At 41.0% G+C, this 144,179-nt stretch overlaps 1 protein-coding gene and 1 long non-coding RNA gene across 4 annotated transcripts; both read left to right on the top strand.

Moving 5' to 3' along the window:
• The first annotated feature begins 8,650 nt into the window (after positions 1-8,650).
• LOC139435907 (uncharacterized) lies at positions 8,651-9,681 on the top strand. Its single transcript, XR_011645119.1, has 3 exons — positions 8,651-8,763; positions 9,005-9,055; positions 9,369-9,681. It is a non-coding gene; the product is annotated as an uncharacterized lncRNA (long non-coding RNA).
• Positions 9,682-56,580: 46,899 nt separating this feature from the next.
• LOC117466064 (cadherin-18) lies at positions 56,581-138,441 on the top strand. 3 transcript variants are annotated; one of them, XM_034109190.1, is made up of 12 exons: positions 56,581-56,770; positions 75,933-76,482; positions 88,413-88,707; positions 94,031-94,150; positions 105,836-106,003; positions 107,133-107,320; positions 108,203-108,456; positions 113,958-114,094; positions 117,041-117,162; positions 118,866-118,983; positions 132,498-132,749; positions 137,707-138,441. In XM_034109190.1, exons 2-12 carry the CDS (start codon positions 76,249-76,251, stop codon positions 138,210-138,212), a joined length of 2,394 nt encoding a protein of 797 aa, XP_033965081.1. In that variant the 5' UTR covers positions 56,581-56,770; positions 75,933-76,248; the 3' UTR covers positions 138,213-138,441. The 3 variants fall into 3 exon arrangements, with proteins under 3 accessions (XP_033965081.1, XP_033965078.1, XP_033965079.1); XM_034109187.1 differs by having other exon boundaries at positions 118,866-118,992; XM_034109188.1 differs by lacking the exon at positions 56,581-56,770 and adding an exon at positions 56,947-57,026 and having other exon boundaries at positions 118,866-118,992.
• Positions 138,442-144,179: the final 5,738 nt, after the last annotated feature.

The raw sequence follows: 144,179 nt of genomic DNA, 5'->3' as shown, positions 1-144,179 counted from the left end.
TTGACTTACAACCCTATCCATAACCCTAACACACAGTTGACATCAAAAGTGTAAATGCAGTTTTCTCTGTTTTCTTGGAACTGTGAATGTGAAAGCCTCCCCTATTTTTATTCCGGTTTCTTTAAAGACTTTAAATCTGTGTTGTCCTTAAAGGTTAGTTTAGTCAAACCTTTAGTGGAGAAGGTTTTGTTAAATGTTCTCAAGCATGTTTCATTTAAAACTTGGTTGCAAATTCACTTTGTGTCAAAGGCAACCTTTATCTATTAAAGTATTCTAACAATTCACTGAAATCTGTAAAGTAGTTTCTGAGATATCATGCCCACTCACAGACAAAGAAATGAGATGAACAAACAGGACAGAAAACATGACCTCCTTTGCAGAGAAAACATTTCCAAGTTCTCCCACCGCAGGTTTGACACAATCCTCAGAGCTGTTGTGACATTATTGAAGCGTGACCTAACACATGACCTTCCATAATTGCCTGTGTTAGCCGGCCATGCGCAGACCCTTGACATGGCCATTTGGCTGCTTAGGGCTCCACTGACCAAAACACAGTGGGGTGGAGATATTAATAATATTGTAATCAAGCGTCAAAAGCGTGACATTGTGCATGCACAGTGGGAGCTCATCCCCTATCGTGGCTAAGCAGCGAATCCCCCCTCCCTCAGTGGAGCGGGGAAGCCCCTGTCTGTCAGCATACAACAACAAGGTCAACTGCCATTTAGCGGCGCAGCGTTCCTCGAATGGCAGTAAAACAGATCCCTCTGCCCAGGCTGCTGACCTTGTCTTGTTTAATGACATGTAGTGACCATGCGTAACTTTGTAGCCTGTTAAACAGCCTGTGGGCTTGCTGTGTATGAGCAATACCCAGTGTGATTTGCTGATCACCGGACTGTGATACTAAACTGTATCACGGAACAGGCCTTGCCAATGAGCGTGCATGAGTAGTGTTCAGGAATTACAGGAGTGGCTGCATGGAGGGATTTGAAATGTTGCATTGATAATAGATGAAATATTACCTAAATGTGAGTTATGTTGCTGGGAGAGAAGGGGCGTTGCTGAACACTTTTTTCAGATGTCTACTCCCCTGCAGCAGTAACCCGACTAATCAGATATGCAGGCAGAGTTAAAGGCCACCAAAACATTGCAGCTTGCACTTGCAAAATAATACCGATAAGAGACTCATAATAACATAAAAACACAGTTAATTCTCCCTTTTCAAGTGCCCTCTTGCTTACTCTCGCACTGCATCCTTATGAGGGCAGACTTTACTGCCGCTGAACATGAGCACCCTTTTGCTTCAGAGAGAATGAAGTAGAACTCAGAGAGAGAATCATATTGCACGATGACTTGATTCAGACGAGAGGAAACAATCCATGAAATATTTTACACCACTCATTAATCCACTCCTAATTGGGTCAAAATGGGTCTCATTAGAATTATGCTGATTCTACATTGTGGTAGATGCCATGGCAACAAACTATTGATGCACATCTTATGTTAGGAAGTATTATTAGTATTTAGTAAGGCCAAATCATTCAGTGATTATCACATTTTATGATTGATTATATCACTAAGGAGTAGACAGATGTTTCCCTTTTTAATCAGACAGACAGGGCAGGTCTAGCTGTTTTCCTTTTAGTCTAAGCTAAGCTAAACTAGGCTAACTTTGTCCTGGCTTTTGGCTGCATAATTGACATACATTGCAAAGTAACGTCAATATTAACATGTCACACACATGCAAGAAAGCAAATTAAAAGAACTCCCCAAAATGGTAATTGTCCATTGTGGTGGCTTTAACGGTCTGATAATAGCAAACACAAAGCAAACCAAAGGGCTCAGTTCTACAAGCGTATTTAAATTAAAACAGGAAGTATGTTGCTTATTTCAAGATTCATACTTTCAAGTCTAAAAAACACTTCTCATACTGTCTTTTTGAATTTACCTGTATTCTCTATCTGTCTTTTTAAGCTCTGCTTCTGAAAAAGCCCAGTCTTCTCTGATTAGCTTGCGATAAAAATAACAAAGGACATTCAAACAATTTATAGTACTATAGAACCATTTTATTTTTTTCATGCCTTCTTTCAATCAAGAATGTTCAGCTTTTTAGATTGATTGTAGAATGACAGTTTTTCTCTGAATACTTTTCCCAATAATCTGGATTTCATTCCTGGCTAAATGGACAAGTTTGTCCCTAAGAGACAATCTCACCTTCAGGTCAGCCGAGATTAGGGCCCCACATGGTAAGGGGTCCCTGCGCTTTGGCCCCTTTGGCCCTTTCAGTTATCCATCCTTCAATGTCTCATGCTGGCATCATGAAAGCATAGAGGATGTAGTTAACAAGCAGTGAAACGTATTGTTCTTCACCTTAGGTAGCTGCAATGCTTCTGTAATTATAAATGGTTTCAATAGAAGGTTCATATTACGTCTTTCTTTCATAGGCTGACCTTTTAAGACTGATAAAGCTGAAAGTGTGATTGAACTTTCAGCTGCTCTAGGGCTAAGCTTCATCATAATCTGAAGCTAAGAGGTCAATTATTAAATAATTAATTCCAATGACAAACTGTATGCTGCTCCTGCTGCTGCTGTCACCTTGTGTAAGAGAGATGCGACTATTCCCACGATACGTGCCTCATCTCGTTGAAACATTAGCCTTGAAAGGTATGAAAAAATATTTTGACTGTAATGTAATTTAACCCAACATGTCAGCCCTTGACGGCTGCATCCATCATTGTCAACCAAGGCTACATCAGTGCAGCGCCCAAGGTTTCGCCAAAGGATACTTGAACTGTGAATGTCTCACTCAGGTGTCTGAAGTCATTGTGGTGAGGAAGAGAAGAGCCTAAGTGAAAGTGGCAGGAACACCTTGCCCTGCTTATTCCGAACAAGGAACATCTTTCTGACTGGGAACAGTGATGATACACATGAGATATGAAATGCCAACAGATGTAACACTCTCCGGTATGTTTAACTGTAAACATGAAGCTTAACATTTGAATACTGTAGATATCAAGGTTAGATTAAATAGTGTACCCAGAGTATGCTCGGTGAACATGCTAATGCACAAAAGGTTTGTTTACTGTTGACATTTAAGATAGATGATGGCTACGCGACCTGGTATTCAGTGGGAGGTTATTTTATCATATTTCATTACTGCTGCTCATTAAGAGGAGTTTCCAGGGAGCTGAGTGATTTATGCGACTGTGCCCCCCCCCCCCCAACCTGTACCTTTTTAAGTAAGTCATTAAGTAAGTCAGTCTACCAAAAAAAAGGACACATCAAAGACTTGGATCTGCCTTTCATCATGGGGAGGTTGGCAATTGCACAAACCAGTCAATTACAGCTTTTTAAAGCTATCATTAGTTATTTAAGTTTATCACATTATTATTATTGCCTTTTGATATTAAACAAATATTGAAAGTATTTTTAATTAGTAAATAAGCAAGTTCCACCTTGTTTCCATAGCAATAGCTTCATTAGAGCACACCATGCATTATTGCCACATCTGATGTAACAGGATTCAGAATATTGCTCGACACATTCCTCTTGTTCCTTCCATTTTAAAACTGGGGGAATCTTGCGTCCATAAAACCAGCAGAAGTGTTTAACTCTGAACGATAGATGGATGAAATGATGGGATTAATATTATCAGGGGATATATGTCCTCCCAACATATGGCATTGGAAGCTTCTCATGGGATTATATTAATCAAATCTCCAGGATTGTTATAAATCACTTGATCACCTCTGGGAATATTAGCCACCTGCGTATATAGATCCACTTTTCAAGAATTTGGGCAAAACTGCACTTGAGCTTTACACCATTAGGGAAAAAAGCACCTTCTTCATGATTTATGGCCCAAATGTTTGTTTCACTTTAAATGGCTCAGTAGAATGGTTTATTACATTTTGGTTTTCTTCCAACGCAAAATGGATGCTCAATATGTTTGTATTGAGCCGTGTGTTTCACTGCGTTTGTTTCCTGAATCGTGCCTTTGTGGATTGTTAATGTGCGTGAAAATGCTGGTTCATCATTTTCTGGGACTTCTGTCTTCTTTTGGTTCCACCTTGAACCAGTTCCTTGGCCGAGTGAAAGACACAGGGAAGATTAATGTCACTCCTTTGAAATCTCAGTCACAACGCTGCAGCACCAGCTCAACCATGAAAATACATCCCGAGTTTGCCATCTATCACCACGTTGACTAATATCCAGGTCCAAAATCTAGCCTTGAGTTTTACCCAAATTGAAGGGAGATAAAAGAGAGACATTGGAGAGGGCTGATATCATCTCTGTGAAACAAGCATGTTTTTGTTGTTGCCTAGGCTACTGTCTTGTCAAACCGATGTCCAAACATATTTGACGAGTTGCTGATGGGTTTTTAAATACATTTGGATGCTTCTCTGTTACCAGAACATTTTTAAAATAAACACTGACTGCCAGTGAGGAGTGAAATTAACATCACCACCATCTTATATAAAGACATGTCTTATTACCATTAGCTCTATGTACACTGCCCTGATGATATATAATGTATATGTATATATAATATAATGTGTATTCATATGAAATCAATAAGCTCCAGGCTAGGCTTGTTGTTCAGGAAAGTGTGGTCCATGGAGACCAAAAGATATTATTAGATTTTCCATTCCCTATATTAGAAAACTACGGAGCCCCCTAGGGGACATGGAGAAGAAAAAAATAATAATTTGAAAAAAATTAAATATTTTGCGAGATCTCGCAAAACCCCGTTGCAGTTTGTAGACGGTCCCTAAGCACTCCTCCTCTCCCTCCTCCAGCTGCAGATTGTGACCAATTATTGATGTTTAGCTCGGATGACGGCGCGTATCGAACTGTTCTGATAGAAACGACTCTGTAGCTCGTTGTCTACCTTGCTATGATTGTAAAGTCATGTTGTTTGTATTTTTACAAAGTTATGTTCATGAGTTATTGATCCGCGAAATTCGAATCTGTCAATAACTCAGCTCAGAGGGACGTGCATGTCCCCTCGCTCTGAGTGTTCTCTTGAGGTGTCTTCACTTATGTGAAACCCTTTATATATACAGTCTATGTGTGAAACCCGTGCGGCACGGGTTTCACACATACAGTAGACTGTATAAAGGGTTCAATCAGATCAATAACTCATGAACATAACATTATAAAAATACAAACAACATGACTTTACAATCATAGCAAGGTAGACAACGAGCTACAGAGTCGTTTTTATCAGAACAGTTCGATACGCGCCGTCATCCGAGCTAAACATCAATAATTGGTCACAATCTGCAGCTGGAGGAGGGAGAGGAGTGCTTAGGGACCGTCTACAAACTGCAACAGGGTTTTGCGAGATCTCGCAAAGCATTTTATTTGTATTCAAATAATTTATTTGTTCTTCTCCATGTCCCCTAGGGGGCTTCGCTACGTAGAAAACACTGTATGTACATTGATGATACACATGAAAGTGCTTTAACCTAGTGGGCTTCACGACCATTGAAAGTATACATTACATTACATTACATTACATTGCATTTAGCTGACGCTTTTATCCAAAGCGACTTACAATAAGTTCAGCACATAAGTTCAGCAATAAGTTCTTACATTAGTTTTCCCAGGAGACTTTGCAGAAAAGATAGAAAGTGAGTAAACAATTTATATATGTTAACTTATTCTACCTGGTGCCTATTTTATAAACAGGATGGGATGCAAATGTATGTCACAAATTATTATCTGCCGCATGAAACATCAAAGAAGTATTTGAGAAAGTGTCTCTTGCCACCATATGTTCCAGAAGTTGAAAACGTGTCTAGAATGTTGAAGCTGTCTGTTTGTCCTGCTGCTGGTTGTCGTTACTTTGGAGGTGCATGATGATGTCTTACTGCAGGGGGTTCACATTTCAGACCACTGAAAAAACCAGCTGCTGGCAGTGGTATGGATCCATGTACAGTTTCCCAGCAAAACAAGGTGAACTGAGGTTGTGTTTGTCAATAGAAGTCAATGGCTGCCAAGTAAAACAAAAGTCTTAAGTGTGCACATTGTCTGATCTTTGGAGAGATCTGTGTTGCTCTTTAGACTAGGATCTACAAACCTTAGCCGCAGTGTGTGTGTATACTTGTTTTCCTATCCAACAGTGGACATAAGTGTCATCATTACACACCCACAAACCAGGGACTTCGGGAAAACAGTGGACATTTTGGAGGTCTTAGTATAGTTTTGCTTGTTGTTGTGGGTCATAAATATTCAAATCTATACTAGTACGGTACATGTCTGCATGTGATAATGAGAACACTGCATGTGCATTTGTCTGTGAACATGTGAAAACATTTGTAGTGTAATTGTAGTGTAATGTGTCAAGTGTATGCTGGCTCACACACAGCAGGTGTAGCATTAGGTTGCATCTTGCATGTGATGTGGCCTTTCACGCAAACAAATCCAGACACATTTTTCCTGCAAGTAGCAAGGCTTTTAATTATTTAAGAGGGAGCATTGATTTCATGAATTAGCAAATAAAGGCGAGGCAGCATTGTTGTGCTGTGTGCTTGTTGAGGGGAGTAAGTAACTCTATGTCTCTTCTTATCAAGGTCCTAAATACTCATGTTATTATTAGACCTGCCTTGTTTTAGTCTCAGAGGAATTTGAGGTAATGAAAGGCATTACAAAAGCTTTCAAGGTTGTATTATTGAACAGGAAACTCTTTACTTGTTTATTTTTAGAGAAATCAACGTAGCATTGCTTGGTTCTTGAAAATTGTGACGGAAGAGTTTTCTATCAGAAAGCCATCAGAACAATTTTAGATTACAATTGGGCCAGTGGAGCCATGTGTATGTATGAAACATTATTCAAAGTACCTCAGCCCACACATCTGTGTCTTTATATTTCAGAATTAGCCAGTAATGGTTTAGAATCCTCTAATAGTCCCTGATGTGTTTGAGTACTGAATAGCATAGAGAAAACAAAAAGTGCCTCTACTAGGGGTGTAACGGTATCCGTATTCGTCCCGTACCGTCACGCAGTGTGCGAACTATACCACGGTCTCCAGGGGAGCCGGGATTATTTATTTAATTTTTTGCGGGGGGGGGTAAATGCTGATCCGTGCATTAATAGCAGCAGCAGCACAGACATAGGCCTATTATAAAGAGAACATCTGTTGCCCACCGGGTGGTGACACAGGTCTACATTTACATGAAACGTCCCGATGGATCATGTTCATGTCAACAGATTTCCCGAGCATGTATGGGCTACGCAAACTTCAATCAACTTGATAATAAATAATCCACGGACCACCAATGTAACGTTTGACTCTTTAATGAAATCAACTTAAAATAACTCAAAAACAGGCTACATTGTTTCACATGGGCTATAGCCTATTATGGCTGTTACACAAAGCCGAACACACGCGATAAGAGCAGCCATCGGCACCAACCATGAACAATATTAATAATACAGCTATAGCACAACACAACCCTCTCACTGCCTGGAGAGACGCAACGCGACGCCACACACACAACACAACGGCTCGTCTTCTTGTGTCTCTTCAGCCCCCAAGTTAACGTTAGCTGTCAAGTTAGCACTAGCACTGACCTTAGCTCCCTCCTCTCTCGGTTCTGTTGTAGCAGCAGTCACAACGTACGATGTGCTACCACTACATTCGGTTGGTCTTCTTGATCAGGTTGTTTGGCCGTCTTTTTAAAGAAATTGCCCATGGTACGTTGTTTTTTTCTTTTCGACATGTCAGCAGTAGCAACGATGCCTGGTAAACATGCAGTGCTAACTAAACGAGCTTGTGAGTGAGTGGGTAGTGGGTGGAGCTGCGGGCAGCGTGAACGGTGCAAGCAGGCGACACTTTTTTCATGAATCATAAACTCTAAATATAATTTTATTTCACTTATTTTACACCTTTGAAAAAAAAAACATGCCCAAAATGGAATTTATTTGGTCATCATATCAGTATTTTAGAGAGCTCCCCCCAAATTTCACAAACCATGTTCCCAGGGGAGCTCATGTCACCACTAGGGCACGGTTCGGCACATGCAGTCACACGGCGAATACGCCTTTTTTTACGAGTGGGAAAAAAGTCTGTCCTTCAGGGCAGTATCCACTACACTATATATAATCCAGGGGGCGGTATTGCGCCTAAAAGCTGTTTGCCAGCCGCCCTTAAACAACAAATGAAGAACAAGAAGAAACAACAACAAAACGAACTAAATACAAGAAGAAGAAAAGTTAGTATGGCGATTTCAGATACCACACAGGAGCTAGAACCCACCTGCTTCTTTTAAATCAGCTGCGTGGGAACATTTCGGGTTCCCTGTGGACTACAATAACGATGAAGTGTGCGAGTGGTGGATCCGACGAGGACGGTGTATCGGCGTTGTTCGATAGCGGTGCGGTATGCTAATGGTAACACACGCCAAACATGCTAAATCATGTCAGAAGCATAGACTGTATATATAAATGGACGTAGGGTCCGTGACGTCACCCATAGGATTCTGCAGAGTTGCCGTGAAGCCCTTAGTAGGCGGAGTCGGCCACTAACGGCTCGACAGCGACGTCAGAGTCTAACTCCCGCCTTCTCCCGCCTGCTCCAAATAAGGGCAAAGAGGCGGTGCTGAGGCGGAACCGAGGTTGGACAGGGCGGGACCTGCTGCCACCGAGCGTGACGTTCCAGACCTAGCTCAGGCTAAGAAGCTAAGCTAACATGCTCTATTCAGTATTAAGCTAACAACCCAGCTTGAGGTCACTGCTCCTCGTTCCCGGCATATTCTGAAGGTAAGATACCCTGTAACTTTACAAAACTTGTTCTTTTGATTTAAATGTTCTTGAACCTACACTATACAATTGTTTTTTAAGTGCTTCACCGTTTTTCAAATATAAATGTCATTTGTAACTAAACTTTGTAAACTAGCAGAGATATGGCCAGTGTTGCGTGAATTAAATGTGATTAATGAAATATGACTGTAGAAAAAGAAAGGTGCTTTTATATTGATTAAACCATTTTTATTTATTTCAGCATTAAGAAAAATGAAGATGGCAACCTCCTCCACGCCAAACTGCACAACCTGTAAGTTGATGGTCCTGGCTTACTTTACATGACTTCAGATGGTTGACATTACACACAAACATACTATACATATACATGTGTGCACAATTGTAGATAAACAGCACACAGTATATAAATATATATATATAAACTGTGTGCTGTTAATCTGTTTTTTGAGGTTTTGCTCTCTTGTTACTTTTAACCATACAGGTGTGATTTCATAGTTATTTTGCATGTTATTGTCAAAGGAACAAAATGAGAAACCCTTTATAATTGATTTGATATTCCTCATGATCTGAAGCATTTGTTGCTCTCATTTATTTTCCTCCCATAGTGACTGTATGGATAATCGGAGACAGCTATGTCCGGCATGGAGCCCAGAGAGCTACAGAGACCATCGGCAGCAACCTTGGCCTCGACCTGAGGGTGTGCTGGTTCGGTTGGGGTGGACTGCGCTGGAGAGGTGTCCTCCCTTTCTTTTCCTACTCCCTGCGAGGAAGAGCAGTCCCGGATGTCCTCCTCATCCACTGTGGCGGCAATGACTTGGGGGATGTGCCCAGTGTTCAGTTGCTGAACCAGATGAAGGAGGACCTGCACCAGCTTCACCATCGGCACCCTGGCATGAAGATCATGCTCTCCCAGATGAACCAGAGGCGCCGGTGGAGGGCTGGTGCAAATCCTGTGGACAATGGACAAGGCCCGGAAGTTTGTTAACAGTGTTATGGCTACTTTTGTTCATAGCCTAAATGGTGCCATTGTTGACCACTCCAACATTAGACATGACAGTCCTGGGCTGTTTTTGCGAGATGGAGTTAATTTCACCCCTTGGGGAAATGATATTTTTTTTAAGTCACCAGCCAATTGCCTGAAAGACCACCTCCAAAGACTGTGAACTGCTAAAATGTCAGTATCACTGTTTTTGGATTTGGCCTTTAGAGTATGTATTCTAAGGCCCTTGCTAAGCCCAGACTGTCATGGCTAATGTTGAGTTAGATATTACATCTGTAGCCATAACACTGTTAACATGGCTGCTCTTCCTCTTCCCCACATCCCACCCCCCCCTCTTCCCCCAATGGACTCTGCAGCTCTCCAGGCCCATGCTGGGCATGGCTGTCTGTCAAACCTTTTATTTTGTATTTGTTATGATGTTTTTTGTTATTTTATTTGTTAAAATAATTATGTATTTATGTAAATATTGAAAATAAATTACATTCATATTTTCACTTCTTTTGTCTACTGCTTACTGAAAATGTTAGCTATCACATCCAAATGGGACTATCAAATGAAAGGATAAGCTTACCATACAATACAGAAAACATTACACATTAAGGCTCAAATCTTTTCCCAAGCCGGAGCAGTCTGAAAAGAGTCCCAAGTTTAAAAACACAAAATCTTGACAATGAATACTACACTGTCATTTGTCAGTGACAATGCAAACAACAGGAAGGTCTCCCCTAGTCCCATGTATGTTGGCATCAATGTCATTAGCATACCATAGAATGTAATTATGAAGTGCAATACTTTAAATCTTTTGTCAACAAATAAAAAACATCTTAATTTCCTTTAGGACAACATTTTGTTCATAACACCACTACATTAACAATAAGCATAGGAAAATGATAACTGTCAACATTTAAGATTGTGCTTTTACTCTTTATTTAATCAGATCTATTTACATTGAAAATGTGATAAATACACAAGCCACATTGAAAGTTACATCTTGCATTTTATGAAAAGTAAAGGTTTCGAATCATTGTATGACTTAAAGGGATAGTGGAAATCCGCGAATTTTGGGTTTAACTTATGTATTTTTATTAAAAATAAGCATAATAAACCATTTTTTTTAATTTCATGCGCCTAGTTTCATTTTATTTTCAATTGTACTGCTCCCGACCACGCCCTCTCAATGAAACGAAATACTTCGGGAATCTTCGGGTGATGACGAAAACAAAGGAAGACGGGCACAAACATTGGACGAGGCACGAGTATTTTATTATGTTTTCTGGCTGATTTAATGCATCATTAGCCTGTACCATTGTGTACAACGCCATTTATTGCCTGTCGATTAGGCGACCGGAGGCCTCGTCATCCGATAATCCGGTACACAGTGTCGAATGTGTACACTACAGTCATCATATAGACATGATAGACTAACAGTACTGTGAGTACAGCCTACACTTGACAGGCAGCCTGGCTAGCCTAGGATTAGGACCATACTACGTCAAAAGACCGATTGGCTCTAGCTGTATATCATGCTAGTATACAATTCATTTAAATGTATTCATGTAATTAATGCCCATAAGGCTGTTACATATACAATAATAAATGTGACAAGATAATTTATGTGAACCTGACCCTGGTATGTTATGAAATGTACCCTACATGCAGTCATCCTCGGGCATAGCCATAGGCCTACAGTGCATGCATGCCAACTTTTGCAATATATAATATAGCGCCTAGCGTGAGCTATGCTTAGGGACCTACCAGTCAAGATTATTTGTGCGTAGGGGTGCATCATCTGGCGCCTGGTCCTGGTCATCCTCGCCATTGCCCATGCCGTGAACTAACTCCATCACCTCGGGCTCGAACAAATAAGGACGTAATGGTCCATCGTCTGGCTCAATATTCTCACCATCGTCGCTTACTGAACCGGATTCAGATTCAGTTCCTAAAACTACATTTTCGCAGGAAAGCCGAGAGGATGTTTCTGACTCGCTATCATCACTGGATACCTCGTACAATCCTTCTTCTTTGTCTGGTATATTTGCCCTTCCACGTTCATTCTGCATAGACGCCATGGTTTGTTATTGTTTCGTCTTCCTGAGTTTTCCTCACTTCCGGTTTGGCTGACTCGATCATTTCGTTTCTAAAAAAGTTCGGGGAAGCTGCAATAAAGTGCTTCTAACATGCGTAAGGCAATTATTATATTTTTTTAATCAGGTGTGATTGTTTTGGTACGTAATTATGCTTGTATATAAGTTAAAACGAAACTATTTGGGGTTCAATTTCCACTATCCCTTTAAGTACACTACAAAATAAATTAAAGATGTGCAACAACTGTATCAGTAATTAAAATGATATAACTTATGCACAGGCTTGGGAGGGCTACTTGCCAAAAACAGTAACTTCATGTGAGTATCAAGATATAAAAGTAATGTAAACTGATAACTTTCTTTTTGTTTTGGATTACTTCAATATCAAATGTAATGCAAATAAACACAGGAGAGAAGAAATATGAATATGATTTTTTTACTTAAAATGTATAATATAATACCATAAAGCAGATTCAGGCAGTAGGTGTAGAGATTCAGAACAGTACGGCTTCCAGAGAAGAGATACCATTTGATCATTTTACAACAACCACTATCTGCTCTTTTTAGGTTTTGAATAAGATTGTAATCCTGAGTTTCCCTATTATTAAAAAAAGTAAAACTAATCCGATTACATCTCTTCCTATGTAACTAAGGATTACACTTTCATTTTTTTCTATACAATCTTGATTCGTGTTCGATGTAATCCATTACTATCTAAGCCAATACAAGTCATAACTTTTGGAAAATTGTCTCAAGTTATAAATTATGCCTTCAATCTCTTTCACGTGGAGAAGACATCCCATTGGCCGAGGCGTTGCAACTTCCCTCAAGCGTCCTACATGAAAGAAAGATCACATGTTAGAAATGTGTGCACAAACTATTCAGTATGACCCGTCTTAGTTTAAAGCCCAAGTGTAAGAGTGAACAGAGGCGGAGTCTGCCTGTTTTCCAATTTGTTTTGTTTGTTGGCTGCTGCTGCCCAAACCAACACCCTCCTCACAAGCATTGACTGTTGAAATGTCATTATGCTCCACATGTGGAACAACAAAGGCTTCTTCAGGCATGCCTTGTATCATAATGATATTGCTCTGATCAGCAGCAAGACTGTTTTCACCACTACCATGGTCTACATCTGCAACCTCCTCATTGCTATTAACAGTCGAACTAGGAGTGTCACTTACCTCGTCATTGCTACTCACCTGCTTCTCCTTCCAGGCTGTTGTTCTTTGCCATTGGTGAAATAGAAAATGGTGGGCACTGCAGTGTTTTTCAGGCATCTCCTTCCCTAATAAAAATAATAAACAAAAACACATAAAATAACTTTTTGAGGTCTGTAGATATTCAACTTTCTTTTGAATAATGTTGTTTTAAATGTAAGAGTGCATTATAAAAGACAATAGAGGGCCAACATGTTAACTATGCAGTTAATCCATTCAACAATTACGTGTTTCCAAGATTCAGATTCAAAGGATTTATGTCATAGCACATAGGCTACAGTGTGGGAATGGCAATGAAAATCATCTGTCCCGAGCTCCTCCAACAATGCAACAGTTATATAAGACATAAAACAATAAAAGAAATTCAAAATTAAATTAAGAATAATAAATTAGTGCAGGCAGAAATCTATATACACGTAAATATAATAAGACATATGCAAGAACAGAATGTAAAGATAAATATTGTATAGTAAAATTAAATTAAATCATTTTTTTTTTACAGTGATAGCTGTTAAGATAAATAAGTTATAAGATGACAACAGATGAATGAATGTTGCTATTAAAATAATGTAAAAAAAAGGTAATATAATTCATCTGTTTTTAACATAGAGTATGTGGGGGGAAATGGCAATTCTCTATCTATGATAAAGAGTCTTTGCATAAATTGAAGAGAAATGTGATGGTTTGCAAACAAATCGATTTCTATTTTTCTTTACTTAACTGGCAAAATCTTAATTTGGCCTTTAATAAAAAGAACATTACTCATCACTGATGTGCAAGCTGTGCCATAACAATTATTTAGCATTGTATAATGTATAACATGTATTTAATTAGTAACAACAATTTACACTCACAAATGGAACCAAGTTATTTTGTTTTTAAAAAAGGATCTGTACCCATGAGTCCGTGCTGAAGGGATGACTCTCAAAGTGTGCACTGCACAGGCGAGAAGAAACGTTGGGGGTCCATGTATATGGGCTCAGAACAGTCTCATAATACACACATGCGCACAGAAGGATTCACACTTGTATTTCATGATCCGAAAAAGGATTCACACTTGTATTTCCGGATCCACACTTGTGTTTTTCAATGCACACACAAATGTATTCCGTTTCATATAGGCTACATGTAAATAAAATCCAAATACAGAAAAAAGTTTTACATGTGTATTTTTTATCCTCACATATTTGTTTTCCGTTTAAAACCCCTGAACCTGCAAACACAAACCGCTTCCTGTGCACGGATCGCTGTGCATTCGTGTGTGGGTTTTTTGAGACTCCCCTGACGGTCAGCCGATTCGTACTTGTAATTATTTCTATCTATAGCCAATCAGATGTCTCCTCAATTCTAAGCCAATCGCATGAGCGCACCCCCACGAGGGTAGATTTCTTGCGTTCATGACGTAGCGCTTCATGTACGCATTTTGCGCAGTCCGGAGCTGACAGCTCCATGGAGCCTGCCTGGAGGCGCTAATCTCAGGACACCTCCACTCTCAGTACAGCGCCACTTTCCGAACAGGAAATGCACGCCAATACAAGCCTTTATATTATTAAGGTACAGCGCCACTTTCCAAACCATTGATGAATGCTTGTGAACACAAAAACGGCAGGCAAAACCGTTTTAAATATGTGTTTCCTGTGTGGCGAATACAGCTGCTTTATTTATGTCTGTATGAAGTTGTTGTGAGTGTGGAGGGAGCAGCTACAGGTTAGCTTCGCCTAATCGATCAGTGCACTACGAAGCCAGTGCTAGACAGTGACCTGTTAACGGGGGGAGCCCCGCCGGTCATTATCGGCCGATATTCACTCTTAATAGTTCGGTGCTCTCTATAAAGGCCGATCAGGAGAGCTGGATCTGATCGATATGGACATAAACGCGAGTGAAGTATAACCGGACGCGAGAGAGAGATCAGATCAGCTGCTGAGTCTGACGGAGACACGCTGCTCTGCATGAGCCTGATGCTCCTCCCTCTGTTTAGCGAGCTGACCGGACTGCGCAAAATGCGTATATGAAGTAATCTTACCCTCGTGGGGGGCGCGTTCATGTGATTGGCTTAGAATGAAGGAGACATCTGATTGGCTATAGATAGAAAAAATTACAAGTACGAATCGGCTGACCGTCAGGGGAGTCTCAAAAAACCCACACACGAATGCACAGCGATCCGTGCACAGAAAGCTGTTTGTGTTTGCAGGTGCAGGGGTTTTAAAGGGGAAACTAATAAGTGAGGATCAAAAATACATATGTAAAACTTTTTTCTGTATTTGGATTTTATTTACATGTATATGAAACGGAATACATTTGTGTGTGCATTGAAAAACACAAGTGTGGATCCGGAAATACAAGTTTGAATCCTTCTGTGTGCATGTGTGTATTATGAGACTGTTCTGAGCCCATACATGTATTCCTCCGGATGTTCAGCACCCACTGGTCCAGCCTGTCTGGATCACCGAAAGGAAACCTTTATTCAAAAATACATGAAAACCGACCCAAAGACAACAGGAGGGTTAATGCCATATTCACTTAGTAACGCATGAACAACTTTTACAAATATTTCTATATAGTCTGTGTTGGTAAATGTAATCTAGGTTGCACATTTCCTGCTGAAATACATGCATGGGCCTACCAAGTTACTGCGTGGCACTTTGGTTTTGATAAAACAGTGTAGTTCCACTATATAAACGTTACATTCATAATCAAACGAGATAATATGCAAGATAAATAGCTATTTGTTGTTATTCTTAATGCTTGTCATTCACACGTTAATAAAATAAAATAAGTACCGATACATAGCAGAACAATTGTGGCGATGTTCAGCTTAATAAGCCTTGTTCAACATAATTTCTTTAGCTAATACTATAGCGGGCTGCAGGCGAACCAAGTCCGCGTTTCGCTGCATTCCTTGGGCTCCGCCGCTGGCCGAAGCTAACGGAGCCGCAAAGGGCTAGCTACGGCTCCGGTTAGCTTCGGCGGCGGACTCCGGCGGCCACCACTGGGATAATTGGGTCCACTTTTAACATTTGCTCCCATTTAGCATTATGGGCGTCATAGCCATAGACTATAAAAGTCTTACCCAAGGCTGAATCATAAACTAAACTGTATATATATATACACATGCATAAAGGGTTACGTCCTTAGCTAGCTACATAACAAGCTAAGCTAACAAGCACACAAACACCTGCTAACGGGGTTAACATGTATAATATTATCATTTTACTCACCGAAAAAAGCTGTGAGTAGACTTCTTGGAAGTTCTGTTAGTACATTCAAGCGCACAGCACGACATCTTAATTGTCTGGTATATCACCACGAACACGGCTAAAGCTAAAGGGTCAAGTACAGTACTATGACTAACTAACGTTGTAGCCTCTATGGTTGTAGCCTAGCAGAGTGGACAAGTTGCTGTTAGCTGACAGTGAGGCACGTATCTGTCAATCAAAGTGACCACGCCCTAATGTATGCACAAACTTTAAGACCTAATATAAATAAAAGGGTCGCGTTAGAAAACAATTCACTCACAGATCCATAATCATGAAGGTGGAATCTAACTATATCGATAATAAAATGTATGGAGCCAGGGAGAGAAACATGTTTTTTTCCGCTGTAAAGTTGGGCATTTTAACATGGGGGTCTATGGAAATTGCTCCTTTCTGCAGCCATCGCCTATCGGCCAATATATGAACTGCAGTGTGTGGCACTTCCGTATTGGCTTCCCGGCTCTTCCCCAGAGTTTGCCGCTTGGTCAGAAGGCATCACCCAGATTTGCCAATCACCGGAGCCCGGAAAAAGACAACAGCAGTTCAACAGCTGATCCCCGCTGTTTTTAAGAAGCCAATAGACATGAAAGCCGTGAGACCAAAATAAATAACGGAAGCTTTTGGCATAATGTTTTTCAACGACTTTGCGCTCTGGAAACACTTTCTTATTATTTATGATGTAATGTTTTCAAGACATTCTTTTTAGTTTTACAGCTTGATGAAACCTTTTAGTTTGACATCAGCCATTATAGATAATATGGCCATCTGAGTGTGTGGTGCTGTTTGTGGTTTGTTTTTAACTGTTTAATACAGTTAATTATTCAATATGTCAGAGTTCCTTATTTTGACATTGAAACTTGCACTACTGTTCAAAAATAAATAACAACAAACCTGGAATTACGCATTTGGGAGTTTTTTTTGCTTTTTCTTGTTGTACCAAACCGTACCGAATCGTGACACCCAAACCGAGGTACGAACCGAACCGTGACTTCTGTGAACCGTTACACCCCTAGCCTCTACTGAAACTCTCCCAAAAAACATGTTTCAAAGTTAATAGCAGCACATACAGTGGAAACTGGCTCATACATTCCCAACATGTCAGCAAGGATGTAAGCCATGTCATTTCAGCTCATGTAGATTTAAAAGACATTAGCAGGCATACTATGATGGTCTTAGGAATTACATGAGTGATTAAAGAGAGTTTAGTAATCCAAATTTCACACATATGAGTATTCCTGAAGAGATGTCACAAAGTAGCCTGAGGGACCAGATGGTGAATACAATTTTAGTTGGTGGAGAGGAAAGAAAAATAAGCCTGCAGCTGTCCCAGTTTACTTTAATTTAATTGTGTGTGTCCTGTGAATTGCTTTCTGTTCTATAGTAGAGTTTATTATAGGAAATCAAGAGCATTTTAGCCAGTGTGTGCTTCACATCAAATGTATGAAATTACAATAAAGTACCATAGCAGTCGTTTTTGAGAGAAAAGATTTTGCAATTGCACATTATAGAAATGTGACTTCCATGTAATAGAAAAACTGTAAATCAAGTGGTTTTCTGGTTAAATCAAGTTTGGTTGCGGTAGTCAGACATTCCACAAGCTTGTATTTTTTCTCTCACAGAGCTGTCAAATGTTCAGGTGTTCAAAATACCTAAAATGTTCATACAGGTGGAAATATTTAGGTGTTAAAAAAGTGCCTTTCAGAGGGACATTGTTAAAACTGAGTGAGAAATTGAGTGTGGACAAAGGACAAAGTAGCAATCACAAGCTAGGGAGCAATAAATTAAATAGTACATGAAATATTGCATCTGATTTTCCCACACATAATGCCACAAAAACAACTACACCCAGGGACACTATATACCTGTTTGAATTGACATTTACAGATGGAAATATTACTAATTTATGTATTTATGTGTAAAGGCAAAGGAAAGTCATTCCGGCAGTTAAATTAAACACTTTGAATTTCAAAAGGATGTTTGTGGACACCTGCTTACTTGTATGTCTGTGCTTCAAGCTGTTGTGAATGTCTACTTATCAGCCAAAGCAACAATATTAATCATTTTTGCCTTTGTAAGAAGATCTTTTTTTTAGTAGCATTTTCCACCTGCACCTGATATGGCTTGCTGAGTCATAGCTCCTCACGACACCATTCATCTTCCGCCGGTGTGAGGGTGAAGGACCTGCTCACCTGACCACCACGTATCATTGATTGCAGTGTAAAGCCGTGCGACTGTGTGCGAATGCATGTCACACTTTGGCACTGTGAAAACATTTACAGTTTAAGGGCCCGCTGGGAGCCTCTGCTTTACAGAGCTGGATCGTTTTGAAAAGATCAGGACGGTTGTGAGAGGTGCTCACTCTGCAAGCAAATGCAATGGTATTTATGGATGACTTTCCACAGCGTGTTTTACAAGCAACCATATTAGGTTTGTGAGTTTCAACAATATATGTTGCTGCCATTGCAACAATAGCATAAACAAATTCAAATACAGAGCGGTTTCATTTATTTTTTTGTGGGATAACGTCTTCTGCCAGAAGGACTTGTTTTCCTGTTGTTATGACACCATTTGTTGTAGAAAATGTAAATCAGTAATGAAAATAACATCAAATTACTATCAATTATTAGGTCAAACATATCCTTAGTTGGCAGTTTAATTTCTGCTTTTACTATTGCATGTAATACACTAGCCTTGCAGTTATTTCTAAACAAGTAAAAATGGGTGATCAGTTTATATATTTAAAAATAAAGATAATATCATTTTAATTCCTGATGTACTAGATTTATTTGCTTAATAATGAGTTAGGAATATTTCTAGAGATGTCCCGATCCGATCACGTGATCGGGGATCGGAGCCGATCACGTGATTTTCAAAAAATCGGGGATCGGGATTTCTTTTTTAATTTTTTTTTTATATAAAATATGTTTTTTTAATTTAATGTTACAAAACAAAAATGACCATGTTCATGTCTTAAAGTCATCCTGAGGACTTAGTTTTGGTTTAAAATTACACAACATCATGTATGTGTTGCTTCTTTTGGGCTTGTTTTCAGACCTGGTTGCTTATTTCTCTGAAATCTGGCAACAGAGTGGGCGCAGTGTCTAATAGTAGCAGTAAGCTAACGAGAGGCTACGTTCAGCTGGTGACTCGGGAGTCGGGACAGAGAAAATGTCAGGAGTTTGGAAGTATTATAAAATTGAAAGCGAAGGCAGTGTAACAGCCAGATGAAAGAGAAAAGAAACTGCCCCAGAACAGTAAAAAGGCCAACACAATAACAGCCAAGATAGCTGAATTCATCGCGTTGGATGACCAGACGTTATCTGTTACCTTTTTTTTCTCTTAATGCATTGCATAAAGATCGGATCGGGAAAAATCGGTATCGGCAGATTGTCAAAACCAAATGATCGGAATCGGATCGGGAGCAAAAAAAGGTGATCGGGACATCCCTAAATATTTCATATAAAGCTATGCTGACATATTAATTCAGTGTCGAGCGACCTTTTGTTGAAATCATATCACTTTTTTTCAAATCAATATCTTATAGCACATTTCTCCACAAGTGTTACATAACACGTGTCTAGAATTTGCACAAAGGTTTGCTAAACTGAATAGTTGATATATAATGTCATATTTTCACAACTTCCAACACGTATCGCATCACTGTGCCATGCATCACATGCAAAATGATCTATTCAGTGTAGAAAATCTGTCGGAAATACATGTATTTTACATAAATATGTGACAGTGTTATGTAACACTTGTGGATACAGCTGTTCCAGGTCAAGGCTAATGAATACAGTTAATGAAGGAAACGTGCCAGGGGTGAAGGTTAAAGGAGGAGAGAAAGAGGGTAGATGGATGGATAGAGTTCATCATGTGCTGTGTGCTCTGTATTATCCTCTTCATAATCATGCTTTTCATTCAGGGCCACATTACCATGGCACACACCCTACAGACTGTCTGATTTCTCAAAGGGCCTTTGCATATTGAATCAAATCAAGTGAAACGGAGCCAGCACATCTTAATGGGAAATGTTGCTCCTCCCGACAGGCAGAAAGGCGCTGTCATCATTTTAGCACATCACAGTCTTCTGTATGACCACAAAACTCATTCAATCACTTGATCCAAATTGACTAAACATGCATGCAAATGGTGTTGGTGATTTGAATATAAAAGAAGATGAAATTGATAATTAAAATGGTTTTCAAAGCAGTCGTTGGCGTCCTTTGGATTCTTTGTGCTCTTAGATGTTTGTTGCTATACTACAGGGAATGAACAGCCAGGAGAAGGGGATGTGAAGGCCTTGCTGAGATAAACAAAAGCTTTGTTCCATTTTCTCTGACTACTATCTTAGTGAAGGCCGTTTTCATAAACAATCATAAGAGGAACACCTCGCCTCCGATTTGTTTAGGCTTTTAAAATGTGTGTGTCCCAACCTGTCCCAGAATTTCCAGTTCATTGGAGGAGCCTCTTGGATTGACAGCATGCATTCAACCGTGGGTTATATCTTTTTGGGAGAAGAGTGTAAAATGCAACACAACTTGTCTCTACATTCTGGTCTATTGAGGCTACTGGCAGTGTTAAAAATGTTACTCTGTCTCCTTTAATCTATTTTTCTCTTTGTGTCTAGCTTAGTGCTCAATCCAATATGGCTGGTTCCAGTACAAAGAAGCCGAGCAAAGACAAGTTTGCTCTTTGTCATGAACATTGCCCATGTTGTCAAGTGTGTTAGGTTGAATATTTCATTTACATGACGACAACAGATTAATATCGACCTAATAGATTTGTATGCATTCATGTAAGAGCTCTGCGGACATGTAAAGACATTAGGCCAAGATGAAAAGACAGAATAATCAATGTATTTTGAAACAAGTTGCTTTTTAGGCAATATGTCTCACTTGCTGCTATAAAGCAGTCAGTGTGGGAGGCTGTGGCTCAGTGGTTAGTGTGCTGGACTTCGAATCAGGGGGATAGCAAGGGGATAGTCCCACTGCAGTCAGCTTGTCGTTGTGTCCCCGGGCAAGACACTTCCCCCCAAATTGCTCCTGTGGGGATTGTCCACAGTACTGAATGTATGTAAGTCGCTTTGGATAAAAGCATCTAACAAATGACATGTTATGTAATACTAATTATGTTTTAACTTAAGAAATGGCAGACCATAATTGTGAGCATAATTGGAATGAAATTAATCAAGCAATTAATAATAAAAGTAAATACATTCAGAAGGGTAGAGGGTTGATAATTATCTAGTAACACACACTGCAAAAAGATTTTTCAGATGGCTCTAAGAATTAAAATCATCATTATCCCCGTGATAACATCTTATTACTTAGGGATTTTGAATTTAAGTAGGAATACATTACTTTCCCAGATGCATGCTGCTCAAGCATTGGCTGTTCTGTTTATCATCCCTCTCTCATGGGGTCATGCTCATTGCTTGTGCTATACTACTATTCCATGGCTGAAGTCGAATAGTCCATTTTCCTAACAGAGTTAAATGACCCGGAAGTCCCTCAGTGGCAGCCATCATAAGTGCCGTTCGAATTCTCTAGAATGATAGGAAAGGAGGTTTCAAACTTCCTTTATAACCCTCTTTGGCTTAGGAACCACTGGACCTCCCTTGACGAAAGGAGAGGAGAAAGTGCTGCCCCACAATGCCTTGCGGCCGCAGCATTTGCCGTCACACAACATTCGGCCGTTCACGAAAACAACCGATTACGGTGCTTATTAAGCTTTTTAAAACGTATGTGGTAAGTTGCCAAAGTGCTTTGTTTTGAACGTTCATCAGTATTATAATCAAAAAGAGAAATATGAACGTTAGTTTTTACTGAAATTATCAAATAAAGTCAACATTTCACAGTCTTTACTGAGCTGTGTGGAGTTTGTTCAACTTTTAAAAGATGTTTGAATGGTGATATACACAGAGATAGATGTTAAGGACTAACGTTTATAATAAATACATCTGTATTGATTTTAAGATATTTTCATAGTTCATACAATCATACGTATTGGGATCATTTGTATTAATGTGGACCGGAGGGAGAGGGTGACGAGCATAAGTTTCACTTTCCTTTTTATTTCAATTCCAACTTTGGCCATGAAGAATATGTTTCTCTGTTGTCCACGTTCATAAAGCAAAAAGCAGCAGCATCAGAGCACGGTGCAGAGTCTCTAGATGAGTTCACAGTATAGTCCGTTGTTCTTATTAAACATCCATGTTGTAGTCCGCTGTATAGAAAACTGTAGTTTCCATAGTTTCCCCACGGCAGCAGACGCACAAAATGACGTCCGCTGGCGCATCATAAACACGTCGGATAGTGAAAGTGCAGTCGGATTCTCTAAAGTACCGCAGTCTCTTCTCCTAAGTCCTTTTGAATTCTCCTGTCCACTATCCCTTAACCCCGTGACGTTTCACTCAGAGGTCAAGGAATAGACGAAAGGGTTATTATTTAGGAGCTGATTGTTGGATTATCCGACCGCAACCCATGCTAATGGTTGAGCAAAAAAGAAACAGGAAGTGCAACCTTGGGTTGGGCTAATCGTTGGCGGGAAAGCATCAACAGTTAGCATCCACAGATATTCTGTCGCTAACTGCTACATGGTTACATTAGTAAAGAAATGTATTCAAGAATAATATGTTACATTTTGTCTTTCTTCTTTGTTTGCCTTGGTTTTATTACCCTATTGCAATCTGGGGATAGATATTTATCAAATGTAAAACACTCATTTTAATTTCATTCCAAATTAGCACCTTAATCAGCACACAACTGAGTGAGGTAGATCCAGAAATGAGTACCCTGTGTACTGTATAAAGAATAATTAAAAATAGATGCCATAGCAAGCCATGGTAAGTTTCACTGTCATGTTCACGATGCAGAATGCATTTGTGAGGAAGGCAAACATCAGTAACGAGAAAGATAGCTGGAGAGGCTTTTGAAGTGGACTGAAATGTAGGCAGGCACCAATGTGTGTGTTTCTGTTGATGGCTCGCCTACTTCTTTGCTCCTTCAGTTCTAATGCGTACCATGTTCAAATCGACAAATGTGGTTTCATTTTAGTCTTAGAAATTGGATTTCACAAAGCCTGTCTTTTGTTTGAGCAAGTAGTGTGATATAAAAAGAAAGATGCCTGTCTGAACATAGTTTCTAACTTGTATATTTCAAGTGGCTTCTGTGTCTATCTGAATTCAATGTCTTGATAGAGGGAACACGAGTCCTCTCTTTCACTCTCGGGCTCTGGTTTATCTGCACTGCTCCCTGCTGTGTTCTTAAACACTGGCATCTGTATCTCTGTGGCAGGGTCGGTGATCAGCTGGGCAGCCGCGGTGGCGTCACAGTAAAGCTGCGAGCTCCATGTCAATAAGATCTCAGCTCAGCCCTCGAGGCCTGGGGCTGTCGGAACGCGAGTCCCATCACACCACATTGGAAAACCCAGAGAAAACCTCTGAAGCTCATACTAATGTGCTCTAGTTTGGTTTCCCTCTGCAGTCATGTGGTTTGTGTGAAAACAGACCGAGTATGATGATTCTGAAAGCTCTTTGCACTAGGGTGGTACTACAGAATTGAATCAGTATGCTGATGGGATGACAGCAAACAGCGGTCACTCTGATGATTTCTTAGCCAATAATCAGAGACTCAGAGGGCCTTTCAAACCTGTGGTGCAAACATTGCTCAGAGAAGGTCAAATCGATGCAGAGCCTCATCCACTGACTCCTATGACCCTCACAGGAGGATCATGGTGGGGATCATCTCTGGAGCCACAGTGGGGTCGTGACTGCAGACCTCCTCGGTCACTCATTCTCTCACCTTTCCATCAAGATATCATATGTACCGAGTTACCAAGCAATTAAGTTGTTGGGCTTTGATTGTTTTCATCTCAAGGGTGTAGAGGAGATAAAGTGCTGCAATAAATGACACACTTATTTGAAAGCGTTGCCCCTTTCTTTAGCCCTGGAACAATCAATACCTGCAAAGACATCAAGTAGTGCTGTAATGAAAACGAAACAAACATGCCGTGGAGAACCTCAGCGAACCCCCGCTGTGAAGTGACGTCACTCTGGTGCGAAAACACTCCCCACTCATGGATGCGTCAAACATCAATCATCCATTACTCGTTCCATTCGTTAGATAAATGTTCGCAATGGTGCTATTGAGATGACAAGGACGCGAGATCAGAAATGCTTAAAATGTTTGCTTAGAAAAGAAACAACAAACATCTGGTCTAGTGTTGGAGAACTCACCTCCTTTGTTGTGAATCCATTGAATAGGAATCGAATACACACTGCTGGCCTTTGTTACATGAGTTTTGATTAACCAAATTAAGTGTTTTTTTGGTCATTAGAAAACCACGGTATACTCTAGATGCCGAAGAATTCAAAAAGTTGAAGCAATTGTTTCTATACATTTTCTGACTGAACCACCCTCTCCACTTTCCCTTGTTATACTGAACTTTTTTGATCTAAACAATGATACAGTGCCACACAGGAGAACAACAGTTTCAAATTGCATATTGCTTTTCTAAACAAACAAACACTGTCTCATGTACCCAAATATACATTTTTGAGTATGCTGAAAATAACAATACAAGGGCCGCCGAGCTACGCCAAGAAGTGGGGTGTAGTTTGAAGTGCACAATGTCTGTTTGAGTGTAATGTTCAGTATTTCATAAAGCCTCTTGTTGTGAGCCTGTCTTTACAATGAGAGCAAAAGCACCACATTATTTATTTATTTCCCATTAAAGCAACATTAGAGAGACAGTAACAGTGAAGCCATTAGCCAGATTGGAGACTTTGGAGCCAAATTGTGTGTGGAGCAAACTATTAGGAAACCTCTTCATTTAACACACTGTAAACACAGCAGCTTGTGGCAAGAGATGGCATCTATCAGTGGGAGAGGAATTAATAGCACAATCCCAAAGCACAACTGCTCTCATTGAGAGACACCCTACCGACTTCATAGCATGCTTCTCTGCAGCACAAACAATCCCTCACTCACGCTAGAAATGTCATGGGTCCTGGGGCTAAGAAGCTTTCTGATTTACGTCGGTAATCCCAGCTGTAAGTCCCCTGATGACTGCCAGTGTGCGCGACTGATGCAACATAAGAAAAACAGAGTGGTTAAAATGTAATTACTCCAATGGTTATTTCCTTTTGAAGGTAATTAGCAAGTGAACAGTATAACCTTGGGAATATTTGTTTTGAATGCCAACACATGAGGTGAAAATGTACTGTACTATAGGGGCTTAGCAATGCAGGCTAACCAATTACACATGATTAGCAGTGGTGCCTGTGATATAAATGCCACTGTTAATACAAATCTAATTACTGTGTGACTTTAAAGAATGTTTGTTTTTCAAATGAAAAAAAAGAAAAGCGAAATGTTCATGGATTGTAAATCATGATAATGAATACAAAGAAATATACATTGGTGGAATTTTAATCAGTCCACCGTGTCCTTAAAATATGCTTTTTCTATCCTTTTAATAGTCAGTGCTGGATTTAATACAAACACTATGGTCTTAAAGAACATGGATGCTGCGAGGTTAATGGCTATTTGGAAGCAGGGAGCATGCTGTATCTTATTAAGAGTTGCTAGACCTCCCCTGGAAGGAACAATAAGGCTTGGATGTAGGAAATGATAGCTGAGGCTGAACATAATGCACTATGTCCCACACAGTAAGGAGAGGAAAAATGGCTTTCATTAAGTTACACTGAAGTTTATACATCAGTGACGATAAGCTCTCCGAGGGGCATCTCACCAGACACAAGAGTCCCGTCTCCCACAATACGATTCATTTTGTGCAGATGCATACATAAAAGTAAATTCAATCGGAGGGTAAAGAAAAGACAAAGTGAAAGACGAGCACAACGATTTATCATGTTGCACATCAGGAGCAATGAACACATATTCTGGGATATGAACACGAGCGATTCAGGTGCTGGAACAATCTGCTACGCTGTGGAGCTTAATAATGACTGTTATTACAAAGACCAGATGTTCAGCTCAGAATCCATCCTCTAATTTGATTAACAAATTGTCAGTACAAAGTAAGGCTCTTTAGGGAGGCTACATCTTTTTGCATCAAGCTCTAATTTAGCCGTCTGCTATCCCACGCAGCTTGTAGCAGCGGGGCACTGGGTCATCAGCGTATGGCAGCCTGTTCACCCTTTTTCCGGAAATGTCAAGCATATGCCAGTGACGCTCGTGTCATTACAGTGAGGCTTTTAGGATATCTAGGCTCTTAGAATACTATTCTAATTAGTGCTATTAAGGACTGGACGGCGGAACACTTCTTAGCTCAATGCTGATAAGACGGAGGTTCTGGTTGTTGCACCAGAAAAGGTTGCACCCATGATTTTGCAATGTATTGGACCATATTCCTCTGCTGCCCACTCCACCAATCTACATAACTTAGGGGTATATGACCAATCCGCGTCGCTTCACACCCATGTTAGGCAACTGACCAGATCTTGTTTCTTCCACCTACGAAACATTAGTAAACTGAGATCTGTAGTTTCAACGGCTGACCTAGGGATGATAATACATGTGTTTATTTCGTCTCGCATTGACTATTGCAACGCACTTTTCACCTCTCTCAGCATGTCTGCTCTTGGTCGTCTGCAGGCAGTCCAGAATGCTGCTGCTAGACTTCTCACCCGGTCAAATAAACGGTCCCACATTACCCCAATACTCAGATCTCTTCATTGGCTCCCTGTAGCTTATAGGACCCAGTTTAAAATCCTCACCCTCACCTACAGAGCATTGCACGGTCAGACTCCTGCATATGTGGCTGACCTAATTCATCCATATACATCAGTCCGACCACTCAGGTCAAACAGGCTCAGTCTACTGTCTGTCCCATGTACTGACTTTAAGACCTGTGGTGATCAAGTGTGCGTGGCCGCGGCTCCTGAACGCACTGCCCGCTCACCTACGGTCCGCAGACTCTGTTGACTGAAAAGTAATTGAAAGACATTCCTGTTTGGGTAACCTGTGTGCCTTTGCTTTATCCTATTTTTTGTATTGTGTTTTTGTGTTCTTAGCACTTCTTAACACGTGGCTTGTGCGGTCATTTATTATTTTATGTTTCCTATGATGTTTTAATGTTTCGTCAAGCACTTTGTCTCTGAAAAGTGCTTTATATATAAATGTTACTTACTTACTCACCGCCTCTCTGAAGAACCAGCACCTTACCGTGGTAGAGAGGTTTGTGTGCCCTGATGAACCTGGGGGCTGTGTTGTCTGGAACCTTGTGTTCCTGGTAGGGTCTCCCATGGCAAATTGGTCTCAGGCAAGGGGCCAGACTAAGATTGGTTCAAAAGACCTCATGAAAGGAAAAACAAGAAGTGAGGATACCCGGCCCGGAGGAAGCCCGGGGTCCCCTTCTGGAGCCAGGCCCAGAAGGAGGACTCGTCGGCGAGCGTCTGGTGGCCGGGCTTGCCACGGAGCCCGGCCGGGCCCAGCCCGAAAAGGCAACGTGGGCAACACCTCCGCTTCTCTGTCCCGCGGGCCCACCACCTACGGGAAACATCGATGGGGTCGGGTGCGCTGCCAGACGGGTGGCAGTGAAAGCGGAGGGTCTCGACGGACCAGACCCGGGCGGCAGAAGCTGGCTTTGGGGACGTGGAACGTCACCTCTCTGGGGGGGAAGGAGCCGGAGCTTGTGCGGGAGGTGGAGCGGTACCAGTTGGATCTGGTTGGGCTCACCTCTACGCACAGCGTCGGCTCTGGAACCTTACTTCTGGATAGGGGTTGGACTCTATTCTTCTCCGGAGTTGCTCAAGGTGTGAGGCGCCGGGCGGGTGTGGGGATACTCACAAGTCCCCGGTTAGGTGCTTCGTTGTTGGAGTTTACCCCAGTGGACGAGAGGGTCGCCTCCCTATGCCTGCGGGTTATGGGGGGGAAAACTCTGACTGTTGTGTGTGCTTATGCACCCAACAGCAGTTCAGAGTATTCAGCCTTCTTGGAGACCCTGGAAAGAGTCCTGTATGGGGCTCCTGAAGGGGACTCCTTAGTCTTGCTGGGAGACTTCAACGCACATGTGGGCAATGATGGAGACACTTGGAGGGGCGTGATTGGGAGGAACGGCCCCCCTGATCTGAACCGGAGTGGTGGTTTGTTACTGGACTTCTGTGCTAGTCATGGATTGGCCATAACAAACACCATGTTCGAACATAAGGATGCTCATAAGTGTACGTGGTACCAGAGCACCCTAGGCAGAAGGTCCATGATCGATTTCGTTATCGTATCATCGGACCTGAGGCCGTATGTTTTGGACACTCGGGTAAAGAGAGGGGCGGAGTTGTCAACTGATCACCATCTGGTGGTGAGTTGGGTCGAGTGGCGGGGGAAGCCTCTGGATAGACCTGGTAAGCCCAAACGTGTAGTTCGGGTGAACTGGGAACGTCTGGAGGAGGCCCAAGTTCAGGAGGCCTTCAACTCACACCTCCGGCGGAGCTTTTAGGGCATTCCTGTGGAGGTTGGGGACATTGAACCAGAGTGGTCGGTGTTCAAAGCCTCTATTGCCGAAGCCGCGGTGGGGAGCTGTGGTCTCAAGGTCTTAGGTGCCTCAAGGGGCGGTAACCCTCGAACCTCCTGGTGGACACCGGTGGTCAGGGAAGCCGTCCGACTGAAGAAGGAGGCCTTCAGGGATTTGTTATCCCGGGGGACTCCCGAAGCAGTTGCAAGGTACCGACAGGCCCGAAGGGCAGCAGCCTCATCCGTGGCCGAGGCAAAGCAGCGGGTGTGGGAGAAGTTCGGAGAAGACATGGAGAAGGACTTTCGGGCGGCACCAAAGTTGTTCTGGAAAACTGTCCGACACCTCAGGAGGGGGAAGCAGGGAACCATCCAAGCTGTGTACAGTAAGGATGGGACGTTGTTGACCTCAACTGATGGAGTGTTGGGACGTTGGAAGGAACACTTTGAGGAACTCCTGAACCCGACAACTCCGCCCTCTATGTTAGAGGCAGAGCTGGAGTATGACGGGGGATCAACGCCAATCTCCCGGGGGGAGGTCACTGAGGTCGTCAAACAACTCCACAGTGGCAAAGCCCCGGGGGTGGATGAGATCCGCCCGGAAATGCTGAAGGCTCTGGGTGTTGAGGGACTGTCATGGTTGACACGTCTCATCAACGTTGCGTGGAAGTCGGAAACGGTACCGAAGGAGTGGCAGACCGGGGTGGTGGTCCCCCTTTTCAAAAAGGGGGATCAGAGGGTGTGTGCCAATTACAGAGGCATCACACTACTCAGCCTCCCCGGGAAAGTTTACTCCAAGGTACTCGAAAGGAGGGTCAGGCCGATTGTCGAACCTCAGATTGAGGAGGAACAATGCGGATTCCGTCCTGGTCGTGGAACGACGGATCAGCTTTTTACTCTCGCAAGGATCCTGGAGGGGGCCTGGGAGTACGCTTATCCGGTCTACATGTGTTTTGTAGACTTGGAGAAGGCGTATGACCGGGTTCCCAGGGAGTTACTGTGGGAGGTGCTGCGGGAGTATGGGGTGAGGGGGTCTCTACTCAGGGCCATCCAATCTCTGTACTCCCAAAGCGAGAGCTGTGTCCGGGTCCTCGGCAGTAAGTCGGACCCATTTCCGGTGAGGGTTGGCCTCCGCCAGGGCTGCGCTTTGTCACCAATCCTGTTTGTAATATACATGGATCGGATTTCGAGGCGTAGTCGTGGGGGGGGGGGTCTGCAGTTCGGTGGACTAAGGATTGCACCACTGCTTTTTGCAGATGATGTGGTTCTGATGGCTTCATCGGTCTGTGACCTTCAGCACTCACTGGATCGGTTCGCAACCGAGTGTGAAGCGGCTGGGATGAGGATCAGCACCTCCAAATCTGAGGCCATGGTTCTCAGCAGGAAACCGATGGACTGTCCACTCCAAGTAGGGAATGAGTCCTTACCCCAAGTGAAGGAGTTCAAGTATCTCGGGGTCTTGTTCTCGAGTGAGGGATCAATGGAGCGTGAGATGGGCCGGAGAATCGGAGCAGCGGGAGCGGTATTGCAGTCGCTTTACCGCACCGTTGTGACGAAAAGGGAGCTGAGCCGGAAGGCAAAGCTCTCTGTCTACCGGGCCATTTTCGTTCCTACCCTCACCTATGGTCATGAAGGATGGGTCATGACCGAAAGAACGAGATCGCGGATACAAGCGGCCGAGATGGGTTTCCTCCGCCGGGTGGCTGGTGTCTCCCTTAGAGATAAGGTGAGAAGTTCGGTCATCAGGGAGGGACTCGGAGTTGAGCCGCTCCTCCTTCGCGTCGAAAGAAGCCAGTTGAGGTGGTTCGGGCACCTAGTTAGGATGCCACCTGGGCGCCTCCCTAGGGAGGTGTTCCAGGCACGTCCAGCTGGGAAGAGACCAAGGGGTAGACCTAGGACCAGGTGGAGGAATTATATCTCTTCGCTGGCCTGGGAGCGCCTTGGGATCCCCCACTCAGAGCTGGTTGATGTCGCCAGGGAAAAGAAAGTTTGGGGCTCTCTGCTGGAACTGCTACCCCCGCGACCCGACCACGGATAAGCGGGAGAAGATGGATGGATGGATGGACTTACTCACCTACTTAAATATCAGAAGAAAGGTATAATTCAATCTGTAGCCTACTGCAAAACCATGCTGATAATAACAGTTACCATGGATGCTTGTGGGCGTCTCCTGCAATCAAGTATGTGGCTTTTACTGAGAGGAAGAAATGCCACAGTGAAAGTGCCTTGAGATGCTGGTTCCACAGTTAATTTTTAACCAATTAAATCAAATTGACTTGGCTCCGGTTTGATTGTCAGCTGCACAGCTTGCATTTGATCAGTAATTTCACTTCAAAGAGGGTGAAAGAGCGAAGGATACGGCGGAATGGCTAAGGACATGTATGCAAAATGTGGCAGCAAAGAAAAACGAAATTTGATGCAAGATGAGGCAAAAAAATTTGGTTTCACACTCACTCGAGTTTATCATCGATGGAAGAAAGAGGCGTGTCTGACAGGCTCCGAGTGCTAAAGCAATCTTAACAAGCCAGCTTTCGGGAAAATTACAAAATGTTAAGACACTTGGCTACCATTTGGACATAGTGCATTAGACTCATCTCAATTACATTTTCAAACTGTGCAAAAAGAGGATGGATGGCTATATTGGATAGCTTTATGACTCAGTTTTGCAGTTTCAGGGGATGACAACCGGATCCTTTATGTCAGGAAAACACACAGTTTCCTATCCAAGTTTGTTGTTCCTGTAGCAGCTTCACATACTGTAAAGCACGTCTGACTGGAGAAGGCTGCGTTGAATTGACAGGGCCAAGGGTATTTATCGGTCAAGATTCACGACCTGCCATCCGTGGATGACTTTTCAGGGTGAAAGTGTTGTCAGTAGGACCCGACTGAGCTTCTTTAATTTACACTACATCAGCTCACTGCGTAGCAGAAGAGAAATGTTACCAATATTCCTGATGTGTTGTAAATCCTCGAGTATGTGGACCCAGTTCTCCAGGGCCACAAAGGAAAACACAATTCAAAACGGAGCTTTTGTAATCAAAGACGTATGACATCTAGAAGTATGAAATCTTTAGGGGTTAATTGTGTACGCATGCAAAGGTGCCAATCGGCTTACAGTTATGCAGAAAGGTGTGAATTTAAAGGCAACGGAAAGAAAAATGGCTGCGGAATGAAATTGGAAAGGTTTTCAAAGTTATTGCACATGCGGCGGCCCTTATCTTCGCTCAGAAAATCATTTCAGGTGTCTTATCAATGCACTTTTCATTCATTCATCATGTCCTGTGTCAGCTGTGCTTGCTCTTGGAATATAACAGTGCAAGCAAGGATTAGTTTACCTGGCTCCTATATTTGATAATGTGCCTCAGTTCACATACGGGGTCATTTATTTAGCAGAACATCTATAACAAAGGCTTCATATTGGATTGTGCGAATATGGATGGAGAAAAAATCTTTATTTTAATTTATTTACCCCGAGTGTTTCACAAGTTAATGTGGGGAAATTAGTTTGTTGAGGCTGACCGCTCTGATCACATATGAGGATTTGGCTTTGTTCTGATTGAGGCATCCCCTTTCTAAATCAAACAATCGCAGATCAAATGCATGATGTTGTGTCTGTCGCTTTCCCTGATGAGGGGGCAGGAAAACAACTGAATGTGTTTGTGTTTGAGTCGTTTAACAACCAATTAGTCATAAAGCTTTAAGCACAATTCAAATGCACAAACTGAGAGCTCACTGTCCTCCCCGCCAGGCTCCAATAAAAGAGCTGTCTGACTTCTGAGGATCTTATTTCCACGCTCCAAAGTAACATTTAGTATCATGTATAAAAAGTCCTTCCAACGGAGCATGGTCATTACCATTAGTGTGTATGATAGTTGTCATAGTTGTTCTTAGTGGAACAAGTTGTCATGTTGCATGCACCACCCTCATCAGGTAGCTTGTGATTCACTTTCTATTTCAGTGTTGATGCGAAACTCCCTCGTCTCCCAGCGAGGATTACATGTAATGGCTGTCATACCAAATTGCAACGTTGTGGAGAGAAAAGCAGAATGATTTAGGTGACAGAGAAATAAATCAGTTCAGTGTGACTCGAGTAAATGTTGGTGGATCAATGTGTCCTGACCTGACACGGAGCAGAAAAAAACCCTAAAACACGCAAATAACAATAATAGGGAGACGAGTTAAGTTAGGCGATTTACTTTATTGTAACATTTGGAAGCGGTAGCTACAAGAACAATTTACGTTTTAAGCGACAACAAGATTAAATGACTTTTTAAGTTGACATTTTCACTGCACTTCTCTCTGCAAAACACATCTTATGTGTCTCTCTATCATCCCCTTCCCTCTCCGTTAACAGCACCTGGCAGTTGTTTATTTGAATGAAGAAGCAGCAGGAGTGAGGGAGTCTGGGTAATACCTTGGTGAGACTTGCTGATGTAAGGCACGCAACACCAGTCTCAAAGAGCATTTCAGAGCTGCTGTACACGGTAAATGCTGATGATGATGATGAGGAGGAGGAGGAGGAGGAGGAGGAGGAGGAGGAGGAGGAGGAGGAGGAGGAGGAGGATGATGATGATGATGATGATGATGATGATGATGATGATGATGATGATGATGGTGATGATGATGATGATGATGATGATTGTGATGGTGATGGTGATGATGGTGATTGTGTTACAGTGAATTGGATTGTTCACTGCACACGTGTTTTAAAGGGCTGTAAAGAAGCAGCACGGTGAGTTCCTTTGTGAGAGTGATTAAAAGCTGCTCTATGATTGCAAGGCCAAACACGGGGCCGTTTGAGCCGCTGTAATGTGCTGTAATTGTACTGCCCCCTCTCTCTGTGAGAATTCAACACAAAGTTCCTGCTTTCATTAAAATAGCTGCCATTTTCATCACAGCAGATGCCCCTGCACTCAGCATATGTGCAAGGTCAGAAATCCAGATTACCTACTTCTTGTGTCGCTTCTTGGGCCATCTGGTGTGATTTAAGCAGAGGGCCACACTTTTTTCCAACACCCCCTCCCCACGACCGTAGAAAAAGGATTGCACGTCTCAGGAATTACTGGGCTACAACTTTGGTCACATAAAAAAGAGAATAAATCCATTAGTGAAGTAATATCTCCCAAGGTTTTACATGTTTTGTGACAATCTTTTTTCTTATAGTGTCCTGGATAGTGGAGAATGAGTGGATACATCTGCATATGCTCGAAAGTCATGATATGTTCTTTTAAAAACACACGGTAGGGTTAAGCTTGAGTATGACAGGGAAGTTTTAGTCCTCTAATTTTCAGAATGGCATTTATGATGTGTTTTAGGAAATACTATGTGAAGAAATCAATAAGGTCTGATATATACAATTCACGAAAGAATGTACACTTCAGTTATTTGGAACTGGATTTATTTTAAGGATATAATGTTACCGTCCTAGTTCTATATTCACTGGAGTGCCTGTTTGGAAATCACCTCCTGGCTACTGTACACACTCTGTGTAAAAATGAGCCAATGAAATCAAAAGGAAAAACAATGGCTGCATATCAAATGCCCTGCAATGCTGGCTCGGCACAAAATGGTATCTAATGTTCTTTCTCTCCTCCGTCTGGACGGATCATGTTAGAAGAACTTTATTTGCAGTTTGTAAGTCCCTAGAGGAGAGAAAGCCTTGTCACACTGTGAGAAAAGAAAATCAAAAAGTTGTAAATGGTGATCAATACACTTCCAACATCAATACACTTCCAACATCTAATCCTGAGGGCCCATATCTCTCCGGACAAAGAGAATGCTCAATGAACTTCAGGAGATTTATAAAACGTTTGTAAATATGTCTGGGGGTCAGCATTTATTTCAAAGTGTATTAAACTAAAACACCTAGACATTTATCCAGACACAACGACAATCATGTATCACATGCTGTATACAACTGTATTGTTTTACAAGCAGCCTGTTTACAAGCTCATTTTAAGCTTAATAATAATTCCTTACATTTATTATAGTGCTTTTTCAATGACTCAAAGCGCTTTACATATACACATCATACATGCAATGGTCAGATACTGTGGACAATACCCACAGGAGCAAGTGAAGTGTCTTGCGTCCAAGGACACACCGGCTTTACAGACGCAGCGGTGGCTGATCTGATGATCATTGCACAGCGCACTGCGAGGCGCTTTTACAAGTACACTTTTACAAGTACACTTTTACAAGTACACATTATTATACATGTACTGTGGACAATACCCACAGGAGCAAATCCGGTGTCTTGCCCAGTGGCGGCGGGAGCGGGTTTCGAACTGGAGTTCGCCAGCACTCCCCCTTGATCTGATGATCGGATGCACAGACCGGACTACTCAAACTTTATTGGTGAATACTACTTGAATAAATTATAAAATGTCCTGAGCATTAAATAAGACAAACCTTGTGCTACGTACAGAATTGAGATTTTGTATTTATTTATTTTTCATTATTGGCCAATTTGCAGGTATACAACCGGATTGTTTCACAAGCCTAGCTCATAAAAGTATCTTATAAAAAGCGAAGTCATTGTCAGAGAATACCCGATGGGTTCTGAGATTGTCTTTGGGCAATTTGTTTCCGCCGTTTGCTTTCTCAAACAGGGACTGCTCACACTTGATTGTTCAACTCTGTTCTGACTGTTACCAAATTACTTTCCAGTACATCTGAATGCAGTGTCTGTTTATAGACATTAGTTTCCAGTATGTTACGCACGTTTGTCCTTAAACTGCAGGTCCAGACTTTGTATTTGTAGTCGTAGCACTGCAGCTCTCCTGGGCCGGTTTCAGGTGCTTCACACTGTCACACTGTGTCCTTGTTGCGTGACATTCTTGCTCAGTGCAGCTTGAAATTTGGACTGTGAGTTTTGAATAAAATCGGACAGCAGCGTTTCCTGTGCCACGAGGTCTTCTGTGTCTGCCAGGGACCGTTGAGGATATGGCACTTCGTCAATGTAGCGGACCGGGAGAGCTGCTGACACCTAGGTCACCCTGGGCCCCGTGATGGAGCGTCCCCCCTCGCCAGGTGGACATGCTCATTGTCCGGCTACCTTATCTCTACCGGGCCATTCCTCCTGAAGATCACGGGGACTGACAGAGCGGAAGCATAGGCATTCCTACAGAAATGTCTGGAGCAGGCAAAGCCCTTGGGAGAGTGTTGGCGATGCAAGCGGGTAAAATCTGAGGCAGCTGGACCAAAGGCTGTCTGGAGGATCCTAAACAGGCTAACAGAGATTCAAAATCTAGCTCGTTAATTACCATCTCTGGGACATATAATGGAGGTTTCCCCGATGAGGATGGTGACGCATCGCTCTTCTTGTTTATGCTATAATGTACAGTGGAACAATTTACCGCACCCTTGTGACTGGATCGATGAGACGGTGTGTTTGTGTCCTGATGCATTATATCTGACATGTGATTCCATATCTCAGGATGGATTGCCATTTTGTGACCGAGGCAGGACCGTAGTTCGATGTGAAAGAACAATCGTTCCATTACAGACGAAAATAAAGTGTTTGAAAGAAGTTCTGACATTGGGCCACCTTCCACTATCCATCTTAATATTTAATTATGTATGTTTATCCCACAGTGAGAAATGTAGAAGCCGAACACAACCATTTAAAAGATAGATGAACATGTCGCTAAATGTTACTACCTTTGAAACATCTTTAGACATTATTTATGCCTTTTGTGGAGCAGCCCAGACTCAAGACAGGATAAATGCATACACATGTGCGTTAAGGTGTCACAACTGTATGTCCCTGAGTGGATAAAAAGGGATTATCCAGGTATTTACAGGCCCCAAAAGCGGATGGTCTTAAACACACTGCATTCTTACAATAAACCTGCTTCTGCCCATGTGGGGTTTTACCATCCCTGCAGTGACGCTGGACTCAAAAGTCAACGTTTTTCCGCTTCTGTGCCCGGAATGAGAATTTTATTGCACATTACACAGTTTAATGAGCGAAGGGATTAAGATGTTGCCCTCACAAAGAAAAGGATGTATTAGAACACCGGATTGAAAGTGACTCCGTGGGCCACCTCTCGCAGTGAGCGTGATGGAGTGCTGGGTGATTACTCCACAAATCTCTAAATTGGATGTCATTTCTTACCGTGGAGTTTGGTGTTTGCAGACAGGGACTTCTGTTGGCCTCATAGGCGGACAGTTTTCATTACAATTGAGTCAGAGGTTATTGCATGATGTAATTACACTGAGATGGTGTGCTGCCACTTTTAAAGAATATGTGATTAACCCTCTCGGAAAGAAACTGTCTAAGATATGACAAAAGTTCAACTTATATTTTTTGGTTAAAAGCGTACTAATGTCACATAATTCATTTAAACTCATTTTGCAACTTTCTATAAATGTTTTATTGTTTGTGAAGCAGGTCAACATGTTTGCCCTGAAATCAAATTGTGTTTTTAACTTAGATTACATTGTAGATACTCCAGTTGCTCTTATGTTGTATTGCTCAAGGAGCATTTCCTGTAGCAATAAACCAACATTAATGTTACTACGGTAACCAAAAGACGTGTTAACTCAACTCAGACTTAAATGTTATGGAAAACAACTTTTAGGAAAATGAATGAATCGTCAAAGGTTATTATATTTCAGGGACAATTAATATTGCTTCCTGAATAGATAGAGCTTCCATCTGGGAACAATACATGGCAATCGTATTGTAATATGATATTTTATAATGTGCCCTATTCTGTTATTTGTTATCCTTGAAAAGAGGCAGTTCAGGAACATACTTTCCCAGAGCTGATGGAAAGGGATTTATTTCAGCTGCTATATGAACCTGGGAGGTGAAGTCCTCTGCCTCCTCAGGTAAGGATGCTATCCAGTGTCTGTGTTGCATAACATCGCTGCATGGGTAATATCGATCGGGCTGGGTGCAACAGCAGCTGGCATTGAGTTCACAACCAAGATACTGTAATGCTCCAATCTTGATCTCCTCTAAGTGTTATGTCTCGGGGTCTGTGTGACACCCTGGGGTGAGATGTTGACTCTTGATCTTTCTGGCAGTATAAGGAGTGACCTCTTGAAATTCATGTTTGAAAGAGATGCTCGTGTTGTGTAGAGGGAGCAGAAAGGCAGCGTTTGACCTCATAATATCAGGCATTGATTACATGTTATTAAATGTTTAGAGCCCTTGTGAGTATAGCAATTATGTCCAGATTTGTGAAACTACAAAAGGGTCAACCAACCCCAAGTGAGAGGACATAGACTTTAAAGGTATTCAGAAATCTACTAGTGACTTACACACACTGCTTGTCCAGGGGGGTGAGAAGCTTATCCCACCAGATTCCCGGAGCCTTTCAGCAGCAGCCGGCTGGAGGCCATATTTAGCAGCAGACGCTGACATGCTTGACCTCTGCCAGCAAGCCACACAAACAGGATTACCTGGTGATACGCTCCTGATTCTTTAATCCCAGATCTGTCTTGCAAAGATTAGCACAGAGGAAATCAACCATATGCAAGGAAAGGAAGTGACATGTCCTGACTGCAGCCCACACTACTGTTTGTTAATATATGTTTCTTCTTCAACCAAAGTTAAACCAGCTCTTCGTAAATAGTAGCTTGAGGAGCCTATGGCTTTTAAAATATTCATTGAGCTATTTTCAGCTTCCACAAACATTGCTCTCATTAGATAATGATTTGCCCAACAGGAGCAGAAGGGAGGTTGTTGTTGAGTTCATCAGAAGGAAAACACCAAAGACATATACATTCATACATTTGCTTCAGTTGGAGGTACAGTTTGGTTTATGCAGGGAAAGAATATTTTACATTAAAAAAATGATAATTTTCACAGATGTCGATCTCTAAATGTGGACTGTCACTGTTAAAGGGCCCTATTATGCGAGTGGGTTTTTGGCTTGTAAATGTGTGCTATGCATTGAGAGCTTTTCGTTGGTGTTAGAGAACATTATGAGTGCCGCCTCCTGAGGAACGCACTGTGTGGGAGGGGAAAACTAAAGAAGAACCTGCACACATGAAGGAGCTTGAAACATTTTGAAGAGTCTCACTTCACAGTGGGAGAGCATCTTGTTGCTCCAAGATTATGGAGCCTCACTCTCAAAGGAAAAAAAGAGTGTGTTGTGCCAGAGCAGCCATGACTGAAGGACAAAAGGCATCTTTGTTTATGGGAGATTCAAACCATGCCTGATCTGCACAGTAAATGTTGAAAACTTGTATATGAAGATAACTTGTGTCTTCTTTGCTCCAGACTTTTGCTCAAAATGCAAATGAGTTTTTAATGATTGACTGAGTATGGTTTTTAGTTGTATTTATATCTATTTCTACAATATTCCTAGAATTGTTAAAAATCTGTGTTGTTTGCGTGTTGACACTTATAACGAAAATGTAATTCACACGCCAGAAAAAAACATATCTAACAAAGAAGTGTGTTGTCATTTACACGTTTGGCGTGATGCAGGTGCACAGTGTTGATTGAAGAGTGCTGTGTTAAAAAAATGGAGGATTGAAGAAGTATTCTGTAGTTATTTCCAACACCTGGACTTTGTACATGCGTAGCTTCACTAAATTACATTACATGACATGTCACTCAATACTGTGGGCAATCCCCACAGGAGCCATTTGGGGTGAAGTGTCTCAGGGACACAACGACAGGCTGACTGCAGTGGGGTTTGAACCTGTGACTCCCTGATCCGAACACCAACGCACAACCCACTGCACAACCCACTGCACCACACGCCTCCATTCAGAGCTCGTTATTTTTAAATTGTTATCATTTTATGATCCGTTTGCATTTTCTGCTTTTCATATTTTAATAACCTGATTTTGAATTTAAAAATATCCTTTGCAGCAACTCTACCTCCTCACCATTTTAGTTTTTTTAATCTACTCTGGGCTAACGAGCAAGTAATTTATATTTCTCGTTTTTTCGTTGTTGCTGGCTTTGTCACCAGAAGCTTTATTCAAAACTGTTGTTTGAAATTGAAGTCAGAACTTGACAATGCCTCGGGGACCCAAACTGGGATAAAATATATGTGGTGTTTGAATAGAAACACCTGTCCCCATTACTTGCAGATTATTGCTGTTCAGGGTCAGGTGTGCGAGAGTGTGCCGGCAAAGACAAAGGCACCGGCTATCTCTGTTCATAATATGATGTGGTTCATTTGAAAAAGTTGGAACTTGCACAACGTGGGCTCGAAATGAGTTAGAGTAGATTAAAAGGGAAATGTCATAAAGGCTGTGCTGCCCTGTTGGCGGAAATAATCAAATTAGTTAAGTGTGTTATTCAACAAATGTGAAAGCAGGAACGCTCATACATATTAATTAGACTATACATGGGTAGAACTTGTATTTATTTGATGTACGACTTACAGCAGCCATGGGTCAGACAGCAACCCTAATAGCAATGTTTCTCATCAGAAACAGGAACATTCTGGTGTTTTATTTGATACACTTAAAGTCCAGTGTGCTAAAAGGATTCAGTGTTTCCTGTGAGATTTTGAATGATCCCTTCCTGTCACTGTTTCCTGTCTGCGACCCTCTGATCCTGTCGTCCGAGACAATTCCAAATACGCAGATGTCTGCCTCCTCTTCACGAGAATGACATCTGACAGTGTGGATTTCCACCGAACAGCACGCTTCAGGCTCCTCTCAGCTCGCCCCGGCTCTTTCAGACATTTAGGGGGTGCTGCTGGAGGAAGCACGCTTGTCACTTTGAGTTCTATCAAACGCTCCTGACTCAGCATAATGAGAGAAGCTCACTACCAAAACGGTACCAGTGATGTCTATGCGTTTACCCGTCTAAGAGGGGGTAGAAGATATTGAAAATGATCCTCTTGCCTTAAGGGATGGTCTCTGTTTGGGCAGCGGCTGACTGGGTATTCAGTGGTGAAAGGACATTATTCTAATTAGTCCCTTTAATGGTACAATCCTCATGTATCCCTGCAATTCTAAGAAAGTAAGATAAGATAAGATGAACCTTTATTGATCCCCGTAGGGCAGGGGTGTCAAACTCAATTTCACCACGGGCCACATCAGCGTTATTGCACTCAAAGGGCCGGTTGTAATATAAGACTATATACAAATACATATATAAATATTTAATATATATAAAATAATGTATTATATTACATGATTGTCTCTGTATTGGATTATTATCGGATAGGGTAATAACTTCATAATTAACTAGGTCTGAAAGCAGAAGTCTAGGGCAAATAATTGCAAGTCTCTTCAGTGAGAATGTCACGAGATGATTTAAAAAGAAAAGCCACTGTCACTGTCACTATATATTATCTTCATTTTGTCATTTTAGACTTAACACACTAGATCATATCTTGTTAACAAATTAAACGCCCTTCCACCTCAGTTAGAGATGTTTAGTGAGTGTTGGATATCTGTCAACCCTCGCCCAAAATAGGGTCACTTTCTTGAGCTTAACCTTGCTTCATGAGCAGAGAAAATGTTCTTTAAAGTTAGCTGCAATACAACATCTAATTCCCCCAGCTTATATATCTATCAAATAGGGTTAAGGGTTTAAAAATAGTATAGCCTAGTAAAGCTGATGTGCAGACAGAGCCTGTGGCGAACGCTGTCTGCCAGAGAGTGAAACCTTTTGACCCATGACTTTCCACCATCCATAAATCCATCCATAAATATCACTGAACCTTTTCCTCACAGAGGTCCCCGAAGAGCTTTCTTCCTCCCAACTGAAAGTCTGAGAGATATGGACGACATTTGAAACCCTTATCTTCTGTAATACAATGTTGGTGAACTTTGAATTGACACATACAAACCAAATATCGATTATTTGTTGTATATAATTCTGTGGAGGTCTTTGCCTGAGGACAGATTAAAATAGAAAGAAGATGACGTGCAACAATGATCTCTGGATGAATTTGAACCTGATGTTGCAGCCTTTGCCACTTAAATCAACATGATATCTTTATCTATATCTACTCTCCTATCTAGTGTAGATATATAGGCACTTCAACAAGCATATTCAAATCATAACTGACCACTCTAAAGACTTAAATATGATATAGTATATGTTAAATAGTATACTATATAAGTTGTTTTTTTTAGTGACCTCACCATTTTAACAACTACAGTCAAAAGAGGTTATGTTTGGGTTCCATTTCTGTTGTAGTTTTGGTTGTTGGTTTGGGTATAATGGTGTAACAAACAATGGAAGGATCTTTACAGATGCATTATTTGTCTTACTTACTTAATATATCATATTTACATATATATATATATATAATTATATATATAATATATACCTGAACTTTTGAAACAACATCTACAACATTAATCTGGCTGCAATTTATAAACTATTTATCTAATATATCATATTCAATCACTTGCATATAGACTCTTATTGGACTATTCCACTATTTTTCTTTTTGTATTTACTTGCACTATTTTTTCTGTTTTATTGTGTTGCACTGTTGGAGGAGCTGTGACCTCAGATTGTCATCGTCAAAATACACTGTAGCTATGTACGCAATACCAATAAAAGCCTTGAACCTTGATATATCATTTGTATTACTGTATGTGATAATCCAGCACACATGAAAAAAGTAAAGTATATACACGTCTCCGTGTTTTACCTATATTCCATTGTGTTGCAAACATTCCTTAAACCAAAATGTGGCAAAATTGTTTATTGACAACAATATGAAAGTATTATTTGGAACCATTTGGTGGTTCAGACAGACACAGAAGTTTCTTATAGACATTTCCCCACAACCATCATTTATCGAAGATCTATTTCTCTTTGTTGTGACTCCATCTTTGTAGTTCTCATGCAACCTTAGCAGAACTCTGTAAGAATGTAGTCATTCAGTAAATCTGTCATCTTCACCTCTTGTTTCTAATATTTGATTTCATCTTTTTCTGCTGCTTTGGTAAGAAATGCTATTTTCTACCATGATCATTGGCTAGCATTAACCCAGTGATTTGACATGTGTGCTACTGTATGACATGTGCATTTTGTGGTGTTGCTAAGTCATAGAAACCTACAGTGTCATTGGATGCATTACAAGGTTATTGACCCATAAGATGAAATGCATCCATGTTTCCAGCGCTAACTTCTTCTGAAGCGTCCTTCCTAATGCATCACATGTTGACCATCATCCGCCAGGCAGTCTCTCATGCAGCTATTATTATGGATGATTCAATGCCTTGTGGTCGTTCCTCCTGCCCTGATATTAAAGTTCCGACTCAGATTTCATCTTCAGCTGCAGCGCTCAGACCCAGTATTGATCACATCAATGATTCAAAGGCAGTCACCAGCAGCCACGAAGTGACAATAACAAACATACTTTTATTAATAGTATTTAAATTGAGAGGCATTTTGTTTTGGAGCTTTTATCAATGATGTAAAATACCAAAAACACTTTCTTACTTGCCCCAAACAAAGGCTAAAGTAGTGTGGAGTGGATAATGGGTTTTTGTGCTGTTTGCTCCGGCAGTGACTTCTCAGGATAGTCACTTTCTCTCTGCAAACAGTAACTTTGTCTGATACCATCATTCCTCAAATCAGTCCTCCGGTAGCTTTAGGAAGTTCTGTTTGTTGTTGGAAGGTTTCTCACCTGAAAAAACATTAGCCACAATAAGCTCTTTTCATCCTGGTAAAGTGCCTTCACTTTGTGTGAGCACAAAGCAGTTATTTCTACTGCACTGATCCTCATATTGAAACATCTTTTATTCACAATTCTAATACAGTATACTCTATACAAGAGGCTGTATATGTCCATGCCTTCAATTGGATGATGTTAAAAATATGTTGTTGATGTATCAATCTAATCGTACGTATATATGAAAAGAATGAGTAATCTGATGTATGTATTATATTTCCTGAAATTAGCAAATGTATTTGTATGCGCTCATCACTGGGGCTTTAGAAAGGGTGAACTGAAACATTAACAGGCAATGAAGTGACATATGGCTCATGGTGAGAGAGCACTGTTGGCACGACGGGGTTTTATATTGTGTGAAATAGTCTCATTCTGTGGTTGTCACATTGTAACTCTGTGTTAGGGCCCTTTACATGACCATGCACACTCATTACTTTGGATGTAATGAGGCCCATGGCTACCCCTCCGTTTGCGCGTTCACGCGGAGGGGCCGTACCAATAGAAATCCAGAGTCGTGCTTTTTACCGTGTTGCAGCAGAGCAAGGTCTTTGTTCTTACTTATCTAACCTTTTTATCGTCAAACAGTCTCCTGCCCTGCAGTCAGAAACACCTCACTCCAGTTTGTTGATAAGTGGATTACATTTGTGGCCGTTTATGAGGCTGTTGTTTTGTACACATCAGCCATTTTTGGATCACTGCTTTCTTTTCATACTTATTAGAAAGGAGCGAGTAATCAAATATTGTATAGATCATAATTTTGCATTGCAATGTCAATAGTATTCAATATGTGGTAATGCAAAGTACAGTTGGTTAGCTGACTACATGCTTTTTTACAACTTGAACAGTTCCATAGAATAACAGAAACATGACAACAACAACCGACAGGGCCATTAATACAACAAAAAGCAGAAAATAAATACACAGGGAAAGTTAGTCGGAGGACAATTAAAACTAACCAAAGTTTATTTTAAAATAAGGAAAAAAAATACAATCTGTCTGAAACTTTCCAGAATTTGATTTATATATTTTTTAATCCAATTTTCTAAAGTGGCACTTTTTCAGTTGCTGTCTCAGCGGGACAGAAGTCTTTGAGCAGTCCTGATTGGTTGCTGCGACTCTATATAAATGAGATCTCCATGCATGAGAGGACAGAGTTCCAGAGGCGCTGCCAGAGGCACCAGCACACAGTGGAGCAGAGTCTCCAACATTAACCTGCAAAACATGTATACTTTGTGACGTTATAATTTCCTCATCTGAGTGCAAATGTAACCTCACTCACTCTCATGTAAACACGAGAAAAGAAAGCAAGCCGTCCGCCTGCATTATCACACAGCATGCTTCGCACAACATCGCATAGCTAATGGTGTATACACCATTAGCTACACCTTCGTGAAATGTTAAATAATTCATCCTCAGCTACATTTCAGTCTTGTCAGACAGAAACTATAACTGGAACAGGGACTTTTTTTTTCATCGTATCAATGGGTAAGAATTTGGGATACAGTGTTACAGAAGTAGCAATGTGACCTTTGATTTGACTTGGAATAAGTACAATGACGACATGTTCTACAATTATTCAAATTATTTAACAAAGAACTGTGATGGGAGTTGTATTTACATCAAGTAGCTGCAGTACCAGAATATAATTACATTTTAGTGAAAGTTATTTTTCTTACTTAAATGGAAGTGGATGTTTTTTTATCAGCAAAACATACTTTAAAATGAAGTTAAAGTTTGGATTTGTTCTTTTATCATCACCTTATTTTGTAATATGTTATGGCTGTATGTATGTTCAACGTGAAGCCAAACAGTATTTTTATACTTTTTGGATAAAGGGATAAGCACACACGTATCATCAGAGTTTTATGGCCACCCAGACAAATTAGGAAGTCAAACCCCGTGTGAATGTCGACCTGCTTTTCCAAAATGATATATTCACATGCCACTCAGTACACTCTTTTGGAAAGTCTTTCCAAACAGATTTTGGGACCTGGCTGCAGGGATTAGCTTCCATTCAGCCTCCGGAGCATTTGTGAGTTTGGCCACTGCTGTTGGGAGATAAGTTCTGGCTGCAGTCTGCATACCACTTGATCCGAGACCGGTTTGATGTTCAGGTTGAAGTCCTGCGAGTCGGTAATAAACTTCCACACCATTAGAAAACAGTGGCTTTCATTCGGTGAAAGCCAACGCACAAAAACAGGTTTATAAATCTGGAGGTCTGTCTGAAGTATTTTTGTATGCTGTAGTGTTAAGACTACGTATATATTCTTAAGGGGCCATGTCTACACTATTCAAATCTGCTCCGGACCAAAACACACGTACTTTGAGCCAAGTAGACATTTTTTTAGGAGGCAGACATCTCGTAGGCTTAAGACTTTTGATTAGGCAGAAGCTTGTGTTTAGGGCTGTCATTCATGTTTGTCGATCTATTCAAGAGTAGTGGGTGTTGGTCCCCCGCTGAGACAAATGCATTTCGTGAAATTGGGCACTATAAAAACATTTCATTTGAAATAGATTCAGTTCTTCGATATAAAAGAAAGTCTCCTTTCTCACTCATTATTTATGCAGCTCCTAGAAGATATTTTCAAAAGCATCCACTATTTAGAGCCTTATAAAAGCTAGCTCTGGAGGTAAACAGGGAATAAAGAGAGAATTTTAGGTCTATCTGCTTTTCTCAAAGACACTCATCAAGGTCGTCATTGTGTCCTACAGAGAGACCTTTGACCTCTCAGTTAAGCCTTCAGGTGGAATGGGAATGACAACTTATTTCTAGTACATGATAACGTTTTCAAGGTTATTGTAAACCATCAACAGCCTCTTTTTTTATGCACGTTTAATACATTTCAAGTCACGACTGTTTTAGTATAGTTTATTTATTTATAGTGTGTGGACGTCCCCATCGATGAACTGTCACAAAAAACAGTAAATGGAGCAGCTTTAGCCGACATGGCTAATTTCCAGCTGTTGTCCCCGGCCAGATGCTAAGAGACACCCTTAGAATCACAATATATCAACCGCATTAGTTATAAAAAAAATATAAAATAAAAAGGATGAAAGACAAGTAGATACAGGCGAAAGGATAAAAGAGAACAATAAACAACACACGTTACTCAGTACATGTCACATAACAGAAACGAGGGGCAACATCCATGATCACAACATGTAACACACACGCCATATTCAACACAGACTAGTGTGCAGGTGTAGTTCTCAGTGAACCATGGTTTTAAGTGAGCTGTGAAGGTGGTATGTGTATGTAATTCTTTGATTTGAGTGGGTAGTGAGTTCCAGTTGTGTATTGCTGTGACCGAGAATGATGACTGACCAAAAGTACTCTTCCTGAATGGGACTGATTGGTCGCCACGTGTGGAGCTTCTAGTGGTCAGTCTGGTGTTGCTACGTTGTACAACAGAACGATGTTCCTATACTTTATTACATCTTCCCAACTCAGGATGTTCTGCTTGTTGAGGATGGTACAGTGATGGGAGCTGTTGGGGTTTCTGGTCCAGTACTTTGAGGGTTTGCTTGTACAGGGTTGCTAGTGGCTTCAGTGTGGAGCTGTTAGTTTGCCCCAGCTTGTGAGACAGTATGATGAGACATGATCATGGCATTCATGTATAAACAGTTGGCTGTTTCCCAAACTGCATGGGACGAAGTTGAAATTGACTGTTCTGACACCCACTTCTCTGCCACCTTGGATACTACAGGTAAGATGCTAATTGGGCGGTAGTTGTTGATGTTCAGATGGTCACCTGTCTTGAAAATTACAATTGCAGTCTTCCATGCACTTGGGAATGTCCCATGTAATACAGAGGAATAGATGATTTGGGTAAGAGGGCAGACTATGTAATCTTGCAGTGATTTAAGCATTGCAGAATCCATAGCGTACGTGTCCTTAGTTGTTGAAGTTTTAAGATAATTGATAATTGCTTTGGTTTTTAATTCCGATATGGGTTGAATGCTAAAAGACATCTTACTTTCGTCGACTTTGATGTTATATATGTGCAATCTCATCTACAGAGTTGATAACATATTTATTAAAAGCTATGGCAAGTTGTTCTGGGTCTTGCACTACAGTAGGTTACCATTCTCTTTTAGTTCTACAGTAGCTGCTTTTTTTGGCCTGTGCTTGATTCCCAGTAAGGTTTTAATCTGTTCCCAAATTATTTTAGTGTTACCTTTTACCTCATTAATTATTGTTATGAAGAAGTTGGCTTTGGCCTTTCTGATTGTTTTAGTTACTTTGTTACGTAGTGAAGTAAACCTACATGTATGCCTGTCAGTATTTAATTTAGTCTTCAGTGCTCTTTTCAGTGCAAAGTCTCTTTCCTTCATCAAGTTCAATATGTCCGTATTGAACCAAGGAAGTGCATTGTTTGTTTTTTTTCCACTTTTCATTTCTCTGGAAAACATCTCCACTAAATCATGTAGCTTGGTCGCAAACATTTGGCTGTCTGTTTCTACACTGCTCCCAGTTAGCATAGTTTCCCAGTCAGTCTGTTGCACAGCTTGCTCAAAGTTTGCAAACACATTTTTCGGTATTCTTAGGTTTGTAAGAGTGGTGGAACCGTTTCTTTGTGAGTTTTAATATTAAGTTGTGGTCAGATAGTCCAGTGATGAAATGAAAGGTTTTATCCACACACTTTATTGCTTAATATTAAGTCTATTTGTGTCTGTGAGGATGAGGTTATTCTGGTTGGTCCTTCTGACATTTGTGTTAAGTCTAAACTATCTGAAATTTTCTGAAGGGCTTTCCTACTTACAATTCTGGTCACCAAGCAGTATTACTTCTGTTTTGAAATCACATGCTTTAAGAAGATTTTTCAATGTGGTGTAGAAGTCATTATTTGAAGAGGGTGGGCGATACACAACAATGAGCACAACTGACATTTCAGGGGATAGCATTATTTATAATCCAAGACATTCCAAGACTGTGCAGATACAACACTGTAACAGACTCTCTTTGAAATGTACACATATTAATACAAAATATGAATACTTTTATGTGCAATATCTCCTTGTGTGAAGACCACGCATGGATATTCATTCAAGCTGTTGGCATGATGGAAGGTGTTATATCTGCCACTTCTCCAATGTGCCGATGTGCTGATTTCTCAGTCTCAGTGCTTTGTGAAGAACCTTCTACTTGAAGGTGTCAACTTAAACAGTTTGCCGTGTTTTCATTATTGTGTCCTAAAAATGATGTTTATGTCAGCATAAATGCTTTCAATCAATCAATCAATCAATCAGTTTATTTATATAGCCCAATAGCACAAATGTTACATTTGTCTCAGTGGTCTTCACAGTGTGTACAGAATATCAGTATGACAATACGACACCCTCTGTCCTTAGACCCTCACATCGTACAAGGAAAAACTTCCGAAGAAAACCCAGTTTAAAGGGAAAAATGGGAGAAACCTCAGCAACAGAGGAGGGATCCCTCTCCCAGGACGGACAGACGTGCAATAGATGTGTGAGAGGTGTGTAAATTGAAAAGATAATACATTTGCAACATAGGTAGTCCAAATGTTTGGAAATGCATGTGTGTATAATGGGAAGATGAATCCACGAGGATATCCATCCAGGACCGATGATCCAGGACCACAGCCACGACTCAAGATCCAGCGCTCGCGATCCAGGACACAGGACCGCAGGATCATCCATGACTCCGGATCCCAGCGTATATAGACACCAAAAAGAAAGACATTTGGGGAAGCTGGGTTAATCGGAACATGAGAGTACACGGGTACAGACAGAGAGAAGGAAGAAGTAAGATGTCCCCCGACAAACTAAGCCTATATCAGCAAAACTAGGGGCTGAATCTAATCAGCCCTAACTATAAGCTTTATCAAAAAGGAAGGTCTTAAGCGCACTCTTAAAAACGGATATATGTTTTTGTGAACAAAATAGAATTGCTGCATAGATGAAATGTACTTGCTGTCACAATCCTAATGTCATGTCACATTTTTTGTTTAGTCTGTCTTGTAGTGGGTGTTATTTTGCTGTTCTGTTCCCACCTGTGTCTTGTTATCCCGTCGTTAGTTTCCCTGGTGTGTCTGATTGTCTTTGTGTGCACCTGTTGCCTTTGTGTGTCTGCCTCCCCCGCCCGGCTGTTTCTTGTCTCGTGATTACCCCTCCCTGTATTTAGTCTTGCCTCTTCCTGTGTTCCCCTGTCGGTTCATTGTTTGTTTGTCCTCCCTCACGCTTCTCGTTAGTCTCTCCTGTCTCCCTCCTTGGTGGTCATGGTCAGTTGTGTGTTTGTGCCACCTGTGTTTTTCATGCAATATTTTTGTGTTTTATCAGCTTTTAATTAAAGCTCACTTTTGTTTATAACCAGACTTTTTGTAGTCTGCATTTGGGTCCTAACTTTTTCCACGATTCCTAACACTTGCAATGTTTATCTTTGTAGACTAGTGCATACGAATGAAACCCCGGATGGTGTTTCATTTTCTAAACATTACATTGTTGTTTGACATTGCTATGACTAGTTTGAGACAAGATTGCATTGTGTTAACAATTATTTTGTGAAAAGGATTGATTTATTAAAAAAAAGAGTTTCATCAACAATGAGAATTAGCTGCAGCCCTTCTTAAAACCAATCAGCAGTTTATTGGAAAGTTTGCCGTACTTTGATAAGAAATTAAATACTTTGACCCACTTCTTTAATGGCACCTCTTGTTTTCCTTATCAGACGTTCATTGTTCTGTCACTCGGCCCATTAAGAGTTTTAACTCTCCACAGCGTCTCCCTCACTCACACCATTTCCTGTATTCTGTCTTCACTCAAAACCATGATGCCTCTTTGGGCATGAGTGCAAAGAAATGTGGATTTGAAAGTCAATGACTCATAGCATTGATTTATTTGTGGTCAGTGGGTATATTTCCATTGATATTGTGTTATTTTGTATCAGATATAATGGCATTTACTCTAACACTCTTTCCATAGTGAATACAAGATGCTGTAAACTTCCCCTTGTGTAAAACAGATTAACTTTTGACATTCTCCCCTCCTTCCAACCAGGCAATGCTGGGGTCTGTATAGTAAATGAGATGTTGGAAATTCATAATTAATGAGCATAAAATGTGGGTTGGGAATATAAAAAACCTTGTGTTCGATATATTCATGCATTAGGTTAGAATAATTCTTTATATTTGTATGTATAAGAAAAAGTATTCTGCCTACAGTGTTAGATGTAGAAATACTCAGATGTCATATCTAATTGAAATAAAGCAATGTGCACGACTCCCCGCCCGTGTGTCTGCATTTTCAAAAGCGCGAACCAAAAACAGCTATTTGTTTGATTCCTGAGCAGCAGTTTGTTTTGGCGGAGGAAGTGCTCAAGGGTAACAGCGCTCGCTGTAGCCTCCACTGAGGGAGGAGTAGTATATAGATTTTTAATGGTGGGATGCGGTGTAACCTTGATGTGCATCAACCACACATAAATTAGAAGTGCTGCGGGAGGTAAACAAATTCCCAGTCCTACTGCTGATGTGTGTCTCCCAGCTCCGGCAGAGCCCGCTGCCTCACCCATTTGTCTGTGTCCACGGCACTTCCCCTGCACACACCCACCCGAACCAGCAGCTTGAAATGAGATTCACTCAAGTGCATAATCCCTCAGTTCTGCTTAGCTGTGATTAATTGACCAAATATCTCTTATATATGGAGGGTCCACAGAACCAGCCATTTCATAACAATTCAAAATCGCAAAGAAGGTCCTCTGAAGTTTGCTAACTTGAACAGAGAACACAATGTAATCCCAGTGTGTCGTTAAAGGTTCCGCTGCAATTTGCCCCCCTGGCAAAATGATTCACTGACCTGTCAGACTGAAACACGTCGAGGAAATAGACATCATGCAGAGAAATGGCCCTTTGGATTGATACTTGAGTAACCCGTATACAGTACAGTAGGCACGGTGCTGCTTGTTGTAAGGAAAAAGGCATTTGTGTTCACAGACTCATAAACTATATGTGCAAAAAGGCTCTCCAGGCCCTCACTAATAAACCATCAGTGAGATCTGTGCACCAGTGTCACTAGGGGTTAATGGTTTGTCAAACCCAGACTGAAATGCTCTTCCTGCAAGTACATGTGTGAGAATGCGTGTAACGTGATAGTGTCAGATAATTGACAGGAAGTTGAGTGTGAGAGGATGACAGGTATTGGTACTTATATAGCGCTTTATCCAGTCTTTAAGACCCCTCAAAGCGCTTTACATACTACATGTTGTTCACCCATTCATACAGAGCAGTGTATCTTACTCTAGGAACTAACACACATACACATTCACACACCGTTGGCCATGCCATCGGGAGCAACTCAGGGTTAAGTATCTTGCCCAAGGATACATCGACATGTTGACTGCATGGGCTGGGATCGAACCCACAACTTTCTGGTGGAAAGACGACCGCACTCCCTCGCAGCCACAGTCGCCCATATGAAGTCTTCTACCTACATTGGATGTTTCTGCTGTAACACATGCAGTATATCTTCATAGTCTGACTAATGAATTGTTTTCTGGATGATGCCCAGAGTCCGACAGTATTCAAAAGAATCGGATGTGGCATAATACATTGATGAGAGTCTAGACAGGTCTATGCCTCGCATGCTGATAACCACAGATGAGAAATGTTCAAATATACAAACCAATCAAAACGTTCTCTCAGTGGCTAGTGGAATACTGATTGGGACTTCTTCTCTGCTTTATCAGTTAGAGTGACACACCCCAGCCATGCTCATCCAATCAAGAATTCAAATTATTTTCTGATGCATTCGCAAAATGAAGTGGTTTGAAAACGTATCACGGAAAGAATGAACAATGATGTGTTGATTAAACTCTGACACAATGATGTGGAAGTGAAATATCATCTGGCTCATGCAATGCTTGAGAAAGGTTTTAGAAAAGGTCATGATTTGAAATATTGATTGTTGCCCTGAGGTGTGCCACACACTTCGAACAGAACATGATAAATTCCCATCGACTACTCAATAGTCTAGGCTGTTCTCATGCACTGTTCGTACCTACAAAAAACATATGGAGCGACACACCAGGGTTGCGGTATTTCCTTAAAGGTCCCCTATTACACTATTTTTCATCAATATATTATAGGTTTCAGATATATATAAAACATGTCTCTGAAGAGTTTTGCTCGAAATACCAAACAGATCATGCATTGCAGCATTACCCATAATCCCCTCTGTTTCAGCCCTGTTTCAAAAGTGCTGATTCTCTGTCTGTTACTTTAGATGAAAATAAAGAGCCCCTCATATTTGGTTAAAAAGAACACAATGGTGCTCTAGGAGGAGATTCAGGTGATAAGGTGGACGGGTGTTACCCTGGTTGCTGATTGGCTAATGGTTACACAAGCCAAAAAATCGTTATGACATCATAAAGTGGCCAAAATCTGATCAGCTCATTTTCCGACAGGTTTTATATAGAAATGGATCGGGACAAAAAGTGAGAACATCTTTTTTCCTGAAACTTTCAGAGTCTCTTGGATTTTGCATAATAGGTGACCTTTAATTCCTTAATTCTTCAGGACATAGGAAAAGGATGCTAAAGGAGATACAAAGGGAAACATTGAAGCTCCTTTCCTGTGATATAGAGAATTCAAACAGCTCTTATAATGGGTGACACATAGCTACTTTAGGGTAATTTTATGCCATTAAAACACTTAAAAATACTTTTCGGCAGCCAAGCAGGCTAATATGTAGGGCCGCCATCATAAGGGGAAAGCTGCCTCCAATGGTGACTCAAAAGTTGTGCAAAAATAACTTTAAACCTTTCATAAATTACCTTTTTAGTGACATAGGCAATCATACTTGTAATGTTAACATACAAAGGCCTCAATAGGTTTCTTTACTTGCAGCCCCAGATCCCCGCTGTGAAAGTATTGCACTGCAATTCATTCAAAAAGCCTGGTTCAAGTTAGCCAACAATTAAAACACCTCCAGAAGTTACAGAACATAACTTTACACAAGATATCTATGAAGATACAGTGAGCATCTGACGTTTGGCTCTATTGCAAACAAAAATATCAAGAAGTGTGTTTCTAAAAATGAGTATACTCATCTGCAGTTTCAAGGAGACTCATTACTTATTTTGTAATACGCTGAGCACATCCACTGTAGCGCGTGTTTGAAGCCGTGTGCCAGCTCTGGATGTGGAGTAGACACACAGATGTGTTGGCAGGAGGAACTCGGCCTGGATGATAGATGGAGCTGGAGGCAGTGTGCTCTGACGTCTTCGAGACCCCTGCCTCTCCATGTTCACTTCCCTCTACTTCTCATCCCGCGTCCCCTGCTCTGATGCCTAATCTGTCTCCTTAGTAAGCACACTCTTTAGTTTATAGACCTTCACCCCCCCCCCCTCTTCCATGACGCATCACCCTCCATTCTCTTCATGTCTCCTCTGCTGCCTAATTGATGGGTGAGCACTAACAAGTCACCCTCCCTCCATCTCTCCATTGTGTCCTGGTCCTGAAGGGCCAACCCCCCCCTCTCTCTCTCTCTCTCACTCATTTTCTCATGTTGTCCATCTCCTCATCCTTCACCCCCACCCACCCCTCTCAGTGCCCTGTTCATTATTCATTAAGTTTCCCTTTGGATTCAGAGAGAGAAAGCACTGCGAATTCATGGGCAGACTCAACAGCAGGCCCAAGGGTACCTGAGCTCAATTAGTGTGTGTGTGTGTGTGTGTGTGTGTGTGTGTGTGTGTGTGTGTGTGTGTGTGTGTGTGTGTGTGTGTGTGTGTGTGTGTGTGTGTGTGTGTGTGTGTGTGTGTGTGTGTGTGTGTGTGTGTGTGTGTGTGTGTGTGTGTGTGTGTGTGTGTGTGTGTGTGTGTGTGTGTGTATGTGTGTGTGTGTGTCCTAAGAGAGGAGGAGATGGAGGTAGAAAGAGAAGGACTGACTGACAGAACGACTAAATGATTGACAGAAAGATATGGCGAGAGACAGAAAGAGTGGAAGTCAAAGGATGAGAGCGTCCTGCAGAGAAAAAAAAGACTTCTAAACAGTGTAATTGGGCTTTGAAACTGGAACAGCAGCAAACAAAGTGCTGGTTGCAGCAGATGATTGTATTTTGAATTTAAGTGTTGCCTTGCAGAGAAGAAAGCATGAAGCAGCAGATTTACTGACGGTGAAAATGGTGTTAGAATTTGAGAGTTAACTGTGAAAACAGTGCTAATTACAACAACAGTGCTAACAGTTTTAACCAGCCAAACGATGGTATACTTCATGTCCATGTCAGTCAGATTTGTACAAAAATACTTTTTACTAACATTAGGAAAGAGACATCTGTCAATCAGTGTATAATTTATTTGCAGCTAATTCACAGTGTGAGCACTTGGATAGCCCTTATGTGGTCCTAACAGTTATAAAATGCGCTAAAAGCCAAATCCAGATACATTTTGCCTCTCCGTGGATTTGACAGAGCTGAGACCAGACATTAATGTAAAAAGTGAGGAAACTGTGGGCTTAAAACACCTTTAGAGGAAGGTGTAGGGAAAAGCTCAAAGTATACCACATGTTGGGGGATATCCTGGCAACATGTGGGAGTAGCTACACAGCACAGTACATTCATTACCCTTACCCTCTGCTCCACAGAGTCCAAAGTCCAGCAATATCAAACATTGACTTTTTGATTTTTGGTTTTGTTATAGGATATTCCTGCACGGCAAAACCAAAATGTCATGTTCAAAGCAGGTATGCCTGGTGTTTGGGAGACTGTGAAGTGAACCATGTTCATAGGTCACATTGTTATGTTCTAGTTTGCAAAGAAAAGAACATCTTTGCTGTAAAAAAGAAAAAGGTTTGCACTTATTGTTGAATAGCTTGTCCATGCTGCAAGGTCCTCCGACAGATTATAGCAAGACTCCAAACCTTATTGAAATGCCGTCAGTGACACCAGATGTAAATACAGTTGAGAAGTATATTTATTTACAGATGTACATGGTTGCAGATAGAACTTTGAATTTGAGTAAGCACTGCAAAGCCTTTTCCAAACATGATTCAAATCAAAATGTCATTCTTCATTGATCATATGCACCTGAAAAACATCAGCAGACGCACCCTTTTCTTTGTGAACAGAAGATATTGTATACATACTATGCAGGATATGGATATTGTAGTCCCACATCCATTCACATCCAATTGATAGGGGGGATCAATGCATGTGCTCCACTAGCATCCTTATTTTATACATCCGAGTTCTTTTGTTTGACTTGATAAAGAGCCTTTAGTGCTCAACACAATCATTTTTAAAAGCTTGAATCATGTGCTAATGAAATTGCCTCTCAAAAGCCCAACATAGTATATTATTCTTTATAAGTGCAAATTATCAAATTAAACTGGCATTTTTAGAATATGTTATTACATTTTGTAAGTGTTGACCTTACTCTTCTTACGCTTCTTCTCACTGGAGTAATTGGTGTCTGTGCTTTGTTTATGGTGATTCAGAAAATTTGAAAGTATCTCTAATCATTACTGAGAAATATAAACTAGATAACCTTGAAAACACTTTGTTTCTCTAAAATATTTTATTGTTAGTCTGTTTAAAAAATATATAATCCCTGATTTCCATATTTATCAAACAGAAGAATGGGATGTAACTTTGGAAGAATAAAGGCCATCCCCATAAACACGTTCTGAAACGTCCTGGTTTAACATTCTTGTCATTAATGGAGTGGAAAACTTTTAAATGTATTTCCTGTTTTTAAATGAGAGAATCAGTGCAGCATATACTGTAGTGTGCCGCTAATACAGAGTTTGTGCCAGCATATATGCAGGAGTTTTCCTCCTTGTTGAAGTTCTCTATCCTACTGGGACAGCCAGGGAATGTATGTGTCTAGCGCTATGCGTGTGTGAGAGTGTGTGTGTAAGAAAATGAGATAAGGATAACGTATCGCTTCCTGATCACTATCTTATATAATCACGTGTTAACAGAGGAAGACAGGAGCAGAGCAGGAGAAGGAGATAATGGAGAGAGAGATACAGAGAGGCAGGGGGAGGCACGCGGAGGCCGGTCCGAGCCTACAGTCATGGATTGATCTGTTAACCAACCAATCAGATGCCTTCCTCGGCTTGAGCCGCCGCAGTAGCCGGGCAGGATTGGAGGAGGCTCCGGAGGAGAGATTCGCACACATGCACCGGCTCGGACGCACACACATATCCACACACACTGTGGAGAGAGGGAGAGTATCGGCTCTCTGGAAGCGGTGCAGTGAAGCTCTGCCCGGGAGAGGAAGGAAGCTTTACTTTGCACCTGAGACACGGAGCGAAAGATAAATGAGGAACAAACTCAAACTCGCGTGCCTTTTCCTTTAATATGCTGCCATGTGTGTTCAGGGGAGTTCACGCGGAGAGGTAAGAGAGAGGAATTAAGTTGTTTTGCTTGGAGCTGTTATCCGTATTAGAGTGTAAGTTTTTGAATGTGCACCTGTGCGCGTAACTGTCAGTGTTGCGCAGGCGTGTGCCCCCTCCTATGCTACTGTGTTGTTGGCATATGAATAGGAGACTTGTGCGGGAGGGCATGTGCGCGCGCTCGTAAGCGGTGAGTTTGACTGCGTTTGCAATGGGCATCCCGGGAAATAATGGTGTGAGGAGAAAAAAAGCAGGCAAGGTAAGGAGCAGCAAAAGCGTGTGCACTTTCTCTCACTCATTCTGGGGCTATAATGAGTGTATTTGGCTCTTGTGTGTCTCAGTTTGATTATCCTAAGGTGTTTTTGCACACACGATGGAGTTATGAATGATAGACATACTGCTGTACCAGAGTGGGAGTTGGAGGCTACCCGATCCTTCTGATGCGTGTGCCGCACCAGGGTAGGCAGACCGAATTTACGCGCACTGCAGGAAACAGAGTCCACTCTGACTGCAGCCTCTGAATAAGTCGAGCTTTTTTCTCCAATATCCACTCTCTGTAGAGGGAGGAAAACACAAAGACGCGTTTTGAGTTGAAAGACTGAATGCTTTGACAGGCGTGTGTTCAGAAAGCCAAGTGACAGATGCTCAGCTGTCCCTGTTAATGTTGCATTCATGGGCTTCTGGTGAGCATTAGGAACAAACGTTATGGCTGCCAATCATTAGTATTGCAAGGTGATCACCTCCCTGGTGTGTTTGCACATTTTAAGAAGGACGGCAAGGGTCGTGTGATTCACTGGCATGTTGTTGGGCTACATCAGAAGCTGTGTGGTATGTTTCTGAATAGTTTAGAATGACTCTATATGAATCATTGGCTCTTGCAGACCTGAATACATGTATGTTATTTACATGTATGATCAGAAACAGTGCTGTGGGGGAAATTCCTAATGTTTTTTTTCTTTAATTGGGGCCTGAGGACATGTATGCTGTAGCAGTTCTTATTTAGCCACGTATGGTGGGCTAGGGCTAAAAAACAACGTTTTCATAATTACTTAATCGGTCAATTCAGATAACTGGCTAATTAGTTAGTCTACACCATGTCAGGAATGAGTAAAAATAGTCCATTGCAATGTTCCAGATTCCATTTACTGAAGCAAATCTTCACATTTGGAAACATTTACCCAGCAAATGCTTTATTGTGTGCTTGATAAATGTCCTACATGATCTTTCAGTTAGTAAGCATTGGTGATTTTTTAGCAGGGTGACATTATGTTTTATGCACCACATACCTGTAGGCTTGTTTGGCATGTACTGAAGGCATACGCCTCAGGAGGCCCCCTGCTGAACATCCGTCATCCATCCTTTCAGAGCTAATTCATTCCCATGTATAAGCCATTATCACTGACATTTCCCACATTTCACATGATCAAGCGAGGAAGATAAAACAGCAGCAGCACTATATAATTACCGATCTTTACTTGTAATCAACCATCATAACTGCAGAGGCAGGGTTAGTCATGTAACGTTAAAAGCCATAACGCAGTGCGTGTTAGCTTTGGCAGCAGAAATCAACACCTCATTGACATGTTAAACCAAAGATATTGCAGCTTTCCAAGTTGTAAAGAAGCCTAGTAATTGGTGTTTGAATTTGACATGTTGTTGTAATGGTATGCAATTCTTCAAGTAGGACAGACTGGAATTGATTGATAACATATAAAAAAAAACATAGACAGCAAGCTGCAGTCTGGAAGTGGAGCTCTGAGTAATGGTTCTCTGGATTTAGATTTTGTTTTGATAAAAAGGACAAAAGGCATTGGCAAGTTAGCATGGCTAAGAGAGGCCTTCAAATTGCTCTGTCAGTTTGACAGAGAAAATACAAATATTAAATCTACAATGGCACTCTAAAACACTCATACTACATACTATAATAAACTTGCATCTTAATGTCTTTTGTTTTTTGTAAAGCACTTTGAATTGCCTTGTGTTGAAAGGTGCTATATAAATAAACGTGCCTTGCCTTGCCTTGCCTAGCTTTGCCTTGCCTTGCCTTGCCTTGCCTTGCCTTTCCTTTCCTTTCCTTGCCTTGCCTTGCCTTGCCTTGCCTTGCATCGCCTTGCATCGCCTTGCCTTGCATTGCCTCACTGTTTGCAGGCTATTCCACTATTGAATCCTATTAAACACAGAAAAGCTCTTGGCTGAAAGCAATCCAAGGCCAACTGCTAATGTTTCAAAAGGCCAAAGGTGGCCTCAGTACCCTTTTATTAGATAGTCTTTGTTTACATAATTGTGTGCGTGTAATTCAAGCCTGTGGATGTTTCTTTGTTGGAAAAGGTTACTGAGCTAATTCAACAGTGATTAATCTTAACTGAAGCAGCAACAGTGCGTCTGTTTTACTTAAAAACAGAATCCAGTGTTCGAATAACTGTGTTTGATGTTGACATTATGATAAATGCACAAAGGCCAAACTGAACATGTTAATTACTTGCATTCCTGATTCAACGCTAATATATTGCGATTATCAGTCACGTATTATGCTAGTTTTGCAACAGAGCAGACATCTTTAAACTGTATGTATACCTAAGCATTGTAGAATAACTTCACATATAAATAACATTAATGATCCTTTTAGAAAAGTTTGTATGAAGTCACTTAACGCTAACATTTGTATGTAGAAAAGTGTTCTCTCTTGAAGGCCTGAAGTAGAAGTTAACATTCATTTTAAGGTGCACTTAACTAAAAGTGCAGAAGGTTCTGTATGTGGCTCTGGAGTAGTTTGAGAACATGGTCCTGAATAGCTATCCAACTCTCAGAAATTAGTTTTAGCATTGTCTCGTCAAAGAAAATCATAATTCGGGGCAAAAAAACACTCTTCTGTTTATCTAAACTAATGACAATTGTTCTTGGTCTTGCAAAATGAATGAGAAATTAATTAGTTTTTATTTTTAACATGTCCCCTTGTGCGAGCCAAGGGTATTTCTCTCTGTTTAACCTAGCTTGCTTACTGTAGTGAAACGTTGTACATAACCATTGGGAAAACATGCAATAATGTCGTCTCGCATAGCCAGACATATAAACTTCAGTGTTATGTCAGCTGGGAGGTTGTTTTTGTTGCTCTGGGTTTTAGAAACAGTAACACTAACAAAAAAGAAAGAACACTTATTTGGCTATAGGCAGGCCATGGCAACCTTACAGTATATGCACAGTCTACTACTGAGAAATAACTGATGATGTCAGGCTTATTTTTTTCCATCTTGCCTCAGGCTTGGTGACTAACAGAAATCCTCTGTTGCAAACTGAAGGTGTAGAGTTAAGGGAGGCTGTTATAAGATGCTATACGTTGCACTGAAGTATTTTTAGCATCTTTGCATCTGATGCTTGTTTTCCTATACTACAACCCCAACATCATCAAGGTGGATTACTAAATGGCCCTGATATACCTCATTCACACCAACGCAACTCCGGTTCAAGCTCCGTGCTAGAGCTTTTCAGGTTCAGAACCGGTTCTTCGGTTTAGCGGAGGCTCTTTTCACACCGCCCAGAGTCCGACTGGTGCTGCGTCATTGCGTCATCGTTTGCGTCATGACGTAACCGTTTGCGTGCCTGCTTCATAAAGCCAAACCGCGCGGAAACCCCTCACAGCTGACACCGACAACAACAACAATGGCCGATTGTGCTCCAGCTTCCTCTGTACCTCTTCGGAAGACCAGATTGCCAGTAGGTAGCTGGTCTCTTCAGTGGACCACTGCTGCTTGTTGTGTACAAGCTGGATAAAACGCCGGGCTTCTTGTTGTTGTTCAGGAGTTGATCCCGCCCCTGCCCCTGCCCCCGCCTCCACGTAAGCGTGACGTATGTGGTGCTTTTGCTCTGGCCGGACAATTTTTTGGTGCTTGAAACAAACCGGATTCCGGAGCTAAGAGGCTGCTCCGCTGCGGTGTGAAGAGGAAAACCTGGTGCTTTTCAAGCTCCAGCTCCGAACCGGCCCCGAAACACCGTTGGTGTGAATGAGGTAATCGTGGTGCTATCTCTGGATTGTGCCTTATGTATCTTTGTAGCAAGCCAGATGCATCAATGGTCCATGCAGAGATGATTCCCCCCAGGTGGCTACATGGTAGGGCTGCTTGATTGTGGCAAAAATCATAATCTCGATTATTTGGGTCAATAATTGATATCACGATTATTAAAAAACGATTATCCATTTACTTTGAAAACATCAATTTATTGGAGAACAAACATTTGAACAGTATGTTTTTAACAGTTGATTACCCTGTACTTTAAATATAATTCAACTGAAAAACCAATAAAAAAAAAAATGTATTTGAAAATATAAATAAAAAGTAATAATAGTAACACAAAAATAATCGTTTTATTTCGATTACGTTGTTTTCGTAATCGTTGCAAGCCATAATCGCGATTAAAATACGATTAATTGAGCAGCCCTACTACATGGTGATGGCCTCCTCTATAGTGATTCTATCATATCAGCAGACTAGACAGGAACCATAACAGTGGATTATTGTTCCAACAGCACAGTCAAAGGGCCATTCAAAGGATGAATCATGCTCTCATCCAAACATCAACAGTCTCTCCCACAGATACCAAATATGGTCTTTCACTGACTGTCTGCCAACCAAGACTGACAGTCCAGGGGTTCGCTGCAAGTCAGAATTAAGCTTTGAAAAGTGTTTATAGGTTTGGTCAGACATGCCATCTTCTGAATGTGACGAGGTGAAATAATCCCCTGCTTTTAATGCTGCACTGTGATATTATTGTGTGGTTTACAAAGATGGATACATTTTGTAATTTCTCTCGTTACATCAAGGCCGAAAATTAGGATGAGCACCAACGGTCAAAAATGTTTTTTTCCTTCCCAGAGCTGCCAGCGCAGCGCCTCCCCAGATCTGGCGCCCTAGGCGAACATCTATCACGCCAGTGCTACCCTGGCCCTGAGTTCATATCATAGGTTCATATGCAACTCGCAAATCTCTCTCTCTCTCTCTCTCTCTCTAATAAATTGAATAGGACAGCGAGCAATAAGATTAGCAGGGATAATGAAGGAGGAAAAGAGAGGCACTTGACAAGTACCTGTTTTGTTTAACATTTGTTTTTCTGTAGCTGAAATATTTCAACAAAATCTTCTACTGTAAAATCTTCCCTTTTTTCCCCTTTTCCCTTTCCTCGTTGTTTTCAGGTAATGGTTGACAATTTGTTGCTTTGGTTGTTTGAGGAAGACAAGAATGATTGTGATTGGTTGTTCGCTATGCTAGCATGTCTCTCATTAGCAACATGATGTGTATTCAGGACCTCTTACATCGGTAAATACTGTTCTAGACTTGTCTTGTAAATTAGTCAAACTGCTTCACAGACAATACATGACTATTATCCACCTGACAATGAATTAGACATTATTGACCAATTGAAAGAACATCTGTGTTTTTCTTATATATCTCTAAGGGAATAGTAGACAGGGATAAAAACTGTTGCCATTCATTGCCACTTAAGACCTGCAGATGCAATGGTAATGGGATTGACGTTTAACTTATTTGTTCTGCTATCCTTTATGATATTCTCCTGCGTGCACCTCTTGTATGCCTCACATGGCTGGGTCTCCAGATAAACTGATTCCTGTAAGGATTATTTATTGTTTGGAGTAAAGTACCTTCCTTGATCAGACTGTGGCAAATCCTGTCCGCTACTGAAATGGTCTCTTATTAATAAAGTGCTTGTCACCTTTATATTTATCAAATATCCCGGTTGTCAAACACAACACACAGTATTGTCCTTCAATGGGGAAATTATTATTTTCATAGGTCAATACTGAACATTGTTCTTGAGCTTTCCAGAATTGTACTTCCCTCTTGGGAACATTGCACCTTTTGCAGTTCAGTCCCATCACGTATTTTTAATGGGAAGAGTCAGTATGCATGTCCTTGGATGTTCTGATTAACTTCACACTGTGTGGGTTTATTGCGTGACATCTACGGGACATTAATTAACAGTTTCTGTCACTTGTTGAGTGAGATTCATGGGACATATTCTTGACATATGACTGCTTGGGGGCTGACATACTACTTGCTTAAAGTGGGCCCATTATGCTCATTTTCAGGTTTCACAATTGTATGTTGTGCCTCTACCGTGACATGTTTACATGCACAAAACCTATAACACACTACAGGAAAGGGAGATCCCCAAAACCATATTGGGACCCCCTTAAACCTATGGCATTTTACACTGCATAAATGATTCCCCCTTTACTACTAAAACTCTGGGGTTGACCCAATCTAAACCTTTAGAACATGAACTGTTCTACTACTCTGGGTTAAAACATATTGAAAACACTTGAGTTCCTGCACTAAAAAGTCCCAGTGTGTGAATGCGAGGTGAAAGCTGTGGTCATTGTCTTACAGGCCAGGAGGTTCAGGAGGCTTACATAAGCATCAGACAAACATCAATCAGGGAATAGCTGGTGAGAGCTGCAAGGTGTTTTCCATGAACTCATCAGCTCTGGAGGTGTGGTGGAAAAGCCTAATCAAGCAGAGTGAGAACACCTTGGAGGCATTTAGTTTGCTTTCAGGGAAACCACATTTATTTAGAATAGAGTTTTCTTGATTAAAATCCAACAGAGCAACCTGGCTCATAATATCCACAGAAAGATACATGCGCATTTAATTCCCCACGTTTAGAATATTGTCATCTAGCGGTTCCTTATTTTTTGATTTTCTAATTTCAGCACTCATGCTGACATTGTTGCACTTTGACTTTCTTCAGTATGGGTGAAAGCAACATTAGAATGATTCATCTCCCACTCTCACTGTCAGTGACAAAGTGTTTCTTTAAAGAACACTCAGCACTGGGAGAGGAAGTCTGGCTTTCATCGTGGACGAGCATAGTTGAGGCCAATGATTATGACACTGTGGTTTGGACCTCATGAAAACAATCAATAAAGTTGTCCCTATTTGGATACTATAAGTGAATTAATTTAAATTCAGAAAGCATTAAGGATTTTTATTTAATGATCAGTCAAGACCTTACCTTCAATATTTGTTGTTATTGAATTTCTGTGTTTTTCAAGACTTGCTTCCTTAAAATCTATTTCCGCACCTTCAAGAAGGGGGCGCTTACAATTTTCCAGCCATGCAAAATAACTTTATCATATGCTTCACATCAACAAGTCGGCAAAACATCACTGTTTAATTTGTTGTCGAAACACTGCTCTGCCTTACACTCCACATTAGCATTGTGTGGTTGTTGACAATTATTTTTAAATAAGAAATGTATGCCTCCAATCAGCAGTGTTTGATTCAAATGTAGACAGTAAAAAGACGCTGAGGATTCAAACTGTGATGTAGCAGGGAAATATTATATATAATATAAAGAAATGCAGCTGCAGACAGATGAGAATATTCTCTTTGTGAAGTTTTGTAACCGTTTTATGGGAATAGTGTCTTTGCAAGCCATAAAAAAGTCATTTGATTGCCATATGTTGCATGAATACTTAATGGATTGGATTTCCATCTCACATTTGCAAGTGTTTGCTCAGAGACTTTGCCTTTTTTAAATAGCTCTTAAGGATGAACTTTCATTATGTAATCGCTGTGCGTTTCTGCGGAGGATCCTTGGGGCTGCCTCCCAGTATTTTATTTTGTTCTCTGCTTGGAAGCATCGGGGTGGTGGGTGTGCCTTTTGGTCCCATTCGGGAGGTTTCAGCTCCTTCAAGGGAAGCCTATGTTTTATTCACCAGGGGAAATCTTGTATCATACTTATCCCCCAATAGATTTACATTGGAGGCTTCAGGCGTTTTCCGAACACTTCTATACTCAACAGTGTACACAGAATAAACTGCTAGACATCCAGCATGTTCCTCTAGGAGAGCTCAGCGGAAGATAAGTAGCAGACACTGTTGAGTTTAAACTAAGGTGATGGTGCAGTTTCTGTCGCTACTAGTTTTAATCTACAATATTGAAAAATCTGAAAAGGTATTCAGTGGTTTGCACTAAAATGTTCTGTAATTCTGCAGTGTTTGACAGACCTTAGATTTATTTAGTACCTGCTTTCCAAAGAATATAGACTAAAATAATGCAGTATCGTGACGGAGAGAAAAAGGTGAGTCACGTCAGTTAGCGGTAGGTGTCGCAGGAAGCCCTGATATGTGGCACTGATAAAACATTAGTGTGCCGTGCCCCTGTCAGACCTGCTCACCCTTCGCGTGCAGCACCTGGACGCTGAGATGTGAGAGATGTTAATTGGACCGACGCTTTATGAGAGTGAGAGGAGAGGAGATGGACGAGGCGTCCCTACTGATTCACAGATCTGAGGTGGAAGAGAGGCGAGCCGCGGGGGGGCTGTCCGCCAGAGTGAAGACCACAACGGGAATGTTAATGCTGCTTGAATAACTCTGCAACCTATTTTCTGGAAGTTGAAATGCTATGTATCCTATTTGAAGGGTGCCTATATACATGTAGATGGTGGAGTATCAGAAAATGGCCAAACAAATAGAATCATTCTTGCCTCATTTTTCTAGCTTTCGATATAATTCTTTGCTTTGCTTCTATTTTGATACATTTGCACTGTTTCTTAAGGGAAACATTGCATAATTCATACTGTCAGTCAACACTGACTGTACTCCCTTTGCAGTTGAAGTAGTGTAAGCAGATTTCTTAAGAACCGTCTCCAGGATTGGGATTGAACCATTCACTGTGTAGCAACATCTGCCGGCTTCCTCGCCCCGAGAACTGTGTTCGTCAGCTAGAGCTCTGTTGCCAAACTGTCAACACATGTGCCAACGTGTCGGGCGCCTCCTCATGTATGGAAATTAATCTCAATAGGCCGAAACAAATATCCGTTGCCAGGAGCCCAATCTAAAACTCAATATCCTGCTTATACCAGAACTCGTTTTTGAGTTTAAGGTGTCTTACAAACGAAGGAGAACATAAACATTCGCCATTATAACAATCAGAACAGAACCAACTCCAAACTCAATATATCAAAACAATGCAGTCAAAGAAAACAATTACGAAAACAGAATCAGGGTAACACCACTGGTGAAACATTGTGAGAATCCCATTAGTAAGGAAGTCAAGATTCGCGTTTACCTTAACATTTGCTTTTTTTTTAAACAAGTGTTGTTTTCTTTGTTGCGTTACGGCATAAAGATAAACAAGTAGAATATAGCATTCAGTATCAGGGATTGTGGTCATCCAGAGATTTCTCAGAAAACATATTCTACAGAATTAAGAAAAGGTATCTGTCTGGTTGATTAATACACTATTGTGAATATAATGACTTTGGCAAAATCAGTCTGATAATTGCATTTCGATATTTTCTTGCAGTTCTAGTTCTGTGTTAATGATGTGAAGAAAAAGAAATGTCAGCGTGAAAACACCATTACCCCCCCGGCCCACACAACATACTTCACTCCCCTCCTCACACATCCCTCAGACTGTCTACAGCACCAGATTATTCTCTATTTGCACAGTGAGGTGGCATATGTGTTGCTCCTAACACTCCCCACAAGTCTCTGTTGTAGGCATTTGAAAATCAGTATGGCGAGCATCTGAGAAACCTCCCAAATCTCTCGCACTTCTATCCACTCATGAGGGATTCTACCTGGCAGCGAGAAAGCAAGCTTATCTGTGTATGAAATACTAATGCGAATAGCCTCAGCCGTACTTTGTGCATGAGAACACACAGGGTCCTTTCCTTGTTGCAAAGCCCACCTGCTCGGTGTTGTAGCATGTGTTAAACAGAAATGCCTGCCAACATCGTCCAGCCTCAACCTGAATTTAGACTTCTGAGGCATGAAGAGAACTGAGTTATGTCGGTGAGCCAAATGTATTTCCTTTTTGAATCCGCCGTTTTCTCTTGTACTAGTTGATAGAGCAATCCCAAAAGTATTCCATGCTCATCCAAGTGTATTCATTGAGTATACTGACTATATCAAGAACTTTATTAATTGACGGTTCATTTACAGTACTAAGCATTGTCAGAAGAAGTATTCAAATCCTTTTAACTATGTAAAAGTACCAATACCACAACCTCGAATTACTCTGTTATGGTCCTTACACACCAAGCCGATTTTTGGCGTCGATAGATGTCTGGCCGTCGATGAGCGTCGTGTCGCCCTACTCAGATTGGTGTGTCTTGGTGTGTACTACACCGTTGTGTCTTTTCGGCCGTGCCGACACCTTCCGCCGGCGATTCGACATGTTGAATCGGGAGGCTGTCGGCCAAAGAGATCACTCTGATTGGCTGGTCAGCTTAGCGAATCAGTGCATGAGAAGCGAAACGGAAGTGAGGGACAAAAACAAACTATTAAGAAAGCAAATCTGAGATTTCATTTAACTCCAGCTCTCGACACAGGTTCGGGAAAGCCCCATGAGCTTCTCGCTGTAGAGTGAAAATGGAACGCACACGCTATTTGTTGTTTGTTTATATCACGCAGTCTGTTCTTCTTCTCTCATCTGTCTTCCGGTTGTTGCCTCTTTTGAATGATGAATACACACTACAGACACCTGCTGGTAAGGAGAGTTATTTCCACTCACGCATGCGCAGTTCGTACGTGCTACTTGGCCGTCGGCTGAAGTCTTTGCGGTGTGTTCCAGTGCGACACATGGTCAAGACGCAGGAGACGTGAGGCGACGTCAGGGTTGGGTTGTAACGGAATACATGTAACGGCGTTACGTAATCAGAATCCATCAAGTAACTGTATTCAGTTTGCGTTACATTTGAAAAACGAGTAATCTGACCATAGTTACTTTGGTAAACCTGAAGTGAATACATTTTGGATTACTTATTGGAATTATTGGTGCAAAGATTTCCTCACAACATTTAATATTCATTACTAAAAGGTACAGCCGAATCATCACAGCGCACAACTTGTACCGCCGCAGATGGACCAAGGGAGCGTTTGAAAAAAATGCGCGGGTCCGCTCAGTGAAACAATAACAACGTAACATGGAGGAACAAAAGTCTGCGTTTTAAATTGTGGCGATATCGACACCACAGGAAAACCTCCTTCACTTCATGAAATCTCTGCAGCACCAGGAGGCAGCGGGAGGGTTAACTCAGCCTCGCCAACCTCGCTAACGCCAGACAGAAGGCGACACGCCCGTTCCAAGCCGTGTCCCTCACTCCTCACATCCCTGGCTGCATCCCCAAAAAGTGTATTATGTTGTTGCATTGTTTCAGATGTGATGTTTTAGTTGTGCTAAAAAAAAATAAGCCAACAATAAAAACACGTTCAGTTTCCTTTTGCTTTTTGTGTCTCCTGTTCACCAAAACATACCCATCTGTGATGGAAAAAGAAAGTCATCCAAAAGTAATCTGAATACGCTTTTTAAGACACGTAACTGTAACTGTATTCGGAATACTTTCAGAGCCATGTATTCAGTAATCGGTAACTGATTACATTTACAAAGTAACCCTCCCAACCCTGGGTGAAGTGAGTTCCGTCGGGACGTGTTCTTTGGTGTTCTTTGGTGTGTGAGGACCTTAAGACGTAAAAGTTAGTAAGTATGATCAGCAAAATGAAAGTAAAGTATTAGAGGTAAAAGTAGGTAATGTATAAATATCTAATATAAATTCAAAAAAACATCCCAAAAAATATAGATGATTAAAAATAAATTAGAACTTACTTACTTGTTTATTGATGCTAATACAGTATATTATATGCCAATTGGGTAGGTTCTGCTAACCAGCTAACCAGTTCGTATTTTTATTTTAACATAGAACACAAATGGAGAAATAGTCAACACATCATTGCACAGTACTTTGAGTAAATATACTTTGTTACATTCCCCAACTGGTACAAAGACAATATGCCAAAGAATCAATGGGTTGATGAAGACAATATACAGATCAATCAATAACTGATGAATGATCGCAACTTTGAGCCCCTCGGCCAACATGTGTCAGTTTATTTTGTGCATAATGCTGATGGACCCTTGTGAGGACGCTTGCAGAGAGAAATAAACTAAATGATGTTGATGCGAGTTGAACAACAGTGTTTTTCCCCTGCAGTGGCCAGCAGATGGGTGCTGTCTGCTCCATCCTGGCTCTCCCACTGTATGATTGGAGCTCAAGAATCCAGCCATTAAACACACAACAGATGGGACATTTTCCATCTTCCAACCCGCTCTCATTAAGCAGTCAAACAACATATAGTGAGGTTGACGAGTGCAGGCATGTTTTGTAATTTGACACCAAGAAAAAAGAACTCCTACTTCCCAGATATAATAAAGGTTGTTTAACTTGGCGTGTTAACACGAAGAGATGAAACCATCAAGAGTCCCGCCGCTCTCATCTTTGCAACCTTTGCGCTGCCGAGCCATGTGAGGAGCGCTGCGTTTAGTTTGGAGGTAATCAAAGCTGAGGGTGAGGACAGATGGTGTTTGGAGGGTCGTCTACTGGAAGGACAAGTTGCTGTTGACTTTAGCAGACATGGTGGGAGGGGTTGACTGACACACCAGCCTGCTCACATGACTCAGTGGGAGTCATTACTGCAATGAGCCTAATTACCTTCAGGCCTAATCTGTGTTTAAAAACCTGCTGCTTATTGCTTTTAATTAACCACAAGAGCAGGAGGAAGATTGAAAATGCGACATTGTAGCATTTGTTTTGTTACTACACGAGCACATAGATGCAGGGATTGTTACATTCTGTCATCATTGCAAGCTTCGGATGACTAATTGTTGCGTCCGTGTAGTCCTGTTTTCTCCGTGACTGTTTACACAGAGGGCTTTAACTGTCCTCTTTTTTCCTTTGTTGTCCTCCACAGCACAAGTGTGTTTGACAGCAACGTATTTTCGTTCTATTTTGTTCCCAGCCTGCACCTTCATTTAAAATGTTACTGAGACAGTTGTTCTGCCTGTAGCCGGAAAGGCAAATTACTCTCAGCAGCATCACTGAAGGCAGAAAGAAAGATAAGTGATCTCCAGATCTCTGTTTTGCAAGATGGCGGATCAAAGAGTGTCATCTAAATAGCTGGTTCATGATTATAATAACATGTGTGCACCATAATTACCACATGCAGTATATGTAGTCATTTTGACGTGGGGTAAAAAATGCTTTGGAAAAGCAATGGACTCATTTCCAAATGACTTTAGACAAGTATACCTTCCTCTTTTGTCGTGTCACGTTCAAAAGCCCAGGAAACCTGGTTAGTAAACAGTGCTGGTTGCTTCTTTTTTTAAATATGTTAATTTTTTATTGTCTCTTTCAAAATGTTAAGATTGTTGGTGCAGTGGAAAATATGTACAAAGGCAGTTTTGATTAAGTTAAGATGAAGTTTTCTTCCCGATTTTAAATGAAACGTGTCATGTTTCCACGCAGTCAGATTTTAGAGGGTGGCATGAAAGAGCCCTAACCCTTGACAGACAATTCATAGAATATGTATTGTGATCAAAGTTGTATTGTGCTCAAGTTAACTTAATACAGGGGTGTCAAACTCAATTTCATCGCGGGCCACATTCGCATAAAGGTTGCACTCAAAGGGCCGGTTGTAACTATATAAATATATAATATATATATAAAATAATGTATAATTTATATTACATTATTGCCTCTGAATTGGATTATTACTGGATAGGATAATAACTTAGTAATGAAATACGTCTGAAAGCAGAAGTCCAGGGCAAATAATTGCAAGTCTCTTCAGTGCGCATGTCACAACACGAGATGCATTGTGGGACATGTAGTTTATGGGCAACCTGCTTCTGTAAAGTGGCATGTAACCGTATAATAGACGTATTATATTCTTTGCTAGCTCTTGCGGGGCCACATAAAATGAAGTTGCGGGCCGGATTTGGCCCCCGGGCCTTGAGTTTGAGACCCCTGACTTAATATATCAATCATTCTCTTATGGAAAAATATTCAAGTTGATTGGATTTTAAATCATAGCAATGGAGTTGTATCGAAGATGAGTGCTTGGGAAACTATAAGGATAGGGGAATTGCAAACATGCCATGTTTGTTTCTGGGCTGAAATTGAGGAGAGATTCTGGCTCAGCGACTACTCTCAAGGTGAGAAAGGCTTTCAACGCAAGCTCCAGCAGAGAATCTGTAATAATCTAGACATCTGTTGTTTTCTACAAAACCTTCATCTCACAAGAGTAAGTGATGCTTACAGTATGTGCCAAAAAAAACCTTCCATAAAGAATCCTGATGTATAACTAAATCATGCAGCCTACAAAAACCAACCTAGACCTGAATGGAAAAAAGGTTTCACAAGACAGTTTTTGTAGAAAGACAAACCCTGAAATGATCCTTTCAGCCCGGAGTGTTTTTGTAGGATGGCTTTGTAGAAATACTACAGACTGCTTAGCTAACCCTCCTGAATGGCTGGCACCTCTCTTCAGCCTATTTGTCTCCTCCAATTTTGTGGAAGCTCCAGGGTGTGCCGCACATTCAGAGGATTGTCCCGCCTGTGAAGCTGGCTATCACACTAATCTGCTTCCTTTCACAAGCAATGAGCTGGGTCACATACCCAGGGCACAACGCGTGTTTTCTTTAGGTAGTGATCAATGAAATGCATTGTTGTAATTTTGTCAAACAGGGCTATTATCACTTGGCATTAACTCTTAAAAATACATTATTTTATACAGCATTTACAGTAGCTGAAAAGTACATTCTGTGATGCCTGCTATTCACAGTTCAACACTTGAAGAGTATAAGTATATGTATAAGACAGGTATAGCTGCTTTTATAATGGACTGTATAATAGTGTAATACATTTTGATTCTTCAAAGGGCCAAACCAAGATGGGAGTTTTTTTATGTGGTGCTGGTATATAATAATCCAAGCATAAAGGAATTGAAAGAAACGTCACTGCATACTCTCTTAATGTCAATAGAAATGATGTGTGCAAAAGTGTTGGATTTGTATGAAGTGAAACATCTTCAGGTACGTAAGTAAGTAAGAATGAACTGACACTGAGAGAAAGGCAACAAGACGTCGCATAGAAACAAACCAAATGTTGTAGATGTGTCGTGAATTAAACAACAGAACGATTCTGTGCTAAAGTGATTCCCTTGTTAGTAATACTGTGTTATAAAACACAAGCCTCTGCAGATAAACTAGCAAAACTCAAAGTATTTCCTCACATGATGTCCTCATTTAGATGAAATCCTTCTTTTGAAAAGGCAAAATGTGTATTCTTTTTTTTTTTTTTTACTTCTCCTGAAACAGGTTATTTATCACATCGATGCAAAAACACGTATACATCAAATTCCATAAGGTAAACTTGCTCATTCATTTGTAACATGTTCTGCAATAACAAAGCGCACAAGGTAATAATAACAATAAACCACCAATATTTGATCTCAGCACATTTATATTGTCTCACTGTATTTATTATTGTATTACCCAACCGCTATTATTGACACAGCGGAATTCTATTCCAGCGCAGACCAACATTTCTCCAGCACAGCAAAGCTATGCTGTAAGCAATACAAAGGGTATTAGTGGCTTTCGATGAGGTGCTCCAGCTCATATTGCATATATCCGTGCACAGGGTGTTTTTACGCTTGCATTCTATTTCCAGCAGGTTCATTGAAAGCTGCTTCTGAAACAACAAACACGTCAAATAAATTCACAGCAGTGTAACAGACAGATTGCTGTGTCACAAATTATCTTATTTTACCCTCTTATTTTATTACCTTCAGCTCATGAAAACACTACCTGAGAGTAGAGGCAACCAACAGGTCTTCTTAACGGCTGCAAAATGTTTTGCTTTCTTTCCAGGTGAGGGGAAGAGTCAAGAGTCTCTGTGACTGTCCCTCTTTGTTCCGAGGGCTGCGCAGTGGTTCACTGATATGTGTTTTGACCCGCCCCAGTCTTCTGCTATCTGCCGTTTGACACCGACAGAGAGCTGATGCTGTGAAATCGGAATCAGAGGGTGAGCTCTTAGCAGGAGCCCGAAACATTAGCTATTAGCGGCAGGGGACAGGAGCCCCTCTCTGATACTCTGAATCGAGGTGTACGTCTCTCAGCAGCTCCGTTTCGATTGTTGTCTTCATTTTGCATTATCTTTCTGCCTTTCTTTTAAGCATGTCACCCCCTGCTGTGTCATCAGTGGGCTATTCGCTATTCCATTTAGGTTGTTTACGTGACCAGTTGATTGGCTGTTAGTGAGTTGTCCTATTGCCATGAATAACTATGGAGACGGAGACCGTTTGTGTCTGCCTTTGTTTTCCTTGCCAAAGGTTGAACAGTCAAGCAGCAAAATGTAGAGGCGCAAAGAGAGATCCTTAACATTAACTTTAAAGCATGGAAACATGTCACGGTGGAGGCACACAAATATGGACAATCAAATGCTCAGAATAGGCCCCTTTAAGGAATCAGAAGGTCCCGCAAGACGGTTAATATTTGAGTTGCTTGCTTCGACCGATGTATAAGCTAAGGTAATTCAGTGAATGAGTTAATATACAATGATAAGGATTAAAAGCAATGCTTTTAAAACAGACAAGTCAGACACCCTCTCATCATTTCTGTATGACTTACCCGTATGTGACTTTCATTTCCAAGCCCATTGAATCTTTTTTAAAATGAACATCTTTGAACTGGGCCCTGTAGTTTAGAAGCAAACATGGATCAAACAGCAGTAAACAGTCCATGTGTTGTTGTTTTCAGCAGCGTTATAATACACATGTGGTGCTCTAATGAGCGTTCCAGCAGCAGAACGGTGTACAAGGGGAAGTACACGACAGATCCCGGTGGTAATGTCATAGCATGTCATCCGGTGCAACGATCTGGCACATTTACAACACCAGATCAAAACAGAATTGCATGTGCGTGTAAATGTAGCCACTTTTGTGTGAAGCCTGCCAACATCTTTGTGGCATCCTGTTAAGCGCTCCACACACACAACCACGCCTTGGGCAGAAGGTCGCATTCAACAATATCATCATCATAAAAAAGGGAAGGAAATTATTTCCATTGAGTGAGCCGGATTCTGTTGAGTGTATGACTCCATGAAATGTTTTATTGCTGAGAATCAACATGATAATAGCTCAATTAAAATACTGACTGAAGAGAGGTGAAAGTGGAACCAACATATTTGTTGTCTTACTGACTCAGCCACTTCAATACTTGTGTGGCTGAACTGTGAAGTTATCAACATACATTGAAACAAGAGGGAAAACCTTAACATCTCTAGAACAATTATTTAAAAGAAGTGCAAGAGTATTTTTTGCAGCACTTGAATTCATTTACCCAGGATTTGGAAACAGGATTTGGGCGTAGCTCTACCTATGCAGATGAGAATCGTTCCCCAGATTACACGTGTATCGTGTGCGGCAGAGTATTTATCCCTCTTTGCTGTAATCCAAGTCGATGTGGAACAGACTGTGCCTTCCCTTCCCCTGTCTGGGCTGGCATTATCACTTACAACCATGGCACTTAGTCAACATCACTAGCAACTATAGATGAGCTGCATCATTTGCATGTAGAGATATTTCAAACATGGGGATTAGTCGGTGGTGATAAGAAAATCCTAATCCATATATATGTAAAAATATTTATATTTATATGAATAAATATTCTGTGATTATCCTTGAAAGTATGTGGCAGTCTTAAGTTGCATTAATGCCTCGTTTTAGCGTTTCTCTCTAAGGTTGTCACAGGCATTGTGTGAGATAGAGAGCAGCGCCCTTTGAAGTCTGTCAACTCCTATATCCTATTAAATATCAAATATATGTGTGTCCTCTCCGTAATCCCCCCAAAGCTGCTATTCAGCTGCAGCACTTTGAATGCTGGATCAACACTACAGCTGTAAGTCACTTTATTATAATGATCAGTTTTAGAATATGCCCAAACTTCTTTTAACTCGTGTTTTTCTTGTTTATAGTTGGCTTTCGAAAGTCCAATTCCTTTTCGACAACTTTGTGACTTCTTTGTAAGGAAGCATTTTGGTGACAGTTTTTTGATTCTGGTAGTCAAACGTAAATTCATTGTGACTTCACTCAACTTGTACTCAATAGCTCACGCTGAGGAACCAACAATGAAAGAATTGCACACCAACTTTAACACACTTTGTTCTGCATCTAAAAGCGAAATTAGGTATTGTTTTTCAGATTTGAGTTGTATATCAAACACATTTGCAGTATTCATATATGTTGACTATAGTGTTGAGCTCCCTGAATCTGGTTATGTCAACCTTTGAGCTGAACATATTTCAGAATATTTCATCACACAGCAGGTGTATTTCTGTGCATCAGCTTAATCCCAAAGCCTGGTGGAGCTGGTGATGTCAGCAACAATGCTTGTGTCGCGTTAGCAATGTTAGCATCCTTAGTGCATGCTTGAACTTTACGTACTCTGTCTAAGAAAGGCCTCACATCTCACTGTTCAGAAACCGAAATTAGACTCTGAAAGCATTGTTATATCTTTTAGTTGTGACATCACACCAAAGGGCAGAACAGCAAGGTCAAACTTTGCAATTTCCTCCGATTCAAAAGTGAGCCGTGAGGAGCGATTTCATGCTTCAGCAACTCCTTAAATAATATATCCAACTCTAAAACCCAAGACTAGATGATTCTCCATAATGCCCCTTCTTTAAAGACCACATAGTTTCTCATGCAGGGCCGGGTAATGCACATTCATTCAGAAGACTAGTAGAGCATCACTATTTTTTAATACTTCATTGCCATCTTTACTATTTTGATTGAGAAAAGCAGTTTCCTTCCGTCTTTTCCATTCCACTGCCTTTTTTAAATCCTCACGTCTTAGTGGCTTGATGCCCGTCCTTATCATAGTAACTGTATTTCTAAGACCCACAGTATGCCCCGCTCATGTTAAAACATCCAAATCAAACATTTCCTGATGTTAGTTAATAAACCAACTCATCCTTTGAGTCACAGGCCGGCTCTGCTCTGAAACATGACTCTACCTCACGAGGCGGTATCAGTCACCACACCGCGCCATAACCTCATAGGCATGGACAACCTTTTAATAGAACTGCGACTCCTCAGGTCTGAACTTCTTTGTATCATCCGCACAACGTCTGGAATAGTAAAACTAGAATACTTGTTGTACTTTGTCGACCAGTTTGAAGTGCATGTCCTCATCTGCAACGATTTACGAGTTGCAATTTAATTGGAGGGAATTAGTGGACATTTAGCTTCTAATATCCATCAAATTAATATCTTACTCTGTTTTTCTCTCTCCTTCTCTCCCAGGAAATGCAGAATGGCTTCCAGGATTAACCTCTGCTCTTGGTAGAACTACCAGAAGTTCACGTCCGTTTGCACAGCATTTCACAGCCTGGGATATTCCATAATGTAAATATATCTTGCTCCTTTTTCCCCTCATTAAACCTACGGCGTTGGGAGATGAACCCTAGAGGATCTACCGGGAGGGCTATTTCCTTCGTTTGGATTTAGAATTATCTTTGGCTGGGACTACGGTAGCGGTGGCTGGTTGTGGCGGCGGTGGTGGCGGGAGGACCTTACCACCTTGGAACACGGGATTAACTTTACAAAAGCACGCGCCACCATGAGGATATCCGCCCCCTCCTGTCTCTGTCCCTTTCTGGTCTGCCTCTGTTTCATCCAGAGGTGCTACGGGGCGAGCCACCACCTCCCCGCCAAAGTGCCCTCTTTCAGGAACGGGACCAAGCTGGCCAACGGGGAGACGGAGGTGCATCACAGGCCGAAGCGCGGCTGGATCTGGAACCAGTTCTTTGTTTTAGAAGAACACCTGGGAACAGAAGCACAGTATGTCGGAAAGGTAGGAGTTTGTATTGAACTGACTGCACAAAAAAAATCTTTTGATCTTAGGGAACTTGGCTTACTTGGCGTTTTACTCCCTCCCCTTGTTTATTGAGACACGGGCTACAGCTGGAGCACTTTGTGCTACTGAGTTAGACTGCCACGTCGGCATTGTTCACTCTATTTTTATCAACTGATGCTGAAATTCAGAGCTCATTTGTGAATATGTGTTCGTTTCTTTTTGTCTGTCATTACCGTGTCGGTAAGAACTCCTGTCATGATGTCCAAAAGCGTTCTCTCTGTGTAATTAGGAGGGCCTCTCAGCATGTCTGCCACTTGGGGAAGCCAGCTGTGCAAGAGTGGATTAAGTTTGAAAGTGAGAATAGCTCGCTACCTTTGAAATGAAAAATCAGATTTGGTGTCTGTGGGAAACGCAACCAGATTTGATCTCTTGGAGGGAAATGAACCACCACAGTTAGAAATTGGACAGTAGTGCGATGGGGACATGAATAATAAGCCGGGGGCCTCACAGTTAGGAAATGGTATGAATGTCATGTCAGAGTGACTGATGTGTCTTACACCAGAACAGATAGTTGTGGGTATTCCTTCTGCTTGTGCATATAGGGGTGTAGGTTGTTGGTGGTGACTTCTCTGTTAGCTCCACAATAGCTGGTTAAGTCCTCTGTTTGCAGATTGCCTGCCCTTATCTCCTGAAATGTTAAAATGTGTTTCTCCGCTGCAGTAATCATTATTCTAGGCACTCGGGCACAGATTAATCCCCTCAACTGCACTCGGAGAGAAAGAGAACGAGAAAGGCAGCACGCTCCTCTGACTGCACTATGTCTGTATTTCAACAACGCTGCCATTTGAAGGGAAAATGAAAGAAAAGAGGGATGACATGCTTGGAGAAAAGTGTGAAAGAGAAAAATAACAACAACAGTAAATATCACTTTCTACCTCAAATGTCTGTTTATTGAATAAACCTGGGGTTTTAATCGAAATCGTCCTTGTGAAGCTGGGAAGAAAGGTTATTTATTGGTGAAACATGTTTTTGCTAATATTATTTGACACGTGAACGAACCATGAAATCCCACAGTGCAAACAAAAACAATCCCGCAGCATCTACGAGGCAGTGTGTCCAGAGTATTAGCCGTTACCGAAGATGTGCAAGATGTTCAAAGTGTCAGTTTGTCGATGCACTAACTGCATAAATAGGTGGTTACTCATTTAAAATTAAATGTGTCCACTGCTTTAAAGTTCATGAGTGTTTGGTTTGCTGGCTGGTGTGTTAGTCCTATTGTGTGTGTGTGTGTGTGTGTGTGTGTGTGTGTGTGTGTGTGTGTGTGTGTGTGTGTGTGTGTGTGTGTGTGTGTGTGTGTGTGTGTGTGTGTGTGTGTGTGTGTGTGTGTGTGTGTGTGTGTGTGTGTGTGTGTGTGTGTGTGTGTGTGTGTGTGTGTGTGTGTGTGTGTGTGTGTGTGTGTGTGTGTGTGTGTGTGTGTGTGTGTGTGTGTGTGTGTGTGTGTGTGTGTGGCCTGTGCCGCAGATGAAAGCAAAACAAACTAAACAGATAATCCTGGATGATAATAAAGCACAGAGAAGACACACATACACATTATTAAGGAATCAATTTGACATTCACGTTAAAAGAGATGAGGTCTCCAGATGGTTAGCACAAAAAAAACATTTAATTATGAGGGTGGGGAATGGTTTGCGCTGTCCTAATGTGGCCAGGAGACAGAATGACCCTTAATTAGACGAAGACAGGAGAGGGGGAGGAGGAGGATTAATGCAGTCTGCACGTTGTTAGGAGATATGAATGTTAATTAGGCCGCATTTCCAAATCTCCTCGCGTCCCTACACAAGCCATTATCTTACAGGAAGGGAATCCAGATCATACAAGTAACCGTTAAACAATAATCCACTTTAATGGTAATATACAATGCAATACAATCAAGTACAATCAATACAGTACAAATTACATACAGTTCTGTGGGATCCCACATTTACCTGATACTCACGTGAGCCAGCCAGCCAGCCAGCCAGAGGAGAAAGAGGCCGAACACAGCGGAGTTTCTGTCTATATCCCTCGCTGACCCAAGGAGGAGTTATCTGCGCCTCCCTTCCAGACCAGTGATTGGCTGCCCAAATTATCATCAACACTCCACATCAGGGATGACTGTATGTTAACTCCTGACCTTCCCCCTCTTCCTGTGTCCTCTAAAAACCACATGTTAGCAGGCCCAAAACCAGCCCAGTTTTCTACACATCATTTTCAAGCTTCTTCACAGTTTGCATGAATACATACAAATATATCCTTACAACGTATAGTGCTTTGTTTTTTTTCTTCCTCCCTTTGCTTGATTAAAAACGATGGACATTAGTGAGCCTCACATGAGCAGTCTTTGCCGATAATTGCTATGACCAAGAATTAAAAAGCTTTTAAAACAGACGTTTCATGATAAGATGCGTGGAATATTCTAGACTGAAATGGAATTTCTAAATACTACATATAGTCAACATTTATGCAGATGTTTGCTAAGAAATCTGCACGGTCAATCATTACTCAGACATATCATAATGTTAGACTCAGCCTTGGCATTCGTGTGTGTTATATGTACTTTTTACACCTCTCATACAAAGGAGAGCAAAGACTGACTGCTGGGAATAGGTGAAGCAGCCAGCCTGTCAAGAACATCTTTAATCCCCAGGAGGTATCCCATAATCCCCAGTGACACCTTTCTGGGGGGCTGATGCATTTGGGAAATGACAGCTGTGTGCATGAGTGAGACGCAAAATGCTTTGCTAGGGGACAGGGCTTGTCCAGATACGAGACAGGAGGCAACCGACTCTCCCAATGGGACATGTGGACGTCTTCTTGTCAATCATCTCAATGTGGTGCTTTGAAGTTGCTCGGCAGGTTACACACCTTGCAAATCCCCCAAACCCTGAATGAATATATATTGCCGCCTGCTGTACCTTAAATGGAGGACGTGGTGCAGCTGTTGTAAAAGTAGTCCTTGAATGGAACCAACGTGTGTGGCGTGTGCGATGATAACATGTACAGTACACGTTCTTTTGATTTGACAGTGGGTGCTTCAGCCCAGTCCAGGAGGAATACCCCTCCTTGTATCCTATGTTCATTTGCAGAGCATAGTAGCAATCTCTAAGAAAGGTGCTTATATGTTTTATTCATACATCTAAAACTGTCTTCTTGCATGCACATTAATACCAGCAGTGGGAAGAGATGAACAAAATAAAATAAAGCAAGGTCTTTACATGAAAAAGTGTTCCACCCATGTGTATGCACATTTGGATGTGTTCAATGCTAAACCACTGACGTGTTATATGAAAGAACAAGGAGCATTTCACAGCTGATGTCACATTACAACTCCGCATTGTTGGATAGAAAAACATCGTGGAAATGTCTGAGGGTGTATTCTGACACTGAGGCATTCATATGAGTGTGCATCTATATGTATGAATGTGGTAGGGCTCCAACTGAAGGTTTTTCATTATGGATTCCTCTTTTCTTAACTGTTTTGAATGTTATATAAGAAACACTTTTTTTTAAATAGAAAAAATAAAACCTGAAGCAGTTTTGTGGAGCTCAAAATGAAGTCCCTCGATTGCTTGTGTTGTCTGGCAGTTAGTTATAAACACAAATGCACTTACTAATAATGTGAATTATTTGTTTTAGGAAACTTCAAACAGAAATCTCTGTTTGATAAATGAAGGAAAGCAGCCTTCAATATTTTGTCTTTGTGCCAATTAAACACCTAACCAAAACAATATGGTGAAAGACACTAAAACATTGGCTACAAAACTTAATATACATCAGATTATATTAATTTAATCTATTGTTAATATAATATTGAGTGATGCATTAAATTAGCTCTAAATCACATGTTGTACATTCAGTTCATTCTCCTCGTTATGTGTAGCAAAGAGATGGACTTTTCTCATCTGTGTTTGAGGTCATTTGGATCGTCAGTGTCTGTTTGCGAAGGCTCATCGTTTTCTGGTCTGGAATATATATGTATCTGTAGTGCTGTGTCCTTGATACGGTCACACGTTGACCAATCAAAACATGGTAGAGAATGAAGCTAACCCAGTGAAATACAGTTCAACTCTCATTGATTTGCAGGAAATAACAATTGAAGCGTGTGTCTGCTGCGTGTGCAGGCATGCATAACATCCTGAGTGCATTCCCGTGTCCTCTGGCTGGAACCTTTTAATATATTTGCACCATTTAGACACTTGAGACTAAAGCCATTTCCCTTCACCCAGCACAAGGCAAAAACGTAATGGTTTCATTTCTGTCTCATTCCAACATCGCCGATACAGGCAGAGCCATTCAATGAGTGTCAGACTTGCTTCCGGGTCTCTAATAATCTCATTACTGTACATCAAGACGCTTGCATCCTGCTGGGAAGACGACGATTCATTCCGTGTCTCCCCACAGATGTCAAAATAGAGGACAACTATTAGGGCGGATCTCAGTGATGTTCATCAAAGGCTCGTCTCCAGCACGCCCCTCACCTCACCACTGTCTCTTGATGTACGGTTATTAGGCGGGCGCTCCATCATCAGGGTTTACTGTGACTGTTACAAATCAATGGCGGAGAAGGGGGCGCTCAGAGGAGTTGATTGGGAGGGAGCCGGGCCAAATTGTGGTATAATAATCAAACAATCAAGCACGCCCACGTAAAAAGTGATTAAGTTCTCGAGTGAAGTATAAGAGCCGAGATGTAATCAAAAACGAACCCACCCCCCTTACTAATTGCAAATATGACGGCACATCAGTGCTCATGTCTCCTTCTCTTCACCCCATGCTCCACTGAAATTGCACATGTTGATGAAATGTACGCTTCACATCCGGAATCCCACTTTTAACATCAAGGCAATGCAGCTTTAATGAATCGTTTTAAACCAACATGTTACTGATAGTCCAAGCAAGTTGGATTTACAAGAGGTGTGGAATCCTAACAAAGAACACACAGATAAACAGAGATTGCAGTGATGCGTGTACAGCTATTTTTAGCTTTGGTGCGTCAATACAAATGTGCTGTGCCCTGGTGAGCCCGTAGGCCCTCCAGCTTTCATACGGTTGATGCTGAAATGAAAAATCTTGAATCAGCACAGAATACATTCCTGGCATTCATTTAATTGTCACATCCAGGTGTTGAACTTGTCCGTTTTTTGCCTGCTTTGTAGAGATGTGCTTTTTGTTTGCCTTCTTGAACTCGTTCCACACTCGTTCATAATGAGTGGAACAAGCAAGGCCAGCTCGGCACATACATGTGGATCTGTACAACGGAGAGGACAACGCTGGTTCAGAAGAGAAGAAAAGCTGAAGGTCAGATGTAGGAGGGATGCATTACAGCGTATACTTCACTGGGGCGATGTAATTGTGAAGATTGTGTTACAGGCCATGTACTACTTTTCCAAAAAGTTGATATGTCCCTTGCTTCATCACAGCTACATAGAAAGATGAAGCCGTGTTGTTGTTGACTCTACCTAAAACCGGACATGATTTATGACTGAATTGCAGCAACTTCTAAGCATGATGGCTGATTATCACAGCACCATGTGGCCACTCAGCTCTATATCTGTTCAGCAGGAAAATTGGCAGGAATAGAATAATTGGCATGGTGACTACTAAACCAAAACTGAATCCTTTGATTGTGCATGTTGTTGTTTTGGCTCAGAAATTCAGCTTTTGAGACTTGTTTTTTTCCATTATGGGTGAAAAGGTGGTTGCATTTGATCGGAAGTTGTGTTCTAATATTTTCAAAACCTGTCTGTAGGATATCCTGTTGTGTGTATAGTTGCTGGATTGTTGTGTATAGATGGTTGATGGCATGTTATTCAAAGGAAACAGAAACTTTCAAACGTAATTTTGAATCTTTTTATCAGGCAAAAATACAATGCTGGTTCCCTTGTAGTCAGTGGGAGGTTTTGATGCTCTTCTTTGTCATAAATGACGACTGAATATCTTGCTTAATAAAGCAATGTGAATATTTTACCTGGGGCTATAGGAAATTGTAATGGCCATTTTGGTGATTTTCTGCCATTTTGTAGCCATAATTATTAAACGATTAACTAAGAAAGCAATCACCGGATGAATGCCTCGATGAATAATTAATTACGGCTATAGTTAATATGTAATAAAACATCCCTGTGATTGGGTTTATATATAGTAAAATATGTGGAAAGAGGCCTTTACGGATACAATATCATTAAAATATGTCCTTATCTAATCGTTCCAGTCAACTTGGTAAAAATCTGTCTAATTTCAAACATAATGAAAGCCAATCTCAATGCATTCTTCTGGTCATCAATGTTATACTATATATTACTGTGTGGTTATTAAATCAGTTCAACCTGATTAAATAAGTCGCAGGGTGCACACTTCTGGGCATCTTTTTGTCTGTGAGAGTTCGTATGAGATGGAAAGATTAGTTGCTAACCAATCATAAGAAAACTAAATAATTGCTTTGAATTGTGTTAATTGTGTTGAGTAACACGGGAGCTGTTCGCGCCTTGTTTTCTTATTCATCAGTGCAAATTTCCCTCTGTGCTCTACTAAAACATAATTGGTGAGTTGACTTTAATAATCAAATCTGACAGAGCGAATGATTGACAGAAAAACTATAATCATAGGTAACAAAGCAGGTTTGTTTTCATTTGTTTTGTTATCAAGCATTACCACACATGTACAAAATACAATTTAATGTATTACTGTCTTAGTGGCAGATACATTTCAGATGTGAGGATTGCTTTCCTTGTCTTCGCCCTTTTAATTGGCCGAGACGCCTGGCAAGTAGACAGAGGCAAACATAGAGTTGTTTTCGACTGTGAGCCCCAATTAGCTTGTGAACACAAACAGTTTATGGCTGCTCTCGGCAATGAGCACGCGGACACCAAACACTGACAACACGTAGCTTTCTGATCAAAATAAAGTGAAGCTACCCTTTCTCTGGGGTTGCTCCTCTGGGACGTATGATGACATTATAAGGGAGGTTCTCCTTGAGATTGGAGTTTTTCCGGCGACGACTTCAGAGCCTGAGTCTCTGTTGATCTCTTTAAACTCAGAAGTGCATTGCCAGCCGCCAGCCACATGCCTGTCATCTATTCCACTTTAATAAAGTCAGCCGTAGAGACGGGGAGATAAACACAATCCCTTGTTTTGATGCCCAGTGGAGAAAAGGGATCCCTCTAAATCTTTTTTTGGGGGGATGACAAACAATAAGGTCATTTTTTCACCTTTATTACCATGACTTCCTGGACTTCACTGATCGTGTCTGTGAGATGTTCCTACATTTCCATATTATAAACTAAACATCAAGCCATTTTCATTCCCCTCTCCCACATTGCATCATATAGAGCTGGTGTATGTTATTATATTATTCAGGCCTGCTCTGTGGTAAAACAAAATTCACACTTATTACATTAAGGCAAGTTGTCATGAAATGTTCTCTGTGATCAAATTTAATTAAATATGAATAAAATATTCCAAAGCTGAATTTGAGATGCAGGAGCAGCAACCTCTGCAGAATAATGGAGCCCTGCTGTTGAAATGATGATAGCAATTTTCCCCGAGCCCAGTTGTGTACCATCAGCTTTGAATAAGAAGTGAAAACACAAACTCTCCTCTGAACAGCAGTGAGGGAGGACTCTGTCCAGGGACATGTGGATGCTCAAACTGGCCTTTTTCCTGTATTTGGTATCATCAAGCAGTCGCAGATGGTGAGTAAACATGAGAAGGTTGTCAGTTAACTTAAAGCCAGGAGGTAAATCAGTTTAAGATCTAATGCAGTTGGTTGTCGTATGTTGTCTAGTATTTCTGTGTAAGATTTATCTATATCAGGACATCTCTAATTATTGACCAATCACAACAGAGCAGGCCAGCTAACCAATCAGAGCAGACTGGTCTCTAGTTTTAGACAGAGGCAAACAAGCAGTATGAGAAAGATGAAGCACCTTTTGAACATTGAAGCATGGAAACATGTCACAGTCCAGGCACACCATATTGAAGGTTACAAGGATAGTCCATCCAAGCAAGACCACATTGAAAACACCCTCAAATATTTATTTTAAAGCATGATACCTTATTGCTCTTTTCTGATTGTAGTGGCGAGCAGCCTGATAAAGGTTTCAATCTCATCTGGCCTGACCCTGCTGTACTTTAGCCCACGATGTTTGTGTAATGGCTCGCAACCTGTTGACACTTTTATCACCGATAGATATTTTGAAGGAAGTAGTCGCCATATGCACCATTGGTTCACACTTTTCCGGGCATGATTTATTGGCTCCTGTGAAAGAAGTCAATGGCTAAATTAGCACTCTGTCTGCAGGCGAAATTCCATTTATGAGCTGAGTGCTGCTGGACAGAAGTGGATATATATCCTTGTAGTAGTTATGGAAGTGGTCTGTCAAGAAACTCTGGTTCTCTGAATTTAAATGATTTCATTTATAAGCAGGAATTGATCATCAAGCTCGAGCCAGCACTGTAATCTACAATTTTCTAAATGTCTTTGCCGACATTAAAAATTCAAAGAGTGCAGAAATGGGCCAACCGAGCAATTGTTCCCCTCCACCCTGCTGTGATGTTTTCTCCTGTTCATGTTTGCCACCTTGAATGATGTGATTCATAATGATACAGTCATAACTGATTCACTAGCTATTTCAACAGGCTCTTTGAAACCGTATCTAATCACAGGCCTGATATTTACAGCGGGAAGGAAAGATGGCCCTCATCAAGAGTTCGGTGTGCAATCAGCAGCGGCTTTCTAATTAGAAATGTGTTCGCTAGCTCTGGTTTGATTAGAAGTGGCCCGAGGACCTCCTTCGTCCGACTTGTTTAATGACTTGTTTCTGTTAATGGTAGTGTGTTTACTATACTGCTCTTTTTCAATGTAAATATGTTGCAGGGTCAGTTAGGTAACACAAGAGTTTCCCCACTGCACATATACCCATAATGCGCTGCAGGTGTACAGGCTGTCTGCTTAAGTCTTATCCCCCAGCAGGGATGTCTGATGGTTGCCCAGTGCAGGATTAGCAGTGCCGGAACAGTAATTAATCACGTCACAAACAGACAACCAATCAATGAAGCAGTCGATAACGGTTGCAAAGTGTAATGTTTTAAATAAGGAGATGATTGATTGTTTCTAAATGTGGGTCACATGCAAAGGAGAGGATCTTCAGCTCTTGTCTGTACTTCAAAAAGCTGTGTCCTAATTCTGGACTGCACCAGTATAATGTGTTTATAACAAAATCCTTTTTTTTAAGATTTGCGTGGGAACAATATGTAAATCATAATGTAGCCTATCAATTAGAAGTAGGGCAGAATAATGAAAAATAATTCACTGATTATACAGTATCTGTGTATTTTGATATCAGTTAATATGAGTAAAAACGTTAGAACAAGATAAATTAGGTCACTATCTATATAGGCTTAAAGATTCCCTTAATTTAAAAAAGCTCATTAGTACATTTGGAATCTATTTAGATGAGTGCATTATGTAAAAAACAACACAATTCAATCTTATCATTGCCATTGTCGGCCAGTATAACTTCTAACAGTATATTGAGGATTCTAGTTGTCCTATTTAGGACATTTTATAATAATGTTGTTTTTTAACATCGCCCTAATTATATGTAGCAGTAATATTACAAAATCACAATTACTCTTAATCAAATCATCCGTTACAATCATTGGTTGATATGAAAAGTCATCTTAGCCTGAAGACTTAGTTGATGTTGCCCATCTACGCTTTGAATAACCCTGTAAGAGTGTTCAAGTTTTATTTTTACCCTGAGTGAATGCGATGTATTACATATTAAACACATATTGAAGATGTTGGCGGAATTCAAATCCAATGTGACTGACTGCTGCTCCTATTTGTCCGTGCTCTGTCAGAATTCATTCAAACTACTTGAAACACTTAATTAAAGATTCTTTATTAATACATTTGACTAATACACCTGACTGGTTTGCCCTCTGTGTGTGCGTTGAGTTGTTTGATGTTGTGGGAGAACTTGCCAGACCTTTATTATACCCGACAGATACCTAATGAGCATTCAGTAGAAAATGACCCAGCTTTGTAGTTGGGTTTTAATTGTGATTCTGGTGTCCTTTTACATATTTGTTGCACTTCGCACACTGATGTTCATAATATTTCTGCTTATCCATACTGTGAAGGAATTACTGTGGGAAGGAAACATATTACCTCCATACAAACAGAACATGCATTATTTATTTGCTGTATGTGTATCTTTTGTTCTCCAAAGAGTTGCATAAATCATGTTTGAGACGAGACCGAGTTGGGATTCAAAGGTTGTGTTCACAGCTTATTGATGTGCATCTACAAATATGAAACACAAAAACACTAGTACGTAACATGCACAATAGATTGTTCCGTTATGTTCAGTTGTGACACTTCCCTGAGGAAAATAAGTTTAAAAAAAAAGATTCTTAACATGTTTTATTCATGAGTGAACATCCACTATTGTAATATCTATTTTTAAATATGAATAGTTGACATCCTCGTGGATTCATCTTCGTATTATATACACATGCATTTCCTAACGGTCTATATGCTGTCAAATGTATTATCTCTTCCATTTACACACGGCATCTATTGCACGTCTGTCCGTCCTGGGAGAGGGATCCCTCCTCTGTTGCTCTCCCTGAGGTTTCTCCCATGTTCCCCTTTAAACTGTGGGTTTTCTCTGGAAGTGTTTCCTTGTACGATGTGAGGGTCTAAGGACAGAGGGTCTAAGGACAGAGGGTGTCGTATTGTCATACTGATGTTCTGTACAAACTGTGAAGTCCACTGAGACAAATGATTGATTGATTTATACTTTACTACAAAACCAGCTGAGAAATTGACATGACAGTCTTAATCCTCTTGGAGTCAATGATGGCCCTTATTCCCCTCTCTCCTGGTAAGAAAGAGCCAGAGCGACTTGTAAGGAATGATTGCTTAGGTACAGCCAGGCCTTAGATGGAATATCCAATAATGTATATGAGACCTAAATGTTGTGAAACTGAAACCTCGGCACCCTGCAGTGCATTATTGCCACAAAGGATACTGCCATAAAATGGCTGCCCTGTCCTTGCTCAGTGGGGAGTGTGCTGGATTTCGAATCAGGGGATAGCAAGTTCGAGTCCCACTGCAGTCAGCATGCCGTTGTGTCCCTCGGCAAGACACTTCACCCCACATTTCTCCTGGGGGGGATTGTCCACAGTAATAATCAGGATCAGGTTCAGGTTATTTATTTGTACCCTTAGGTAGATTCTGTTTGCAGAGAAAAATACAAGGGTTCCATCCTGACACTAAAAACAAACACAAACAACAGACACATCTCTAATAAAGGACTAGTAAAAGTACAAGTATACCCTGCTCAACCAAATCTCAAAAATATTTAAAAAACATTTTAAGAAGGAAAACACTAGTACAAACATGGACATTCAAAATTCACAATTCAAAATTAAATAAATAAAATAAGTATGTAAATCGCTTTGGATAAAAGCGTCTAACAAATGACATGTAATTTAATAATAAAAAGCACATATTTGATGGCCTTGATGAAGATCATATTAAAGTGTATCAGTGTGTGAGATAAGGCTCCAACAATTGAGAAATGCCAGTCAAAATGTCTAATATTCCAAGGCAATTGACTTGTGTTTGTAAGTCCAAAACTATGAGATATTCAATTTACATTCATATAAGAAATATATACAGAAGCTCATTACATTTGAGAAGATAAAAACTAGATAATGTTCAATATTTTAATGAAAAATGTGTTGCTATGGAAATCATAGTGTTCTTTGTACATCAGTGCACGGTGTTCTTTGAGTCATACTAAAAACAACCAAGTAATTATTGTTCAATGCTCAACGCTCTATCCCCTGTATTCACACACCCTTTCTCTGGTTTGCAGCTTCACTCTAACTCGGATAAAGGCGATGGATCCGTCAGGTACATTCTGAGCGGGGATGGAGCTGGGAATATATTTGTTATCGACGAAGTGACGGGGGATATTTCCGCCACCAAAAGCTTGGATCGAGAAAGTAAATCGCATTATGTCCTGCATGCACAAGCCTTGGACCGCAACACCGAGGAGGCGCTGGAACCAAAGTCGGAATTCATCATCAAAGTACAAGACATCAATGACAATGCACCGACATTTCCACATGGACCCGTTGTAGCTACGGTGCCGGAGATGTCTGAATTGGGTGAGTACTGCTAAAAAATGTGTATTGCGAGTGTCAGAAGCAGGAAGCCTGTGTTGGATGGGTTAAGAGAAAAACGTTGGAACTTGAGTGTTATTTTGGGTACTTTTTCTTCTTTTTTTCATGTTTCTAATCCCTTTTATCCTTGAGGTACTGACAAGACTTTTATGGCAAGACCTTTGACGAATGTACCCATGTTATGTACACGTGACTTAGTGTTGAACCAAGAATGTATTAGTAGGAAGAGCTGTGATCAAACATGTTATTACCCTGTGCACTATTCTGGTCCGTCCCCTCTTTGATAATGTTCTCCGGAAGGCTTGATCTTCTGTAAGCTAGCCGAGTCCTCTTTTTCATCTTTGGTTGCTGTGATGGTTTCCCGGGTGGGCAGGTCTTTATAAAGCACTCAATAGTGCCTCCACAGCAATCCCCGCCATCACGACTATGGAGTCCTCCACATCATAGAGGAGAGAAAAAAGCCTGTCTCCACCTCCTCTGAGACAGCTTCTCTTCGTAAGCCCAGCATCATGTGGCAAACATCTATTTTTTATTTCTTTATTGTGCCGTTCTGTTTTTAGCCGTGTGAACAAAAGCTCCCCCTGTTCTCAGTCCAGTGGATTCTGCCTCTCAGGACAATATCTCCGAACATATGGATGTTGTGACACATCATAAATGCTAGCCAAACTGCTGTCAGAGCAATATTTGCTTTTCCGATATACCGTATAATTTGTGACATTGACACTATGGTGAAAACATTCCATTAATATTATATATGTCCGTCTTAAATAATCCCTCTAGCTGCTGAAAGGATGCAGAGCTACTTATTAAAAGATATAAGAGAAACAGCTTCATCAGCTTCTTGCAGCTAGATGGAAATGTGCAAAAGCGATTAAATATGCAAACCCCAATAGACCTGTAGGCGCCCTCTTTATAAACAGTCAATAGCTCCCTGGTTGAATTCATGAATATTCATGAGCAGAAAAGCCTCAGCCACATGCAACTGTGCTACTCTGTGTATTTGTTACTAAATTGGATGTGTCAAGTACATGTCTTAATCTCTTCAGAGTGCTACACTGTATGTCCTGACACTTTCTACGTGGAATAATAACTATTGGCACATATTGAATATGTGTGTCGGTCTAAAGCTACTGCTGCCGCTGAAAAAGTTCCAATGTTGTCTGCAAACTTCATCATCAGTTGCACACAAAGAATCAATCACCATTGAAGACCCAAGGGAGGAAATCAAGGACTGTGAAGAGGAAGATAATTATCCCTTTCTTCCCGCCCCTTCTTTTGCTCTTGTCCATTAAAGTAACTCCTCTTTGATTCAGCATCTGCAGCGTCACATCGGCTGAAACAATCAACTGTCCTCACACTCCAGAGCACTAATCCCCCAGCATGTGTCAATACTCGTGCTCCCAAGTGCAGAAAGGGCTGTCTAGGAGTGTGGCAACTAATTGGTTGCATTGTTCCTCTTTCCTGTCTAAATTGATTAGCTGGTCCCGTGCCAGGAACTCACCGTTACCGTTGCATACCTCCTATTCAAAAGTACAATAATGTTTTCTAGAGTGCTAGAGAAAAGGAGTATCAATTTCTAACTGCATACCTCTCAGTTGAGAAGTCTCTAAATGGACATAATGGAGATGGTTTCACTGCTTTTCCTGTCAACCAATTCACTTCTGGGAAAATCTCTTGTTAATTGTGGTTTCAAAACCCCGGAGGCAGGTGCTTGTTTAGACGAGAGGTTATTATTAAATGAGTGTTATCGGAACTAATGCACCGAAATTGAGCGGAATAGCACACATGGGTATGTATAAAACTGTTTATTGACACATCCAAAGACATTTAGGATCGCATAAGGCTTGAACAGGTACTTTTTTTGCCCTATTTGCTGGTGTTTGCTGAGATCCATCGTAAAACCCATATCATTATCAAATCAGTTTTCAGAGCGGTTGGCAGCCCTTGCTGAACACACACCTGGCTGTGTATCAACATATTGTACACAGGCCTATAGGTACTGATATCTGCAGTTTATCTGTGAGGAAATGAAAACCACATTCCATCTTACTTCAACCCAATGAGCATCAACACCTTGTTGACTAATTGCTGCTTCATTACATCACACATCAAGTACATGTTTTCTTTTGTTTTATTCCTGCAATTGGGGATGACCCGAGGCTCGCTGAGGCATGAAAAGAACCTTCCGGTGGTTATCCGCCTTCAGAAACCTTGATCTGTATTAAGTATAGTATGTCCTGTGGTCACGGCAATCAACCCAGTGAGGTCCTCAGATACAGATCAATTGAAGTAGATGAATTGAAGGAAACAGTATGTGACTGGGTTCAACATTCAATGTCTTTTGGAGTGAAGTAGACTATAGAACCAGAACATTACATGTCTGGTGCTTTCAGAACCGGGCAACATATTTAATATTTATCAAACCAACATAATTGCATCGTGAATGCGAGACTATTCTATAGCGAATACAATGTGCAATCAGAAATAACTGTATTATGGTGAAGGCGAAAAACATGTCTATTGCGACTTTTAATGCTGCTCTTATCCCTTCTAAAACTTTACATATATTGTACTTAAACACTTGAGTAAATTGAGAGCAATTGAAAGCACATTATGCCGTCCTTTTTGAGTGCAAAGTGGGTGCACTATCAGGTAGATTATGTAATGATGTTTCTACAATTTGAAATCCTGGAAGATGATAATATATAGTGATAAGTTCCAACCCTTTATTGTGCCAAGGACCGGCAGATACATTAAAAAAAATGTATGGACTGGTTGTCAATTTTAACTGATTTGAATATTTACTCACCAGGTGGCAACAGAGGCTTGTATTTAACAGCCTGAAGAAATACCAATATGCATCCAAAACATATTGACAACATTTAAAACTAGGATACATTTAAAACAAAAAAATAGGACCGCTTTACAAATATTAATATAATATATAATATAGCCTAATATAGGTGGCAACAGTGGCTAATTGTATGTAACAGCCTGAACAAATAATGGAACAATATGCATCCAAAACATATTAACGAAGTTTAAAACCAGGATACAATTAAAACAAATTAGGACCACTGTACACATATTGATAGAACTGAAATGTCAGTGAGACCCCTGGGTTTGTTTGCCAGCCATAATAACGTATGGAGTTGGCCAGATGTGTGTAAATTACTGTTCATGGTAATTTGAAAACAAATGCCATTGTTGGACACACACAAACATACACACACACAGCGGAGCTGAGCAGAGCACATACACACACATAATGCGCCTTTGTGACCGGACATTTCCTTCATACAACGAGTAATAGGGGGAATAATCGGGCCGTTCGATGTGTGTGTGTGGTTGAAACGTAGCAGCCTGCCGTGGGGAACACAGTGAAGGCGGTGTGTACGCGCTGGTGCTGCACTTCTCAGAGGCTGCCTCCTGATGCTGCAGCCATTTCATGAAGTGAAGGAGGTTTTACAAATAAAAAGATAGCTTTACACCCCTGGCCGCAATGTCCTTCAAATTAAATCCGAGTTCGAAATATATCTCAAATAATGTCTGCACTGCCATTTCCCCACATAAACATAACAGTCTGCGATTAAACGGTTGTCTCCTGTGTGCTCTACTTGCTATTGGCGCACCGGTAACTATCTCTGCGCACGAGAGACTGAGACCTTATGCTAACCAAGTTTGATTTATTTGGTATGTTTTGGATGAAATAATATGAATGCTATATGTGCGAAAATAAAATAAAAAATGTCTGCAAATATTACGATAAACTCACAGCTATTTCGCGGCCCGGCAGTAACACCTCCGAGGCCCGGTATCGGTCCGCGGACCGGGGGTTGGGAACCCCTGGTATAGAACATTTTATGTTCTTGTCTGTGCTGTATATAAATATGTATCATACAAGGTCACAAATGATCATGCTCGTTACTTATGCAAATAAGAACAGAACAATTTAAGGTTCATCAATTAAATATGTACTAACCAATTTTTCCCCCCCCAAAAAGATGATTTGGAAATGACCCAACTTCCAAAGCAATCCCAGATTTAAAAGTCAAAATAGTTCCAACTGCATATTTTGCTGCGAGGTTGACAGACTCAGTGGAGTACATGGTTCATTACAGGTGTCTTTTCACGCTGCTCCTTTAGGTTTCCAAGAAAACTAAATGGGTCATATCCGGTGAGACACGGTGGAATTTCACTTGCTTAATGTAATTTCTATTCCTAGAGGTTTGTGTCCATATCATTTACAGGCCTAGTAAAGTAACATATAGCTCGTATGTCTCCTAACATAATCATACTTTAATTCTTACACATAATCATGCATTAGATACGCTGATAGGGCAATGAAGCATGCAAGGTTGTTTAAGTAAATGTCAATTGTTATATTGAAGCCTAAATGCTTTTACACAGATGTATTTGAATACGAGTTATACATGAGCCCTCTCTCTTAGTTCTCAAATCAGCTGTTTTTTAAATCTCTTGCAATGAAAAACCACTTAAACTCAATATGTGGATTGTAACTCATGTCTCCCTTTGAAGGTTTGACAGCTGAATAATGTCCACTCTCCTGTCACATGAATCACACTGTGAATAAGTGAATGTGTTTCTATATGAATTATCAATCATGGACACCAAAACAACTATCTTTAACCACAATATGTTCCCATTAGTATCTTTCTTAGAGAGATGTTTTGATTATTTGGCAACATCTCGTGTCAGTCTTTGTGATAAATATGCATGTTTGTTGGTTTGCCAATTGTTTCTCTGGGTTGTATGAGGACTTTCTATTTATTTATTTTGTGTTAAGTATTTAGTTTAGTGTCCTTCTGTAATATGTTGGCACACAGTCATTCTCATTTGCTTTAAATGTACCAGACATGGTTATTTTCAAGAAGGAACCATTACACATTCAATCACATCAATGTAATTCTCTTGCAGCAGTATGTGCTAACAACGTCTACTTTGATGAACACGTATTTTCTCCTGGAATTGTTATGTTTTGTATTTCATGTGAAACCAAAAGTCCACCTTGTTATTATTTTAATGTACGTCCGTAGTTTAAAAACTGTGACAAACCTAACCCTAGGCCAAACCATGATCTTTTGTGTTAACTACAAAAAAGTCGTGCTGGTTCCCAAAGTCTAAAAGTGTTACCATTACCCCGGAGATAATCTATTTCCCTCAAAACATAATTGGGAGTGCAGTTTAGAGTGCTATTCTGTAGGAAAAAGGGTTGTTAACATTTGAAAAGCATTTAAGAGGGTCAGTAAATGCCATGAAATAACTATGCTGTGTTCTTTTTTTGTAGGCACTTCGGTGTTGCAAGTAACTGCGTCTGATGCTGACGATCCCACCTACGGAAACAGTGCCAGAATAGTCTACAGTGTTCTACAAGGACAGCCGTACTTTTCCATCGACCCCAAAACAGGTGTGGTATAACTGCATGCTTAGACAAAGTCAGCCTCCATGCTCTTGAAAGCATGGTAACTATAAATGGCTGCAATAACGTTGTCCTTCAGGCTATTGTTGGTCTTCTAAAGTGATGTTTGTATCATGCTGTAAAAAATGTGTACCGACACTTCTCTCAGTGGACATCCTGTTCTGTTATCGCAGCAGGTCTGCCATCATAAAAGCTAAAGCAGCCGCAGTAGAGTTACGGGCTACTCATAAGACGGTTATATTGTTGAACACGCTACGCACTCTTTGTGGGCCATAACTAACTCCTCAGGGGTCAGAGAAGACATTTGTAGAGATGCCTTCGGAAAGCCATTGTTTTTAAAAGGAGGGGAAAAAGCATGGCATGCAGTGCTTTTTTAAAGTTCATCTATTATCTGAGGGGGCCACTGCTGGAACCTATTAAATCTTTATAAAGAGTCTAAAGTGCAAGGGATATAACTTGTATATGATGTGTTGTTGTGAGTGTGTGTGTGCGTGTCGGTTTATTTCTGATGTCTCTTCATCTCAAAAAAGATGCGATAGTGATTCTGAAGTCTTGCATGTTTTTTTAACCTTTATTTATCCAGGTGTATCCCATTGAGACCATTGCTCTCTTTTTCAAGGGAGACCTGCTCACGTAGGTTCCACATGAAACATAAAAACATAAACAGAACATCAAAAAGGACATCTTACAGCATCATTACAGGGATTACAATTTATAATGACTATCCACATGAGCAGGTACCAACAGCTTCCGATTGAGTAGCATCCAACCGAGCTTTAAACACATTTAGTGGCACCAGTTTGCTCAGTTTCCATTTCAATTGCAGACTATTCCAAGACAGAGGAGCTGCGCATCTAAAAGCTATCTCCCCTAAGATTGGACCGACACCAAGTTTTCCCTTGCTGTCGGTTAACCTGAACAATTCACTTGTAACAATTGATTCATTGGAGTCTGGAACAACTATTGCCCCCCTTGAGACCATGCCGCCCATGTAAAACATGAATTCTTTGCTGAATGAGCAACACAAATTAATTGCTGAATATTTTGAGTTTGCCCCGAGGGGGAAAGACAGTGGGGATTGATGAAGCAATTTCACAGCAGTGTGGTGAGGCAGAAGCAATGCCAATTTGTGAACGAAAGCAGGGTTTTTCTCACGCCACGCAACATGTTTTCTTCAATCGACTGCATGTTATTTCAGTTTATATCTATTAACATCACCTTTTGACCGCAAACGTGATTATGCTGCAGTCATTTTCATTCTATTTTCCACATGCAGCGCCTTTGGAGACGTCAGATGGCTTGTTTTGCTTGAGCTGACTCTGCATCCTGTCTGCATTGTAATTCAGTGGGGGGCGTGCAGAGGAGTAGGGCGGTGATCGAAAGCCTAGCCAGCTGCACTCTGCACAACACCATTCCACCCACAAGTATTCATTTATACAAGTCGGCTGTTGTTTTCGCTACTGGCAAAGCAGCCTCCTCCCTGGAATTAGGACAAGGAACTCCAGCGGTCAGTGGAAACGGCGCACATGGAGGAAGCTGCACTTGCATGTGATCCTTAATATGCAAAGTCTTAACGCCTCTTGTGTTGGCCCTCTGCCCAGTTGGGCTGAACACTGGGGAGCTGAAGCTGCTCCTGCATCTGTCTCACAGAGCATTAGCTTACTTACACCTCCTTATATCCACATTTACCTGGCTCCCAGCACGCTAAAACTGCAGAGACACCATCTTGGGGAATTCATGTATTATTAAACACCAGTTTGCTAACACACACGGACAAATCCACCTCCTCCCTTTTGACCTGGTGTGGTGCCCTGATGTAACAAGGGACAGATTTGATAAGAGATATCCATGCGGTAAAGAGATGGTTTAAGGACAGGTGGTCATGATAGCATTTGGCACATACTGTATGGTGCAGGAGGAATCCCCAAAGGACCGTCTCAGACTTGACCCAAATCCTCAGCAAGCAGATGTACCTGCTTGCCCCTGGATAAGTGGTTCGGATTACATCATCTCAAACCCGTCAGATACCAATATGACAGGCCTGTCTGACTGTTCAGACATGGTATTGAATGGTCAATTGACCACAGTTATAGTGTATATCATCCTGATACATCCAATGCTCCTTTAAGTACTCCTATAATACATTATGCCATAAATACTGAATGGCTAAATTGAAACTAAATACCCCGTCTCGTCATTTAAAAGGAAAATTGCAGTTGACTCTACAGTGAAAAATCACATGGAATAAGCATTTGAAATTGTCTTTCTTTGCAATATTAGAATCAAACAGCCCATGACCATACCACTTATGCTGCTTATCCTAAGGAGCCATATCAATTAAACTAAGATTATTATTATCTGCTTAGTGTTGTGTTATCGACATCATTTAAACAAAATGTCCACAGACAATATCAGCAGACGGTAGCAGACCGTTTTTTCAAAGCTCTTTAAGACGCTGATCGGGCCCTTTAAATATAGAGGAATCACGGTTGGACGATTGCCCAAGGTATTTGGTTTTCACATTGGGACAACTGATGGTTTCCAGGTTTATTTGCCTCACACCAGAAACCATATCTCTCTAAAATACTTTAACCAAACCAGAGGCAAATCCGAGTGGACATTCTGTATTTTCTATTTTCAACCCTATCGAAGACGGACATGCCCATAGCTGAAAATAACTCTGAGGTCATATTTCTTAACAGACTAATTAACTCAGCTCATAGTCTCCGCTTGAAATAAGACTCAATGATGGATGTAAACTTGTAATTGATGCATCTAGGCTTGTGTCATGCACCATGCATACGGGGAGAGATATGAATTTAGGATTAGATGTACTTGGCTGCAGAAACAAATGATTATGACACAGACTTTGTAAACACAGACATATAACTGATACAACTGATAATGGAAGGCCTAGGGGGGAAATGTGGGAAGATGAAAACAAATCATAGTTTATACATGGCCTTTTTTATTTTTCACTAATAATGTTTCCGAAGTTGTATGTGTGATTGAAATTTGAATGATAAGATTGTTGCTAGCCATATTATGTGCAATTCCATAGAGTAATTGTGTAAGAATTGATTATGTTATAGATATACATTTCTATAATAATAATTCCAATTGACCTGGCAATCCCACACAATATTCACACATATTACACTAAAAAATGTCATGCAAACCTTTGCCACCATGTGCAGATGTGTGCAGATTCAAATAAGAGTGTTCCATGAACCAGTGAAATGTAATTCAGAGGTGTTTCCTATTGAAGCACAGGTTTTTCTTCTAACTACACACGACCGCATGAAGGCCACTGCTTATAACACATTGAAAGAGTAAAGAGCCTAATCAGTGAAATAACATGGTGCAGTCTGTGGCTGGGTTATACAATGTTCAGACTTGTTATTCAGTTACAAGTGTTGCACTCCCTTTCTACCCGGAGTTAATGTCGTCGGCATTTTACAAAGCAAATCTCTAATGAACTGGAATAATTAATATAATCAACTAAATAGATTGTAATATTTGGGTAAAACATTTGGACAATGTCCCTTATTGTTTTGTTGCAGAGAGTAAGTTGAGAATATTAATAACACAATTAAAATAAAAAGCTAGCAGGCAACTAGCTTAGCCTAGCACGAAGAAAACAAATCAGAGATAGTATGAATCTTCTCGCAGCATTTGCACAAAAGATAAATATGTTTAATTTCCAATATCTCTAACTATTCCTTTATATTTTCAACATGTGTTGATTTTTACGAAGATGCTCAATGTTGACAGAACTTGCTCACAGGCTAGATTCTGTTAATGTTTTGCACGTATGCAGTAATGTTGGTCAATAACTAGAGCGGATGAACAAGGACAACAGCATATTAGACTAGCTAACTGAACCTGGATGTTGCCTGCATGTACATTTGACTGGTTCGGAAAGCTCTGCTATTCCCAGCATGCCCTTAAAAGAATGGAGTACCAGACTACAGTTAGCATGTCATGTCTAACTAATGAGCCTTCTCTGTAACGGATTGACTTGATTACAAGATTTGCAAATCTCTTCCGCATATCTCATCAGAACTACATCCTATGTTCTTCATTTATCCTTTTTATAGTCGGATCGTATTGCTCCTGTCTTTAAAGGGGAAAGGAAACACCATTACAGCTATAATATTCCAGTAGTTTATTCATTTTACAATGGATATTGATCGTAATATATATGATATTACTCGCCAAAAGAAAATTAATTATCCGCCGGCCGGGTGGGGAATTCCGGGACCAGGCCGCTGCCATTAGGGGAGTCCCAAATGGTGACGTCACTGTGTGGGTCCTCGCTCTGGGTATCCATACCGGAAGTCAACACAACGTGGCAGATATGGCAGCGATGGAGGAATATAGAATATAGAACCCCATGGGCGGACTTCCTATCCCACAGGCACATAGATCCCCACGGGCTGACTAAGCTTCATACACCACAGACACATTGAGCCCTATGGGCCGACTTCATATACCACAGACACATTGAGCCCAACAGGCCGACTTCATATACCACAGAAGAGCTCCACGGGCTGACTTCATACATGTATACCACAGACACAGAGCTCCACGGGCTGACTTCATATACCACAGACACATTGAGCCCCATGGGCTGACTTCATATACCACAGAAGAGCTCCACGGGCTGACTTCATACATGTATACCACAGACACAGAGCTCCACGGGCTGACTTCATATACCACAGACACATTGAGCCCCATGGGCTGACTTCATATACCACAGAAGAGCTCCACGGGCTGACTTCATATACCACAGACACATTGAGCCCCATGGGCCGACTTCATACATGTATACCACAGACACAGAGCTCCATGGGCTGACTTCATATACCACAGACACATTGAGCCCCATGGTCCGACTTCATATACCACAGAAGAGCTCCACGGGCTGACTTCATATACCACAGACACAGAGCTCCACGGGCTGACTTCATATACCACAGACACAGAGCTCCACGGGCTGACTTCATATACCACAGACACAGAGCTCCACGGGCTGACTTCATATACCACAGACACAGAGCTCCACGGGCTGACTTCATACATGTATACCACAGACACAGAGCCCCACGGGCTGACTTCAGACACAAAGCCCCACGGGCTGACTTCAGACACAAAGCCCCACAGGCTGACTTCAGACACAAAGCCCCACGGGCTGACTTCAGACACATTGAGCCCCACAGGCTGACTTCATATACGACATATTTTTCCCCTGATAAATGAATAAGGTCACACTGTGTCAGTAAATACATGTGTGAGCTAGTAATCTGGTAGTGCTGCAATATATACCTCTCTCTCGGCAGCTGAACCAGCTCGTTTGGTGGCTCCAACTTCACGTTTGTTGACACTGGTGTCATTGTCTTGCGCGGCCGGCGTGCTGGGACGGTCGGTGTTCCCGACTGCATACGATGAGTATATTGTGGGAACAGATCCTGGCTTAAAATCCGATGTTTTGTATTGAACCAGGCATCCAGACTCATCAAACATCATTTTGTGGACATAATCGTCATTTGTAAAGTGTTCGCTGCACACAGGTGCGTACTGGGTCAGCGGCGGATCGGACCGTTTCGTGGAAATAACCCATGCTTTGAGCAGCTTCTCATCCTTTAGTGGCAGCCTATGGAAATGTACTTCTTCCTTCTTTGTATAAAAACCATGTGTGCAGCCTGGGGCAATACAATACGCTCCTGACGACGACCGTTTTCTTTTGTTGGAAACCACTGGTGCATTGCACGCCATGTTGTTTGTTATTGAGCTTTGGCCCAGGAAGCCGTACCCACTCAGTGACGTCACTGGGAAAGTCCCGGATCGATGGAAGCGCCCAAGGTCATTAGGCGCGTATTTAAAAAAATAAATGTGCGTATCTCGATCGTTTACATTGGAAATAGACTAGATAAATACATTTCCTAACGGGAATATTGTCGCATTGGAAAGCAGTTTGAAAAGTGTTTCCATTTCCCTTTAACATCGCTACTGTGCATCTGTCACTTACTGTACACACAGAGACGTCAGGTTGCTCCTCTTGAGTGTTATGGGCGATATGTTCCCCAACCCTACCCTATCAGCACTCGCTCGCACACACACATGCAAAGACACACCACACTGCCGAGGTCCCTCTTGCATTCTAAATGGCCTAATTTCTCTGCTGATCTGGGATTTGGGAGTTGTTTTGAAGGAGCTGACACAGATCAAGACGTTCATGGATTAAGTCTTACCTCTGCTTAAATCAAGGGACAAGCTGACACTGTGGCAATGTAATCTTGAGGAGAACAACCAATTGTTGTCAGTCGGATATTTGATCCAAACAGAACAATCTTTTTTCAAATAAAAAGGACTACTTTTATGATTTATTTGAATTGGAAAGCTGCTCTCGTTGGTGTTATCTACCTTTTCTACAGAAGTGCAGACACACAGGGATAACATCCTATTGGATGAGCCAAAAACCAAGATTCCCGAAGCTAGAGATTGAAGAGCACTTCAGTAATCTCCTATAATCCTTTTTGTTCGCCCAGGAGATTGTCCTTCTTTAGAAGTTTCCAGCCAGACAAAGAGCCGGATAGTGTGATGGTATCAACTCTAATAGACTGGGGAGGGTGAGGAGGAGGCTAGCCACCTTATTCTGTCAAATGGGTGCAGGTTCAAGGAACTCAGCTCTCTCTCAATTATTTTCTAAATTAACTGACGAGCTCTATAGAGATTTAGCCGAGACTATCTGAGGTATTACGGCTGAGGAATGGTCAGGAAAGGGAGTTCAGGGGTTTGATCCTGTGTCAAAGCACTGACACACCGTTCAGATACTCGCCAAAGAATACCCTTGGGGCCATTTCTGTATTTTAAATCCATTTATGTGCACCTGTGAATGGTTTCCCCCAAAACCTTTACCCTAAACCTGTTGTCTTTGTTTTTGAATTGTCCGAAACAGCAGAGCATTTGTTTGTTTGATGACTGCAGTAGACAACAGTGTAGACAATTCCCAAAGCCAACAAATAAAAACTAATACTTCTAGTGTGTGCTCATTGGTCCCTAAAACGGACTGCTGTGAAATATTGCTCTGGAGCGATGCGCCTTTATGAGTACAGGGGTAATAAGAGACTTGAAAGGTCAGATCCTCTGTCTTGATGTTGTTTTGATGGAAGGTGTAGCCATTTGCCAAGGTCTGTATATTTCAAAGACCCCAGGTTAAGTAATGCTAAGACTCAAGTTAATAACAAAGTACTTCCAATAGAGTTTGCAGAGCCTGTATCATTACAGGGAAGTGGCTGCGAGCACTTTGATTAGTTTAGAAAGAAAGGAACGCAGTGGCTCCATGCTGAGAACTGACATTTTAAAAGAACAGCATAGCAAATGGAAATGCTCGATTGCTCGTGTTGAGATCTTGGGAATATTTTATGACATGTTGAGTTTCGGAAATAGAATGTCTCTATGGGAACGTAATGACTACTAACATCAGTCTTGAATGCCCTATGACATATTGGTATATTTTATTTACGTGCGTTAAACTCGTCGTTCTGGCATTTCAAATGGAGAGGGCAGCGTGTTAATCAGTCCCGTCAACTCGGGCAGAGTTCAAACTGAGAACAGCGTGTCACTGTCTGCTTAGCATTTGAAAGGCTGGATGTTCCAAAGTAGGATTCAGCACCACCTCACAGGTCAGGATGCTCCTATTTCATAAGGCTAATCATTCAACTAGACCTAGAGTTCTAATATAATACCACGAAGATTGCTTTTAAATCGAGACATTTTTCAAATTGAAGAATTAAATTAATACATTGGAACAACATTAACAATGAGTAGTAATGGGTTAATGTAACAGTATTATGTAATCAGGTCACAAAAAAAATATGTAATGACTTTACTGTTATGTTTCTAAAAATGTGGGATTACTAGCAGAATTACAATGTTACAATACATTTAAAAATGTAGAACAAAATGCTTGTGACAATTCATAAGTCCTAAAACACCAATAATACCACTAATTATTGCTTTTTTGGTATTTTTTTTGCATTGCATTTGAAATAAAGAGAATCCATAAATACCAGAAAGTAATCAGTTATTTTTACATTGTGATGCTTAGATTACATTACATTTGATGAAAGGTAGCTATACAGTGATTGTAACTAAAAACATTGAAAGTAAACCTCCCAACCCTGAACATAATAATGCAGCTGTTATAAAACATTGTTAAATAGTGCCAGGGAATGATCTACCTGGCAGTCAAAGTGTGTGTGTGTGTGTGTGTGTGTGTGTGTGTGTGTGTGTGTGTGTGTGTGTGTGTGTGTGTGTGTGTGTGTGTGTGTGTGTGTGTGTGTGTGTGTGTGTGTGTGTGTGTGTGTGTGTGTGTGTGTGTGTGTGTGTGTGTGTGTGTGTGTGTGTGTGTGTGTGTGTGTGTGTGTGTGTGTGTGTGTGTGTGTGTGTGTGTGTGTGTGTGTGTGTGTGTGTGTGTGTGTGTGTGTGTGTGTGTGTGTGTGTGTGTGTGTGTGTGTGTGTGTGTGTGGTCCCACTTAACGGTTGTTCTTTTATGGGCAGAACTAACACACATGAAATCACACGAGCAGGAGACACTGCCAGAGTCGATACATCTAACACACTGAATCCTCACAATATGCTTGAAAGTACCCTCCAAAGAAGTGGCTAAATAATGTTTTGCTTTATCTCAAAAAAATCCAAGAGGGGAATTTACACACAGTGTACTGACATTTTACATGTAAAAACTCAGTTCGAACCAGTCAACTGATTCTGTCTTTGTTATGAAAATGTCTAGATGCATCATCCACTAGAAACATATGAGCAAGGGGAATCAATAGGTTAGAGTTTATTCACAACACTGTGGACGCTGCGGCAGAAACTATTCACAGACCATTCATAGAAGCTTCATTGTGTCAACTTTATTTTTTAAAGGTTACCTTCTGGTGATCAGAAATTGTCTGACATTAGGTCAACGCTCAAATACAATTTTCAGCAGTGCACTGACTCCCTGTTCAAAAACTTCTGCTCACATAACTCTTCTTCGTCTATAATGCCTAAATATATTTTCAATTCTGGTCTGTCATGCTACTTTGTCATATATTTTCAATTTTTCTTGATTCTCTCCTGATGAGTTCAGGTCCATTAGAGGTGTATGGGACCTGAGCCCCAGCTCAGTGTGACGGATGATGTGTAACCTAAGATCCCCTGGATCCTAATACTGTTGGCTGCTTTGCTCCTTGACCCACTTTGAATGATTATTCTGCCTTAGACGAGTGGATTAGTTTCGGTCTATAGAGTCTGGAAGAAAGAAAGTGGAAATTGACGTATTGTAAAAGCACAGCCTTTAGCTGCCTCCTTGGCGGAATAAGGAAATCATATAACTCCATTTAGTCGCTCCAAAATGTATTTTGTTGTGAAAGTCAAGCTATTAAAGTATTACATTTTAAATGCAATACTAAGTTATCTATACTAAGGAAACTTAAAAGACCATTGACATAACTGTAAAGTGAAGATCTGCCCTCAGTCACATGATCAGTTACCTTGAGTATAGTGTTAATTAAACATCTGGTACAATATCACACTTAATTGGCAGCACATAGTAATTGACTATGAATGCTAGTATGTTATTTCAAACACAGCATGGGGTTTTGAAGCACTTATGTGGTATCAAACATTTTTAGGACTTTGACGCAACTGACGAAAGAGTGGCCTTTTAACAGAAACTTTTATTTGTTGCCAACCAGGACAAAGTACTCAAACATTTGTCAACACCAATTTTAGTAAAATAATCTCACTTCCCGGGAGTAGATTTAGGCCCAATCCCAAACCACTCCCTCGACCCTACCCCTCCGTGATGGAGTGAACTCCGTCTGTAGCCACACTCGCAGCTCAACGAGGCTCCCTCCTGTCAGATGGAGGGAGTAAATACAGCAGCAAGCTTTGGGACGGCCTCCCCTCTCTCCGGCAGAAACAGGAAATGCCATAACTATATGTAACAACGGTTTCAAAGCAGCATCTCTTAGACAAAAAGTTTAAATGAATAACTCAAATAAAACTCCAAACATCTTTCATTGTGTTTCAAAGCTCTTTTAGTTTTAAACCTGATGTTTATAAGCTTCTTAGTTTTTGCAACGGTCTGTAAATATACACAACTTTATAATAAAATGCACACATTTACCTTTTCTAGACTAAACACAGGTATGATCCTAAGTTAAAAACATATGAGGTTATCATGAGGTTGTTAACATCGCAATTTATCAGTGGATGTTTGCTGGAACTACTTGTAAACAGCGTGTTTCCTGACGGACACACACAGCGTGACTCCGGTCAGGTAGAGACCGGTCTCAAGTCTGCACCGCTGCAGACTCGCTGTTTGAGGGCTTGATAGCCCACACCCCCTCCACACTCGTTGCTTTGGAACAGCCCTCAATATGGCGGACCCTCCGCGTGAACGCGCAAACGGAGGGGTAGGGTGTAGGGGTAGGGTGTAGGGGGCGGTTTGGGAATGGGCCTGAGAATACCCAATGGGAGTGGAGCAAGAAAACAACCACACCCAATTTGGTGTAAATAATAGTCAAACTGAGGGCTTTCACCTGGCTATAGTGCTGTTACTGATGCCTTGCTTCATTCTCCAAAGCTATTTTATCAAACGTCGCCTGCTGTTGTGATTTCCACTCGCAACATGAGGCGACAGAAGTCCATGTAAACCATCATGATCAACACCATTCCATTTCCTCCCAGGTCTCACCGCTCACCGCCAGTCTGTGTATTATTGCAGGGTTCACAAGTTCACAAACACACACGTCCAATGGTTGCCACAGGGTTTTATCCCCGGGGGAAAAACGATATTTACACAGAACACTGATGTAACTGGTAGAACATATTAAATCAGGCCCATGTGGTGCTGTGTTTTCAGGAGCTTGGATGGTGAATTAACCCTCGAGCACACCCTAAAAACAAATATAGACGAACAGCAACGTTAACATGTCACAGAAAGACATACAGACAAATAAATGTGCAAGACTTGCGGCTATTACATTCAATAAATAACCCAAACGAGAAAAATGCAGTATTTGGCTTGCTATTGTGTTGCAATTGACTTCTGTACATTTCCCTGACGTGGCCAGAGCTGCAGTAATATATCTCTCAGTTAGCATTGTGAAAGTTCATGGTTGTGTTATTGTAGTAATAAATGTGATTGAGGGGGCGCCTTAGAAAGTTACATTCTGCCCCGATCCAAGGTTGCATAGTCATTTCAGATATAATGAAAAGTGGTGAAAGGCTAACCTTGGCGATGGAAATGTGGGATAACAAAAGATGGAACAAGAAGCAGACTTTTATGGTGTTAGTGTTTAAAGGAAAGTGGTGTGTAAGAGAAGACTATAACCGGAAAAAAGGTTTTAGGGGTAATATATTAGTACAATAACAGAAACATCTTGAGAACAGTAACAGTGTTATCTTCACTCTCAGAGCTTCTTGTAGAAAAGGTTTTTCCATCTGTGTTTGTCTTTTTGTTTCTCAAAATACCCAACTATATATTTACAGGATATGTATTTTCCTCGCTGTCGTCTGCAAAGTAGTTATTGTCTTTCGCAAAATGTCCGTTGCCATGAGAGACCTGATCCAAATTTAACCTCAAATGGTTTGTTTTTCTCCCCCATGCAGGCATCATCAGGACGGCCTTATCTGAGATGGACCGGGAAGCCAGAGAACACTACACCGTCGTTATCCAAGCCAAAGACATGGCGGGCCAGGTGGGGGGGCTCTCCGGCTCCACCACCATCAACATCACGCTGACGGATGTGAACGACAACCCACCAATGTTCCCCCAAAGTGGGTATACTTTTTCTTTACTTAAAAACAACAGCTTAGCTAACAAAACACAAACTGTAGTTCACATTTGTACAGAACAAAAAAGCAACAGTTAATTGAATTATAATTAGGCTACACTGGGTTTGACCCGAGCCTCTATTTAAAGACCCTGAGAAAGACATGTGGTGCCAGAAGGCTCATTCGGGGAAATAACCAATGTAATGGTTATGTAGACCGATTAACCTGAATACATAGTTTATATTCAATTAAATAGCCAAGTCGTTCATGGAAATCGTATCCGCTTGTTCTCAGCCAGTTTGGCCTTGTGCAGCAGACCTCCACCACAGAAGCCTGAGGCAGTCAAATTACACCAAGTCATTTCTAAAAGGAGACTGTACTGTGTTTCCTTGGTGGAGATGCTTAGCAAATGGATGTGACAATGCTATTATTACATATTAAAGACAAGTTAATGAACTGTAAAGGACTCTTCATTTGAAAGACTAAAAAAATCAATACTTCTTGTATTTCCAGTGGATTTTTTTTTTTAATTATATATTGTTTTGTACATGCAATGATTAACCTTAGATCAATCTTTAGGTTTTAGCGAGCAAAGCATTTTTAATTAAGGTTTTCCTTTCAGCCCTTTTTGACATTCCTCGCTGTTATACTCCATTATTATGAGTCAGTAGTGCAATACAAGTTTCCATAATTAGCTAAACAGTATGAGACCAACATTCATTAAAAGCTTCTGTTTTGCATTCTGAATTATCTCCATTTTAATGATAATTTTAAGTAATGACTAAATTGTGATTTGTTGTCTCATCAAGACAAATCCCCCAGGGCTCTGCCTTTGTTACGTCTTGCTGCAGTTAGAAACTATTTAATCTAAAAGCATCTAATTCATCTGAATAATCATCCGCCTCGGAGTTTGATCTGCTCCATTGCAGTGCTATGAACCTTGGTTAAGCATTTAATGTCGATTGAACTGTGCAGAGTACGTTTAATGACATTTCCTCGGGGACAGATAGTGACAGAATGAAGTCGCTTAGTGTAGCCCTTTTTGGAAGAACATTCAGACAACGATGCGGGGCAGGTCAAGTCCTGTTTAGGGTGTTCTGCCGTCTCTTCACACATGAATGTTCATCCACAGAAAATTACCAGCTGTACGTTCCTGAATCGGCTCAAGTAGGAAAACCGGTGGGGAAGATCAAAGCCACTGATGAGGACCTTGGCATCAATGCAGACATCAAGTACAGCATCATTAACTCCGAAGGGGCCAACACTTTCTCCATCTCCACGGAGAGGGACACGAGAGAGGGGATCATAAGCCTCAAAAAGGTAGGCTGTCTACAAAACTAAAATGTGTGCTTTCAGAGACCGCAGAGTGTGCTAACAGCTGATAGAAGTAATGCACTTTAAAGGTCACCTATTATGCAAAATCAACTTCTTCATGTATTTTATACTTAAACATGTGTGTAAAGAGAATCTGAACATTTCAGAAAAAAGATTCGCTCACTTTTTGACCTTATCCATTTATATAAAAACCTGTCTGAAAATGAGCTGATCAGATTTTGGCCACTTTATGATGTCATAACGATTTTGTGGCTTGTGTAACCATTAGCCAATCACCAACCAAGGTAACACCCCCCCCCCCCCCCCCCCCCCCCCACACACCTTATCACCTGAATCTCATCCTAGAGCACCATTGTGTTATTTTTAACCAAATATATCTCAGAGGGGCGTGGGGAGGGGCTCCTTATTTTCATCTAAAGTCAAAGACAGAGAATCACCACTTTTGAAACAGGGCTGAAACAGAGGGGTTTATGGGATGCTACAATGCATGATCTCAAGCCAAACACTTCAGAGACATGTTTTGTACATATCTGAGCCCTATAACATATTGATGAAAAACAGTATAATAGGGGTGGTAATGCTCTAATTAAAAAAAAACATCCTATTCCAAAATATATTTTATAATGACTTTTGAAGAACTGTTTAACTTAAATCAAATCATTAATGACGGTTCTATATGCAGCTAAAAAAAAAGCATGCACTATAATTGGATCTCTTGTCAAAACACGTGGCACTAAGATGTCCAATTTGTCTAATAGAAACACATACTGTTAGCCATGAGTTAGCATTCACTTCTCTACACTAGTTCCATCCCGATAAAGTGTATCTACTTAGTACTGTGCTAATGTATCCCCCCCTCCCCGACAGCCTCTGAACTATGAGAGAAAGAAGACCTACACTCTTCACATCGAGGGGACCAATACACATGTGGATCCTCGTTTTTCTTATCTCGGCTCCTTCAAAGACACCGCCACCCTTAAAATCACAGTGGGGGACGTGGACGAAGCGCCCATATTCTCCATAGATCATTACATCATGGACGTGTACGAGAACTCGCCGAGCGGCACGGAGGTGGGTGCCGTAATGGCTCGAGACCCCGACAGCAGGAACAGTCCTGTTAGGTGAGACGCTTGAACTCCTACATCTGCAGAAATGATTACAAGTATTCAGTGGCTTTATAGGCATCCTGTCTCTTATTAGTTGTGCATCATTGAATATAATTGAAGATCTACATTTTGTGTAGGAATATCACACACTGCGGAAGCAAAGGGGTAGAGAGGGGGCTGTTAATATTATGAGACATATTTAGAGGCTCAGTGGTCTTTCATGCGGCCAATGGAACTATGTCACTTTGTCAACTAATTGGCTCTCGCAAACGTCATATTTTTTAAACATGTTTTTTCTTTGCCAGATTGGTATCTAGAAATGTCCAAAAAGGCTGGTCACCATATCAGTTTGGATTTGTTTAGTTGGTAACGCCTACTATTTTCAGGCAATCATTTTTGTTATTAGGGTTAGGGTTGGTCCATATTTTGCATAGCTGAAATCATCAGGGCCCAGGAGTTCAACACTTTTAATCCCTATCTGATCTGATCAGATTTGGATTTTGGGGAGTTCAAAACCAAAAAATAGGATTAGGATCACTTTGATATCCGATCAGATCAGGAAATCCAATCCAAGCTTTAATCTGGATCCAATCTTCAAAACGGGTAGTTCAAACCGACAACACAGGATTGGGATCAGTTTGATCCCAAACAACTGGATTACCCTGATCCCACCAGAGGGGTGGATTTCCAGTGGATTACCAGAGCAAAACGTACTGTACAATTTATTTTAAAATATGTTTCAATTTAAATAATATGGCAACGTTTGTTAACTGACATAATACACCATTTTTAGCCTTCATTGGAAATACATTTTATTTTTCCATTTTTGCTCACGTTTGTGGTGGCCTATTTTGTTTTCAACCAAATGTTGATGACATAAATGTGTATGCTCATAAAAGTATCACAACAAAGATTGTCAATCACAAATGTAATTTAGATTAAATTAAAAATATCTTCAACAAAAAAAAAGTCCATCATCTTTCAAATAAAAAAATATAATTACTAGACATTATAGATGTCTCTGCAATGTGGTCTTTTGTCTTCCTTGTATTATTTTTCATGTCCACTAGATGGCGCTCGGTAGGATTAAAGCACTGATATTCAGGATCTCGTCATCTTGAAAAGTCGTAATCTGGATCAAACTGATCCTATCCTGAATTGCTTTGAACTCCAGGGACAACATTTGGCCGACTTGTCTGATCCAGGATCACAAAAAATGGGATTTCAAAATCTGATCGGATCTGATTGAGATTAAAAGTTTTGAACTCCTAGGCCCTGGATATTGCTTGCTTATTCATTCAGCTTTTGATCAGTTACCTGTATTTCGGTTTACCAGTTGGATGTGTTTTCTGCATAAAAACGGAGGTGCCTTTGATTTGTCCTTTGAGGTGTAAATCTAATGAGATTATTTCTACCTCCGAGAAATGTTTGTCTAACTAAAACTCCAATCTGCATGTCATATCTCTGCCCCAAATAATGTTTACTTTTCGATATTTGCATTTTTATAGCATTCATTTGGAATCTATTTCTTAACACTTTGGTTTACTTAGGTATGTGTCACGATGCACTTGTAATGCATTTTGTCATTCAATTTCATCATATGCAATATTTTCTTTCTTTTTGCACATTTCCCATTTTGGGCCATTTCCCTAATATTCAGACTGCAGACTTTTCAGATACTACCAATAAGAAACATTATGTTAAATAGATTGAAAATGGTGCTGCATTATATTTAATAGCTCCTTTGTTTGTTCCTGCGACTCTACATGCCCTAAGCGTTTTACGTACCCTCTAAAAATCAGCAATATACATAGTGAACCTGTCATTATTTGGCATTATCTGATGGATGGTTGTTTTGTCTACAAGTCTGAAAGTAACCTGAGGCAATACAACTGCTTAGCACATTAGTATGCATTCAAAACACATACTTGTGGACTGTTGAAAACATATTGATATTACCCTGAGGCCATGGACTAATCCTCGGTGTTCGCTCTGCACAGGTAGCTCGCTTCGTGCACTGCTTGTGTTCATTTGAATTCCCTGCATAGCCTCAGCGTAAATGATGCAGTAGCTGTAAACATGAAGATCCTCGTGAGATTAGGTTTTACTAATATGTCAATAAGAAGTCATTATCTGGTGCTTTTACATGTTATAGTGCCACAGTTCAAAGCCTTGCTGTAGGATGCAGCGCAGGAAGCATTAAAAGCATTCAACTCTGGGCATCTTTCTAAAAAGAAGTTGCTCTCTCTTACAAATATCTTCTCATCAAGAATCTGACAAGGAATTATACATTTCTATTGTTTTCCACTTTCACTTAGTCTACACATATTTAAACGTACTCTAATCACAACTACCAAATATGAATATATGTTCAAAATGTTAACCTTTTTAAATGTAAGTTTTTTTACTTAAAGGTGGGGTAGGTAAGTTTCAGAAACCGGCTCGAGATACACTTTTTGTTATATTCCATGGAATGCTCTTAACATCCCGATAGCAATGAATATCTGAAGTGCTTTGACAAAAAATCCATAACAAAATGTCATCTGTAGAAGCCGTAATACTGTAAAAAGTACAACCTGGCCTACCTGCCTGTCAGCCTTCCATCGGGGCACAAACTTATCTCGTGCCCTGATTGTTAGTGTGCGCGTTCGTGTGTGTTGGAGGAGGGGCTCTGTAAGGAAGTGGCAGATTTTCTCCGGTTGTGTATTTTCAAATTCTAGCGATCTCGAGCCGGTTTCTCAAACTTACCTACCCCACCTTTAATGGCAGATATATAAATGTTTGGTATGTCATTGATTAGCCACAGTTTTGATGTTGATAATAGAATCCAGAAAATAGCCCATTAGAGTAAACATGAGAAACGGCTCTGGGGTGAAATAATAAACGGTGCAATTTTGAAGATATAATAGAATTAAATGCTGTTAATGTAATGGCTTTGGGCACAACACATGTGGTTGATTGTGGCTACATATGGACATTTGTATAATTAAGGGCCAGAGTGGCTATTTTGGAAACACAGTTTATTATATTATTATTATAGGGGCTGAAGTTGAAATTCCAAAAAAGGAAATTGATCCCAGCCAAAACGATTGAACTCAAATAATCGCCACAGATGTTACTAGTGTTGCATAAGGGTTAAGAACAGTGTCTTATGCCTGTAATAATGTCCTGGTGATCTGTTCAGTTCTGCATGAAGCTCCATTTCAAATGGGAGAAAGACTCGGGGTAAAATGACTCTTTGAATCATGTCGGTATCTTAAGGGATTTGACGTAAACAAGAAGTTAATCGACATATGAAAGGGTTTCCCTGCACTCCTTGTGGGATACCTCGTCCTCGGCCATTCCTACAGAACATCACTCCCAATGTTCAGCTCATAAAGAGGAAGCTAACAAAACATATTTCCATGACAGACACTTGAACCCAGAGAAAAAAGCAACTGAGCCACTGCTCCCCGTGTTGGCATCAGAATACAATGCAGCAGGGATCAGTATTTGGCTCTCTTTGATCATCACAAGTCTTGCCAATGAATGCAATAAAATAAACATCTTATTGAAGTGACATTTATAATTTCAGTCTGGTCTTGATATCTGAATAGGCTAACAAAGACTTGACAGCTCATTACCTCTAGTTGCTCTTATACATTATCATAATCATAATCAAACCGTTTGAAAAGTTTACTTTGAAGCACTTCATGGACTCGAGTCAGCCCCAGCTTCAGCTTGTATTAACTGAGTAGCATGCTTCTATTGGTAGAAGAAGTAAATAATTGGACGTTTTCAAAAGTGAACACAGTATATGTTTTGTCGTGTTTTGTCTCACACCCATGAAAGTTACATTTCAGTTTTTTATTGAACTAGCAAATGTGTTGTTGTGTTAAAGGCAGCGTCTTTCTGATCTGCTATACTATAGGCTTTCAGCTGTCTTGATGTTTGCATACTTTTACACAAACTATGCGAAAGATGGAGGCTATTATTGTGCATATGGAAATATGAAGCAGTTGTTGCAAAACAAATACAATATGTCCCTCTATTAAGCTGTTCTGGAACATAATGAATGCATGATGCAACATTGTGTTCTTTTAGCTAGTTCTCTGCAGAAATAAGAAAATAAACAACCAACAAACAAATGCATTAAGAACCAAGATGTATCTCCAGCAGCAGTAATTACAGGTAGACATAAAACATGTTTCCTCTTCTCTGCCCCCTAAACTCACTGTTACGGCAACAGCCTTCATGCTCTTATCATTCCTTCCAGAGCCTTTAATACATCTTGACAGCATTTCTACCGAGGGTGCTGGGTACGTTTCACACTCAAAAAATATAACGTTCATTATTTCAAATAAATACAATCCTGGTGTTAATATCCCTGTACCATTTCCATCATTCATGCTAACTGCAGACTGAGGCTGTATTACTCTGAATTGATGCTGGATTAAAGGTGTAAATAGGTAATTAAGAGATACATTAGGTAACACACAGCCAATGCTCATTTCGTGCTTGAACTTGTGAGTTGAGCAGCAGTAATGTTTCCGCTATGCTTTCATACAGTTTGATAACAGCATGGCGAGAAAGCCATTACTACAGTGTAAACATTACCAGCAGAACTTCGACATTTTGTCGTTATTAAATATTGAAGGTAACTGCTCTTGACTTATAAATATGTATTTTCAGATAAGTGTTGAAAGTCTATTTAAAGCAGTAGGGTTATCAGTAGGGTCAGTTATCTCGCATAGGGCTTGTAGACTGCTAACTACTAACAGGAGGAAGAGTGAAACCACTGTATATGTGTAGTGGTAAAAAAGAATTAGGGTTTGTGTTATAACAATATATTGAGTACATATCGTCACTTTAGTGTGATAGACCAGCATCACCCCATTGCTTCTATTTGGACTACTATGCATTTGTTTTACATTGTTGTTCTCACTTTGTAAGAACATGCTCGTCACTGATCAATTTGACAGTCGTGAAGCGACGCAGAGTCAACGCGATAAAAGCACAATATTTACCGACATCAACATTCAGTTTCCGCCCCGTCAATATGCTCCAACAGATGGACAGACGCAATGAGAACAAACAGGGAACATCCAGTCTGTGTTATGAATGTATCTGTCTGACATCGAAAGCTCACAATGGACAGACACAGCCAAAACAACCTTTTCGGCCATTTCCTAACGTCAGTAGCAATTTTCTGACAAATTCAAAGCTATTTGAACCACAGGTGCTTGGAGCGGTCGTGCCAAAAAGTCAGAGTGTTATGAACCCCCTATGGTGAAGCACTATTTTCGAAACACTCTCTCCACAATGGAAACAATTGACAAAAACATGCTGGCACTAAGAACTAAAAGCACAGTTTTCTTGACACTTTTTAGACAACAATAATGTATGCTTTCTGGACACTTCCAACTAACAGTGTCCTGCAGAATATCCAATGTCATCTCAATCGTTTTTTCTTGCCATCACTGTGATTTTTGCATCTGGAGTGGATACATTATTTTACATTTTCCTTGCATTAATAGGTACTTCTTGGACAGCAAAGAGGAAGGAGTGCGGTACTTCAGGATCGATAAGAGCAGTGGATTAATACGGACTACTCAGTCTCTGGACAGAGAAGACATGGCCTGGCACAATATAACTGTGATGGCCTCGGAGGTTGGTAGGTACCCAGGCTTCTTTCCTTTAACTCAATGTTTACAAGTGGGCGAGGGGACATAATGCACCAGCTGCGTCTCTATGTGGTTTTTCACGAGTGGGCAGCATCTTTATCGTAAATAAGTGTAGACCTACAGATGCATTGGGACATAAAAATAGTTTTGACATTTTGTAATAGGGTAAGCTAATGAGGAGATATGGAGTTATGCTCACACCACACAAGATATTCTCTTCACCTTCTGACATCTACATATTTAAATACCTGTGTTGGACTGTAGTAAACACATGAAATGCTATTATCCAGTTGCCGGAAAGAGGCACTTAAAGACATTGCTCTTTCCTTCCACACTCATCTTGTTTAGCCCCGGGCTAATAGGAGACATTCTAAATCGTAAGCAAAATTGCATTGAAATCATGGTGAGCTTTGTGCCACCACAGCGTGATTTAAAGAAAACAAATTCTGAAATGATGGTAGGTGCTGGAGTCGTACAAAAAAGGTTTCACCCCTTTCCCACAAGATAACAAGACAGCCTCGGGGGGTCATATAACCAGAGAGCAGTCCTGGATCAAAATCATAGCGTGTAAGATAGGAGATTAAATCAATATCCAAAAAATTGAACTTTAAAAAAAGAAGAAGGAAATACTACATCAATCTGCACTGCGAACCTCTTTGTTTAATATCAGAATAAAAGCACACTTTAAGCACAGATAATTGATTATCAAGGACTGCCCCTTATTAGTCAACTAATCAGTGATTCTTGACTTTTTCAACTTGATTTATTTGTAAACCTTTTTCCATGCCAAATGACCTATTTCTGGGAAATATATCCGGTCAACTAATCGTAATAAGCAAATAAAATGGTCAATTGTTAACCTTCTATCAATTGCACTGTGGCGTTCCTATACCTGTTCACAAGCTGCAAGATGTATTACTAGTATTAGTAATATCCAAACTACAACAGTATTTAAACACAGTATACTTATTAGTTATAGTGGGAGTAGCAATTAGCATCTGGAGAAAACAAGGAGGAATGACTTCATTTGCATATTTATTGGAATGCATTCAAATAGGTTACAGTGTAAGTTTCTTATAATTAACTACAACATCGAATTAGTACCAATTGTTTCAATGTCCTTTCCTGCATTTTAAATTAATTAAATCAATGCAGGCCCTGCTCACTTCAAGAATTGCTATCAGGTAATTTGGCTAATTTGTAATCACAATTAGGCAAATCTCTTTCCTACCAACAGAGGTGCTGCATGCTAATGTTTCTTTATCTCTCCACCACCCTTTAGCTGTCAAGGGAACATTTACAATCCAAGACACTGTCAAAATGCAAGGTTATAATTGTTAGCACTACTGTATGTAAAAGAGCAAGGACACGGCGTCAGAGACACAAAGAAGTCAGTTCAAAGACTTTAGCTGCCGCCTTATAGCCAATTTGAAAATGAATGAATGATTGGATTTAACTGTTGGTTTTAAAATCATATTATGGTAAAAAGAGAAGAAAAATACTCTTGTCATTAGGTCCAGGTAAAAAAAACAAAAGAAGCCTGTAATAAGTAGCACTAATTCTTCATCAACAATACAGCATTTGATTTCTAACCCAGATCTAGAAAATAATGACTCTTTGCATAGTATTGCCAAGAGCAAATGTCCTTATACATTCCTATATGTAATGCAACTCAGCAATACCCCGGTCTGTTTATAATACAGTAGTTCCAATGGCAGACTTTCGCTAGACACCAACAAAACACCATGCATGTAAACCTTGATACACAAGATAAAGTCAATACAAATCTGGAAACATTAATTTAATAGAAAGACTGCCGCACCTGCACGACTTCTTCCTATTGAAGGGTTTGCTGAGCGAGCATGCTATTTCTCATACTGTACAACAGACTCACACCTGGAAGCTGTGAAAAGGTTATTTCTCTAAAAAGGACACGGGTGCACCAATGGTTCGAAGGTTGAAGTGCCCTTGAGCAAGGCAGTACTATTGTAGTAGTAGAGACAAATCATGGTGGGTTGAGTTTTTAGGCTGATGGAAGACTAGGTTATTGTATTTGCCAATATGTAAGCATACATCTATAACTGTCTACACGCCGAACCGCCCTCTCAGGTCAGCGGACCAACTGCTCCTGGATGTGCCTAAAACCAGGTCAAAGCTCAGAGGGGACCGCTGCTTCTCTGTAGCGGCTCCCGCACTGTGGAACGCTCTGGCCCTGGAGATCAGACAGGCCTCCACACGGCCTGCTTTTAAATCGCTTCTTAAAACCCACCTCTTCTCCTTAGCGTTTTAACATTTGGCGTTTCAACATCTTTTAGAGTGTTGCTTTTTTTGCATTTAAATTGTTTTTTGTTTTTACTTGTACTTGTTTTATGGTGTGTGAGCTGAGCTGTGTTTTATCTATTTGCCTGTACAGCATTTTGGTCTGGCGGTTTAAAGTGCTTTATAAATAAAGTTGTATTGTATAGTTGGTGTGCAAAATGTCACATTATGTCAATATTGTACTTACTTCATACAAGCCTCATACTGTATATTTGAAATCATAAATCTGTATTCCATAGGGCAAAACATTGTTCCATAATGTATTTCTAATTCCAGTGGTGGCTATTCTGTTTCCATTCAGACTGTAACTTTACATTTAAATGAGAGGATGTAAGGCTTCCGATTAACATGCCTCATGAGTTGCTTGTGAAGCGCAAGGGGCAACTAATGCATCACAACCAAGCACACCAATGGGAATATGCTGCACACAGATGATCAGATGTGCTTTAAAATCCAACATTGCCTTCTGCATTTCACGTCCCTTAGTGCTTCATAGTAAAGTAAAAACCCATAAGCAGTGCGACGAGAAGAGCACAGTGTCCCAGCTTAGAATTACAGTGGCGATGCTCTACTTTGTTATTAAGGCTTACATTTGACTTTCGTCTCCTCTGCTGCAGACAGCCCCAGCCTCCTCAGCCATGTTCCTGTTACCGTCCAGGTGCTGGATGTGAACGACAATCCGCCAGAAATAGCTACAGACGAGGAGGTCATTGTGTGTGAGAGCTCCAGGCCGGGACAGGTGAGCATCGGATTCAACTAGAACAATCTGCAACCACTATCTCTCCTACTTAACTCTCCACATTTTCAAATCTGTCCACCACTGTGCTGTTATCTCATTCTCCTCCCTGCCTGCATGCATTCTCCTCTAAACTAATATTTCCTTGGGTAGTTTGGCCCCTCACAGAGCTGAGCAGTAAGAAACAGCAAAGGCGTGTGAGCGAGCTGCTTAATCATCTCTCATCCAAAATGAGTATCTCAGCAGCAAACCATGACAGCATTACATCGAAACTCATTCCAATTTGCTCTCAGTAGTCTTTGATTCATTCAAATTAGGAAGGTTTTGGAGATGGAGCAATCACCAGCATGAAAATGGCGTTTTGGCAAAGGATGATGGAGTAGGCCGGGAAGGCAAAACTAAAACCATGTTTGATAGTATTTTTTAAAGCTAGTGAAGGAAAAGTTTGAATTAAGGTTTGCATTACATTTGAATTAACGTTGCATTTTAGCCTCAGGGTTCTTGGCCCATGAGGGATGTGTGGGAAGAATTCTAACGTCTGTAATGAGACCGTGACATACAGCCATTTAACTGACAACCATGTGAAAAAATAGAGCTGCTAATTGATGTTTGAGAATCTGTCTGCATTTTACACCACATTCAGTTCCCATTAGTTGGCAGGTGACATCAACATTGTATCATATAACCCTTAAACAATTATGTTACTGTCAATGGGAATGTTGATTCAGAGTATTCATACCCTATTTTAAATGTGGCCGGTGCCAATGTTAATAGCATGTTAACTGTTCATAGAACAGCAGGTGCGTAGATGTGTCTGAATCAAATGTGTAATCACACAGATATGTGCTAACTAGAGGTGTACAGACACGTCTTTATACACATATGTAAATTATTTTGTTTAACCAATAAATGTCATGTCATACGGTTAATTCCTTAATTCATGTTTTAGAGAAAGGAAAGTCCTCTAAGCTCACAGATTTCTCAAATGAGACCGAGGACACATTAAACTTCCATTACGCTCTAAACCAAAACTTACATTATACAGAACTTTGCAACCACTCAGAAGCCAACCATGGGTGTTGTATCCTCAGGCAAGCATTTAAAACCAGTATTGCTTCCTTTCTTTCCAGACATCCCATTATCGTGAGTTCAAAGACTAATCAAGAGGCAGTTAGCTTTATACATTTATGTAAAAAACAAATTCACTTTGAATCCACACTAAGAAAGATAACTCTGTCATACTCAGCCAAAAGCACCCACAAAGGGCATCCTAATACATCAGAGTGAAAGACAGAAGCTTGTGCAGGTACAGTATAGCAGCAGCACAACAAATCTCACATTGGAGATGAAAACCCTCCTTTAAATCAGAGGCTATCGTGTCATGTTTCTCTCAAGGCTGGCTCCCTTTCTCACTGTCACTTTGAGGTTTACCAATTAAGAACTACCAGCTGACACAAGTGGCAGCGAGGTTGCCGTGAAAGCACTTCTGTCATTATTAGATGCAAGCCTTCACAAGTCAAGTTGTCCAGAAATCCGAGTGTTGCAACGAGAAAATGACACGAGACCAGTTGTCTGTAGGTTAAAGGACCTCTGACCAATTATGAGCAACTAATCATGAATCATGCGTCAGACGATAAATCAACTCCTTGTCCTGAATGCAATCAGTGACGAGTGTTCCACTCATTACATGTGTTTCTGAACAACAGGTGATCCAGACCGTCACTGCAGTGGATAAGGATGACTTTGCCAATGGGCAGCGCTTCTCCTTCGCTTTGCCCAGCCAACTGCCGGTTAATCCCAACTTCACCCTGAAGGACAACGAAGGTAATCAAAGTAATCAATATGTTTGTTTGCATTTCTTATGAGTTTTGCACTGTGCCTCCAGGGCAGGGCTTCACACTCATTGCTCACATTTCAAGTTCCAATAAGCTGCACTGATTTCCCTCATACCTTCGAGGTGCAATGGGAATATGTCAACCGGTGGACATGGAGAGATTCAAATGCCACCGGGACCTACTCAAAGTCGGGTCTTGTGACCAGTGTTGGGGCTAACGCGTTACAAAGTAAGTAAGTTGTGTCCTGGCGGGTCAAAGCGCCTATCTACTGCCCAAACCAGTCATTCAAATCTCTTAAAACATCTGCAAAAACAACATGCTGGGACGAAGCTAGTAGCTGAGACCACAGAGACTCAGCCGACGCCACTCCACTCCACCTGCACCTAAGCAACAGCGGCTGGGTTTTAACCAAGGGACTGCTAGCCAGGGAAAAGTCGATAAAGCCATTGCACGGTATGTTGTAGAACACATGCAGGCTATTGCTACAGTGGAGTCACCCGCTTTCAGGGAGCTAGTTAGCATGATAGCATGTCCGGGCGGCACACGGCATATGGGACGGAAAACTTTTTGCAACTACCTGGAGAAAGAATATACAAAAATGGAAAGCCAGCTAATATCGATGCTATCCAGATTGCATATAATGCATGTCAGGTTGATCAACAGATTGTATTATTCTCCAATGCAATAACAGTACTGAAATGAAGGCTATAAGGGCATTAATATAATGGGAGCCCTTTTTTTAAGTACGGTAACTAAAAAGTTACTTTTCACAGTAACGCATTACTTTTTGGTGTAAGTAATCAGTAAAGTAACTGAGTTACTTTTGAAATGAAGTAACTAGTAATGGTAACTAGTTACTGGTTTTCAGTAACTAGCACAACACTGCTTGTGACACATAAGAGTCATAGAAGTTTTGGCGTGTTTGCTCAACCTCTTTTACTCCCCCACTCCGGTGTGCCTTATTTTGTGCCGGCGCAAGGCCAACAGTGTGTGTTACCGTGGCAACCGTCTCAGTCTCAGGTGAATTCTCTCACCGCTAAGATGGTCTGCAATCCCGGGGCTTTTTGAAAGCTCTCAGCCAGAAGATCTCACAGATGCCCACTGAGAGGTGGAGTACACATCGCTCAGGTCTGTGAGGCGGAGAGAGAGGAAGGGAGCGCGAGAGAGATCAACAAAATCAATTTAATAATAGGAGATAAGTCTGTTTTAGCCCTTGGTCCAGTTGCTTCCCACCAAAAGAAGACTTTACCTTGCCTTCTTCGACCATATTGAGTTAAGTTTGGCTGCGTTCATATAAGTGGCACTCGGAGACTTCCCTCACCTCCTGCCCTCCTTTCGTCTTGAGGGGCGGAGGAATTTAAACAAAGCAAATATCGACTTCTACAATGCTGCCTCATAGACCCACATCTCCTGCAGGACAAAACATTATCATATGAGAGGGTTAAATATGCTATGAATAGATAATTCAGCAGCAGTTTGCTTCTGTTTAACACAAAACTCAGTAGAACACACCCAATAAATAGAAGTGTGATGGGATTTTTGTGAAGAGGAGTGGAATGTGTTTTTAGGCTTCGTATAAGACCTGGAGCCAAATTGACACCATGTATTTCCCAGCTATCGGAGGACTGCTATTTTGGCATCTCTTTCAGGGTTGTGAAAACCACGTGTTCATATTTGATATCTTTCTCGCTTGGTTTCTCTCGGGGTGTTGTTGAGATATACCTCCACTATTGCATGCATATCATCTTTCACTGATTTGCCATATGCTGTGTGAGGAAATCACAGTGTGGACTTGATGGAAAGCTAATAGAAGCTAACAATGAAACAGTACTTGTACTTGGCCAACAACCTGGCCATGTTGATTCAGAGCTGTTGCTCCTTGTTTGTTTTGCTTTCTGGATAGTAATGTGCTGTTGACACGAGATCGCAAACGGTTGTATCCGCTACTTTTCTCTTTCATATAGCCCGTTCGTTCACACGAGGCCGTAACGGAAACGGACCTCGCATACGATAACGGGTCACAAGGCGGATAGATCTGCAAATGGAACGCTCTGGGGGGCCAAACGGCTCTGGGTGTACGCCCTATACGATCATTTCCTGATAATGATGAAGCCATAGCCCCTCTTCTGCTGCTCACTGCTGTAGCATGGTCAGTAGCTACTGTCAGTAGCTACTGACCATGCTCATACTTGCCAACCCACCCGATTTTCGCGGGAGACTCCCGATTTTATTGCCCTCTCCCGGTTTCCACCCGGGGTCATATTTCTCCCGATTTCTGACAAAATCAGATTTAGTCAGGACTGTTTCCACTTGGACTTTAATACAGCTACACCATTGTTTGGTTTCCATGGTAGCGTGTCCTTTTAGTAGCGTGCGCAACTGAAAGTCTGAGAGGGTGAGGAAGATAGTCACAGCAAACAGAACAAGAATCGACAACTATACCCTCTGCTCACTCCTCCTGTAAAATACAGGTCCAGTTGGTGCAACATCTACAGCTCCTCGACCACAACCATCAGCAACAAGTGGACACGGAGAATTACATGAACTACATGTTGCTAAATCCACCGCGGGGCAAACATGCTCGGGGTCTTCTTCACTGGTTTTGGTGTATTTTGTGGCAGAAGTACAGCGCCACTTACAGGCCCGGCATATGTTCTCCAGCGCTCCCGAGCGGTCTCGTTTGAACGGAAGACTTTTTTATATCGTATGCGTGTAAATGGGGTCTAAGATGTTTGCCAGGTTAGGGTTATTTTGGCCGTTATAAAGTCGGAAATTACATTTAAATAATGTCCTCCATGGCGGTCATTCCCAGAACTTTCAATCAGAAGTGTGTGGGTTTGATCCCAGCCCCTGCAGTCAACATGGTGATGCATCCTTGGGCAAGATACTTGAAAATCTCAATGGCATGGCCAACAGTGTGCATGTAGCTTCCCTGAGAGAGTGGCACATTGCGCTGTATGAAAACGGGGTGTGATGGGTGAATGATGACTTGTACATGTAAAGCATTTATAGGGGTTGTAAAGACTGGATAAAGTGCTGTATAAATACTGTCAATTTACCATTTACTCTGTCAAAAGAGCCATCTGCTGCAAAATATTCCCAAAGCATTTGGGAGGAAACTTTTCTTTCTTGAAGGAGTGATAGAAGTTGTTTTTGTTCATCGTGTTTAAGTAATGGTGCCTTTCAGTTTGGGTGAATATCATCCCACAAAATGTAGTTTTTCTCAAAATATATCTATGATATAATCCCATGTGGGATGGACGATGATGTGTCATGACACGGATATAAGAAATTTATCATTTCCAAGGGAGAACTTAGAAAGAAAAGTGAAGTTTAAGAATGATATTGTGGTCTAAATGATGAGCTGTCCTTCTGGAATAAATAGGCCTTGTAACTAACAGTTTTTACTCTGTTTCTTCACAAGGCATACTTTCTTTAACCAAGAGAGCTGCAAGGCAAGGCAAGTTTATTTATATAGCACTTTTCAACGCAAGGCAATTCAAAGTGCTTTACAAAAAAAAATGAAAGACATTAAGCATTAAAAAAGAAAAGCTAATAAAATAAACATTAAGGAAAAATACATGGATAAAAGTTACAGTGCAGTCTAAAATATGAATAGTTCAATTAAACATTACAAGAAAAAGTACATGGATAAAAGTTACAGTTACACTGTAGAGAGCATGTTCTGATTTGGAGCCAGAGCCGGGCGGTAAGTTGACCACATGAAAGGGAGCAGCTGCCCTGCAAAGCCTCCAGTTTGTTCTGTTGGCCACAGAGTGAGCTGCACTGGAGCAGTTCCATGTCTTGATCAAGGACACTCTTTAAGCTGCTTTCACACAAGGAAGGTGAGTTCTGCTTCAAAAACGGCACTCTATCAAACATGTACTTTATGCTACATTCAGCAGTTTATGTATAAAAGAAAGTGCAATTCTTGAGTAAAAACATTATATTACAGTGATTACCTTGTTGCAGTGAGTCATGTTAAACCCCATGCCCCGGGGGACGGGAGCAAAACACAACAATATTCACGAAACTGTGTCTCAGGGCTTCTTAACATTTAACAACCTATCAGTGGCGAACCGTAAGGACCTTCAAGGTATTCAGAGAATACCCTGGAACACTCAGAGAAAACAAACATTTGATTTAATGATATAAATAAAATGTAATAAAATGAATAAATGAGAATCGTATCTGTGTTGTTGATCTGTAATATGACAGTGTTACGTTGATGTTGGTGTGTGTCTACAGAAGGTCCAGTTGTGATACACGGTTCGCCACTGCCACCTATTAATGTGTCATACCCACTTAACGGGAAGAATCTCAGCTAACTGACGATATGAACCATTTTTACAACAAACATTTATGTCAATAAGAGTAGTTTTCATATAGAGTGTATGGGAGCTTCCGGTTGTGGGCATGCTGGCTGTGCATCACTGTCATTCACCAATGGTAATGTTCAGATGGATTTAGGAACTTCCCCTCGATTCTATTGGCTCTAACGGTTTAAAGTGACTGATGGGTTCCAGAGAAACGGCAAATGACCCCAGAAGTGTTTGTTTCTTTCTAAATCTCTCTAAAAAGGTCAGATTTAACTTGTTTTGCATCAATCTCTTGATACAGGGTACTTATTATATGTTATAGTTTGGATTCCTAAAGCTTTTAGTCTCCGATCCCATCATTCAAGGGTGGTTTTCACTATAAGTAATGGGGTTTTTTTGGACAGAAACTTAAATTTAAATGTTTTTACTATGTTCAATCTGAATTTACTTTAAAATAAAAACATCTATATTTATTCTGAATTGTCTACATCCAACTCTAAACATTGCTTTAAGAAAAAAAGATTATTAATTTACCCCTTTTAGAGGTGAAGATATAGTCATTTGTCCTGGGCATGTCATTTTCAAGCCTGAGACCTGAAAAACAGGCTTGGGGTTTAACAGGTTAAAACCAAGAAATTAGCATTGTACTTAGTTCCGGTTTATTTTTATTTTTTGTTAGTCTAAAATACTGTTGTACATATGTAGTATAGCCACACTCATTAATGTCAGAAGCTTTAATGTGTCACAAACACAGTAGTTGCCAAAAAGTGTCTACATGAGTCTACGAAACATCATCACGCCAAACATGAGCCACCCTTAGCTTATCGGCGGTGAAGTCATGAGGTCATGTAGTTTCTATATATTTCTTGTCCACCTACAATAATTCGTAATTACTTGTATCTAAGTTTCTCTTGGCATATCCATACACATCAAAATCCCCCTGAATTTGAAGCTACTGTCATCTCCAGTTACTTGGTGCATGCATTTGCATTCACACTCCAAAGAGGTGTCGGAGTCATATAGCCAGGGCTAAGTTCAAACGGTTTGGTCACAATTTTAACACATATTTTTTAACACATATTTCCAAGGCACTCCTTTATAATTATTGGGATAAACAGGTTTGAAATCATTCCAATGCATACTATAGGACAGTAACCACAAATATCCTTTAAAACTGGAGAGATAAAAAAAAGAAATGCATAAACAAATGTTAAGGTAAAATAAGACATGAATGAACAACACAAATAAAATAAGTTACATTCATTTGTTATTGGCTATGGTAGGTTATTGGTTATGTTCACATACTTATTTGATTACATCCACTTGTCTAAGATCACAACAGAGACTTTCGACCCAAACCCAGCTGTTGACTTGTGGATGCAAGCAGCTAATGCAGACTCAACCAGAGAGAAAGATGTAGGCCTACATAACCAGCTACCATGTCTGACAGAGAGGAAGACAGTGAGGAGAACAGTCAGGAGGGAAGTGATGACAGCTTGTAGGATAACTGGTCATGCTAATGTTGTCTTGTGTTCACCTCTGCATGCGTGTTCAGTGTTCACCTCTGCATGCGTGTTCTGTGTTCACCTCTGCATGCGTGTTCTGTGTTCACCTCTGCATGCGTGTTCAGTGTTCACCTCTGCATGCGTGTTCAGTGTTCACCTCTGCATGCGTGTTCAGTGTTCACCTCTGCATGCGTGTTCTGTGTTCACCTCTGCATGCGTGTTCAGTGTTCACCTCTGCATGCGTGTTCTGTGTTCACCTCTGCATGCGTGTTCTGTGTTCACCTCTGCATGCGTGTTCAGTGTTCACCTCTGCATGCGTGTTCAGTGTTCACCTCTGCATGCGTGTTCTGTGTTCACCTCTGCATGCGTGTTCTGTGTTCACCTCTGCATGCGTGTTCTGTGTTCACCTCTGCATGCGTGTTCTGTGTTCACCTCTGCATGCGTGTTCAGTGTTCACCTCTGCATGCGTGTTCAGTGTTCACCTCTGCATGCGTGTTCTGTGTTCACCTCTGCATGCGTGTTCAGTGTTCACCTCTGCATGCGTGTTCTGTGTTCACCTCTGCATGCGTGTTCTGTGTTCACCTCTGCATGCGTGTTCAGTGTTCACCTCTGCATGCGTGTTCAGTGTTCACCTCTGCATGTGTGTTCTGTGTTCACCTCTGCATGTGTGTTCTGTGTTCACCTCTGCACGTGTGTTCAGGGCTGTGTGTCTGGCAAATAAAGTCAAGACCCCCTCAAAAGGAGTTACAGTTTATTTCATTTTAAGCCAAGCAACATCTCCAGGTGCTCCTTTGAGAACCAGGGCAAACAAGTTATGTGCACCCCTGCATATAGCGTGCGGCTGCACTTGGGTATGAGAAGTTGCTGTGTTCACAATATATTTGTGAGAGAGAGAGAGAGAGAGGAACACAATGTACAATACTGTTGACTCCTGTGTCTGATAATTAAAGTAAGCTCTTCACACTCAGAGCTGCTTCTTTCTTTGTAGCGGACCAACAGCTGCTCTGTCCCAGAGCCTAATACCTCCTTCTGTTGTTGTGCAACTGACGAAGATCCCTCTGTCACTCACACCACTAACTCTCTCATGACCTCCTTTCCTGCTCACTTCACAGTAAGCTCACAATGGGACTCATGGAACTTGGAGTTGGGTTGCTTTGTCCACCGTTTTTGCAGAAGGAAATACATATTTGGTAGTTTAAGAAAGTAATGACTATTATAGGAACTAGGGCTGTTTCCAAGGTGATACATAGGTCCTTCCCATTCTCCTAAACATGATATCTCAGGGACACCTGCAAGAAAATGTCTAAGAATTTATCTTGACACACATCCACCTGACTCAAGAAAATAGAAATAATTTGATGTAGAAAGGGAGCCTCCCAAAATGCAGTTTTGGCCAAAACTGAACACTCATACAATTAGTCATATGCCTATGAAAAAATAATCTATTTACGCTGTAGTAAATGCATTCGCTACTTCAATGTGAAATATGTATAGTTTTGTAAATTGCAGAGATATTCTCATCAAAGAAAAAAATTAAAGAGAGCGGAAGAAAATAGTGTGTTGACTCAGAAAGGAGAACTTGAAATAAGAAAGGTTGCATCTGCATAAAGACATTAAAATGGTCACAGAAAAGATGACCAGAATGTAGGAAATACAGTTATCAGATGTGTTAACATCTATCGTGTGTTTACCAAACTCAGATCAGCCTCATTGTTGAGTATCCATTGTAGGCTAAAAACTGAAAACACAGATCCAGTCGTATGAAGATCGAGGCCCGTCTCTTTCTGCAGAACTGTGATCTGTGTTTGCGGAGATGAAGTCAATGCTCTCCAGAGTGATCTTGCAGACAGTTGATGCAGTCAAAGTGCTCGATGTGCTGCATTAAATGAAGGTCAAATTCCTTCAGCATAATAGGCCCCACTAAAGCTGCAAAACAAGCGGGATGCTTCTGCAGGAAAGCACTTTGCAACCAACCTGTTCTGGTAAAAGCCCTTTAAATATATATTGCTTTACATCTTTGATCTTCTTATCTGTCACGTTGTGATGACATTTGCTTCTAAAAAGGCAATTAAACAGGGGCTGTGATCTCTAAATAACCCACATACTTAAATAGATCAATTGGTTTCCGAAGGCGTCTTCTTCCAGTGTACATGCAGAAGTCCTTATCATTGTACAGTTAATCAGCAGTGGTAAAAGAAGCGCTGTCAAGCCATTGATATGTGGGACGTTTAATTAGCTTTTATGCCATTCACACTTGACTTGCATACAGTCGGCTGTTTTTCTGCTAGATTCCCAAACAGTGTGATATGTGCTGAAACGGCATAGATGGGTGAAAAGGGCAGAGCAGCTCGCTTTCGTTAAAGCTTCCAGACAGCCAACTATTGTCAGACTCCACTTCATAGTATTCGATAAGCCTTCCTATTATTTCAAGTTCAGAGATGTCCCTAGTTATTCAGTGTTTATGATTTCAAGATTCCTTTATTATAAATAAATATATATGTGTTTATGATAGGGCTGTCAGAATGTTTGCGCTAACGATTAAACTGAAAACTTTAATGTGCTAAAAAAAAAGTGTGTGTGTGTGTGTGTGTGTGTGTGTGTGTGTGTGTGTGTGTGTGTGTGTGTGTGTGTGTGTGTGTGTGTGTGTGTGTGTGTGTGTGTGTGTGTGTGTGTGTGTGTGTGTGTGTGTGTGTGTGTGTGTGTGTGTGTGTGTGTGTGTGTGTGTGTGTGTGTGTGTGTGTGTGTGTGGTGTGTGTGTGTGTGTGTGTGTGTGTGTGTGTGTGTGTGTGTGTGTGTGTGTGTGTGTGTGTGTGTGTGTGTGTGTTTCAGAGGACAATAATAACAGCACTCTGCAGACCTCTACAACATACTGTACTGCTGTCCAAACCATAATTAACTGAATACACAAAACACAACCTTATGAAACAAACCGCACTGTGACAGTGTAATTATGCTGTTTCCGATCACTAAGTGCTATCTGTAGTCACTGCTGGGGGGGGGGGGGGTTGTTAAGCTAAGCCTTACTGAGTCAGACTAATCCTTATTGAATGCAGGAGCTTCTTTTAAAACGGAGATTGCTGCCTTTGTCTTTAATCTGCTGATTGTTATTCTGCATGAAAGGCCTGTTATTACTGCACAAACGTATACTGTATATAAGTGTTTGGACAACACTGCACTACAGACCTACATTCAAAACTATGCAAAACAATGGCATGTATTTGTCCTGTTCTCTTCAAACATTCTGTTTGGTATATTACGTGTTGGTAGGGCTGGGCAATTAATCGTATTTTAATCACAATTACGAAAACAACATCATCGAATTATTTAGCTTTGCTAGGTTGTGACGGTGCACTGCAACACATTTGCTTTTATTTATCATATTTATAGATGTTTAGTAGCTTGTTGAAGTGCGCTCCAAAAATATGTGTTGATCTTGTTTTTTGGTATTTATTATTTTGATATTATTTATTTAAATATAAATATATCGTTTATTTTATTTATTCGTTTTTCAGTTGAATTCTACATTCAGGGTGAACAACAGTTAAACAGATACTGTTCAAATTCTTATTTTAATTAGTTTTAAAGTTAAAAAAATTGATGTTTTCAAAGTCAATGAATAATCGTATTTAATAATCGTGATGTCAATTATTGACCAAAATAATCGTGTTTATGATTTGTGCCATAATCTTGTTGGGTTATACAAGTCTCTATTAACCAAATAATGATAGCGTTGTAACAATTAACGTCCTGCAACTAATCAAATAGTCGTCGGACATAACAATTATTGTTAGTTATTTTGATAAATTAAAATATTTTTCATTTCAAAATGTTATTGAATGCCGTTTTCAGCATTTCAAAAACAGAGATTTGCTCAGTTTTGTATCATCAAACATTTATATGTTCTGCTTTTTGTGAGGAATACATGCAGCAGCTACACAGTAGAATGTATTTGACCCTTTGCATCCTGAACAACACCCCCCCCACATTAGTTTAGAACCTTTACAACTTGACCAACTTTATATTCTGCTCCACGGTGTATGTCGTGCTCTAAGTGGCAACTGGAGAATAGCTTCGTGTTGAATCCCATACACGGCACCTACACACACCCACCCAGGTTCACTCAGAATCAGCTCAGAGCATGTGTAGGCAAGTGTGAAGTCTGCAGAGATGCTGCTGTTGTCGCGTGTCTATTGTTGGGGTATCTTTGGATTCCATTTTTAAATCACACATCATATGTTCAACAATGAGTCGGCTTCTTGTCAAAGGGTAATTGCATTCACTATAAAATACGTTTCTTGAATTCATTAAATCTAAATGTTGTTCGGCTTCGTTTATTGTATCGTTTGCAACTCAAAATAAGGGAAGTTATGGTTTTTTTATGCTTGATACAGTTATAACGGCTTCATTGTCTTTTCATAACAGTAACAAAATGATTATAATCAAATCAAGTATCCCACTTCACTTCATATGTTGACATGGAGATACAGGAATAGATCAAACAGTTATCCAAGTGGTCATGCTCTTCTGAAGAACGTGAAAAACATTGAGGTCATTTTCCAGTTACTGGCTTAACAAAGTCAGTGCACGGGGAATTCCAAATGATTGACTAGAACCTCCAAAGCTTGCATATGAATGCCATTTTATGTGACTCCAAATTTGATTGCTAGTGATGTGCAAAATAACACGGATCAGAATGTGCCGGATCGTTTCAAATGAAGTGTGAAATGCTCCTAAAAGCATATTTCCCTGCCTCGCACTGCAGGTAGCGTCACATGCTGTCAGAACACGTTAAGCACGCTACCTCCTGCAGTCTCTGCTCTTATGAGGCTGCAGATTGCCCGTCTCACTGCGGCATTAATGAACAAGCTCTCGTACAGACACCTGCGCCGAGCGTGGCTGAATGTGAAATTAGTCGTAATTGATGTGCACTTCCTCGTGGTGCTCTGTACAAGGACCTGTGCTGCCGTGGGACTCTGCTTCAAAGTGCATGCTTTGACGGAGAACACACCGCCTGGTTGTCTCTCTCTGACTCAGCTCACACACACACACAACCTCCTCCATTCTCCCCCCTCTTCTCCTCTCATCCTCCCCATCTCTCCTCCTTGCAATTTGCACTCTCTCTCACACCCCCCTCCACTCATCTGCTTGCTGATACGGTGATACTGCGAGTCTGACTTAATAAAGCTTGAAGTACATGTTGTCATTCCAACTGTCGATCATTGTATTTATTCATAGATGGAGCAGAGATTGGAGTGGGAGGCGAGGTCTCAGAGCAACAGAATGATGCAGAGGTGTTTTCGCCGGGTGGGAAGTAAAATGTTGCCCTGTGCACGATTCAGCATTTCACAACTCGGAATATCTTGTGTGTTTATTTATCGTGTCATCTAGTCAGTCAGTCATGTGAGGCCAAGTTAAAAAGGAACAGTTTGCCTTGAATGTTGCTGTTTTCTAGTACGTACTGTGGTAATACTCTCTGCGGTCCATAATCCAGCTATTTGGACACTTCTCAAATATAAACATGGTGATTTCCTGCTGAGGTAACTCCTCGCTAAGGGCCTACACACACCTGTAAAGATTGTATGTCAAACTCTTAATGGCTAATCCTCAGTCCAGTGTGAAGTGTTGCTTTAAGCTTCTTGGCATGCATTTCTTTGGGAAATGTGTGTTCCTTAACCAAAGTGAAATAAGCTTAGTCTGTACTGTTGTGAAGGAAAATACTGAACAGCTGCAGTTCTAAATTAGACCATTTGTTTGGTTGCAGTTTTTAAGCCAAATCAAAGGCCAAAATGTGTCTTGCATCTGTTATTGTTACAATCTAAGTCTGAAGGAGACTAGGCGGCTTACGTTGGCTACAGTATAGAGCAGTGGTTCTCAAACTTTTTTCACTCATGTACCCCCTTTGAAAAGAAAATTCAGCCAAGTACCCCCTGATCAGCGCAAAAACGATTTAAGGAAAAAATGCCTATATAAAGAGGTACAGTACAGCGCTGCACCATCAGTGTCTGATTTATTAAAACAACAACCTTGTAACTGAGAAACACTTATATGCTACATTTCAAATATTTACAATCCATCACTAAATTCATGGCAAACCAATTTTAACAAAATGCAATAACACTGAGACGACATTAGCTGCATTGAACTGATCTTTTTAATAAGTTGTACTGACAATGTAGTGAAACATGGGCTTGAGCTTCACTGAGGATCTTTGTCATTCTGACCAGGAGGCAAACTGCAGTTATTACACTTTGCGTTTTGAGATATGTGAAACTCTGTTAATATAAAACCCACACTGCTCAAACTTCCTTACTTTGCCTAAAATTGGTATATTAGTATGTTTATTTATGTTGGGGCGTGGGGAATGAAGAGAACAAAATATATGAGCATTTTATGCTCATATATATGTCCTTTGATAAGCAGGCAGTCATATAATGAACCAGAACTAGCTAGATCTGATAGATTTGGACATAGACGCGAGTGAAGTGTAACGGTACGTCCACACAGCAGCTTTTCAAAAATCTTGAAAGTCTTGGAGCTGGGCGTGTCTGAAAGCTTGAGGATTTTTTGCGAGCAACGCATTCGTCTAAGCTGCTGTGTGGACGGTACCGTAGGACCCGAGAGAGAGATTAGAGAGCAAATCAGCTGCTGCTGACGGAGAACACGCAGCTCTGCATGATCACAGCTCCGCCGCTGTGACGGACCGTTGAGCCGAGCAAAAATACACTAAGAGTTAGAACACACTTAGCTAGTTTATCTACTCTGGAACTAGCTAAACTACTTATAAATATGTATTCTTTACTGTCGGGTCACTTACTACAGGTTCAGCGAGCTGCACGGGGCTGTCAGGAGAGGGAGAGGAAAAGAGAGCACCCCGTTTATTTTTCCCATTTTATTATCCAGCACTGTAAACCTTTGAATAAAGTAGTGAATCTACTATTAGTAGTTTGTTTAAATGCATTCATGTTTGTTTTTTTCATTACCATTGTCAAGTCTGTATGTTATAGATGTCCTAGCTTTATAAAAGTCCTTCTGAGAGGACAACAAGCAACACAATCCATTCCACCTTTTTTGTGTATACAAGAGTTGCGTCCGTTTTTTGTTACTTCTTCCTCTGCAGAATCATCTCATAAAACCTTGCTCTTGGGTTCCCTTGTTTGTGTTTTCTTCTTTACAAATGTAGCACTTTTATCTCTGTTTATCTACCTGACATGTTCCCTTAACAGAGGCCAAGGTGAACTGGTCTTCTGCAGCGCATTCAAATAGTAAACCAACAACTTTGAAATTAATTAGCCTTGGCACACAGCGAAGCCGTAGTGAGAATTAAACCAGCTTGAGATACTTCAAAAGCAAAAAGCACAATTCACAATGGGAAATGTGCTTTATTGGATTATTATATTTTTGTTTGGCTGAAGATTGGTACCCTTGAACCCAATGTCAGTCTGTCTGTTTATTTTTTTTTCGCTGGCTTCAATCAAATCAAGCTTCTGTTGCACTGCTTTTAATATTTTGAATTGCTTTATGTTGAAATGTGCTGTATAAATAAACCTGCCTTGTAGAAAAAGATAATTGCAGGTTTTGCTCTCAGCCTGACGCAATTGAGAAGAAAGAGGAAATCAACAATTAGACTTTTAGGCGAAGGGATCTAATTTTCCTAAACATGTTCTTTTTTATAATTATAGACAGCTCGGCTAGCATCATTGCCAGGCGGAGGCGCTTCAACCAGCAGACCCAGGAGCTGTACGAGCTGCCCATCGTGGTGTGGGACGGTGGGGAGCCCTCTCTGAGTGGCACCAGCACCCTGACCCTGAGGGTGTGCCCGTGCCAGCGCCACGGCAAGGTCCGGATGTGCCAAGGCGAGGCGTTCCTCTCCTCCGCGGGGCTCAGCACCGGAGCACTGATCGCCATCCTGCTGTGCATCGTCATCCTGCTGGGTAAGTAAAGACACCCACAGCAGGGGGTGGGAGGGGGCGCCCGGGGGCCAAATATCCTGAGGGGATGGACAGAGGATGTGAACCATAGAGGAGCAGGGAAGGGTGGAAGGGGGTTTTTGACAAGGGCAGAGGAGGAGAGAGGGAGGAAAAGACGTGCGGGGACACAGGGAGAATTAAGAATGAGGGTGAAAAGAGTTGGAGAGGGCAGAGGTGGAAGAAAAAGAAAAGGAAATGAAGGACAGAGGAGAAGGACACAGAAGGAGTAGGTTGGAGGAGAGGTGGGGACAAAGGCAGCACAAAATGGAGACTGCAGGGTCAAATGTGTGATTCACACAACTGAAAAAGAATAACCCTACAGTGGTTGGAGGGTGGCACTTGGATTTAAGAGCAGCCAGGATTCATGTGCAGACAGGCGGCTTGAAATCAGGAAATCAGATTATACTTAAATCACATTTGTTGGCAATTCGATCCATATGTGCTCTTTTACTACGCATCTCAATCTCCCTCCCACATGTTTAACATCTCATGTTGTGACTGAGGAAAAGCAAGCGGGAATGTGGTGACAGCCAATAAAGACACTGATTGTGGACTTGTTCTGCACCATGACTCCATTAGGCAGGACTGGCAGCAGCAAGTAAACACGCCTTCAGTCAATGAGTACATGTGTCTTGTTACCATAGCAACCAGTCCTGCCAAAGTGATTATAAATAAACGTTCAAAATATCTTGACACTTCGAATGTCAGCTTTTGGGGTGGAAGACATTGGAAAGATGGTGCAAAATCCAAGGTCAAATATAGCAAAAGTCCAAACAAATCTCCTGTCAGAGCATGTCCTTCCTCTGCAAACCAAACCGCAGCAGGACATGATTTGACAAAACTGTCGAACAACACGCCTCAGCGTATCTGCTCCCTCCTCTCTTCAGTGATTGTCTCTGGACATTAGCGCGTGAAGGTTATGCATATTCATACTGGTTGTTTCCTCCTCCATGCCAAAGCCTCTGGCTGCGGCGAACAAAAGGCCATCACCGCTGTTCGGAGTGAGAGACACACGCTGACTCTGTAATCACCACCAGATACTAGTTAGGACGGAGAGAGAGAAACAGCAAGAGGCAGGATATGATCACACTTGTTTGTGTTCGTGTTGCATTGCGGTTCACACTTTCCAGTAACAATTGAAAAGTCTCACACTCGGCTCATATACTGGACAGAGGTCTGAAACCCTGTCACCTCATATTACACATTTTGTCATTGCGTTGCAGGCGAAATAAATCAGATTTCACTTAATTTAACACCCCATCATTTGACTTGACCGTACAATTGTTTCATTATTCCCCATCTCTGGTGTTCATGAAGAAATAGCTGAATGTGGGGGTCTTGGGGTAACGCATGCTTATTATCTGCACTGTCCCCAGTTGTTTGCCTGTCATGCATTTCTCTCACTGCACTGCAAGGCTTAGTATCAACCTTCAATACTTAATGGCTCATTTACACCTGGTATTAACATGGGTCCCCGTTATTAAGCCTGCAGCAACCCAGAAAGGGATACACATATAAATATCTTAGCTGACTCAGTTAATAATGGCCTTCACACATGACTTGCACAACATAAAATATTGTCAAGAAAAAATATTATGAATGAACTCAAGGGACTTTGTACCAACACAGACCAAATACTAATGGCAATTGTAATATAGTTTATCTTAATACAAAGGTAATTTTAGGAAATTACCCATAGCCATGTGGATAAGTGTGCACTGAAAAAGTGAGTTTTTGTAATCACATCCTCTTTAATATGGTATAATAACTGGTCCATCAGTCTAATCTTCCATAACAAGGAGACATATAGCATGAATGAGACTCCTGCAATGGCTCCTGCTGCAGAAATATATATCGGCTGACTGGGGTAATACTGTCTGGTGCCATAAGTGGTGTAGTGAGTACCAGTTAGACCTCCACCAGCCTTGGCGAGGCAAATGAAATGACCTGAATGGACCATCGAGGGAGCATTCATGTAAAGGGTGTAATACAATATGGTGTGCACAGTGGATGGGAATAGACAGCAAATACAAGCAGACCACAAACTTTGGAAACTGCAGTTTGGCATATGAAATGCGGTTAAATATTAAGGCGGTATTAAGTGAGTCATTATTTTCATACCAAAAAGAGTAGCCAAATAAAAAGTAGCTGAGAAATTAATTGAAAAGCCAAAATTGTGTATTTCCTAGTTCTGCTGACAATGATTTACCCAGCAGATTCTCAAATCCTAACATTGTTTAATTGGTTTCCCATAACTGGTTAAACAATAAGCACTGTCCCACAGAAATTGTGTTTTTCACCTTCTCCAACCCCACTTGAGGCAAAGTGAATCTGTTTTTGTTTTTCTGTATAGTTTAATCACATGCAGGTTAGGGGACATTTCATTAAAAACACAGACGAGGAAGCGCACTGAACAATGAAATATATGTAGATGTGTGCATAATAATTTAGTCATAAGGTGTTTAAGTGAACAGTCAAACCAATTGTTGTGCCTAATGGAAAATGTTACTTTCTTGCATTCCAAGTGTAATGTCCCATTATATAACTGCCACTCTTGTTTTGAGGGAAATGCATCATGGCCTCAAGTGGTGCAGTTACTGGGATGAGTTTTGGGGTTCCACCCTGCGGTTAAAGCATGAAGAAGTAGCAGTGGGTGTATGAACCCAGACTTTATAAATTGGCCAAATTGAAGATGATACAAATCACAAGGAGAATAAACAAATAACTGTTCAGTTTTGAAGTTCCTAAACCTACTTTAAAGTAGTAGTGGACTACATCTATCGTTTTCAGTCTATTCTGGTACATTGCATCAGTTCTGCCACAGTTTGAATGGGATTATTCACACCTGCCTCAGAGAACTGAGAGAGAATCAGCTGCAACAGCTGAAGCTTGGTGTAAACATACCTCTAGTGTGCTCCGAGGCTTAAAGGTGGGGTAGGTACGTTTCAGAAACCGGCTCGAGTGCACTAACATTTGAAAGTACACAGTTGAAAAGAATCCGCCCCTTCCTTCAGACTTCCTTACAGAGCACCTCCTCCAACACACATGAACGTGCACATGACTTAGGTTGGCTTATAATTCAGGGGAATTGTAAACCATACAAAACACATAATTACCTGTCCAAGAGAAAAAGAGCGACCACGGCGTCAGATTTCAACTCGGTGTGTTCCATCAGTAGTCGCCATCGTTGAAAAGCAACTCCGATATTGCCTCTGGTTTGACTTCTCCTAGTTTCCACTTTCTTTTGTTCTTAATTTGCTCCGTTACATTTTTCCTTTTGCGACCAGTAGACGATGTTGAACCTAACTCTGCCATGTTGAAAGTGGCCGCCTGTTGCTGGCGAGTCATTGAAGTACTGCTGCAATGCACGCCCAATGAGGGCACGAGAAACATTTGTGCGTACACGAGATGGAAGGCTGACAGACAGGGCGGCAATCCGTTGTACTTTTTACAGCACTTTTTATGGATTTTTTGTCAAAGCACTTTAGATATTCATTGCTATCGGGATGTTAAGAGCATTCCATGGAATATAACAAAAAGTATATCTCGAGCCGGTTTCTCAAACTTACCTACCCCACCTTTAAGTCGTCTTTGAAATTGCTTTACAGTATGCCTCTCTCTCTATACTCTCTACAGTATGTATACAACAAATGTGTTTCTTGAATACATACAGTATTTTAGTCAAATGCATCAGTGCATCCTTGAAGTTATGAAAGCCTCTACCTCTACCTCCTCTTAATCCAACACCACCTTCATGTCCCTCTGTTTAGCTCTCACCTTGAATGTGTTGCATCTCACCCCAGAGGCTGATCAGAACTGTGGTGCTATTTACAGTATATAAATAAACCTGATAACAGTTTTCTATTCAATTTGTATCTGGAACTCTCTCCCACAAGACATCCGCAATATGGACTCACTCCCAACCTTCAAATCCAGCCTGAAAACACACCTTTTTAAACTGGCGTATTCCATTTCTTAATCTCTGCTAAACTGATTGTTGTTTTTAAGTCTCCGTTTTTTTTTTTAAAGTATTTTTTTAAGTCTTGTATTACTGTGTGCTCTTCTTAATTATGCTCTGTAAGGTGTCCTTGAGAGCTTTGAAAGGCGCCCATAAATAAAATGCATTATTATTATTATTATTATCAATAACAATGTATATTCATCTGTTTTTATTCATACCCCTGCAGGAACGCTGATATAGCTCTGTGGTCTGTTAATGCAGCATATTGAACTCCTTTTAGATATTGCACTGATGTACAAATGTACCCTGATTCTATAAGCCATTTCATTAGATATATGTTACTGTTAACATCCTGCAGAAAGGTCATTATTAACAAAAAAAGCCCTTCAAGATAACTCTCATTGGATGTACGAACAAGTTCCAAGCTGTATGTAGCATGTCATCAAATAGTCCTCGGCTTCATGACTTCATTAGCAGTTGGAAAAGATATTTCACACTGGAAGTTACTTAGCTTTCATTGTGCTATATTTTCTCTAACAGGCTCATTATGTCCACGTAAAACTCAAAGATGAGATATTCTTCCATATATTGTCACATGTTCACTTGATATTCACCGGCTGTTTAAGCTGGATGTTAGATGAAATGTTCCGCAGATAATGGACATGTGTGTATTGTCATCATCTCAACAGCTTGTATTCAAAGTAACATCACAGCCTTTGCTAATGTCAGCTAATGTGCTTTATCGATTTACAAATCTTCAACGCTTGGCTAGTTTTAGTGCCCTGATGGAAAAACAGATAAATATGCACAACATGTCAGCTTGTGTTCACTTCCAACGTTTCTGTAATGTGATAGTCTTCTGCTAAGCACTTCGTCAATTTAATTGTTGTGAAAAGCAATTTTCTTACTGTTGACTGTAATCCAGATTTCATTGACACAAAGAACGCTTCTCTTTTGCAGCCATTGTGGTTCTCTTCATCACACTGAGGCGGAGCAAGAAGGAGCCGCTTATAATCTCTGAAGAGGACATCCGAGAGAACGTAGTCACGTATGACGATGAGGGCGGAGGCGAGGAGGACACCGAGGCCTTCGACATCATCGCCCTTCGTAACCCCGCTGCCGCCGAGGAATTCAAGTTCCGACGGGACATTCGGCCGGAGAAAAGAAAACACTGCGTGCTCCCCCGCAGCCACCGGGCCGCAGCAGTGGAGCTGGACGAGTCTGATGTGCACGAGTTTATCAGGCAGAGACTGGTGGAGGCCGACATGGATACCAGCGTGCCGCCTTACGACTCTCTCCAGACCTACGCCTACGAGGGCCAGGGCTCCCCCACGGGCTCCGTCAGCCCTTTAGACACTCCCGGAACACAATCAGAGCAGGATTATAACTACCTAGACAACTGGGGGCCCCAGTTCCAGAAACTGGCAGAACTCTACGCAGAGGCAGAGTCAGAGGTGACCGCCTAGTCCGGGATATCCATCCTGTTTGAAATACATTTTTCAAAAAGCGAACTATACGAACAAACAGATGCTTTCAAACTGTTGGACTAAAAAGACTGCTCTATTTTTTTTTTTCATTTTGTCAATTTGAGCCATTCATCTGGAAGTATCGAATCAGATTTTGAGAGTGAAGAACAACAATATGGGGGGAAAAGGATATTTTCCTTGGTGTATATTTTTTATTGCTCAATAAAGTCCTGAAATCCATATGAGTGGATATGTGAAAAAATATTGCAAGTTTGTCTTCTTCCTCCACAAATGGATACGCAGTGCAGCATTCGGTTAAGATTATCATGGTGGGAGGCATCTCCAAAGTGTGTACGTTCCACCAAGAAGAGGATAATGCTGAGCCCGCCATCTGCACAATAATGACACCTCCAGTCCATAACATGTTTGTAAGGCACATTTTGTTTTGGCAAAAGGGTAGGCAAGCCAACACAAGCAGAGGATTATTATACAATGCAACTTATCGTTAAGAAGTAGCATTTTCATTGCAAGCATTATACCCATCTGCTTTCCCAGCACACAGACCTACTGTAAATTATGCAACCTTGGTACCCTGGAGTTTCCCCATGATCTCCCCATGGGCCTGAGCTTTCCGATTCAAGAGGTGTGTGAGCCCTCTATAGGAGCCAGCCTTGCTGCTGCGCTTCATTAATTTGTTCGTGCTTGAAGGTTTTTGCGATAGGACCACTGGCCCTGAGATAAGGTATACACTCTTACGAAGGTGCAGAGGTACAACAATGCGTTGTCCAAAGTTGAATACAACGCTTAAATTCAATCAGGCTTTCTAGTGTGAAGTCTTACAAGGACAAATGATGAGTGTTAAAGAGAATACTCAGTATGCATATTACACTAGTTTAGTTTCTTTAGTGTGCTGATGTTAACTGTAACTGTAATTCAACAACGAAACCGTTTTACATGTTAATAGTACTCCTACAACACTTGACTTCTACATATTAAAAAGTATTGATGAATTGAATTTGTGTCAAAAGACGGTCACTTACGGTGGCTACAACGGCCCCAAAACACTTTCAAAAACGATGTAAATATTCAAACACAAATGTGCCAACACACATGCAACACCCTGCGCAATTAGGGCTGTGCGATTATGGCAAAAATCATAATCACGATTATTTGGGTCAATAATTGATATCACGATTATTTTGACGATTATTCATCGACCATTTATTGAACTTTAAAACAAATAATATTTTACCAATAAACAAGATCAACAAATATGTTGGAGCGCACTTCCAAAACCATACTAAACATATATTATTAATGATAAATACAAATAAATTAAATCAAATATGATGCAGTGCACGGTCACAACCTACTGAAAACTCCTTAACATATAGCCAACATGTTGGTAAAACATATTCATTATTCCACTCAGTTAAACGTTGAAGGCTGGCCAACCGTCACGGTCCAGAAGTAACAGGAAATACATGTTGAACTACAATTTAAGACCAAATAAAGATGTTTAGGCCACCATGGCACATGCTGGTAGGGCTGCTCATGCCATCTCAGCCTGTTGACATGGTCAGGTTTCAGAGATGAGCGCAGGCAGGTGACAATCCACCTGTACTGAAGACCCTCAGCCACGTCCCGACACATGGGGTGACGCCGGCCAATCACAAAGCTTTGATGCGTTCAAGAGCATTATTCTGGCACAGGAAGATTATGTTACAGGACATTAACGATAAAACAGAATATTGTTGTTCTATTTTTAGACACATCTCGCGATCGACTGGTTGGGCACCCCTCGGCTAGACCATAGGTCTGTTGTGGTAGCAAAGTAGTCAGCTGACGCCACATCTCTCTCAACTTCCCCACGGCATTGGACATAAAGTACAGGCAGCGCAGACCTGCTGAAATAATACCGAGACGGCATCGCGTAACGCTTGTCCAACGTGTTGACACGTTGCTTAAAGCCCTGGTTGCTAACAGTGCTAACTGGGCACATATCTTTAGCGATGTGAAATGTAATGGCACCTGTAATATCTCTGTGTCTCTGCGAGCTCGTCGCGTAGGCCGTTGCTCTGTACAATGCGTCCTGAATCGATGATGTGGTGGATGAAGTCGAGCGGGCACCTGCTTTTTGTTGTATTATTGCCCGGTCGTATTGCACGTTATGGTTGTATTTCAGATGATTAAAGAGACTGGTTGTGTTGGCGTGTGGTGCCAACACTACCTGGTAACACACCCTGCACTGTACTTTGTTTTGCTCCACATCGGACTCCTGAAAGCCAAATAGTGGAAATAGTTTTACCCTTCTTTTTAACGAGTTGCTGCTCTTGTTCTGACATCTTCACTCGCGCTGAGCACTCACAACATACGTCACTCCCACGTGGCCGAGTAGGCTTTTAGGGAGGGGTGAAAGCGCACCCAGCAAAATAATCGTATTTTGTCAATTATGCTGTTTTCATAATCGTCGCTAGCCGTAATCGCGATTAAAATACGATTAATTGCACAGACCTACTGCGCATGTTTCATCAAGTTGGTGAAGATGTTTCTTATCTTTTGGCACATTTGTGTTTTTTATATTTGCATCGTTCTAGCATGTAGCGTGTTTCTCTTAATGTATGTGTTTTTGACTGTGGTAATGCGTTTGCCCGTCAGCCACCGTAGTTACTTCCTTGTTACCTTCCAAGTAAAACAGGTGTAAGAACATCATATTCACCACGATCACATTCACAATGTCATTGATGACTTTGTGAAATGTCTAAAAGACCAGAAAACCATGTGATGTCATTTTCATAGCGGGGAATTAGATATCCAGTTCACCTCCACTTTCATGTTGTGCTATTAAGCATCTAGTTAAACAGGGTCATGTCTGGAAAGTTCAGTAGCTGCCACCAGAGGTTAATGTCTCATTTGGCAACTCAGCTCTCTGTGTAACATTGAAAGGAAACAAGAAGTGCCCGGGCACTAACACTAAAGACACTTTCACACACACAGAACACAGTGTTTCTGTACCTTCTGATTAGTCATCTCCACCCAGCCCGGACTCTTTTGTCCTGTCATGCTCCTGTTCAGTGTCGCTTGTGTCAGAAATGCTGACGCTGGTCTTAAGAAATAAGATGGGAAGATGATGAATATTTCAGACCTCCCACTGCTCCTCACATAACGGCTCTCTGTGCTCGTAACAATCCTCCGTCTCATTCTTCTTCCTCATTGTCTTGCTTATTATTTCCCTCTGCTCACAGAATGACTGTGTTTTTGTCTTTTTCACAATTGGATTGAAACCAGGAAACGAGCATAGAAATTCTTCAACATCTGTCAGTAGCCAAAGGTCATATAAGACAGTCAGAGCCATGAAGCATTCGGTATTTCTTTGCTTTTGTTTTTTATTCAGGACATTGTGTATTTTTAAAAGTGTGTTTAGATGAATTATCATATACATGCAGCTGCAATCAGTCTTGATCCTTCACTTTCAGTATCTTTCTCATCCCATTTTTTACAAAATCATTCTATCTTTCTTTCATTCTCTCAAGAGAAACCTTGCTCACAAAACTGCAACGTTCTGATATCTGCCAGGCCCCGAAAGTGTCTTTCTTTACCTCAAATACGAGCAGCTGCCCTGGAGGGCATTTTTGTAAAAAGAAACTGGGAATTTTGCAGTTTTGGAAAAAGGGAGACTTGCTCTGGGAGATGGAGAGCTGCCTCCTTATAGAGATAGTGCCCTAAATTCTCAAATTATCTGTTGGCATGAAATAAAGACAATTATTCAATTTCTGTGACCTAAATCAGAACGCAAAGCATTTGTTAGGAGATTTCTGAGGAAAGCCTCTCAGTTGTACACTGGTGTAAGTGAAAGAAGGTCAGTGTACTGATTTCACACATGCAATCAGTATGAATAAGAGTGAAGAGTTGGAGTGTTTTTAATATATGGCTTTGGAGAAGCTTTACCAAGTCGGTAAATAACACTGTAAAAGTCTGTTTTCTAGTATTAAACAGGAGTTCAGCTTGTTGCTCTATTGTTGACCAATCCATCCTAAAGGTGGGGTAGGTACGTTTGAGAAACCGACTTGAGATACACTTTTTGTTTTATTCCGTGGAATGCTCTTAACATCCCCATAGCAATGAATATCTTAAATGCTTTGACCAAAAATAAGCTGTAGTACTGTAAAAAGCACGACCAATCATTTTAGCCGGCCCGGCTAAAGTAACTGGACGGCCTACCTGCCTGTCAGCCTTTCATCTGTGCACAAACTTTTCTCGCCCTCATTGGTCATGTGCGCGTTTGTGTGTGTTGGAGGAGGGGCTCTGTAAGGAAGTGGCAGATTTGTTCCGGCTGTGTATTTTCAAATTCCAGCGCACTCGAGCTGCTTTCTCCAAAATGACATACCTCACCTTTCAGTATGCAACAGGAACTTTAATATTGTAGAGCATGGTTTAAAAATCCAAACACGACTTTTGAGGTTCTAGTCAATAAACAGCCCTGAAGCAGGAAATCATGAACTACCTCTGAATGATTTACTTGCACCACTAGGCAATTTCACTATATATAATTAAGGATCCTATTTGATTTAAAGGCACTGAATGTGACCTCTAATGGACACTACCCTGCAGTGTTTTCATGCCAGACTAATGACGGGAAATAAACATAATATCCTCAGCAGATGCAGTGTTGGTCTATTGTACACAGCATATTCTCATCACACCAATGGGCATGCAATTTGTGTCGAAGATAAATCTTGTGGCAAATAAAGCTTTTTTGGTTGAGGGATTTTTCATCCATGACTGGAAAAACTAATCTTGCGGCAATTAGTTACTTGTTCGGTAATTAAGCATAGGTGACACTTAACAGAACAAGTTTCAACTGAGAAATGAACTGAGATGTTAATTAATTAAAAAGTGGTGTAAAGTTTCCAGAGTGCCAAATTGCGCTTTTGTTCAGAAAATGAATGGCGAGATAAGTGTTAGACACCGAGAGGGGTTTACATGGATTGAACCGTCACTCCCTGAATAAAGATTTCTTCCTTTTAGAGCCACAATCTTTCAAAGCCCGGCCCATATGTTTCCCCGATAAGGCAAGGGTAATATCTCACAGGCGCACGAGGATATGTGTTGGGGAAATAGCTCCTAAGGTTTTATCTTTTCTGAAAAGAAGCAGAATGGATTATCTAAGAAAACACCAGCCCAATTGCAAGTGGTGATGGTTCCTGTGATATTTTACCGCACTCTTCACTTATAACATCCTTGTATCTGTTGGATAAGCAGCCACGCACTTTGTTTACAGAGCAGGCTTGCATACCAAAACAGATTTAATTGCGCATTGCAGGTCAAGGATGGATGTAGATGTATGTGTGTCTCTTACTGCCTGAGAGGGCTGTGGAGTCATTTTTTGTTTTTTCACTGGGTTGTGTAAGCCAAGACCTCAGGGCCAGTGCTGCTTTCGTTACCATTTGAGGTCAGAGGCTTTCTCAGAAGGTTTGAAGCTTTCACATCGAGTATGATTTAATAGAAGGAGGGCTTTGCATATTATAAATGTTCATGACTCTGGAGTATGCAAAGGTGAATTGGAAATAAAAGATCAAAGAGACTACAAATCCTTTCAAATTCAAGCTTGCAATCATTAAAGTTGTTTTACCCAAAAGTTTGGGTAGTTGCAGAGGTTTGTTTGCTGTTCAAAAATTCTTTGGAAAACTTAATCTTTCAACTCATAGACGCAAAATGACTTCATCAGTGTCACAAGTTTTTCCACTGAAGTTGATGACTGTTGAGGGGACATAATGGGAGAGCTGTATGCCTGTGAATTCAAGCTTTGAAAATGAGTCGTTTTAGAAAGTACAATTACATAATTCTGATTGCTGAAGCCTGAACATGCCTCGACGGCTTTCCAGGGAAAAGGGAACTAAGGCTATGAATGTGTTGATTAGCATTTGTCTCCCCAACAAGTCACCTCAGCGGTAATACATAATTTCA

The sequence above is a fragment of the Pseudochaenichthys georgianus genome, chromosome 20 (assembly GCF_902827115.2).
Source record: "Pseudochaenichthys georgianus chromosome 20, fPseGeo1.2, whole genome shotgun sequence".
NCBI lineage: Eukaryota > Metazoa > Chordata > Actinopteri > Perciformes > Channichthyidae > Pseudochaenichthys > Pseudochaenichthys georgianus.
Note: the sequence above shows the minus strand (reverse complement) of the source record. Positions and strands in the feature narration are given on the sequence as shown.

What these genes read in the sequence shown, in the direction of transcription:
- LOC117466064 (XM_034109187.1), top strand. Translation starts at nt 76,249, where the DNA reads ATGAGGATATCCGCCCCCTCCTGTCTCTGTCCCTTTCTGGTCTGCCTC. An exon ending in TTCCATCGACCCCAAAACAG is followed by an intron (nt 94,151 to 105,835) that starts GTGTGGTATAAC and finishes TCCCCCATGCAG; the next exon opens with GCATCATCAGGACGGCCTTA. An exon ending in AGAGCTCCAGGCCGGGACAG is followed by an intron (nt 117,163 to 118,865) that starts GTGAGCATCGGA and finishes TCTGAACAACAG; the next exon opens with GTGATCCAGACCGTCACTGC.